The following is a 130,148-nucleotide window of genomic DNA, read 5'->3' on the forward strand; positions in this document are numbered from 1 at the left end:
TCAATTAACAAGTGGGGACTGTGTCATCAACGATGACTTGTTTCTAATAAAATACAATCATAATCAGTATACGCAGCTCAAGTTTCTATGCTCCATTTAACAATGAACGAACACTTAAGAGCTTGCGTTTACTTATATTACGACATTGTTATCGTTACAGAACTCGTTTACGGCCGGCCACATCGCAGGCCCAGAATTATGTCCTCAGCTTGAAATGCAGGATGGCGAAGTGCTGATTCCAGTAAATTTACCCACAGAAATACAACTACAAACTCTTAACATCTACGATAGCAAGGTCGGTAAACGCTACTTACAATACTTATCAACACTCCAGTCGGTAACGTTTTCTAAAGTTCAACGCATATAAGAAAACTGATACCCTGTCACCGTTATTTCCAATTTTATAACAATTTACAAAATTTGAAAACGCAACATCGAAAAATAATATTATTTGTTGACAGAAGATTTTGATGAGGTTATTCTGGTAATGAAAGACTTGTTTTACAGAAAAAGCCCAAAATCAATTTTACATAATTCTAACTATATTTTATCGACAAAAAATCTCTAGAACATGGGAGGATACGAATGTATTCTTATAATTGAAGATAAACTGCAGACAGTCGTAGCTACAAGACTGAGTAGTATTTTAGTGACCTGCAATTTGGCAAAGGTAGGGACTCGCGTTTTGTACTTTTTATACATTTTTGGCTCACAATTAGCTAATGTCATAGCTATGTCTATCTGTCTGTCCGTGTGTGTGTCAGTCTGTCTGTCTATCTGTCTGTCTGTTAAGGCGATTACTCAAAAACGGCTCAACGAATTCGAATCAAATTTAGTAGACAGATACTGTATGTTAATTGCAGGAACTGATTAGATTTTGGTTAGTTTGGCTTGCACATTAATGAAGGTATAATCTATAATTTTTTTCATATCAAAGTTTCATATTGGGACAGTAATTACAGTGTCGACATATATCACTGAATACTGCTCAAAATTTCATGAAAATTTTCACAGATGACAATCTCAGAACAATTTGATGATACGGAGAGTGTCATGTCAATTATTGGTAATTTGCCAATTTAATGAAGTTTTGTAATTAGTGATATGAGTCCGAATTCCCAAACCAAATTTAATGATATCTGCTACAGATATTGAGAATGATAGATCTCTCACTGTACTCAGAAGCATTGGGAAGTGTCAAGTAAATAAATAGCTTAATAGCATATTTCATGAAGTTTTGTAATTAGTCATATACCTCCAAAATAACTGCACCAAATTTGTCACCGAAATTGCCAACAAATCTGCTGCAGATACTGATCCGAAAGATATCTTACTGTGTTGTAAAGCCTTAAATACTGTGAAGTTGATTGAGGACTCATTTGCATATATAATGACTTTTCTAATTAGTGATATCCCTCTGAAATCATTGCACCAAATTTGGTGAAACCTGCTACAGATATTGATCTGATAAATATCTAATTGTCGCCTGAAGCACTGAGTTAATAAATAGCTCATTTGTATATTTAATGAAGTGTTGTAATTAGTCATATGACGCCAAAATAACTGCTCTAAATATAATGACACCTGCTGCAGACATTGATCTGATAAATATCTAATTATAGTGTGAAGCACTGAGCAGTGTCAAGTTAATTAAGGGTTCATTTGCATATTTAATGAACTTTGTAGTTAGTGATATTACTCAAAATTAACGCGTTAAATTTGATGAATCTTGCTGCAGATGTTGAGCGGTGTCAGGTTCATAAAAAGCTCATTTTGCATATTAAATAAAGTTTTGTGAGTAGTGATTTAACTCCGAGAGTAAAGTGCGAAAGTTGATGTAACCGGCAACATACAATGATCTGGTAGATATCTGATTGTTCTGTGAAGCGTACTATTATGTCATGAACCTGTTCTAAACCACGTGAGCACATTCAGGTCTCACCTGGTTATCGATCGTGACAGTGTCATGGGTAAACAGCCTGAATGCACATGTTGATATTACAGGGCTTTTCACCATCTCGCTTGAATGCTGACACAGAATCAACTTACATTGGTATCGGATTTTGTAGCCGAACATCATCATGGTGTGCATAAAAATTAGTAGTATAATATTCAAAAGTTATTAACATTCATAAGTTAAGGTTATCGAAAGACAATAGCCTCAGAGGGAAGCACCTCGGATCGCCTGATTAGAGACACAATCACTGGCAGTCTTCTCAGCTTTTGTATGGAAAAACCGACAAGAATTCTTTGAATCATTAAACATGAAAAGTTCGAAAACAAGCAGACGGACAATCAGACAGACACGCAGTTAGATAGACAAACGAACGGTAAACAAATAATCTACATCATAGTCACAATTCTTTTAGTGACAAACTCGATGTAACAAACACAAATAGCACAGATTAACAGCAAAAAGTACCGGTACATACAACAAAGTCCAATCCGTATTAGACAAATACATGGACCTACTATAAAGACAACCGAGAAGTAATGTCAGGTGTTTCGAAAATGGTAAGCACATTCTGCCCCAAATGCGGCACCCGCCAAATATCAACCTGTAAGTCAAAATTGAATAGTTATACAATTTTTCTATTACTTACAAGTATACATATAAAGAATCACATCAAGAAATGAACATCAGCCTGACTTTGAAGTGGAATGATAATTTTATCATTGATGACATACAGGGTACATAGGTAAGCATTAAATGTTCTACCATTGAAAGCCGTTTTCATTTTAAACGAATTAATGAATAAATAAATAGTAAATCAATCAATTCCACTGTTTCATATTCGTTTACTATTGAAGAATAATTATGACTTACAGAATAGAACTTGCCTCTTTTGATTTAACAAAAACACACCTCTGGCTAATGTGCTCTGTAAGTAAACTTCATTTGGATGTGTTAACTGTTTAACTTTTACCCACCAAGTGCCTCAGTAGTTGCCGGGAGTAGAAAGCGCAAATTTTAATTTTAATGCACATTCAGCATGATTTTGTTATTTTGTACTATAGTGTATTTACGTCATTTTTTTCAAAACGTAGATCTTTTATAGAAGAAATCCAACAGAAAGCAAAGTATTGTAATATTATTAACAGTCACATTAGCCATGCGTAAGTAAAGAATGTTGTAGCCATGTTACCTTTTTCAAATCTTTTTTCAGTGACTCTCTACGATTGTTCCATTAATCGGCGTGACTGCAGTGAATGTCTATCTGAAATATCTACACGACTGCCATTGAATTGCGGTTGGTGTACAGGTTCTAGGTCTTGTGAGGTGCAAAACATGTGCGAGTCAGAGTGGTGGCCATATGGGACGTCGAACAAATGTGACTTCCCGACGATTACTGAGGTAAGTGTTTACGCTATCCTGTTGGTATAGGAAAGTCATGACACAGTCCATTAAGTTCAATAGTGGTCAATCATAAAGTTTTAACTGTGTCTGAACTGCAGTAACAGTGTCAGTAAGTATTGCATATATATATAAAAACCATTTCTCTAAGAAATAAAAACGTCACTCTCAAACTGTAATATAAATCCTGTATTTCTAAACACTCTCATTAGACTTTGTAACGCTTGCGTCTTTCAAGCCTTCAAGATTATATCAAATATATGACTTGTCACTTTGTTGTGAGCATTAGATGTGCACAGCTGCATCATTTCATATCTGTTTGTGTTCTGTTCTACGTGTTATCAATACCAGTAAACTTCAGACCTTACTTTCTTCGCAGTCGATCATCGATGTTTTTAATGGTCAACATTGGCCATGACTTCAGTTTTGTTTCTCTATTGTGTGACTTTGAGGGTCTTCAGTAGACAACAACTGCTTAATCGTGCTATAAACTTAACAACAAGATGACTGTCTCTCCATACTCATTTTATCTTGCAGGTCTTTCCCATCTCAGGACCACATGAGGAAGAACAAAACTAATATTCATGGGCACAGATTTAGGAACACGTACTTCTGACATAAGAAGCGTTACTGTGGCACATATTCCTTGTACCATCCATAGCAATACATATGAAGTATCAAAAAGGTAGTTTAAATACCTAGCGTTTGGCACTCATTGGCAACTTGATATGTCTTTGCAGCTAGCGGATCAGAAATCAAAGAGAAAAAGAAAAACAACAAGACCACTTCACTCAAATTAGGTACGAACGAGAGATGAAAGATATTGTTGGTGTAATTGACGTCTGTCGACTAAATCTCTGTTCTATTCTTTCTTCTTTGAAATATACTTGTCACATGCAGTCAAACTTTTTAAACAAAGTCGATAAAGTTGTAGGTTCCGTACAGGGCTAACATGCGCAGTCAATTCGCCGTTCGCAATAATCTTGTCTATGACTCTTATTGTTCTTTTCTAGATTTGAATGCATTACCGGGGCCTCTTTGCCAAATGAATCAGGAGCCATTGTGGTACAGGTCCGAGCTAATGATGGAACCATACAAACGGCAACATATCGACAGCGATTTACATATAGAGTATGTTACATACTATACTTATCTCACGTTCACTATTATTAAACAAAGTATCTTTGTTTATAAATTCAATGAATAATTAAAGTATCGTTTTAAACATGCAACGGCACTTTATTACCCAGATATAGGCGAATATATTATTTTGAGTGCAATGAAAATCACTTTTATCTGATACTGCAAGAGTATTAATAAATTCCTGAATTGCATTTCGCGTGAAAACAAACATCAATGAAAACACTCTTACGAAACTTTTATTAACTGCCTGACCTGTAAAATTACAAGAACTTATACTTTGACAAGAAAACAAGCACTGCGGGTCAATCCAATTCAATGGAATTTTAGCGCCGTTATTCTTATCACCGTTTACAATATTAACGTAAAGAATAAATTTAAGTGATAACATGAATTAAAATAGTTGTAATTCTACAATTTCTACAAAAAATTGTATCAAACTTCTAGGATCCTGAGGTTATAGACTTCACGCCAAAGATTGGTCCAAAATCTGGAGGAACAATGGTTACCATTGTTGGGCAATATGTGAATGCGGGTCGAAACATAGAAGCGTACTTTGGCGCATCATCTTGTCATATAGACAGGTAGGTTAACCGTGCACATTGAAAGTGATTCGTTTTTGCCTCTAGGATATCTGACCAACAGAAGTTACTAAATTCCAGTAATCATTTGGTTAGCGCTTTAGTGTACCCTGAAAAATGAGCAAACGAAGAATTAGTGTAATTCTACACCGTACTAATTAAGCATAACAAAATCAAGTACATTGCGAATGTACGTGATGCAAAGCCATACTCTTTTCAACACTGTTTGTTTTTATGCAATAAATGAGTTCTAAATATAATGTCAATCGAATATTACGCTCACAGAAATTCAATTGAACTTGATTGTCCATACATTATCATTCCATTTCTGTTTGTTGATTTAGGATGGGGGGAGTTATTAATGAAACCCATCTTCTGTGCACAACAACAATGACGAATATACAAATTCTGCAAAACTGTCGATGTATTTTGATGAAGCTGAACGTCTCGCACCTGATTACAAGACATTCGTCTTCACAAATGACCCATACGTGAGTTCATTTTATCCTACGACAAGCATGATCAGGTAAGTTCTACGGCAGTTTCAGGGTATTGCGATCAGTTTATGCCTTTGTCCTAGATCTTGAACAACCACAACCTGAAAGGCATTTCTAAATATTTGTGTGATCTGCCGAAACTGAAACAACCTTGATGCTGTTTTATGATTCTTTAAAAGGCATAAACAATAAATAGTAGTAAAATATGGTACATTCACATTTATGTATCCAGAATTAGTCCATCGTCGTTCTTTTTTTGTATTTATGTTTTTATTGGAGTATTTTCAAGAAGGAAAAAACTACATTACTATCAGAAAGGCGGAATTACATGGAGTGGTTAACATGTTACTTCTTCGTCGTTCTATTATAACAATAACATATGAAATACAGTGGTGGACGTGAGATCAATGTCACTGGTCAATACTTCACATCGATACAGAAGCCCAAAATGTTTGTCAACACTGGAAAGCTGTTCATTTCTGTGAGTACAGTGTCATTATTTGTTCAATTTGACATGCGTGAAATATTCATACTAGACAAATGTGAATAGAAAGAGAAAAAACTCCTACGCTGTATTTCTAATCAAATTTATCGAAGCATTTTAAATGGCCGCAATATTTACAGTTTTACAGTTTAGTCAAATATATCGTAACACTTTAAATGGCCTTAATATTTACAGTTTGACATTTTAGTCAAATATATCATAACACATTAAATGGCCACAATATTTACACTTTCACGTTTTAGTCAAATATATCGTTATACTTTAAATGGCCGCAATATTTACACTTTGACGTTTAGTCAAATATATCGTTATACTTTAAATGGCCGCAATATTTACAGTTTGATATTTAGTGGGTAGTTCTTAAATAAACAGTTCCTTTTCATGTGTATAATATTGCGGATGCTCTAAAACGATATCTTATGAAACTTTTAAACACAGGAGCCGTGTTTGGTGCACTCATTTAACAATATGGTTTGCATATCACCGCCCGTTGAGTTATCAAGAGTAAAAGTGGACAGACAAGTCTTAGTAGGCTTCATCATGGATGCAGTTGTTTTGCAACCGGATTTGGACTTCAAATTTAAAGATGATCCTGTCTACTACATGTTTACTGAAGAAGGTAACGTTAGAGACTACATTGGAGGACAGTTGGTCATTGAGGTAACTAACATAAATGAACATCAATTAAATCCCAATGATAACTTCGTTATTTCGTTATTTGTATGGAAACACTAACCAGAATCCCATATCGTTGGAGATATTATTTGCCACCTAAATACAGAAAATGTTACGAGACGCTTGAGAAATCCTTATACTTAATGTCACTAATTAGGTCAAGCAATTATTGCTTATGCAAATTGACTCTTGGGATATTTCTAAAGGCTCCAAAGCTACAGATTCTACTTAAACATGGGAACCATCGTGCGAATCTAACCAGAAAATGCTAATTTACCAAAATCAACATCATGCCCATGAATTTCTCTTTCATTGAGGGGGAAAACTTGAACCTAGCTTCCGTGGCAAGAGAAGTATCTGTGACCATTGGAAAAGACGAGTGCAAAGTGGTTAGCCTATCAGACATTCAACTGAATTGTGTTCCTCCAGAGAGCCTTCCAAGGGGATTAAACGACACGGGGAACCCAACGGAAAACGGCCTTCCTGAGGTCAGAGTAAGTACGAATATTTCTTTATGCAACGGCAGCTATGAAGATTTAGTGATCATAGTCAGAGTCACAGTTATAGTAGTACAAGTTTGAGTAGTAAAGGAGGGGAAGCAAGACTCCTAAGAGCTAACTTATTTCAATCGATAGATAAGTGACTCTGATCTCAAAGTCCAAAGGCCATGGTAAGTGTATAATCAGAGAGACCAATATATAATCAGAGAGGTGATCATTACTTTTCCATTTTGTGAGGTTCTTGAAGAACAAATAAGTACTCCCCAATTCACGCTGAATGCTGATATATCGTATAATTTACAAATTTATATTTTCCTTCCTAGATCGAAGTTGGGAATTTACGCTTCTTCGTTGGCTACTTGAAATACACAACAGTGGAAATGCACACAATATTAGGGGTTAATGTAGGTCTTGCAGCTGCCCTTGCCATATCGCTTGTCATCGTTATTATCATGACAATTGCATTATGTTACCTACGGAACAAAACGTTTGGCAGTGGAATAGGTAAAGCTGAAAACAGGCTTGAAATGATGGAAATGGACAATAGGAAACGACAAGGTGAGTCAATGCATTATTTTACTTCATGTTGTCTCGCTGCTGTATGAAAAATAAAAGTGAAAATAAAATAAACCTAACGTTATTTTATCAATTGGCAATCGCTTGATCCCAAGCTACCGTCAACAACATCGAAAGTACTTCAAGGTTTAATAAAAGCAGAAACATTATTATTTGGATTTACATGTAGAATGAGATAGATTGGTGATATTAGTGTACAAAAACTTGGCTTCTACATGTAATACGGTTGTGTACAATTAAAATACCGTTCGATATGCTTTATTACAGCTATGGTTCTTCCATTCTTAGACTTTTTCAATTACACCGCTAACATGATATGTGACGGACAAGCTGATAACCCAGTGTTGAATAAACATTTACCAGTAAGTGTCTTTGTATTCACATGAAACTTTAAATAAACTGCAAAGTCTGTAACTTAGCTTGACGTATAAGTTCATCCCGTTAAATAAACTTCAATGTTTCCCCAATTCCACGTAAGGTACCGGTGACGTTTACAATTACATCATAATGTCAGTAATGGTAATTGGTCATCTAAGTAAGTATTGACTGTAAAGCAAGCTCATGAAATATTAAAATTCGGAAACATTTGCTAATCAAAGTAAAGTTTTCGTTAACTGCTTGAAGGAGAATTCAACTGTCGTTCCCTGATTGCGCTTCTCCACTACATAATAACTTTTCAAAATTACTATTACTGTTATGTTACATACATTTCATTTTATGCACCTGCGTCTGTAACATATGGAGTTTCGCCATACAGTAAGTTTCGGTATCGAAGGACGTGGAGTCCAATAGCTTTGACACAATATCAGGATTTATGTCTCCGTATATCGCAAGCTTCGGTAGCGTCTCGGCAATACCTCCGCTACATGATTAACTCGGACATAAATTCCGTTATTTTGTGCAAAACCTATGCTATTGTAGATTTTAAGTAGCTAGTTAAACCAAGCAAGTTCACTATGCCGTGTCTGTTCGAATGGTATAGCACACAGTAGCGAATTCGTCTAAATCTCAACAGACCTATTTCAGTCCTATGCCCTTCTTGCGTTTTCCAGAGTAATGCAGATCGTATGAAGAGTTTGGAAAAATTCTCCACTATGCTTGTCCGTGAATCTTTCTGTCTTGTGTTAATACGCACCCTTGAAGATCAGAAGAAGATGACCGCAGATCATAAGTAAGTTGCACATCTTGGCGAACAGGCCATGTTGTTCTTTTGCATAAAAACGTCACTAGTATCGTCATTAACGCCACTGTTCCTTCTGCCGTCTTGTTTTCAGAGCCACAGTCGGCTGTCTCCTTACAATAATTCTTCATAGAGAGAGGCATATGCTTTATATGACGGAGTAAGTGACTTTTGTCGGTAAATTTATAACAATGGTGGTCCTACTACTGGTTCGCTACATTTGAATTTAAAACCATACATTGTCTTTGTATAACATATCTATCTAGTCGTGTCGATGTTGACTAATCATGGCGCAGTACAGCATTTCTTAATTCTTGATGATTAAAATGCGTCCAACAGATAATGATGTATTGGGTTACTAAGAATTGGATGTTCTTTCTATGATTTATTATATCATTTCATTTGCATCATCGCTTGCTTCATAATGTTTAAAGAATATGACATTTACATAGGGTTGCGGATTAAAAGTACCTATCTGTAACTAAGCGTATCATAGAACTTGCTCGATCTGAATATGTTTCACGTTATGCAATACGCCACAGCCACTTAATAATGACTGTAATGTCAATCTGTTTTGGCACTAAATTTAATCGATAGTAAATTTTCGAAAGGCTTAAAAGCGATTTATCCATGAATATAGGTTGTTGAAAAACTTAATGGCTGAGGTTGCCGTAAAGGCCCACCGGACGAAGAAGGCGAAGTCAATGCTGAAACGGTACGATGATTTCATGTTCTTCTTCGGCAAAAACGCCAAGTGTACACTAAATGCACCCTCCTGCGAGGACAGAGTTAATAAGTAAGCTCATGTTTGCACTTCTACAATGATAGGGAACAGAAACATGTTTGAACATTCTTAAGAAGATTAATGTGCTTGATCATGTCCTACGCCATTCTATTGTGAATGTTTGTCATAAACATACCATATTACTAAAAATAAACGTCTTTCTTTTTTTGAATAGAAACGATTCTATATTGGAGAAGCTATTGACAAATTGGCTTGCAATGACACTGTACACTTTTGTCAAGGTATGTTATAATTATCTTTCTATGTCTGTAAAATGGAATTAGTGAAAATGATATAGTTTACATTCAATTATTTTACGGTAAAGGTTTGAGTTCGTTCTCTTCATTAGAAATAACAATTTGCAATAGAACATTTGCCAGGCAGAATTCAAACACGTCTGTATTCAATTAAGTTTTCACATATTAACATAAACTGACAGGAACTCGTTTAAACAATGTATATACAACGAACTTAATAAATGTTTGACTGAGGAATGTTAACATACAGAGAGTATTGTCTCACTCGAAGTTCATCTGGTAAACGGTTTATGTTGTATTTACTAGCTGTGCATGGGTGAATCAATCTTTACGATGTATAAAACACTTGGAAGTCAACATAAGGACGAGACTGGAAAGAAAATTAAGGTAATTTCTGTCTACTCACACCTAATTAAGAATTTACCCACTCATTAGGATAAATGTTTTTAATATTATAAACCCCCTTAAATGCAAAACATTGGCACAAGGGCAGCACCAAAAGACAAAGTAACACTTCCGCAAAAGCCTGTACTTGATTGTCGGCTGTTTCAGTGTGCGAAAAGTAGCTGTACATGACGCCAAAACAGGCGAATCCCCAACAAGTGATCTTTTCTAAGGTCGAATGGAACCTTCACTTAAAGCAATCTAATATTTGATATAAAATATAAGAAATTTGTGATTTGCTTTTAAATTGTTTTTTCTAACGTCCTTGATACCCACCCGAAGAAAAGAGTGCAGGAAAGCGTTGACACAGTCTTCAAGGAATGTTTAACGGTGGGAAAACAACAACACCCTTCGTTTCCAAAGCCCATCAAGTACATGTTTGACTTTTTTGAATCTCTTATTGTGGATCATAACATTGACGATAGAGATGTTGCTTGGATATGGAAATGTGACAGGTAAAGGTGATTCTTTGGATTCTGTTTTTATGCGTTACCTTAAAGTTGTGATATGCGAACTTCAATTATTATCCACCCCAGAGTGCATAAATTGTAAGAACGTTTGTGTCATAAAATACACGAAATACCACTTTCACATCATCAAGGGGTGTAGTAATTATGATATCTTTTATTTCAGTCTACATTTGAGACTATTTGCCAAGATGTTAAAGCGTCCACAGAGTATCTTCAACATCAATGTATCTGAAGATGTCGCCAGGGAACTTAACACCATTTCAATGGGTTTCGTTGAAATCTGCACGGATGCAAAGGTAGTGTTGCTTTTATCATTCGCAGGTGTCGATCGTTTTTCCTCGTAGTAAGAAACAGTGTTAATGCTTCCACATCGTCGAATGTCAGTTTAATTTTGTTTCAATAAAGCATTTGTATGCCAGAGACGTTTGCATCGTACTTCTGCAAAGTACCAGAGTAGGATTTACACCCTGCTGGGTCCAAACATGATAATTTCATGTATATACATGTACATTTGATGATGGCTTTCGAAGGGAATGTATGTTTCCATTTTTGAGACGATGTGTATTCGTTTCCGAGCACAAACTATTTCGTTAACTAATGAAAGCAACGTGAAGTTTCCTACAGATTTTACGAGCGCATACAACCTTCCTCCTTAGCATTGATAGTGAACTTTTGGGGTTTTCTTTGTTTTATTCAATCATCTCAATATCAGAATATTTCGAAGAATATAGTAGCTTTTTCTTTTTCAAGGAAACGTCATTTGCTGACCGGTACATTGATAACATCGAAAACTTCCGCGGACAACTGCGAAGATACTTCGAAGAAGTGAAATCTCTGCCCCGTGTTAGTGATGCGGAACTGAAGAATTACCTTGATGAAACGTACCAGGTATACGATATTATATAGTACGCAAGCCGACAGGGTATAGAAAAGCAATAATAAACAACTTGATTCTTTATGTGGCTGCTTAGGGTCGTATTAACATTCACGTTTTAATGCAATACAATTTTAATCTCACCGATTTTTACCATAAATCTAATCATATAACTCCCAATAAGACTGATAGTTGTAATGGATATTCCCAAATAGCATGAATGATGAAGGTAAATTATTTACGTTTTCATGTGAATACGAAAGCACAGATTTTAAAATTACGTCAAGCTTTCACCTCTATTTTTTATATCCATGTGTTATCATTTTAACATTTGTTCCTATTTCAGGATCTTAGTAACTCGTTTGACAGGATGTTTGCTCTGGACGAGCTTTTCTACTTCGTCATCGGATTCAAAGATGAGGTATCGGCCATTTATTATTCTAGTTCGAAGAGTTCTGAATTTCAAATGAGACGCGATTGTCAATCATTTGTGCTTTTATAGGGAAATCTATCATTTCTCCTTTAGTCACTCTTATATTGACCATTCTCATTTTATATTTCCTGGAGCTTCAAACCGCAACTAAATTGAAGAATGTTGAACTTGATGATAGGCCATCGGTTATTTGGCCCTCTCTGCCAAGAGGCGGAGAAGAATTTATTTTTTTATCATAGAGCACTTTAAAAACGTCCAGAAGATGTACAAAGAGAGATACGAAGTTGTACGGTGTAAACGGTTAGGTTTTACGGTGGAAAGTTATGTACGTTATTGTTATGACAAAACTTAAAATTTCAATGACAGCATTATTACAAAGAATATCAGATAAGTAAATGTGTACTTATGACCTCATAAGCAACAAGAAAATGGCGCGAAGATAAAAGGAAAAGTCGCGCTGAGGTGAGTCTGTGACGTTGAGCTTTCTACTGGGAAGAGACTATTGGAGAGGTTCTGTATGTCAGTTGCTTCAAGAGGGAGAAACGAACTGTTTGGAGGGGGTAGTATTGTGACCCCTCTTGCAAGTTTTAATTTCTCTAAATTTTCATTCAGATTCAAAACACCTGAAACAATCTGTTTTAATTCATAAGATCCACTGGCGAAAAGTTTCGTCGTCGTCGGCTGCTTGGCTGCATTTTTGTAAGATTTAAATTTAACTTTACAGATAGTTACAGCCTTGGAAAGGGATGAGCACTGCAAAAAAGCAGGCCATGCAGCAACACTGGACCAGCTTATTACTTCCATGGCGGAAAACCCATATGAGCAGATACCCAGCAAGTACGAATCACTGTATGCAAAGCCTCTAGTACACTATGAAAGTCTCCATCAAATGTCTGACAAAGAAGCTGATTACCAAGACCTGCATCCGGTGTCTGAACCCACATATACGTCACTAGTTAACGACAAGCAACGATTGCCTGGAGATCCTTCTTTGCAATCACATTCGGAGTACCAAACATTACAGCCAGGGCCACTGTCAGAGTACGCCACACTGCAATCAGAACAACAGCCGAGAAGGCAGGGAGAAACGGAAACAGAAAGTCATTCAGTGTATCAACCATAGCAAATCCAAGACAATCCCTCGCAGTATGAAACCCTAGTGACGAGCCGTTAATAAGAAAAAAATAATGCCATACGCTATTCCAAAAAGTAATTCTAGTTCATAATGATTCGACTTCGTACATGTGTAACGATAAAATTTGTTTACAGTCTTACTGACTTTACACCATCATATACAACCTGTAGATATGTCTATGTATCGAGCTTTCAACGTCATGTTCAGTATTAAAACTAGGATCAAAATTTTTTGCCATACGAAAAATTTGCTTTCATTATAATTTTTCCTGAGATTTAAACATTATAATTCTTCATTAATCCCTTTTACAGTTTCTTTTCAGTCACATTTCCAACTGTCACTAGTTATTATTGATTTTTAAGCGGTATTACCCCGATGAATGTAGCTTATGCGTTACAGACGTTGATACTTTTAATGCACCATCTGAAGATTTATGACTGGTCGAACTGCCTACTTATTTTCTTCAACGTCTATATTTCAATGTTACTTATCACACCGTTTATCGCATCGATATCCTGCTATGGATTTGGGTTAATTGCAACAAGTTTGTGAAAGCACGTGCGATTACAATTTTTGTCAGGCAAACGACAATGCATGCCAATATAGTTATTTCTCGATTTATAGGAAACATAAGAAATTATTAAACGAGTTTACATGCTTATACATCTCATACTGAAGATAAATTTTATTTCCAAAAATTCCAGTATAATAGGTAAAATAGCCAGAAAATCGAAGAATTTAAATAATCGAGTTTCGCAAGATTTCTATTGTGACGATTTTTTCTCTGTGTTGCTAGGAAACAACTACAAAATTATTCATTAAAGTTCAATGGTAAAGTATCTGTCATGCAACAGGTGCAGCCAACGGAGCTATTCATCTAAAAAGCTATTCCAGGAGCAATTTTTGAGGGCAGGGGAAATTTTAATTTTGCTAGGGCAGGGGACATGTTTTTAGGTTGCAGGGGAGCAATTTTATTTTTTTTTGTAGGGCAGGGCGGATATCGGTTGATTGTCCTGGGGACAGGGCTTGGCGAAAAACCTTTTTGTGGGGGATTGTTTCCAGGGCAGGGGAAATTGGCAAGTTTTTTTCGCCACAGGGCGAGGGAGCTTCAAAAATTCAGTGGGGAGGGGAAACAGGCAAAAATAAGTGGGGAGTGGGTAAAAATGAAGTTTGAGTGTGGGAGGGTAAGTCGAAAAAATTTCTGTGGGAGGGCAAATTATGAACAGCTAATTAATTACCCTCTTGACTTAAAATTAGTCAGTTCACATTATTTGTCATGCACAATATATCTTATCATAGTAAGGACCTTTTTAAAGTGCATTCTTCGTTGGCTGCACCCGATGCAAACATTTTTTGAAAAAGATTTTTTGTCAATCAATCCAAATAATAATATCAACTGTCATACCTGTTTTCCAAATCAGGTAAAAAAATAGCAGAAAATTAATAAGTAGAGCAAACATACAAAAGACATATAGTCAAAGTCAGAGAGATATGGACTTCTGAAATCAATAAGTGATCTATTCGAGAGTCAGTAGTTGCACATTACATCGTTATTTTGTAACGATCTTGGTTTTTGGCTTTTTATCGCACGTGTTGTTATCGTCAATTTCATTTCTCCATTCGGCATGTATTGCATCTTTTAGTATTTTATCGGCTCACTTATACTAAAAAGAATATTTTATCGGAGAGACAGAAGAAGATAGAGAATATTTTATTGGAGAGACAGAAGAAGACAGACATTAGGCATAAGGCAACTCTTGCGTATTTCAATTTGTTTTTTGCGATTTAATTTTTTGTATTTAATTAACCTCCAGGATTTGACATATAGTTCTCAATTGTAATCGATACCAGGAATTGACATATACTCTGTTTAAAATAAAGGTTACATTTAATACTGGGTTATATCGTATAACTCGTATGGACATTCTTATTTTGTTGTACCTTTAGTTTTTAATGTCGTTCTTGTAAATTTTAAACTAATGTATTAAATGCTACTCGCGAATCAGAAATGTAAGGTTCAAACTTCTATACTACTCATACTTTGATCATTCAAAGACATACAATAATAATTACCTTGTAATATGACCAGACAAATAGAGATCAGTTCCATACAACTTTTCTCGCCTCCCAGTTGGCGCTAATTAATCTTTATATTAATCTATGATATCGCCTGCATGTTTTGTTTACGAACCCGTTTTCATATGTGCTAAATTTATTGTGAACAACCATTAACATATTACTTTTTCAGGCTTTGAATATGTCCACACTCGCACCAAGGGAGATAATAAAACGTATTTCAACGCGGATACGTTTTAATCCCTGTCATGTTGTCGTGACTGGATGGCTTTGACTCAGGAGATTGAAGTTGGTTTGAGAGAGTTCATCCGTCAACGTATTGACGACTTGGACTCCAACATGAAAACTCGGGTATAATTCATTGTACTCAATCTGCATTTGTCAAGGGGAGGGATATTTCAGATTGTATTCGGCTAATTGAGGAAATGATGACTTATACTGAGGAGCATAATTGACAGGGATTCTTTTGGCAGTGGACTTTCAGAAAGCATTTGATTCCTTGGAGTGGCCCTTTCTTTATAAGTGTAATTATGGGTACACGACTGGTTATTTTAGCATCGAGCGTGGAGTTCGCCAGGGGACCCACTTTCGCCTGCTTTATTTATTTTAGCCCTTGCACTTTTTAATTGCGATTGAAAGAATCGTGATATCCATGGTTTCCATACGGGGGAAGAAGAGGTAAAGGAAAAATTGCTTTCGCAGATGATTTAACCTGTACTTTAGCTGATGAGGACTCAGTGACTCTTCTTTTTGTGATTTTGGAACTTTTCTCTAATGTATCTGGTCTTCACATAAATTTAAAAAAACAGAGGCTATCTTGGAAAATGGAAGAAAAGGAAACATAAATTATTCGGAATCAAATGGCCTAATGAGCCAATCAAAATTGTTGGAGATTCTATTTCTTACGATAAAGAATGGGCTACTCAACTCAATTATGCTAAACCTCTTGAAAACTTAGAATTGACTCTTAACTTCTAGCGTCAAAGTGATCTTACCATTTTCGGTAAAATCCAGGTTTTAAGAGTCTAGCTGTATCTAAGATTGTCTACCTTATGCGTATGATAAGTGTTCCGAAGAAGATTTTGAATGAGGTTAATAATATTTTTTCCCGTTTATCTGGAAAGGGAAAGATAGAATTGCAAGGAAAGTAATGATGTCAGATATTAAGTATGGTGGCCTTTGTGCCCCAGATGTGTTTATTTCTCCAAATTCATTTCGTGTATCATGGATTAAACGTTTTCTGGACACTTCTGTTAAACACCCATGGAAGCAGTTTTTTTATCAAACGGCTGCAACCAGTGGGTGGTACATTTGTTTTTAACTGCAACTATAATATTAACTTGCTCCCTGTTTACCTCGGTGAGTTTTATTGTGAAGCACTCAACTCCTGGATGGACTTTAAGAGTATCAACACTCAGAATTCTCTTATGAATTGTAATAACAAAAATATTATTATTAATGGGAAATATGTGTATTGTGAAGATATCTTTGAGAAAGGGATTTACTATGTAACTGATTTATTAGAGAGGGGAAGATTTAGAGGAGCTAATGACCTGGGACAAATGATTAATCTTTCTGCCACCTAAGCATTTAAACTAATTTGTATTTGGGATGCACTCCCATCTGGCCTAAGGAAAGCGACACCATCTCTACCATGGACTACTCTAAATGTTTTATGTGATGATTTCTCTGTATACATAATAGACAAATTTATTAATATTCTTGAAGCCAGTAAAACTGTAATTAAGAACACTTTAAAGGGAAGGAATACTACCCTTCTACCAGTTCTGCTTATATTTTCAGAGATTTTAATATTTCCGCTGATGAACTTTCAAAGTTATATTTACTTCCATTTAAGTGTACAATTGATACTAGAGCTAGAAGCTTTCAATTTAAGCCATAACATCGGATTCTCTACACAAATAACGATCTCTTTAAATTGAAAGCTCTGAATGTCACTGATCCACTTTGTAGTTTGAACCCGGCTCGGACAGAAATGTCCGATGACGTCATAGCGTACCAGGAGGTCAGGGTGCAAAGGGTTACTGTGTGATTTATAAAGTCTCTTTTCGCTTCTCGTTTCTATTTTTATCGTTGCTCTTTCGCTTCTCGTTTCTATTTTTATCGTTGCTCTTTCGCTTCTCGTTTCTATTTTTATCGTTGCAGTCGTCGTTGGATGAATGAACATGATTAAAGCGAAATGTTGAAATTGGTTAAAGAATCTTTATCAGAATCAGTGCATATATAGAGACTATTGAATGAAAAACAAAACTTAGTGGAACCTGCTATCTGGTAGTCTAAGTATTTGTAGTAGAAAAGTGGATTTGTGTGCTTAGACACAGAGAGGACAATGGACAACTTTTCACAGGACTTCATTATATTGCATCAATGTAGTTTCGCAGTGTGGCCGTTATGCTGCGTCATTGGAGCCGAACAACTTAGAATACCGTTCTCCATATTGTCAATGCTATTATTTGGGACAGAACGCATAGCGTAATACCTAAACCCCACCCCACTCTTAAACGAACATTGAATATTTGGAAATATTGCGATCTGAACTTGCTCGAAGTAAAAATTGGCGGTTTGAATATATTGTTCAATGTTTTATCGCTGGAGGGTTTCCAACATTTCCACACACAATCACACGTATGCATTCTTTCTCGGGCGAAACTCTAACATATGATGGCAATGCGAACCCGTTCATAATAATCGAAATAAGCTACACCACACACCAATTCCCTGGACACTAAGAATTGTGTTTGTAACATTGGATTCGAGGACCCCTAAAGCACGGACCCCGCTTGTGATTGCATCTAGTGAGCGCTTTAAGTCATTATTTAGCCACCGCATGTAGCTGCTCTAATTCTGCAAATTCAAAATGCCAATAAGAGAGAATTCTTTCCCAACATCAAAATATCTACACACATAATTCCAATCAGTCTGCCTGTACTCATAGGTATGTAGTTGACACTCGTAAAGTACCTAAATATTTTACATAACGAGTGGCCAACTAAACGTATCTGCCGCAAAGTCCCTTCACAAAGCAGCCTCGAAAGACCCCTTAGTTTGCGAAATAAAGAGAGTCTGACAAGTTGCCAAGGAAAAGGTTACGGTTTGACACCAACGTCAACATTTAGCAAGTTGAAGAGAGAACTCGTCTTTTGGCCTATTTTGAATCAGGGGAAAATGTTTTTTGTGTCTAAATCATACAATTGTTTTATTAGAAATGATACGTTTGTGTAAGAGGGGACATCTATTAGATTCTTATAAGCAAGAACTTCAGGATCTATCTGCCGTGCTTGGTAGAAGGCCAAATTTAGTCATGTAACCGTACTGGAGTTGATAGTAATGTAGCACGCACCTAAATTTTGTTTATTATTGACACTTCGCCGAGTTGATTGATGGTTTATCATGATTGATGGTTTATCATGGATGGTCACAAAGCAAATCGCAAACACTCTTATGAATGCTATATATGTTATAATGTGAAAAAGTTAATTACATACCATACGGCATGTCCGGACATTTTTATTAAGGGAGACATCATTGCAGTCACCATTTTTGTTTCCGGAAGAATGATTGAGGACCATTAGGTAGGCGTCAGCAAATATAGTTCCTTATCGATAGCAAACTCACCAATAGCAACACGCCTGTACTGAGACTTCTCATACGTAAAAGACTCGCAGACTTGCTGGTACAAACAATCATGTATGACATTATGACCTCCGTTAATAACGGCACCGTTCACATATTTATGCAATTGCTATTTCCTGCTTCCTGGTTTGTTACACTTTACAAAACCATCATAGAAAACCATGTACACTCGGAGTGATTTTGTTTGAGAGTGTACTAGTCTTGCGATTGACATGATCTGCGCCTCACGGCCGGGCTTAGATTTTAAAAGGTAATGTATTTATGCTAAAGATGCTTAACTAAAATTATAATAAGCAAGGCTTGAAGCCTTGCTTATTATAATTTTAGTCATTTCGCACAACAGTTAAGCTTTAATTCTAAGATTTTTCCACAATGATCGGTCATAACATCCATTTACGCTACTTCAATTCAAGACGAAATCTTAATCAAATTAAGGACTCTCAAACTTGTACCATATTCATTTGGCCTACCATTCTTAGGGACTCATTTTGAAGCTTATGGAGTAGAGAAAGTTTTCACTGGTTAATTTTTTGTGAAAATCGGGAATTTTGTTTTCTCCTATGGAGAAAACATAAGGATGGTTGCCAATTTGAATTTCAAATAACGGTAAATATTGGGTAATTTTTTTCTCCAAAAAATTTGCAAAGTGACTTCCGATTTCTAATTTTTAATTTGAAAGAGAATGGTTGAAATTTTGTTTGATGAAAGTTTAAGCAAGAGTTTAAATCTTTTATTTTTGAGGTAGGGACTACCTTTCACAGCTTTTACACAGCAGCGACAGCCGATCATAAATCCAAAATGAGAAGTAGGGACACACGTCCTGAATACGAGCCTAAACTTCCGAGGTCAAGCAAGTGTGCTGCAGATTTACTAGTGGTCGACTTAATCTTCGTAACTTCACGTTCTCCACCTTGGCACATGTGGCTTGCTAAGTTTATCAGTTCCCCAGGACCCAACTTTTCCCAAGCCGCATCACATTAACTTATGATCCCTTGGGCCGTGAGATACCCTTGTCTGCAGTCACTTCTTGCCTTCCCCCGTCTCCAGTCAATTCAATTTCCCGTCCTATCCAATACAACACTTTCCCGCTCTCTTGGATGGCGGGGATGGGGTTTTGTCCCAGTCATTCTTCCTTCATTGAGACCTGGAAATCCATCCTGACCCCGATTTCTCGGGAATTCTGCTCTGTTCCCAAACTATCGGCCTCGCAGGATTGATCTATACACTGGGCAGTGCTTTGACCTTGGCTCAAGGTCAAGCGGTCCTACTCTTGGTTGCTTGAATGAAGAGGCCATCTCCTAATATTTCAGTGCTAGTTTATTCGTTACTTTACTTTTGATAAGTACATTAGGCCTTTATTTACACAAAAGGTAAATTTACAATGATTTCTTCTCTGTTTGATTCTCTGTTTGTCATTTCATAGTAAAATGCTCTTGGGTCATTACAGTGCAGTTGTAACGGGTACACCAAAGGGATGGAGCACCACATTTTTATATATTCCAGCGGCGGACAAGTTTGTTTCTAGAGGTTGGATCTAAACAGTGATATTATCTCCTACCGAAATAGGAATAGAGCCTTTACTAATTGCCTGATTAATAAATGTTATTCTCATTCCTATATTGCATCTGAATGTCACGCAAATTGTTGTCTTATGTTTCCAAAAGGTGCAAAGGCTCAAATACGCACGATTGTACATTGAAGTTGACCAATTTAGACTCTGTCAGTTTTGATGTGAATAGCTGTTAACGTTTTTCGTACCTATCCCTCTTGTTCTCTGAATTAAATACAAGAAACTTCGTGTGTTCATTACTTTCGATCACAAAATTGCGAAACTCTTGGAAGCATCACTGTTCTGCTCTATAGGTCTTACTAGCGAAAGGTGGCACGTAAGTATACACATGTGCAGGACGTTTAATAGAATAAATTAACTGATGCACGAAGAATGTTCACATTCGATATGTACAATTATGATGTTGATTCGTATTACGTCATTGTCGATACTGGGGCTGAAAACAAAACTAACGAGTTATCATTACCACATGATTTTGCATCCCTAAGCAATCGCGTGTAAGGCGTTTAGCATTTTGAAGATAATAATTCTTCGTTTCCAAACAGAAATGATTGATGCTCATTTTGTTGTTCTATACATAAATGTTCCAAGACGCCTAAGAAAGAAAGAAAACCCGTGGTTGTAGTTGTGTGGATTAATGTACCTGGACCCAACGTTCTTTTAATTACTGTCTCATTGTAACCACGTCAATCACTCTGACGGGCATGATTTGTTTGATAGTCGACTAGGACTATTATTGGTATTTGGATACAAAATCGAATACGCTGTTGGTCTCCATAAAGAGTGAAATGTTGCAAGGTTAGTTACATCCAGTGGATCTGTAACAGTCGAAAACTCTGTAGATACTATATATGGCAACACGAAAGTGTTACAGCCCATACCCGAGAGAACACTTACCTTATTACATGTACAACAATTTTTCCCTACCACAGACTCCTTAGCTGATACGTAATCCATCATGAGGCCCTCTACGACACTGTTTGTACTGTTTATAGCTGTCTCTGGAAGTCACTGTGTTGACCAGTACAAGGTTGGAAACTTCATAGATGCCCACTCGAAGGGATTTGAGCATATGACTATTCATATAAATGGCGATGTTTACGTAGGCGGTGTGAACAATGTCTACAAACTGAACAGTGACTTACAGCTGCTGTACAACCAATCAACAGCAGGGCCAATGGATGATGTAAGCGATAACCATAACAAGATTCTTGCCATCAATTTCGTCGCCGACAATGTAGTGGCGTGTGGAAGTTACCGAGGTGTTTGTGAACTTCGTCGTGCAGAAGACCTGGCGTTCATAGAGTCCTCAGATGTTCATGTTGCAGCACAGACTGCAGGTGATTCCACCGTCGGCATTGTCGCACCAGGCTATGGTGGCGAACAGATGCTTTACGTCGGAACAACCAGTACGGGAATTGGGATTGGTCGACCCCTTGTCAGTGGGAGGCAACTTGATAGTTTAAATTTATTCGACACATTCGGTGGCTCCAATTTCGGAACAAAAATATATGTTGCAGCAGTTTGGAGTTCACCATGACTTTACAATCAAATATTTGTTCGCATTTCCGTACAGACACTTTACTTACTTTGTCAATACACAACAATTAGACCCGTTAAATCCTAATTCCGAACGCGTGTCAAAAATTGCTCGAGTTTGCCACTACAGAAGTTGGAGCTATTACAATTCGTTTACTGAAATAAGATTAAAATGCACCAACGATGACGGATATGTCATACAGGCTGCTTATCTTTCAAGACCAGGATCGGATTTAGTCAATGAACTATCACTCGATGATGAAGAAAAGATTCTATTCACGGTGTTTACGAATGAGGAATCTTCATCTGTGATTTGCATGTATAAAATGGAAAACATCTCAACAGCATTCTCAGAAGCCGTGAGGAATTGTATAGAAAATATGGAGGATATAACTCACCTTATACTGTCCGTTACCTCGATGGTGTTTGTCCCGGTAATTCTATGGTAAGTTACAAAAATATGCATTAAAATTGATATGATTTGACAATAAAAATAAACATATGTTGTAATCGAAAGCATGGCTCAGCGGGAGGTTCTAATAAGATGATATCATCATATTAATGACAACAAATACTTTATTTTAGGTAAAAAAAACATACTGTAAGATTTAATTAGCCTAAGGGAAGGTTTCGAACTTATATCACAAAACGTTCGTTAATTAAACAAGTACCGGCGAAAATAATTTCAGTACTTCACAGTTTTTCTGGATTAAACTGTAACTATTTTGCTGGTGTATAAGGGCCATTACCATTGGTCTACAACTTGAAAGCACTGATTGAAGTTTATTTCAATTTCCTTTAACACTTCATGTTACTTTACCGTTCATGTACACTCAAGCAGTGAGCAGTGCATGTATGTCGAATCAACAGTATCATACATCGGCTGATAAGCTAGTGCAGTTAATATCCCGAGCCCAATATCTTTCAGTATTTTGAGTGGGAAGATTGCGTCGCGCGACTTTACAGATATGCAAATGACGATTCACCCGTGCCGTGTGATACAGTGGTAGAACACGCTGATGCACTGGTGATGTCAATAGCAGTTACCATAATTGAAAGGCATACAGTTGCATTCCTTGGGACAAACGATGGACGCTTGATGAAGGTAAGCGGCAGGTTGAACCCAGTTCAATGAAAAAACCCAAAACCCCTTGATTCAATGGAATCCATTTCTCAGTTCCAAGTCAACAGATGGAAAACTGCAATTTTCAAAAACAGACAATTATAAGGAAAATAATTCTTCATAATATTAGAAGATTCCTTTATGTTGATTAGATTACCGGACTCACTACCGTAGGATGGTGAGTTCAATACCTGGTAAATTCAGTGTAATGGACACTCTGTAGGCGCACTGTTACTTCGAGACTCCCGCATGGTTTTAGGACGCCTGATGAATCCCCGCCTTTTTCAGGCCTATCCTGGTCATAGAACTCTAGCACAGTATTGTCTTTACAGGATTGAAAACGAAATGTTTTAATTTTCCAGGCACATATTACGTCAAGTACTCAGTCAAATATCTATGAAGAACTATCCATTGCTGCGGGTGGTGGTAACATTTTGTCAGATATGGACTTTGATGCAACTCATAGGCACGTTTATGTGCCAACAGCCAAAGAGGTGAGAGTTTTAGGAATTGAGACTAAAGATAGCGAGTAACCACAGATGACAAAATGTTCAAGCCTTGTTCACAATGGAATGCAAAAAGCAAGTTTTCACGTGACTTTATCTTATACCAGCGTTGAACTTTTACGGTCTTATGAGTGGCCATTAATACAAGTGCGACAGACGATGGATAACTTGAGGGCCAGAGAGAATATTTTTACGCTCCAAATTGATGTTTCCAAACTAAACAGGCAGTAAGAATAATTTGCCAACTTTATCAATTTTCCGATATCATTCAACCGCCAAGATAAACAAAGCCTAGTCTTCAAACGGTAATTTTTATGACAAAGACACATACTCATTTAGGGACTATTGCAAACAGTACTATAAACCGACAACTTTCATTTTCAGTCGTAAGCATCAAACAGGTCGCCCCAAGCTATACACGAGTTTATAAAGGCATACTTTTGGTTGTAATCTAAAAGTATTAGTATAGAATAGCTTGTGAATTTAAAATTATTAATTTGGAGACAGAATGTGGGGCACTCAGGAAGTACAAACGTATTGTAGTTATTGTTCACTGCGTTATCATAATGAATCATTATAAGAATCTACCTTCTGACCTTACTCTAACAAGTAATTAAAACACTTTCGATTTCACATTTAGGTTCTAAAGATAAAAGTTGAAGACTGCAGTCAATATGAAAACTGCACTGCGTGTTTTGGGTCATTGGATCCATATTGTGGATGGTGTACACTGGAAAGAAGGTAAACAAATAGCGCAAGGATAGTCGACATGTACTGTCAGAGTATTTGCTAGTTCACTAATCATTTAGGAGCTTGTTAAAGATTGTTGTGTTGCACAACCTTTGCGAATTTCTACCACTCACAAAGGCCATGTAAAGAAACTTCTTTCTTTGCCGTCCTTGGATTTTTGATAAAAACCAACCAGCCATGCAGCCAGCAAAAAACCCACCAAAAACAAACACAGAAAAAAACACAACATAGATCAATCGCATAAACTTTGACTTTCCATTGTCACAAATATTAAAAACTCAACTATTACATTTACAATGCAGTGATTCTTGTGCTCTGCAATAAGCACTTTGATTGCTTGGAAACACAAGTTGTACTTGTATTAGTACAACAAGTATACTAAGGTGACTGTGAGTCTGAACAAATTTTCCATAAACAATAGCAGTAAACACAATACAGTGTGATAGTAATCGACTGGTTGTGTTACGAAGTCAAAAATAGTTTGTCTCTGACGTAGGTTTATGCACTAGGTGGTCATAGGCACCAGCAAAATTATCAATTAAAATAACAAGATCTAAATTATGAATACAAAGCATATTTGCGACAAATGCAAAAGAGATGCTAATTACGTATTAGGAGGATGTTTACGAAGTTTGGACGAAAACAAGAATATATTTGAATTATATTTAGAATGATGAAGGTAGTCAACACTTAATGAAGGAACATGAGAATTTCCCGTGATGGATTTGCAACGTGTCACAGTGACATTTTAATATTAATTGTGACATGTAAATTTAAGATCGAGACCTGTATTGATGTTTACGATTGGACGTAAAATGTTATCTTTAATTCATATCTCACGTATGAATAAAGCCAACCTTAAAATAACATTTAAAATCCTATCGAGAAAGGGAATACAAAGGACAAGAGTGAAAATACAACAGACTGAACAGGAGGACAGACAGACCAAAGAGAAGTCCGAGGCATTTAAAGAGAGAGGAGTATCTTGGGTGATGGCGGCTGTCAAGCTATGTAGTACCAACGAACTTTAAACATCTCGTGTAGCCATTTAAAAATTACCAGTACCTCTCAGCAAGCCAAGGCGAGGCCATGAATAAAAGCAGGTCAAGACGATATAACGAGATAAACAACACGAGAAAAACAAATAGTAATAGCTGTTTTGACAACCTGTACACTATGAATTTCAAAATGTTGGGTAGAAAAAAATTTAAAGTGTTCTTTCAAAACCTGAAATTTCAAATATTAAACTGCAAAGTTACTGAGTATAACAGTAGTAAAGAAAACGTGGACAACTGGGATGAAGTAAGAATTTTACACCCCATTTTATTCATTTATCTACATGAAGCGAAGGAAAAATTAACCATCCATGTAACTAAAGTATAACCCTGACCTATATATGAACTCACGCACGCTGGCGCAGCAGTGCATTGTCCTGAACTAAGCGGGGAAATTCCCTGCTGAGTCATTCACATTCCAAATGGAACTTGCGCAATACAGTAGCTATGACTCACCCCCACTGAGCAAAACAGAACGACATTCTATTCTCTCTCTCATTTGTTAGATAGATTCTGACTGAGCCGTACCGGAGCTCTTACAAAGACCCGTATCGGAACAGTTCCGAAGGTGCGGGTCTCGTTTCTGGATGTGAATTTTATCTGCTGGCTGGTCCATTTTCACTATGTTGGAGTCGTCGGAACGAGCGGAACCATAGGGATGTTGCGCAATACCCCTATCAGAAAAGGGATGTTGCGCAATACCCCTATCGGAACGTTTTCAGGCAGGAACTTTCCAGTAGGGAATTTCGCAATACCGCTTTCGCAATACCGGACTTCAGTTGCTTAGTAACTTGTGATGTCATGTTCAATGTCTGTCATTCTACAGTTTTCAGAATTTTTTCTGAATCTAACTTTCATATCCATTCAATCCATAATGTCTTAGGTATCGCTCCAGCGGCGGACTAAATCCTTCTTGTTTTTGAATTTCTAGCGCCTGATGAAATATGTCCTGAATAAGTTCTGACCCCGGAGCCTCTGTTGTTGCGCCTTTTTCTTGTATTTGTGTAAGCAGCTGTTTATATTGAACGTAATAATGTTTATATTTCTCTCGCCTCTTTGCTACACCCGTTTTCCCTTGTATCACATCAATAACAACACCTGGTATAGGAGTTAAGGCTAACAGTACCGGAACTGTTGGAATTGCTGCTATGACAGCAGAGCTTACAAGAATTCCCTTAGTAATATTGAGAGCCATATCAATTCGACCCATTAATTTGTAACTTCGTCGATATGCAGCACTTGTTCTTTCTATATAGTCGGCCAATTGTTCAACGCTTTCAACAACTGAGATGTGCATTTTTTTTTTACTGTATATGTAAGGGATGATAAAAAATAATTGTAGTAATATAGAAAGACAATATGGCAGAAGGAGGAGAAGATATACCACTCCAGGATTTCGATGATGCAAATTTAAATGATGATGACGCTACTGCTGAAACATTCTTTATAGAAGATGATAATGCCCTTGCAGAAGTCGATCCTTACCGGGATAGCTCAAGCGCGCGGAGCCCGCAGGTAGATCCTTCGACTAGATATAGAGTAACAATTGAAATACTAATGGCTAAAGAATTCTTAGATAAGAATAATATTACTGATGAAGCAGCACGAAACGAATTATTTTTGAATGCAAGATTAGGTATGGAAGCTGTATTATAAAGAACTCAGGCTATCAAAACTTTCAGGAAGTGGTTTTAAATCGCTCAAGACAGTAAAAAAAGAAGCAGGAGGATATGAATTTGTAACTAAAGTATACAGTAAGACGGGGGACAGCGCAGAGCCTGAATATGTGAGTCGTGCATTGTATTCTGTAGATGTGGAAAACGATAAAATACCGGCTGAGAAGATGACCCCAGAAGACATGGGTATATACAAAGATAAACTGACAGAGTTATGCTTCTGGTAATGCAGACAAAATACAAGCTTTTGAAATAAATCGAACAATGGAACAATCTAAACCCAGAATATAGAGCTATTAATGATGAATTAAGGATTGCGAATATGCGTATTAGCGACCTTAACAATGAAAAAGTTAAAATAAGGCTAGAGAAAAGAGAAGTTGAAAAACAGTTAAGGAAATTCCTGAAGATCACACCCAAGGAAAAGAAAAAGCCAAGAAACTACTAGCTGAACTCATAACAAGAGAAGCTAAAATTGACAATCGAATTGAATACGAAAATGGCAAGATCAGTGGGGCACGTGAAAGACTGGCGTCGACTAGGTCTCTTCGTGATGTAATTTCCGATCCAGAATTGTCACTCAGGCTGAAGCTGACAGAGTTATTTAAACGAAATGGTATTACAATCGCTGCAATACTGACTGCCCTTGGAATGACAATATCAACAATTGCCCTGGCTGTGACTAGAGGAGGAGGGGGAGCAGGGGGAGCAGGGGAGGAGGAACAAACGCAGGAGGTTCAGGTCCGCCCAAAGTGTATACAAAAGCGAAAGAAATTGTAAAGCAATTTGGCGAATGGTTAAAAACATTGGCCGCAAAAAGTGCTGCTGCAATACCAGGTTTAATCGGCTCCCTCGTCAGTTTTCTATTAAAAACAGCAGGATCGGTTGTCGGATTTGTCGGAGAACAGCTATGGATATTTTTAACTGGTTTAACATTAGTCATTATAAATAAAATTATGTATTAATATATGACACCCCTACGGCATCAACATGTTTGGTGAAAAGAATATTGCAAAGTTTCTTTCTAAAAATAAAGACCTGTTTGGTTTCTCCGTCGAATTGGAATGGTGCAAACTCCGGCGGGTAAATCGACATATCCTTCGAGCAAATCCAGGTGTCCGACTCAAAGATGATAATCTTTATCATAACATTTTAGCTTTCGTGAAGGAATGTCAGAAGACTAACTTCTTTAAGCGACTAGAATTCATAAACGTCTTTCAGGAGATTGACAATGATGAAATGGAAGTCCAACATCTCCAAGAATATTGGGTCCTTCGATTGATTCGCGACACAGGCAATCGATTTATCTTTCAGTCAGACGGAAATATTTACGTAAAGATGTGATTAATTTTCTTTTTTTTCTTCTACTATATACATTACACACGAAAAATGGGGTACGATAGAACATTATCACCGACTTTCACCAACCGAATACCGAATGGAACAAAGTCAGAAAGAACTCATCACGTGATTGCTCATAATCCAAGTGAGGCAGATCCAGGCCAGACACTTATCATACGATGTCCAAAGTTAGAAAGCGGAGTACTCTTAGTTCCAGATACTTTCGACCTGGTTTTTGATCTCGAAGTAATGGGAGGTGGAACTACCCGAGTGGTACAAAATGTTGCAAAAATTTGGTGGAGCGTATGAAACTCACATTTGAGGGTCAGACACTTTTCGATTTGAATAAATATAACCTTATTGAATGTTATCGCGATCTCTTCAAACATAAAAAGGAGAGATCGAACATGACACTGTATGGAATTCAGAACGAAAATCTAAGAAAATTGAGAAGCGGTTCGGCCGATGCAGATGCTGCCGTTGTGGGTGATAATTTACTTTTTGACACATATAAAACAAAATATGCTATTCGTCTCACTCATCCCTCATAACAGGCCATGGAGTTGCATATCCAAAAGCGTTAGGGAGTCATATTGAATGGGAAATTACGTTGGCACCCGCCCCCCAATTACTTGTCAGTAATAAACTGATTACAACCAATTATAAATTAAAAAACATTCAAATGGAATACGAGACAATTTCTGACCTCAATCTCGCGAGGTCAACTGCTGGTTATTACAACGGTGGAAAAAGTTACCTTTACGAGCATATACATTATTTTAGAACATCCCATTCAAAGAATCGGACACGGTTATCAATGAAAATATAAATGTACCACGACGTAGCATTAGAGGTATCGCTATACTCTTCACTAAAAATCAGAATCAGTCAGAACTGAACAGTGAACTTTTCTTTAACCCATCCATTGAATCTGTGTCTGTAATGATTGAAGGCATTGCAAATAAAGTGTACGCTCAGAAGATGATACCAAGACAATTTTGGAAAGAAACACGACGGTATTTTGCTGAAGATAAAGATTGGTGTGAAATTGATATAGATGAGGCCGATTATTTGAAGAATAAATTCTGCCTGTTTATCGATCTGCGTAGCTTTAAAGATATTGAGTTTCATGGAAATGGTTTAAAAGTAATGAACACAAAGGACGGAATTCAACTTGAGATCCTGAAGAAAGATACCGCGTGGAGTGGCGACGACGCTCACAATGATAATATATTTGCCCACATTTATGTTATCAGTGATGCCCTAGTCTCTATTGAAAATAGTAGATTAATGTCTTTACAATTTTAAACCGTAACCATGACCCGTCGTCCGTCCTATCGGCCATGTTTCTGCCAGCCATTCGCCCGTGTCTGGATTGTATAGCTGCACACGTTTGATATCATTTGGCGCCATCATGATTTTACTGCGCTTTTCACTACGGATTTCTCCAGCCTTTTTCCGTACAAACTGTACAAACTGTGCCGGCTCCGGCTTCTTCCCAGTTTCAAATAGATCTTTATAATCTTCAAAGTTCAAATGTTTTCTAACACAAACATCTTTCACCCCTTTATTTTTTTTCGTCTCCGAAGTTGGAGTTCGAAAAGCATACACTTTCGAGCGTATGCCGACAAAATCAAGAATAGGTTCACCATTCAACTCATCTTTAAATTTACCTATCACTTTTTTATTAATCTTCGGAAAGTTGGGGGCGGGGCCGCTCATCCCACTAGTATCATATATAGACTTCTCACCATTCTTTTCAACATCTTCTCGGACTATATCATTGAAAGTTACGTCCGGGTCCGGGGAGGGTATTGGTACACTGTAAACAAAACTGTCAGTATCCATGTAGGCTAATCGTATTCCAGGGAACTGGGCCCGAAAGTAATTGTAATGCGTCTCATACATAAGCAGCTTAGAAAGTTCCAGTACTGCGGCGCCGATGAAAGCTGGTTTTACATATCTATGCTCATCCGTTTTCAGTTCCAGTAGGGCACTGTCGCAGGAATCACCATCCTCTTCGGAAGTTATGAAAGTTATATGTTTCATCTTTGGATTATACTTCTGAATCTTTTTACGTCCACTATCCGTGCCGTTCCAGTCCGAAACAAATTTAAAGTCTCTGTACTTTCGAACATCTTCTATTGTCTTACCGAACATTGCATTATTCATCAGCTTATAGAAATTCTTTTTCAGAAATCTTTCTCGTCCTCCCCTTTGCCCTCATTTTAGTGTTAAAGTCTAATATATTTCGCGAGACATGGAGCTTCATCGAAAGCAAGCACCCGATAAATCTTTTTCAACCGCATTCCCATCCGAAGATAGAATTCCAGCAACTTGTAGTGTAAGACGTATCTCTCTCTATCCATCACACTTGTAATCAGTCGACCGCCCTGCCTCGGAAATTCATAGTGATGCGGTGCTAATGGCAAATCGCTGTGTTCTTCATGTAATTCGGCTGGGTATTCTAAGTCTACTTCTAGAAAACTTGGTGGAAAGGTGGCGCCAGGTCCCCACGCTCCGCCAGCTCCGCCGGCTCCGCCTCGGCCCCTTCTTCCCATTCCTCCCACTCTTCCATCGTCATCCAATGAAGTCCGCCCGTAGGCATTGCCTGACTCATTGCCCAGCCGTAGAGATTGTTTGCATCGAGATATTTTATTTCGGTCACCGGCTTCTCTGGATCGTAATTCCCGCCGGCGGGGCCAGCGTAAGCCGGATGATTTGTCTGTAAATAATGAATATTACACTGGCTGATGCCGCCTCGAATTCCCCGTTGTACGAAAGTCATCTGCTCAGCATCTTGAATGAGTTTAAACTTATTACCCGTGTAAAGTAACATAGCATCCCATGTCAAGCCAGGCGCTGACATATAGTGGGCTGGATCTAACTTGTACGCTTCTAAACATGTGTCACGGAAATTTTCAAATATATTTGCAAGAAGTAGAACGTCAGTCTCACAATAGAATTCCATATAATCACGAATCGTCTTACATCCAACTTCGTCCCATACTCTTAATGCATGTTCGTAATCAGACTCAGAAATCCCCTCTTCCGTCAATTCGCTATAAAATTCCCCCCTCTCCGGGAGCTGGTCTCTCCCAGTCTGTCAACCGAGTCTAAATATTCGTAGGGGAAGAAACCTTTCGCCTTTGAATGTCCGGGTACGAAAGTGGGGCCGCCGTCCACCCATCCTCCGGCACAGTTTTTGCCAACTTCGCCAATGACCCCATCATCAGCTGAGCACTGTCCATAAACTTTATAGAAAAGAAACGTTTCTTTATCTCCCTCTTCCCTCCGGCAACAACAATTGAGGCGTGAAAAATAATGTTTTCGAGAGACCCATAATTCCTCCATTGCTCGTCTTAGCTATAATTTTAGGCTCTGGTCCGGAACCCCCATCATCTCCTTCGGTAACGATTTCATGTAATTCTTTCAAATAAAAGAACCATCGTATCCCTTGAGGTTGTGAAAGTAGATAGGAATGGTTCTCGACGGCCGGCATCCTTCGCAATAGAAGGTCGCCTCCTCCTTCACTACTCGGTATCCTGCCGGCTCTCCACATGCAATACAGACTGGATCACATCCGTCGCGCCGGTAATTAGAAGGATCCCTCATCGGTATTATTTTCCAATAATACGATTTAGAATAATACTCGGCCCGTTCTTTCATATCCTTTAGAAAGTCTGTAACACAGGAGAGACCTGTGAATGTTCTTTTACCATAAACAGTGGGTCGGCCCGGGCCTCGTTCCGAAGGGCCCCCCCACCCCCGTTCCACCATAACATACGAAAGACAAATTGGAATGTGTCGGCCGGTCCCCTTCTCAATAATTGCCTCAGTATCTGCATAGACGACGTAGGGAGAAGGAACCTTCTTCCGATGTCCTTCAAATTGACACACTTCCTTAGGAAAATCTGGCTGGGCAGTGTCTGTTCCACAGTATACCTGATTTTTTTTCTAATTCTTCTGTTGACTTAAAACCTCTTTTACAAACCATACAAATACACTTCCGTCTGCGCTCATTCTTTCGATTAGTACGAGAATTACGAAGGCGATTTTCCGCAGTAATTGGTACGAAGTGAGAACGGCCGCCGTCTTCGCCAACTATCAGTAAGATATTTGCTATTTGATTCCTATCGGCTTCACCTTCGACTCCGCCAGGGGCACTATATAACACAGTTATGTCGGATGGGGAGCGGATCATTTTCGTAGATCTGAAATACTTGAAGTTTGATGCCTGGATTTTGCTGCTCGAAGCGCCTGAATACAGTCAGATCGGCGGGCGTAGGAAAGGGAATACCTTCCCAACAGTAGTCAGCCATAAATGGGGCGTACGTATTCCATTTTCTCCTTACCTGACCACATTTCTTTTCACGAAACTCGGGGTCGGCCAACTTTAAACTTGCTACGATGGCGTATTGAAAACAGTTCTCGCTGCCCGAAGGTAGCACCAGATCGCTAACACAATGCTTATTTTTTAACCATCTGGGAAGTTGAATCCCAGCCCCCGGGCCAGCCCCGAGTAAAACTTCTACTAGAATTACTTCAAAATTAAGTATCTCCTCGAGAACGAGACCAGAACCCTCAACAGCTTCAATTGTATCAAGCATACGATCGTAGCGATCTATTAATTGTTGCCCCACATCCGATCCCGATCCTCTTACATCTTTTGTGTATGTATCATTTAATTAACATACAATGAACGCGGTTGTGTATTACCAGTTTTCGGATCCGATAATTTGACTTCCATTTCGGTATAAACAGAGTACATCTTTCGTTCCGAATGGACCATACCTTCAATATCCACCAGTTCCCCGATATCCTTGACTCGCTTGACTTCAGGAAATTCTTTTCGTAAAACTGCTCCCTTGAATGCTGTATGTAATCGACGGGCCATAATAATCTTTATGATATATACTATCCTAAAAATTTTTAAAATGAAAAAATAATTATTCTATGATAGGTCATCAAAATCCACTATAATATTTTTGGCAGCATTTATTTGTTTATATATCTCGCCTAATCTTTCTAAGTCGACTAGTTCTTCCGCATCTTGAATTTCTGGTTTATTAGGCGCAGCACAAAATATTAATCTCTCAACAGTGAAAGAAAGAGCACGCTTACTTAAGCGCGGTTTAAATGCTAAGAATTCTATCTTACTACCTTTTCGGATATTACGAGGTACAATAGCAGGATTTTCTCGGATTGGCAATGGACTCACTGTTTTAAAACCGCAGTCAATTTCTTGAACCATATCAATACATGTAGCGAAATCGTGATTTCTCCCTCTCCCTCTTTTAAACTGAAATTTAAAATACGCAACTGGCTGCGCCCCGCTCCCTCGCTTCTGATACACTTTAGATGGATTGTAAAATCCGGTAGTATTCTTGGAGTGAGCGGCCAGGCTTGCAGCATAACTTTTAGCAGTGCTTGCATCGAAACTTTCACCTATGGTACGAATATTATTAAATCGGTAAACTTTTGAAGACTCGGTTGCCAACGAACACACATTTCATCGCATGTAGCAGGATCGTTGGATCCATATTTAGGTCCGATGTTGAAAACCACTTCTAGCTCACTGTCTACATATATAATAGGATCTACCAAAGATTCACCAAATATGAGTTTGCCGTCACTGATTTGAATATTCTCTTCTCCGGTTTCAAGTATTTTTATTGCAGTTGAAATAGAAAGGATTGTCATTGTCTTATCGTATATATCTTAATAAAAATAATTTAAAAAAATTTTTTCTATGATATAGTATCCTAAAATGTCATACATATTCATAAATGGACCAACTGGAAAAGGTAAGAGTTACGATGCAATAAATTTGGATCCGTATCACGTACCAGAATTTGACACTAGTTTTTCCAGCAACATTGCCGACTTTTATAATGGGCGTGTCACCCACGTTTCGATTGCCGATTTTCAGAACCAGTTTATAGAACATACGCTTAGTTTACAATGTCAGGCTGGGAGGAGGAGGGAGGAGGGGGGCCTCCCTTCAGAACAATACATTATTTGTGACTCTTCCATAATTCAACATCTGACTTTTTCTCGAATCCGGGGCGTTTCCACGGAGTGGGAAGAAAAAAAGATTGTTTCTAGAGCATTTGACCATTTACACAGTTTCATTATCATATTCAAAGATATGCCCTGGGATTATTGCAGGCGGAATGTGTTGACTCGAGCCAGGTCGTACGAAATAGCCGCCTTAGAAGAACTAGAAGAGATTCACAATAAGTTCAAACAGACTTTCTTAGAAATTTGCCACGACTACAGGCTTCCATGTTTGGTAATTCGGAACGCTCTTACCCCCCTCCTTCTCAAGAATATACTTAATCCAACAATTGATACCGAGACAGTCGGACCAGTAGAATATCCACGAGCTTTTGACTTTGGAATTGCATGGAGCGGCGGCAGCCAGGGATTTTTAATAGACGGTTTCAAGGAGGAGGAACTTGAAAAAGCGTACTTCCCACCTGGTCAAGAACAACTAGAACAACCTCGAGTCTCACTAAAGAACCTACACAAACTTCTTAACGCTTGTGAATCTGTGTGTGCTTATAATGCTTCGTTTGACCTACGAGCACTTGACATTATGAAACCCTACGGTTCTGTAACACCGGACTTTGAAGTTACTTGTCTATGGCTCATGTCAGTTGTGTACATTATACTTCAACCAGAACTTATCGATAAAGCTGAAAAAGGGGGACTCGAAAGAACGGACTGTGGTAACATGAGAAGTCGTTTTGAAGATCTTGCAAACTTAATATTTCAGGAACCGAGTTACCACCTCATCCACATACGGCCGAAAAAGATGCACTAAGTGAACATTACTTACGACAGTACATGATAAATACTTGGCCAGGTGGGGGGTGGAAGTGGGGTGGTAAACTGACACTTTCGGCTTTCAAGAAATTAAGACTTTTTCCATGGTACTTATTGAATAACTTTCGTAAATACTTACGTTAGTACTTACGTAGTACTTGACAAGTACCATGGACAGGAACTTACGTAGTACTTGACAAGTACCATGGACAGGAACTTACGAAGTACTTACGTAGTACTAATAACATTTTCCTCTGGCTCCCAACTATTGAAACTTTCTGGATAACCTTTCCATTTTATCAGATAATATTTCTTTCCTCTAATTTTTTTCGTCTTCAAAATTCGTTCTACTCTGTACAGCTCGTCGCGTTCTGAAGGTGCGCTCTGAAGTTCATCGGAGTAGAAAGTGCCGAGTATTTCCTCTCCATTCAGATCTTTTATTTTGTAAACTGGTGGAGTTCCCAAGCCAGCTGCGTACACAACTTTTGAAACTACGAAAATCTCCTCTGTCCAATTTGGTAAATATCCTTTCTTGAAAGTGGTCTTGTATTTTGTAATTCGGACACGTTCTCTCCCGGCTTGAATTCAGGGTTGGCTCCCCCGGCTGCCAACTCAGGACCGAATAGTGTATAAATGCCTGCCAATCGTTCTCCTCTGTTACGTCCCTGGGTTTCATTTTGATACTTCCGTGAACGGTGTTATTGTAATTCTCGAGAAGTGTGGGTAGAATGGGGAGCCAGGAACGTGTCTGTTTATATGTAAAGTATTTCCACATCATCGTCTTAAGAGTCCGATTAAAACGTTCAACGACGCTAGCTTTTTTGTCACTGTAGGTGTGAAACCAGTGAATTCCCACCTCCTCCAACCACCCCTGCATTTTTCGATTAGTAAATTCCCGCCCCTCATCTGTCTGAAGTTTGTCGGTCTTCTCCCGGATTTCTAATCATGTCTTGTAGCGCCTGCAACGTATCATCTGCCGTTTTTGACTGTATCGGCCTAGCCCATGCGTATTTACTGAGCACATCGATTACTGTTAGCATGTATCGAATGTTACGGTTCTCTTTTGCGAACGGGGGAGGGAATTCCACGAGATCCGCTTGCCATTGAGAGTCTATCGATGTTACAAAAACGCGCCGGCCGCCCGGGAAGGCACCCCCATGAGAACGAGGTACCGGTTTATGTAGATTATAAGTAAGCTGAGTTTTTAACCAGTCCTGTACCTCTTTCTTGGTCACTTTCAGTCCGCTGGCCCGTGCTGCGTCATACAATTTTTGTACACCTCCAAAACCAGTTTTCGGGTTGTAATATAATTCTCTAAGAGTACCTTCGGTAGAACCTTCGGGCGCAGCCATAATTGCTATATTATACGAATAATTTTATGTCGTACGGATTCCGTAAACGAAATACTAGTTTACTGAATGGCCTACTTTTCAATTGCTTGATTAGGCCACGGCTTCCCGTTCTGACACCTCCATTCCATATTCTTTTATAATAGTTTTGTTGTCTATCTTGTTCGGTGTGTAAAATAGTACTAACATCTGTATGTTTTCCCTAAATGGTTTACTAATACTAGTATATTGTTGAGTCAGAACCCAGACAGATAATCCGTCATGTCTTGCGCTGAAACCAAGTTGGACTAAAACGTTACTGCGCTTCTTCATATCTTTGGACGAGGCGCAGTCATCGAGGATTATTAAAGTGTTCGTTCCAGCCCATTCTTTATGCACGTAGGTTATGTATCATCCACTGCATCGAGTCCGACTGGAAATATAAACACATTATCATCGGTGAAATGAATCTTCTATTATACGCTTTATTATTCATGAATGTTGGGCAAATGAATATCACATATTCGAATTTCCTTAAGTACGGACCGGTGAGGAGGTCCAACATAAATTCTGTTTTGCCAGAATATGTCGGTCCAGTTATAATCATGTTGAATGGTGGGGTTACGTATATTGACATTTCCTCTGGATCTATATAGTTAGTGACTTTATTCCAGTACCTACAATAGTAATGAATATTGCTAAAGATAACAAACCAATTTTACCATATTCGTGAATAGGGTCTGCAGATGCTGCCCGTTCTGGGGAGGGGAGGGGAGGCCCCCGAGTCGTGTCATTGTGAGGTGGTGGTGACTCTCCGGGCTCGTCCTGCCACTTCACGGGATCCTCCCCTCCTTCCATCTCATGTATAGCACTTTCTCGAACTTCCGTGTTTATATCACCATTCACCCCGAAGGTCATAGATTCTGTTGCGTATTGCAATTCATTATTATAACCTGAGATTGCCGGGCCCGAAAGGATGACCATCTCAGACGGCAAGAGAAGTAAATTGGGTGAGACTGCCATATCAAGTTTGACACCAGTATTCATTATTGTGTCTTGATATCGCCTATAACTGATTACTTTGTCAGTATTGCGAATTTCATCTTCGAGGAGAACGCCGAATTCTTTTCTTACTTGCTCTGCGCTGCCAGTATCACCCACAATGGTACTACGAATATTCGCTTGTGCGCCAAGTATGCAATATACGTAGGCTTCAAGGCTTTCATTGAGGCGAGCGAGACCGGCCTTTGTTAGTCCGGAGTCTCCTGTCAGAGGGATGAAACTATTATATTGTCCCTCCGATCCATCATTTCGGAAGAAATAGTAGTGCGGTCGTTCTTTGTCGGACAGTACATGTTTTTTCTTTCCAAAAATGGTATGTGTATAGAAAACGCCTCCGTCGGAGGAGAGGAAAAAGTCCCGACCGTTGTATATCGCTTTTGGCTGTCGAACAGGCCCACGATTAGTGTAATATTCATATCCATAACCAAGACCTTATTTTGACCTTTTCGATAACGAAAGTCGGACTTCGTTGGACTTATATTTCCAAATTCAGTACAGAGAAGTTCATATTGGACGAGATTGTACGAATTGTCGCCCGCTTTGAAGGTGGGGGTATCGTCTGGAAGTGCAACTCCCATTTCGTGAAGGATACGACGTATTGTAAAATATACATGGAAACGGCAGAATGATCGTATTTGGGGCGGAAATTTCTTATCAAAGAGATGGGCGAATGATATACCACAACCAGTCGTGCTGCACCATACAGCGAAATTCAGTTGCTGGTCCCAGTATTTCATGTTTGGGCCGCCCAGCCAGACATTACTTTCTTTCGCTGATCGATGAGTGATTACGTTATCTTTGAACACATCCCGAGGATGAAAAGTAAATTTATCTGTCGGCGTTACATATATTTCTAAGTCCATGAGAATAGGTTTTACTCCCCCGTCCGGTTTGGAAGGGGGGGTATCAGCATGCTGTACTGTCGGTACGCTCGTCTTATTCAATTGAAAAGCAACTGGGAATAAGTCTGTACTCATTATTCGTGTTTCTATATACATATAGATTTAAATGGAGGAGAATTTTCCCGGAATCCCTGTCGGAATCGTTCTGTTAGGGGTACTAACATTCCAGACTATGTTAATACTTTATTTCGGATTCAGGTTTAAACGAATTTTTTATTTTTTAGTAAGAATAGATAACATACTGCAAACAATGGAGAATTTAATAAAGTCATCAGCAGCGGCAAATATGGCAGCGCATTCCGAAGGGGCTTCGGCGCCTTCGGTGCCTTCGGACAATAATCAATCCATAATAGAGACAAAACGTGAAAAAATACTCTGTGTCATCGCAAGTGGTCAAAGTAAGTTATTTTTGGTAAGGAGTTTACAGTTAGAGAAGTGGAAACATGGAAAGATGAATTCATAACACGAGCCTTTAAAGTCTATGAAGCGAAATACAGTTCTCTTATAAGTGATACCATCACTCAAAGTTTCATAGATCTAGGAGCCCGTGCAATAAGTCAGGTAGTTCCAATCGATGATCGAGATAACTATGCCACTGATCTTAAAAAGGATTTTATTCTAAACAGTGAAATAAAACGATTATCAGGACGGATAGCCTACACATGGGGGCCCCTGATTGCTCTAATTTCCACCGGTTTAATTACGGGTAAACATTTAAATTTTAAAAAAATCGGTTTTAATATAGTACCTGAAATAAATGGATTCAACTTCACCGACTCAGCAAACGGAAACGACGACGGGGCCCACACCGGAAACGGAAACAACACTCTACCACCGACACAGCGCAACATAGAGAAAATTTCGTTACCGACGAAGCATCCAGGGAGAGTTTGCTGGGGCAAGAAATTAGCGGAATGGAACAGGCAAAACAAGGAGAAGAAACTAAAAGCATGAAGGGGGAGGGAGGGGAGGGGGGGACTGATGCGGTAGCGACAAACTGTATAAGCCTACCGCCTACAATGAAAGAACAGTGTGATAATAATTCACGCTGGTATAATAAATGTTATCTTGTTTTAGGAATTGTGGGAGTTTCATTGACTGCATTAGGGCTATATTGGGGGCGTGCTCGACATACCCCCTGTCCCGTTAATCGATCGAGTCCAGATCGGAAAGATCCTCCCCAGAAAGCGAAAAAAACAGAGCACGTAGCAGCTCCCTCCGGAACAGTTCCGACAGGGGAGGGGGAGGGGGAGGGAGGACCCAGCTCCTCTACATTGTATGAGATGGATTAACTCCCCATATTTTTTATTTTTATTTTTTATTTTATATACTAGTCAGCAATCATGGATATTAAAACAGTTGTAAACACAATGTACGATGGTATTGTAATCGCAGGACTTGCGATGGGATATCTTATGATCTCCAGCAAATTTCTGAAAATAGAGGTTGGCGATCCAAGTCGACCAAATTTAACTCGCTTGGCAAAATTAGGCGGTGCGACTGCTGCCGCGGTTGCGACCAAAGATCTCCTTGAACAGAAAAATATTATTCCTGCAGAACCTTATACTTCGTAATAATAATATTCATCGAACATTTATACTTAGTAATATATACAACGTACAACGATGATCATTTGGATTGAAAGTCAAACAGGTGAACCTGTTACTGTTAATTTTTACCCTTGTATTGACACGACACAGTTTACGAAGATAAGACTGCTAGAGTGTGGACTATATAATTCATGGCATAACATAACATCGACGAATAATGTAATAAAATATCAAGAAGGTGACCAACCGAAGAAGACTAAATCAATACGTCCAGGTAACTACAATATCGATACGTTAAACAAAGCAATCGGGTTGAAGCAAAAATTAATTTTGAAAAACATCTGCCGACAAACCATGTTTATCTAACTTTGGCTAAAGATATTAAAGTCTATTTCAATGCAACAGGTAGCTTCGCCAACGTCGTCGGCTTTTCAGATAAACCTGAGAACAACCCAGTTATAAAAAGTACTATGAGCCCGAAGAAAGTGGATTTCTTAACAGTCACTAAATATATAGTTCATTCAGATGTAGTCGATGTTACTGGAAATTATGTTTCATTTGGTTCGGGTGCCTCCGGAGGATACATACAGGGGAAAGTATCGAACTGTTTACAAATACTTCCCATCCGGGATACGAGAGAAATAAGTGAAAAGGTTACTTACGATTTTAAAAACGGAGCAATTTCTATGCCATTGAGAAAAGGGGGAGATTACATGAATTCATTCGTATCTGGATAACGGATCAGATGGAAACATGATCGATTTCAATAACTGGCCAATTAGCTTTTGTATTGAATTATTGTAGTCCCGAAGCGGGGCCGGTGTAACCCTATCGGAAGATAAACAACCCACGACCAATCCTCCAGCAATATATATCATTTCATATTTCTTTTGCTCAGGACTGGGTTGATAATAATCTGAGAATTGAACTGCCCCTTCGGAACGGCTTTGCACCGCTTCTGCTTCTTCCAGGATTTCTGCATCTGTATCTCTTAACTCAGCTGCAGCATGTGCGTCCTTTGCCTGATTTTCTCTTTCCCAGTCAGCCTGTAGTAATCTTTTTTCTGACCAGACGTTGCGATCATGTTCAAATTTTTCTAATGCTTTATCATGTCGGACCTTTTCTTCAATAAGAGCGTCACCATTCCCAGAAAGCTTTTGTCCGATAATATTTCCTCCTGTGAATGCCGTTGCATTTAATACAGCACCGAGAACTGTCATTCCTATAGCTGAAGCCATGATTCTTAGTTGTATATTACAAGGTATTATTTTAATTTTCACTGTATATAGGTCCCTACGGAGTATGTCTGATCCAAGTGGCTTCGGTCTAGTACAATTCGTATGCAAAATCTTGAGCTTGAAGATCTGAGTGATGTTAAAGTTAACAATAATACTAAGATGGCTGCTAATCATAATAAGGATTACGTCCTTCGTTATAAAGACCGCGAAAAATATTTCGTTTTAGCCAATGCCGCGGCGCCACCCCACGAACATGCTGTAGAATTTTCCGAACTTAAAGACATTGATGAAACTGTAATTGACGCCACAAAGGCTTCGAATGATTCTACTCCTTTTGCTCTGACATGGGATTCGGCTAGTCAGAAATTCATGCCTTATAATGTGCCGCGTAACATCTTAGATATATTGGGTAGTGAAATTGCAGGAGGTGTTGCTGAACCACCAGGAACTCCAAATGTTATTTATTTCGATAGCAATGTTAACAAGTACAAGTTGTTAGATTTTCGTAGTTGGCTTACTCCTACGAATCCATACATTGCACTTCTTGGTATAACCGATTCATCTTAAAATTAGTCCTCTTAATACAATAATGAAGGCAGATAATACATTAAGAAGGTGGATAAACGAGGGGGAGAATTATTGCTCGTATACAGCTAGCGGAGTTCCAGTTAGATTATTTTGGGATACAACTTTAAAGAAACTGGGTCTTAAAGTGTCGGTGATGAGGCAGCTGTTCTCACTTTACAGACTGTAAATCAACAGATGACTGATAATATGAAAATACTTCAACATGGTACAGTTCTCATTAGATGTGTAAAGTTAGCTACTGGAGATGAATTTGACGATTTGGTTGGATATTATGCTATGAAAACAGATAACAGAACAACTTGTGATATTATCATAAGTATTGATAAAGATCGGGGAGGGGGAAATGAGTATTGAATGTTTTGTTGGTGGGAATAGAATAGAGAACGACTTAGGAACTACATTTGTACGTAAAGATAAAAGAGTGAACACTTTAGATATCAGTACCATTCATCTGAAACGACTCATTTTGTTTGAAGTAATGGTCTTTCGTCATATTTTAAGTTCAGAGGAAATTACTAAAATTTTATCTATCGGGTGAACAAGTTAACTAGAGTCGTTCAGAAAAAATTCCACAGAAACCTATCGGAACGATTTTCTGAAAACTGTAGAATGACAGACATTGAACATGACATCACAAGTTACTAAGCAACTGAAGCCCGGTATTGCGAAAGCGGTATTGCGAAATTCCCTACTGGAAAGTTCCTGCCTGAAAACGTTCCGTAGGGGTATTGCGCAACAGTTTTCTGATAGGGGTATTGCGCAACATCCCTATGGTTCCACTCGTTCCGACGACTCCAACATAGTGAAAATGGACCAGCCAGCAGATAAAATTCACATCCAGAAACGAGACCCGCACCTTCGGAACTGTTCCGATACGGGTCTTTGTAAGAGCTCCGGTACGGCTCAGTCAGAATCTATCTAACAAATGAGAGAGAGAATAGAATGTCGTTCTGTTTTGCCCAGTGGGGGTGAGTCATAGCTAGTGTATTGCGCAAGTTCCATTTGGAATGTGAATGACTCAGCAGGGAATTTCCCCGCTTAGTTCAGGACAATGCACTGCTGCGCCAGCGTGCGTGAGTTCATATATAGGTCAGGTTATACTTTAGTTACATGGATGGTTAATTTTTCCTTCGCTTCATGTAGATAAATGAATAAAATGGGGTGTAAAATTCTTACTTCATCCCAGTTGCCCACGTTTACTTTACTACTTATAACAAAGTATGTAGTTGTCACTCTGAAAACAAATGCTAAAGATCTTGGTAAAAGTTGAAACTACTGCCTCTTTCATACATTAAAAATTTGTAGTAAGAAGAGTGGGTAGCTGAAGAAATCAAAATAGCCTTGAGTACAAATCTTTTTTTAAGTGTCAATAAATACTAATTCTGAGCACTGTTCCTGTTGAGTTAAATGCTCCATTAGCTATTCATTCTGAATTCTGTGCATCAACTACTTTTTACCCGACTTCCTACAGCGCTGATCTCGATGTCACGTTTGTTACTAATATAGCAGCACGCGCGACATCGGACACCGCTGCCTGAAATTCGGACAAATTTTGTTGTTGCATGCGCGGTTGTTGTTGCAGCTTAAAGTCTGAGCCATAAATTCATATGAATTAGTGTGACTTTTAGTATGCATTGTAACACTAGCAGGTTTTATTTTCATCGTTCTTGCGGAAAATGCGGACAAATATTTATTTTTGCATATTAATGAAAGAAAAATGACGTTCAGTGATCAGCGTCGCTATTGCATACTAAAATGCTAAATATTCTGGTTATCAAGACAGCCAATGACGACTTCTAAAATTATCCAATCATTTGGCAGCAGAAAAAATGTTCAAAGTATCCGCGTAAGAGCAACTTTAACTGCGAACGTATTCAACAACGAACATTTCACGGTACCTGCTTGTCCTTGTGCAGATCCAATAAAGCTGATGGAAATTCAGTCTGTTCCTTATTTGAAGCCAAAACAGTCAAGAATTGTTTGCGCTCGATCTTTTATGGAGACCAGAACAATTTTCACGCCCTTCGGCCGACATGAAAACTTTGAGGGGGAAATCAACTATTGAAATGATCGATCGATCGTCGGCTACACTGGTTCGCTACGACAGGAGGTGCAAATGTACACTTTTACGATAGGTAGTCTGATTTGTATCGAAACGATCGTGCGACATCTGCCTTTTTTACGACATTTGAGTAAACTGCTGCGTGATGACACTCTGAATATGTCATTTGCGGACAAAGAAAGGGAACAATGCGCCGATTTTCGAGCAGACGATCTGTGTTTGTTTTTCAATTTCGGCTAAAACCTACCCGCACGCGGACGGCAACAAAGAATTTATTTTACGACGCCTAATCGCAACCTAATCGCATCCAACGTCTTGTTAATCTTTGATACTTGGTGAATCAGTTCTAAGCCGTGTCAATTATCTGTACAACATACACTACACAGGACTTTGTATATCTGTAATGGCAGCTTGTTTGTAAACGTTTTAAAATAAATTCTCTGATGGTCTAACGTTTGTCCGGTGTCTTTGTGCTAAGCGACTCGTCACACAGTAGTGGTTACCTTGAGTTAAATTGTCATAAAACAATAGGTTACAGAATCGAATACGCAGATTCAGCATGCGACTAGTGGTGTAAACAGGACACAATTTTAGAGGCAATTCCCATGACTTTAACACTGCCTGCTGCCACACATGTATAGTCCTAGTCTTCCACTACATTTTAATTGAGCGAACATCATACTTTTGCTTTCAATTGAATTGCATTTCTGAAAGGTGAGAGTTTAGATAAAATCTATGCAATTCAGAGAACACAGCTGGTCGATATTAATCTGGGATACTTAGTGTGAATATGCAAGATTTCTCAATTTACGAGAATCCACTGTTTTTTTAGCGGCAAACGATACATGACAACTTTAAAGGTATACTGTCACCTGTTCCAATTTTGCCAAAGTTACCATGGAAAGAGAAAATCTAACAAATCACAGATTTTGAGCGGGTGGCCGCTTTAAAAAACACATGGACATTTTGAATACTAAGGAACGCCCCTTTGACTATATATGGGCATATTTAGATTACAGGTGACTGTATACCTTTAACTCCGTCGGATAGTTTTCTATTTGGATTATCTGTCAAAATTATCATATCAGCCAGATAATTCTATATGAAAGAAAGAGACAGACGAATCTAAGACATACAAATTGAAACACCATGGCTTCAAGTATCAAACTAAAAAACACAATACATATTTTGCAAACTTTGCTCTATTTTACGATTGCTGTTGTGTAGGTGTTCAATGTATTCGGAGTGCCCCCGTTCAAATACAACATCAAGATGGCTGGACGTGTTTTTCAAATCTTCCTGCATACTCATTTCTAATATTGATCCAGCAAACAGCATCCCAATAACGGTTAATCAACAGGTATGACACTTCCCTTTATAGTTTGTGTTTTCCTAGTACGTCTTATCCTGTAGTTTGTAACATGCTTTATGCTTAGGCCAAGATATAAAGTATAGATTTTAATGTATGAAAGCGAGTAAGGACAATTCTACAATGATATGTGGGAGTATCTTATGATGCAGCGTGCTTCGACTCTCAAACTTACAATCGTAGATAATTATTGTTCAAATATTATCAGCATTTTCCATTGTGTTAAATAACGAGGCTGTTTGATTGATATTTAAATCTCAGTTATTGTAAAATTTGACGAATGTTTTCATTCCCTAGAGAGCTATTACAGAAACAGGAGATATTAGATTCGAAATGTAGCTATTTTTAGAGGCGAAGTATAAATGCGCTTTGACTTTTGACTTTATTATGTCAGATGAGGCAATTGTTTAAACTTGCAAACACCATACTCTTGCTACCTTGGAAAGGTAAATTTAGTTCGATTTAGCTATAAGGCCAAATATATATAAGAGTACCTCGCATGATTTTACTTCAATTACGATTACTGTGGGATCTCTACGGTGCCACGTAAATATTTGAACCATTTTTTTAAATGGAAAATTTTCAATATGATGTTCTTTTCCAAGATTACACTGACTGTCGTGGAACTGCCAAGTCTATTGAACCAACATCAGTACAAATGCGTATTTGGTGATATTTTTATGGATGTCGCAGAGAAATATGGTTCGGACTTAACATGTGATACACCTCATATCGACCAAAGACCAGATATCCCCGAAGGTGCAGGTAAATATTTGTTTATTCTTTCCACCCAATTTCAACTTTACCCACTCTTAGACCAAGAAAATTATTGGCGTGAATTATTTACTAAATGCGGGTTAAAATTGATTCAATTTGTATTTACATAATTATACGCACCTAAGATACCTAAGATCATTGACTTAAAGTCAAATTAATGAACTTCAGGCAGTACCCTGGTAAACTTTAAGTACATTGCTAGAATCCATGAAATCACTCCAGAGCTTATTATGTTTGTAGGGAAGTAATGCCCTGATCATCCAGTGCTTAATATGCCTTTGTTGCAATTACAAATGACAGGAATTTGCACACATCAGTTCTTATTTCCACAGGACTAAAGACGTCAGATTCAGCACACTGATGACTGTCAAAATTTCATTTCATTTTTATCACGAAAAACTAGATAGCCCGCTTAGAAAACTTACATTGACCTATTCAAAGAATGCATCAAACCAACTACTTTAAAGTAAAAAAATCATCCCGCATTTCTGTGCCTGTTAATACACCGAGTCTCAAGCAGTCCTACATTTGTTGTTGTATCTTAACACACAAAGTAAACGTATGCTTATCATGGTCATACTGCAAAAAAAAATATCTTCAAAATAGACAATATAGTCTTACAGCGCAGCTCAATTCCTATTTCTTCTATACACCTGTCAACATTAAACTTACATTTTCAACCAATTTAAAGAAAGCCGGCACCCAATTGTTTTCAAACCATCTTTTTCAGATCATGTAAAGGTCCCCTTGTACGTGGAAAGCACGGAAACGGAGAAAAAGTTTGTGCAAAGCTACTTTCACTTTTACGACTGCTCATCACATAGTTCGTAAGTTTGCTATACCGTTGTTTATACAGAACTACATGTAGACGCATCTTATATTGACGAAACACATGATCTCTTCATGCCTAGTATGTTAATTGTTTGATATGTATTTTACTTTTAGTGTTTGTATTTTTGTGCATTTCAATTCTCAGTCATGCCGTACTTTGCTGATTGATATACAATAAACCACAATTACTCATGTGATAGATCAGCGTTGAAGACTTGCAATCTACGCGACTACTCTAGCTGTGCGAAATTAGAACCCCTGTGATTCACTGCAATCAAAACATATATAACAGTCAAAATTCAAGTAATTTGTTGAACTCCTTGATTATCCCTGGAAATCTTGTATCGCATTTTTCTTTGTTTGTACCTGTTTCACACAATTGTAGGTGTTCTGATTGTGTGACGAGCGATTGGGCGTGTAATTGGTGCGTCTATGAAAACAGATGTACCCATTACCAAGAAACGTGTCCTGAGGATGATCAAACATCTATCGTGATTGGAACAAATGTATGCTCACTAATTAATAAATAAAAACACTTTCAAGATTAGAGATTGTCATCAAACCAATTAAACGAAAAGAGAAAGGCAAACATCAAAAGAATAAGGAAACAAGTTTCCCCGAAAGCTGTTTTACACTTGGTACTATTATCTTGTGATTTCGAGGGAAGGGGTGTAGTGAAGCTACGTTTATTGGTTGCGTTCATACATTTATTTATTTATTTATTTATTTATTTATTTATTTATTTATTTATTTCGACCTCCAACACAGATATGATACAGTTAAAAACCATAAATATCCAGAAGTAATGGGACTAAACATTTTGAAAGAATGTTATGTCTCATCAAAGAACTATGTCTGATATCGCATAGTGTCACCAAACAAGGAACCCAATGCAGTAAAAACATTCACATGTTTTTAACATTAATCATCGGTTTGCATTTTTTTCTTCCAGAATCACTTTAACCATAGCGACATCAAAGGACAGTCTTTCTGCCCTCAGCTTGATAGCCAAAATGGCGAGGTGTTGATACCAGTGAACATTGCAAGGGAAATTTACGTCAAAACTCTGAATGTGTACTATAAGGTTTGACAAAAACATTTTACGAAATGATATTGACATACTCAAAATGATTTAAAATCAAGAGCAATGTGAAAATGCTTCTTTTTACACAGAGTGTAAATTCTTCGCAGTGTATCTCTTCCCACGATGAAATGAGAACGAAAAAATTGACATAGTAATATTGTTATATGAAACGTGCATTAAATCTTGTGTAAATGACAGGTATACTTGTTATGTACCGACAAATCAGCCATTAAATTTGTAAGTATATATAAATGTTGCTTCTGTTACTCCTACACTTTAATTGGACATTTATTGTCTGTTTTGCATGGCAAAAGATTCACTGTGAAATGTACAACTCTAGGATACACAAATGAGTTACCTACTTCTTTGCTTTGTTTTCGTTTCCTGCAAAAGATTTATGTGATCATCAGTGCTATTTGTACATTGAATACTACTATTTCTAGAACGACCAATCCTACTACGAATGCATACTCACCGTGGAGGGTATTCCACAGAGCAGTCCTGCCACAAGAATAACTGAATCATTGATCATATGCTATATGAGAAAGGTATTTCGACATAGTTGTTATCGTTTAGTCTCACTTGCTGGTTCATTAAGTTTTAAAGTTATTATTCTACTGGTTCATTATGAGGTCGTAAAATGTTGAATTTGTATTCAGGTTCAAGTATCCCTGATCTGCTCTTCTTGTACCAGATCAAAACCCATCGTAAAGAGATCACTAGGAGTGTACAATTCTATGGGTTCCAGACACCAGCTAATCAATCGCACTGATAATGTTTTCCCTCTACAGTATCACTATGATGCTTCAGTACAAGAAATGATCGTCCCTTTGTCCGTCAAAATGAATGGAAATTACATCGACGACATTCATGGATATAAAGGTAAGAATGTTTGTAAGTCAATGTCTCGCTCCTAGGCTGACGTCTAGGCGACACTACACGTTCCATGTTCATAAGATAGCTTCCTTTACTCAATACCCAGAAAGCATTTCTTTCTAAATCATACAGCATCTGTATGAGATATAATGCTCTTAGATCTAGTTATAGAGTTATCATGTTCGTTACCGTTAGTCTGCTATTGAGGATAATATTTTCACACGATTTATTCACTAGAAGATCTCCGTTTTATGATTATTTCCACTGTTTCAGGAAAACGTTTGCGCATGTTTCTTCTGTTCAATTACATATGGCGTTTATTTCCTTTTACAGTGACGCTGTACGATTGTTCCATCGGCCGTCGTGATTGCAGCCAATGTCTGTCTGAACTGACTACGAGATTGCCACTCCGATGTGGATGGTGTAAAAGAAGTAGTTCATGTGAAGTTCAGGAGCTTTGTACGAGCGATGAATGGCTTCCCTACGAAACAACAGAGAGTTGTGATGACCCTGTCATAACAGAGGTACAAGTAAAGTATTGTTATATTCTAAAATTCCCTTGACTGTTTTCATAGATTTGACCCGGTGTTTTACCTTGACTTGTGAACGATTTCCTTCAGTGTTTACTGTGTAATGCGCTTGTAAAACAGTTTCTTTTTCTCGTGAGCATTCCATTAGGACATTACTATTGAGGATTAGATAGGTCGACGTTTGGTGGTTAATTTGTTGTTGATTTGAAAATGTTGAGTCCATTAGAATGCTTCCTCTGATGACTTTGCTCCTGTCAGTGACGTTCTTCTAGTAGCGTATGAATATGAAACACAAAGTGATCGGGCTCATTACGCGTACTTTACTCAGACAGTCATCAGACATAAAAGTCGCCTGTGTGCATTTAAAAAACCCAAACATTTACGTAAATACTGATGTCAGATTTATTATTATATTTCATAGAACATTATGACTTTTGCTGGCACAATCAAGTATTTTACATATTTTATGTGTTTTCAAATTCACAGGTTTGGCCTTTGTCTGGGCCCTATGAAGGAAATACCGAATTACTGGTCAAAGGAAACAATTTAGGAAAATGGTTTCCGGATATTGTGAGAATCGAAGTTGGTGGTTTACCGTGTATACCGATTGAGGCATCATACTCTGTCTCTGAAAGGTTTTGACATTGGATAATTCTATTCATTCTTTTCTTCTAGTCAGTGTTGTGATTTTAGATTGGAGAGATTGGATATGTATATATATATATATATATATATATATATATATATATATATATATATATATATAAATTATATATATGTGTGTGTGTGTGTGTGTGAGAGAGAGAGAGAGAGAGAGAGAGAGAGAGAGAGAGAGAGAGAGAGAGAGAGAGAGAGAGAGAGAGAGAATTTGAGACAGTTTCGAAAAGCCCTCGTAAGACATTCTTTAAGCTTCAACGAGTTTCAAGACTTTCCAAAAATCATCTCGAGTAATTATTGATAACATCAGAGATATAGTGCTGATGTGCGGATGTGGGGTTTGGTAGGTAATTAGTTAGGGAGATTGATAGATTGATAGATAGCATTAGTAGTGCTCTCATATTTTCTATTTTCTCCATCGACAATCACAATGTCGATCACCACAATGAACAAACGTCAACTTTAAATGCAACGGTTAAATCTATTTTCCAATTGTCAGTGTGATGTGTACAACTACGAAAAGCGAAAGGCCGAATGTGTCAGGGAATGTTGTCTTGCACATTATCCAGGCGAAGTCAGCAAGAAGCTCTCAAGATTTTACATATAGGGTAAGGAATGAAACACTGGAAATTCATGCCTTCTGTTTTCGAGGATTTAAAATTCAGATGATAGGGATTATCTACGCCAAAGTGTCATTTAAAATCAGTCGTTTGGGATTTACAGAATCCGGTTACAAGCCATTCAACAGATACAATACGTTGTCTAATGAGCTACTAAGAACTAAACGTGTCTAATGTGTCTGTACTGGTAGACAGACATGTAGAATCTGTAGGGACATCTTGCTTGGCCAATATATAAAATAAGTTGATTTCATGCTGCAATCAACTTGAGGAACATATCGGTACCAAAACTCAATTATTGCAAAGATTCAAGTCGAGTTACATATGCAATACAGCAATCATTCATATTTTCTAACAATGTTGATTTGACTGAAGAATGCTTCTCTCATCTTGGCCCTAGAACAATTTAACAATATATTTACCATTAAAGGGCCCTCAGGCAAGAAATGATTTCTGTCGTTATTGGGATATGACCGTTCGTTCTTTTGGGCAATTCACTATCAGGAATAAAGAAAGGAGTCGCTCAGTTTTTAAAGGTGTGACGGTTTCTGCGATTTCAGGATCCGAGCATTCATGACTTTACGCCAAAGGTCGGACCCAAATCAGGCGGCACAACCGTAACCATAACAGGCGAGTTTATCGATGCTGGCAGAAACATTACCGCCGACTTTGACGGATTTGCTTGTCTGATGAAGAGGTATGGACACAGTGCGTTTTGCATGACTCTTGCTCGCAAGCTGATAATTGCTGGCGAATCCTTTACGTTCAAGAATTAATGAATGCACACCAAGCTGATAATTGCTGGCGACTCCTTTACGTTAAAGCATTAATGAATGCACACATTATGTTTAAAACATGGAGAATAATCAGATTTGAATCAATTGCAGTCGACATTTCAATAAATGCATCTCAGGATAATCTTACCCCAACAGAATACATTCGATAGTATTTTTCTACAACAGTTCCATCTTCTATAATGTTCATATTTTATTGTCAAAGAGAGCAAGATGTCTGGAACGAAACTACGGTTCGATGCAAGACTTCGTCGGTTAATACAACATCATCAGCAAAACTGAGCATGCATTTTGATGGAGCCGAACGCCTTGCTCCCGACGGCAAGGTTTTCAAATACACGGAAGACCCAACCGTGAAATCTATAAACCCATTGAGAAGTATGCAGAGGTATGTCGTAAAAGCGGGCGATTGATTGGTTGCAAACTATCGCCTTTTTCCCGGGGTTTACGTCCGCAGTCCACAAGGTTTATATGCCTATGGAAGCGCCATCATGGTATTTTGTTGGTCTTCCACTGTTCTATCCAAAAAGAATGTTTCAAGGCTATTGTTCTATGCTAATGTGTATAATTATTGGAGGACAACCTCACACCTTGTCTGTTGTCAGTAATTGATTTACCATACAAACTATTTAATTGCCTTTGGAGCGCCTGCTAATTGCCTAATCTGTGGGTGTCATTATTATGATTGGAGTTGATCGATCATAGCGGATTGGCTTCTCCTTCGCCTTGGGGATTCATCGTTTGGCTTGCTCTGAGGTACTCGAAATCTTCAAAGTATTGAAAGCATGAGGCATTTAGAGTTCATTGGTGCTACAAGCTTACAATAACCATTGCCTAACCTTCTCCCGTGAGTTTGTATATCTGAGTACAGAACGACGGCTGGGATCGTCGTTCGTCTCTCAGTGTCTTTTTGTTGAAGCATGCGGTTTTAAATATGCCTTAAAGGCGTGGCTTCAATAATACAATATATATGAATTAGAGGTAAAAGATTACTACAGTTATATACATGCTGTGGTTATCTGCATAAATGAAAAGGCATAACGGCATCCCCTGGAATTAAAGTGTCAGTGACACAAAACTCCTTCATCTCATAAATAGTGTTATTGGCCAAGGTTCCCATCAATGGCTAGCATCGATCGGGCGGGAGAGACATTCCTGCAAGCATTTGATTTTTCACAGTCGCTATCACTAATGTAAATCTTTCACAATTCTTAACCTGATCATTGACTTTTACGCAGAATTAGTAATAACAGAATAATTGTCAAAATTGAGAAGGGTCTATAACACCATCGGCACCTTTTAGGGCTCTCTCCAGTATACTCGATGTTGATTTTATCAACTTCATCTATCAATGGTGTCCGCAAATGAATCAATGAGCAGGTTTTAATGAGTAACCTCATAGGTTCTCCAGCAGATTAACGACTAAAAACTGATAACGTTATATGTTGTTTACACATGGTAGTGGCTCTACCTATTACCTCAAAGGCATGCTAAACAACATGAGAAACTTTCAAATTCTTCAATTAAATATGGGATGCAGTGAATCGGTTGTCCTTATCAATTCTTAGCTCGAGCTCATTGAGGAGCATTTTGTATACAAACTACCCTAGCTTCAAATTGTATGAGTGAATTTGGAGTCGCTGAAGGCATTTGAAATCTTTCTAAACTCATTTGCATTTCCGTGGTGTCACAGGTCCATTGCTAACGCTAACACGTGTGTACACCATCACCTAGTACATATTCCACTCCGTTTTCCGTTTTAGTGGAGGACGACAATTTAATGTCACGGGTACGCGGTTAACCTCCGTGCAGGAACCGAGGATGGTACTCAGCTCTGAAGATGGGATTTTTGTTGGTGTGAGTAAAATATTTTTTCACAAACTTATTATGTATATGCTTTGATGCATCAAATAAATTCGATTACATGGTCTTAACTTTAGGCTGGAGAAACACTTCATATTAGCCATGTAAGCCATTCCCACTCGGGACGACGCGTGCGCCCCTTTATGCATAGTTTTAGGTGTATTAAACGTACAACTTTCATACATCTATCCTCTAATCTCTTGACAGTTAGTGTTTCGCCTGTTTTTTTCTTCGGTATGTATTGGTTTCGTATTACGTTGCAGCGACCGTGCCAAGTGTATTCACAGAGTTTCATGCAGTGCCTGTCGCCAGTTGTTTACTCGGGGAGCTTAGCTAGTTCCGAATACCACGACTTTACTGTTGGATTTCTAATGGACGAAGTGGCGGACCTCTTGCAACTTGATCTCGACTTCACAGTTGTTAGTGATCCTGTTTATTTTGAGTTTCCTGAAGAGGGTAATATTAAAGACCAACATGGAAAGCAACTGAATATCAGGGTATGGCTAGATAAATAAATCTTTAATCACGGTTTAGTAAACGCGGCAGAAAAATAATAATATTTGAAAATATAATATAATCCCTACTATCGTTGATATTTCTACGGTCAACATATTTGAGATTTGCTTTCTAGAAGATGTATAATATGGTGAATATATTTCAATATTAAATATCATTAATGTCATTCAATATCAACTTAAATGCTGACTACTTGATGTGATACACAAACACATGCACGTAAATATATTTGCGTTTGTGTGTGGGGGAGCGAGAGAGAGAGAGAGAGAGACTATACCAATAATAGAAAAGAAAAGGCAAAGGACTACCGACAGTCTACACATCCAGCAGAGTTCAATTTTTTCTTGTCATTTTCAAGCATACTGAGAGCTTTACACTTCAGGTTTTGGTAGTTCTGTGCAAGAACGAGTGTATTAAATTATTTCACAGGGAAGTGATTTAAATCTAGCCTGTACTTCAGAAGAGGTCCGTGTCACCGTTGGACAAGATGAGTGTATAGTCGAAAGTTTGTCGGACGTCCAGCTGAATTGTGTTCCACCAGAGCAAGAACCTGCAGCGGTTAATAAAACCGGAAATCCGACGAGAAATGGCTATCCTGAAGTAAGAGTAAGTGTACATCAAATAGTCGTATGGCTTATGAAGTGACACAATCATGATGGCTCAAATGCACCAATTATCGAAGCAAAACTAGCAAGACATTGTTAAGCTAGAGTTTGGTCAATCGTTATTTGCAAAACGAAAAAGACATTTGGATTTTCATGGATTATCACCAGATGTACTTGCAACGACACCACGAAATACATTTTACACAACATTAGGATATAGGTATTTCATATCGTGGTTACATTTTATATTTCTCAAGGCTCCGCTTATATAACTCGTATTTGTCGTTGCTACTTTTATTTTTAACATACTACTGTCAAGAATCTATGATTTCCTTTTGTTTTGTCTCTTTGATGTTCTTTCTGTTCCAGGTGGAAGTTGGACACCTGTCTTTGTACATCGGTTACTTAAAATATGAGAAGGCAGATACGCAAACGACTACCGCTATCGTTGTAGTCTCCATAATTTGTCTACTGCTCGGTATTGTTGTCACCATCGGTTTAGGTGTCATTTTAAGAAATAGAATTAAATACCTGAACAGACGAGCAGATCTTGCGAAGGGTATTCTAAAAACAATGGAAATGAAAGAAAGGGATCGTGGTAAGTTTTTATGACATCTTCTCCTAGCTCTTAAAGTATAGTGTAAACTTAAAATTCTTGTGAGCTCAAGCTTATTACTTTGCTTCTGATATTCACTCTTTCAGAAAAACGCATTCTTCTGCTGGATTACGGTGATTACGCTGCCAGTATGTTGTTCGGTGGGAAGAACTATAACAGAATTGTAAATACCAAAATGAAGGTTCGTTTTGTCTCTAACATTGTAAGGCTTAATGATCCATTCCTTCGGTGCAACCAAATAAACACGTTTACGTACTGTTTGCTTGGAACAGCCGCCAAATGCATAAGTATAACCATTACACTTGCACTATCAAACATGTACAAAGTGCCGTGAAATTGAAATGCGAGACCACCGACTTTAAAGTTAATAATAGTCGAGTGATCACTGAAAACAGTATTGATTTAGTCACCCCTTAAACAAGATTTATTTAAGCTACCTTTTATACACTAGAGCTAACTTATCAGATTTGCGCTGAACGAAACTGGTTCAGCCACAGATTTCATTTGAAATATGCTATTTACACCAAATCAGAGTCTCTGATTAACTGTTGAGAAAAATTCAATAGTGAAAAAGTATGATGAACTCTACTTGATATTAGTGGCATCTTTTAATAATATGCAACTGGACAATCATAAATCAAATATTATGTTATAAATAATGTTTCTATAACAGTACTTTAATTCATAAAACACATCAATCACTTGATCATCCAGCAAATACCTGACGGAAGTAGATGTCTTGAAGACTTTAGGTCCTTGCTCAGAGACAAGTTGTTCTGTGTTGTGTTAATTCGTACCTTGGAAGATCTGGATGATATTACACCTGAGGGCGGGTAAGAAGATATAATCGCAGACAAATAGAGAAACAGACTAGCAACGCGGCATGCCTTTTGTTCCATGGTCGTCTCGGTAGACTATGGCCTTTTCATATTAAAATGAGCTTCAAAGGTGTTAAACTTTTTGGAGACTTTGTTTGTGGTTGATAATTGCACGAGATTATGCGAAAAATACGACGAGATGGCATCGTGCTGCCGGTCGCGTAGCAACCATAGTTACTTTGTGAGCTCTCAGGGCAGAAACACTGCTGCACGCCAATCAAAACATAACAAGCCAGCAGTTTCATAAACATGTCCTTTCTTGACGAACGTGTAAACGCGGTACGACTGACCGTTAACCATTGAGTAAAACCATACAGTATAGATAAAAGACTTTCAAATTTGGTTCAAACGCACTCATTATATATTCATAAAAATATGAGAGAAATTTTTAAAATGGTAAAACATCACTTTCCTGAAGCTCAAAATACTCCCGTTTTTGCCAGCACGCCAATTCCGCTCAGCTCCACACGACAATAACAACACAAACTTTGCCGAACATACTTCCGCTCAACAATTGGCGAAAATCCGAAAATTACCGAAGGATGCATGGTCGGCACAGTAGTAAAAGACTAGTGTACAAATGAGGATAAATCTTGCTTTTCAAACTACAAGGGAATCCCTCTTACGCACATGTGCGTAAGAGACCACTGAGTCAGGTCACTCAGCGCTAGCCATGACTGCGCCTAACATCAATATATACTAAATATTTGTAAAAAGAAAAATATTACCTCATGTTGTCATTCCGGCCGGTCGACGGAGTCAAGCTAGTTGTTGTTTTTTGTGCCACTTCCCTTCCCCAGAACTACTCGTTGCTCCAATATGCGGTAACCGTGGAGCAACCCCGGCTTTGTCATTGATATGGCTACCTATCGGTACGAACTTGTTCATCCGATAGATAAAATTTTAGTAATTTCCTCTGAACTTAAAATGTGACGAAAGACCATTACTTCAAATAAAATGAGACGTTTCAGATGAATAACACTGATATCTAAAGTGTTCACTCTTTTATCTCTACGTACAAATGTAGTTCCTAAGTCGTTCTCTACTCTATTCCCACCAACAAAACATTCAATACTCATTTCATTGCGATCTTTATCGATACTTATAATAATATCACAAGTTGTTCTGTTGTCTGTTTTCATAGCGTAATATCCAACCAAATCATCAAACTCGTCTCCCGTAGCTAACTTTACACATCTAATGAGAACTGTACCATGTTGAAGTATTTTCATATTATCAGTCATCTGTTGATTTACTGTCTGTAAAGTTAATTCAGCTGCCTCGTCACTGACACTTTTAAGACCCAGTTTCTTTAAAGTTGTGTCCCAAAATAATCTTACTGGAACCCGCTAGCATTGTATGAGCAATAATTCTCCCCCTTGTTTATCCACCTTCTTAGTGTATTATCTGAAGACATTATTGTATTAAGAGGACTAATTTTAAGGTGAATCGGTATACCAAGAAGTGCAATGTATGGATTTGTAGGAGTAAGCCAACTACGAAAATCTAACAACTTGTACTTGTTAACATTGCTATCGAAATAAATAACATTTGGAGTTCCTGGCAGTTCAGTAACTCCACCACTAATTTCACTATCCAATATATCTAAGATGTTACGCGGTACATTATAAGGCATGAATTTCTTACTATCCCCATCCCACGTCAGAGCAAAAGGAGTAGGATCATTCGAAGCCTTTGTAGCGTCTATTATGGACTCATCAATGTCTTTCAGTTCAGAAAATTCTACAGCATGCTCGTGACTTTGCACGTCGGCTAAAGCTAAGACAAAAAGTTTCTCGCGGTCCTTATAACGAAGGACGTAATCCTTATTATGATTACCTGCTATCTTAGTATTATTGTTAACTTTAACATCACTCAGATCTTCGAGCTCGAGATTTTGTACATGAATTGCACCTAGACCGAAGTTACTTGGACCAGACATAATTAACCTATATACAGTGAAAATTAAAATAATACCTTGTAATATACAATACACAATCATGGCTTCAGCTATAGGAATGACAGTTCTCGGTGCTGTATTAAATGCAACGGCATTCACAGGAGGAAATATTATCGGACAAAAGCTTTCCGGGAATGGTGACGCTCTTATTGAAGAAAAGGTTCGACATGATAAAGCATTAGAAAAATTTGAACATGATCGCAACGTCTGGTCAGAAAAAAGATTACTCCAGGCTGACTGGGAAAGAGAAAATCAAGCAAAGGACGCACATGCTGCGGCAGAGTTAAGAGATACAGATGCAGAAATCCTGGAAGAAGCAGAAGCGGTGCAAAGCAACTCTACGTCAGGCCGTTCCGAAGGGGCAGTTCAATTCTCAGATTATTATCAGCCCAGTCCTGAGCAAAAGAAATATGAAATGATTTATATTGCTGGAGGATTGGTCGTGGGATGGTTTATCTTCCGATAGGGTTAGCTACAATAATTCAATACAAAAGCTAGTTGGCCAGTTATTGAAATTGACTATGTTTCCATCCTGATCTGTTATCCAAATACGCATTGAACTCATATGGTCTGAACCTTTTCTCAATGGCATGGAAAGTGCCCCGTTTTTTAAATCGTAGGTGACCTTTTCACTTATTTCTTTTGTATCCTTGACGGGAAGTATTTGTAAACAGTCCGATAATTTTCCCTGTATGTATTCACCAGAGCCAAATGAAACATAATTTCCAGTAACATCAACGACATCTGAATGAACTATGTATTTAGTAACTGTTAAGAAATCTGCTCGACCTGGACTTATAGTACTTTTTATCACGGGGTTGTCCTCAGGTTTATCTGAAAAGCCAACGACGTTTGCGAAGCTACCTGTGGCATTGAAATAAACTTTAATATCTTTAGCCAAAGTTAGAAGAACGTGGTTTGTCGGCAGATGTTTTTCAAAATTAATTTTTTGCTTCAATCCAATTGCTTTGTTTAACGTATCGATATTGTAGTTACCTGGACGTATTGATTTAGTCTTCTTTGGTTGGTCACCTTCTTGATATTTTAGTACATTATTTGTCGATGTTATGTTATGCCATGAATTATATAGTCCACACTCTAGCAGTCTTATTTTAGTAAACTGTGCCATGTCAATGCTAGGGTTAAAATTAACAGTAACCGGTTCGCCTGTTTTGCTTACAATCCAAATGATCATCGTTGTACGTTGTATGTATATATTACTAAGTATAAGTGTTTGATGAATATTATTACAAAGTATAAGGTTCTGCAGGAATAATATTTTTCTGTTCAAGGAGATCTTTGGTCGCAACCGCGGCAGCAGTCGCACCGCCTAATTTTGCCAAGCGAGTCAAATTTGGACGACTTGGATCGCCCACCTCTATTTTCAGAAATTTGCTGGAGATCATTAGATATCCCATCGCTAGTCCTGCGATTACAATACCATCGTACATTGTGTTTACAACTGTTTTAGTATCCATTATTGCTGACTAGTATATAAAATAGAAAAATAAAAATAAAAAATATGGGGAGTTAATCCATCTCATGCAATGTAGAGGAGCTGGGTTCCCCTTCCCTCGGAACCGTTCCGGGTAGGGGTTTCGGAGGGAGCCGCTACGGGCTCTGTTTTTTTCGCTTTCTGGGGAGGCCGAACAGGACAGGGGGTATGCCGAGCACGCCCCCAATATAGTCCTAATGCAGTCAATGAAACTCCCACAATTCCTAAAACAAGATAACATTTATTATACCAGCTATCACACTGTTGTGGTGGTACCCTATCGGAACCGTTCCGAGAGGGGTCCCGAAAGGGGCTCGCTACCGCATCGCTATCATTAATCATTGCTTGGCGTTTCTTCTCCTTGTTTTGCCTGTTCCATTCCGCTAATCGCCTGCCCGCAGCAACTCTCCCTGGATGCTTCGTCGGTAACGTAATTTTCTCTATGTTGCGCTGTGTCGGAGGTGTCGGTGTCGGTGTCGGTGATGGAGCCCCTGGCGGAAGCCCTGACGGAGTCCCTGGCGGAAGCGTTTGCTGAGTCGGTGCTTGCGAAGTTGAATCCATTTATTTCAGGTATTATATTAAACCCGATTTTTTAAAAATCTAAATGTTTACCCGTAATTAAACCGGTGGAAATTAGAGCAATCACGGGCCCCCACGTGTAGGCTATCCGTCCTGATAATCGTTTTATTTCACTGTTTAAAATAAAATCCTTTTTAAGATCAGTGGCATAGTTATCTCGATCATCGATTGGAACTACCTGACTTATTGCGCGGGCTCCTAGATCTATGAAACTTTGAGTGATGGTATCACTTATAAGAGAACTGTATTTCGCTTCATAGACTTTAAAGGCTCGTGTTATGGATTCATCGTTCCACCTTTCCACTTCTCTAACTGAAAACTCCTTGTCAAAAAATAACTTGCTTTGACCACTTGCGATGACACAGAGTATTTTTTCACGTTTTGTCTCTATTATGGATCGAGCGTCCGACGCTGCGGTTGGCGCTTCAGAACACGCTGTTGTATTTGCCGCTGCCGATGACTTTATTAAATTCTCCATTGTTTGCAGTATGTTATCTATTCTTAGTAAAAAATTAAAAATTCGTTTAAACCTGAATCCGAAATAAAGTATTAACATAGTCTGGAATGTTAGAATGATTCCGACAGGGATTCCGGGAAAATTCTCCTCCATTTAAATCTATCTGTATATAGAAACACGAATAATGAGTACAGACGCATTCCCAGTTGCTTTTCAATTGAATAAGACAAGCGTACCGACAGTACAGCATGCTGATATTCCTCCCAAACCGAACGGGGGAATAAAACCTATTCTCATGGACTTAGAAATATATGTAACGCCGACAGATAAATTTACTTTTCATCCTCGGGATATATTTAAAGATAACGTAATCACTCATCGAACAGCTAAAGAAAGTAATGTCTGGCTGGGCGGTCCGCACATGAAATACTGGGACCAGCAATTAAATTTCGCCGTATGGTGCAGCACTACTGGTTGCGGTATATCATTCGCCCATCTCGTCGATAAGAAATTTCCTCCGCAAATACGATCATTCTGCCGTTTCCATGTATACTTTACAATACGTCGTATTCTTCATGAAATGGGCGTTGCACTTCCAGACGATACCCCCACCTTCAAAGCTGGTGACAATCCATACAATCTCGTCCAATATGAACTTCTATGTACAGAATTTGGAAATATAAGTCCAACGAAGTCCGACTTTCGTTATCGAAAAGGTCAAAACTCAGGTCTTGGTTATGGTTATGAATATTACACTAATCGTGGGCCTGTTCGACAGCCAAAAGCAATATACAATGGTCATGACTTTTTCCTCTCCGCCGACGGAGGCGTTTATTACACACATACCATTTTTGGAAAGAAAAAACATGTACTGTCCGACAAAGACCGACCACACTATTATTTCTTCCGAAATGATGGATCGGAGGGACAATATAATAGTTTCATTCCTCTGACGGGAGACTCGGGACTAACAAAGGCCGGTCTCGCTCGCCTCAATGAAAGCCTTGAAGCCTACGTATATTGCATACTCGGCGCACAAGCAAATATTCGTAGTACCATTGTGGGCGATACTGGCAGTGCAGAGCAAGTAAGAAAAGAATTCGGCGTTCTCCTCGAAGATGAAATTCGTAATACCGACAAAGTAATCAGTTATAGGCGATACCAAGACACAATAATGAATACTGGTGTCAAACTTGATATGGCAGTTTCACCCAATTTACTTCTCTTACCGTCTAAAATGGTTATTCTTCAGGCCCGGCAATCTCAGGTTATAATGAATTGCAATACGCAACTGAATCTATGGTCTTCGGGGTGAATGGTGATATAAACACGGAAGTTCGAGAAAGTGCTATACATGAGATGGAAGGGGGGGAGGATCCCGTGAAGTGGCAGGACGAGCCCGGAGGGTCACCTCACAATGACACGACTCGGGGGCCTCCCTTATCGTCTTCGGAACGGAAGGCAGCAGCCGTGACCGGCGCAGACCCTATTCACGAATATGGTAAAATTGGTTTGTTATCTTTAGCAATATTCATTACATTTATGTACAGTATATAGATCCGATGTATGCAACTGTACCATTCAACATGATTATAACTGGACCGACAAATTCTGGCAAAACAGAATATGTAATGGATCTTCTCACCGGTCCGTACTTAAGGAAATTTGAATATATAGTTTTCATTTGTCCGACATTCATGAACAATGAAACATATAATAAAAGATTCATTTTCACCGATGACAACGTGTTTGTGTTTCCGGTCGGACTCGATGCTGTGGATGATACACTAGCCTTTGTACATAAAGAATGGGCTGGCACGAACACTTTAATAATCCTCGACGACTGCGCCTCGTCCAAAGATATGAAGAAGCGCAGTGATGTTTTAGTCAAACTTGGTTTCAGCGCAAGGCACGACGGATTATCTGTCTGGGTTCTGACTCAACAATATACTAGTATTAGTAAACCATTTAGGGAAAACATACAGATGTTAGTACTTTTTTACACACCGAGCAAGACAGACAACAAAACTATTATTAAAGAATATGGAATGGAGGTGTCAGAACGGGAGGCCACGAACCTGGTCAGACAATTGAAAAGTAGGCCATTCAGTAAATTAGTATTTCATTTACGGCATCCGTACGACATTCAATTTTTCGTTTAATATAGCTAATCATGGAAGGCGACACCCCCGAAGGTACTCTTAGAGAATTATATTACAACCCGAAAACTGGTTTTGGAGGTGTACAAAAATTATATGACGCAGCACGCGCCAGCGGACTCCACGTCACTAAGAAAGAGGTGCAGGAGTGGTTAAAAACTCAGCTAACTTATAATCTACATAAACCGGTACCTCGTACTCGTGGCAGGAGGCGCGTTTTCGTAACATCGGTGGACGAGTTTTGGCAGGCTGATCTCGTGGAATTCCCTGCAGCATTCGCAAAAGAGAATCGTAACATTCGATACATGCTAACAGTAATCGATGTACTCAGTAAATACGCATGGGCCAGGCCGATACAGTCAAAAACGGCTGATGATACGTTACAGGCGCTACAAGACGTGATTAAGAAATCCGGGAGGCAACCCGACAAACTTCAGACAGATGAGGGGCGGGAATTTACGAACCGAAAAATGCAGGGGTGGTTGGAGGAGGCGGGAATTCACTGGTTTCACACCTACAGTGACAAAAAAGCTAGCGTTGTTGAACGTTTTAATCAGACTCTTAAGACGATGATGTGGAAATACTTTACATATAAACAGACACGTTCCTGGCTCCCCATTCTACCAGAACTTCTTGAGAATTACAATAACACCGTACACGGAAGTATCAAAATGAAACCTGTCGATGTAACAGAGGAGAACGATTGGCAGGCATTTTATACACTTTACCCTGAGTTGGCAGCCATGGGAGCTAACCCTGAATTCAAGCCGGGAGAACGGGTCCGAATTACAAAATACAAGACCACTTTTAAGAAGGGATATTTACCAAATTGGACAGAGGAGATTTTCGTAGTTTCAAAAGTGGTGTACGCAGCTGGACTGGGAACGCCGCCAGTTTACAAAATAAAAGATCTGAATGGAGAGGAAATACTTGGCACTTTCTATTCTGATGAACTTCAGAGTGCCCTTTCGGAACGTGCCGACGAGCTGTACAGAGTAGAACGAATTTTGAAGACGAAAAAAATTAGAGGAAAGAAATATTATCTGATAAAATGGAAAGGTTATCCGGAAAGTTTCAATAGTTGGGAGCCAGAGGAAAATGTTATTAGAACTTCGTAAGTTCCTGTGCTGGTACTTGTCAAGTACTAACGTAAGTACTACGCAAGTACTAACGTAAGTACTAACGTAAGTATTTACGAAAGTTATTCAGTAAGTACCATGGAAGAAGTCTTAATTTCTTGAAAGCCGAAAGTGTCAGTTTACCACCCCGCTTCCAACCACCTGGCCAAGTATTTATCATGTACTGTCGTAAGTAATGTTCACTTATTGCATCTTTTTCGGCAGTATGTGGATGAGGTGGTACAGGGGAGGGTCCTCCGGATCCGGAGGCACATATTAAGTTTGCAAGATCTTCAAAGCGACTTCTCATGTTGCCATAGTCCGTTCTTTCGAGTCCCCCTTGTTCAGCTTTATCTATAAGTTCTGGCTGAAGTATAATGTACACAACTGACATGAGCCATAGACAAGTAACTTCAAAGTCTTGCCTTTTCATCATATCAAGTGCCCGTAAGTCAAACAGAGCATTATAAGCGTGCACAGATTCACAAGCATTAAGAAGTTTGTGTAGGTTCTTGAGTGAGACTCGAGGTTGTTCTAGTTGTTCTTGTCCAGGTGGATAGTACGCTTTTTCAAGTTCCTCCTTGCCGAAACCATCTATTAAAAATCCTGGCCACCGCCGCTCCATGCAATTCCAAAGTCAAAAGCTCGTGGAAAATCTACTGGTCCGACTGTCTCGGTATCAATTGTTGGATTAAGTATATTCTTGAGAACTTCAGGCGTAAGAGATTGATGAATTACCAAACATGGAAGTCTGTAGTCATTACAAATTTCTAAGAAAGTCTGTTTGAACTTATCATGAATCTCTTCTAGTTCTTCTAAGGCGGTTATTTCATATTGTCTGGCTCGAGTCAACACATTCTGCCTGCAATAATCCCAAGGCATATCTTTGAATATGATAATGAAACTATGTAAATGGTCAAATGCTCTAGAAACAATCTTTTTTTCTTCCGCTGCCACGGAAACGCCTCGGATTCGAGAAAAAGTTAGATGTTGAATTATGGAAGAGTCACAAATAATGTAGCGTTCTGAAGGGGAGGCCCTCCCAGCCTGACATTGTAAACTAAGAGTATGTTCTATAAACTGATTCTGAAAATCGGCAATCGAAACGACACGCCCATTATAAAAGTCGGCAATGTTGCTAGAAAAACTAGTGTCAAATTCTGGTACGTGAGTCACCTCCGGCCCCTCCGCCAAATTTACTGCATCGTAACTCTTACCACTTCCAGTTGGACCATTTATGAATATGTATGACATTTTGGTGCTATATATCATAGAAAAAAATTTTTAAATTATTTTTCATTAAGATATATACGATAAGACAATGGCAATCCTTTCTATTTCAGATGCAATAAAAATACTTGAAACCGGAGAAAACAATATTCAAATCAGTGACGGCAAACTCATATTTGGTGAATCTTTGGTAGATCCTATTATATATGTAGACAGTGAGCTAGAAGTAGTTTTCAACATCGGACCTAAATATGGATCCAACGATCCTGCTACATGCGATGAAATGTGTGTCCGTTGGCAACAAAGTCTTCAAAAGTTTACCGATCTGATAGTATCCCGTACCTTAGGTGAAAGTTTTGATGCAAACACTGCTAAAAGTTATGCTGCAAGCCTGGCTGCTCACTCCAAGAATACTACCGGATTTTACAATCCATCTAAAGTGTATCAGAAGTGAGGGAGCGAGGCACAGATAAAGTATTTTAAATTTCGGTTTAAAAGAGGGGCTCACGATTTCGCTACATGTATTGATATGGTTCAAGAAATTGACTGTGGTTTTAAAGCAGTGAGCCCATTGCCAGTCCGAGAAAATCCTGCTATTGTACCTCGTAATATCCGGAAAGGTAGTAAGATAGAATTCTTAGCATTTAAACCGCGCTTAAATAAGCGTGCCCTTTCTTTCACTGTTGAGAGGTTATTTTGTGCTGCGCCTAATAAACCAGAAATTCAAGATGCGGAAGAACTAGTCGACTTAGAAAGATTAGGCGAGATATATAAACAAATAAATGCTGCCAAAAATATTATAGTGGATTTTGATGACCTATCATAGAATAATTATTTTTTCTTTTTAAAAATTTTTAGGATAGTATATATCATAAAGATTATTATGGCCCGTCGATTACATACAGCATTCAAGGGAGCAGTTTTACGAAAAGAATTTCCTGAAGTCAAGCGAGTCGTGGATATCGGGGAGCTGGTGGATATTGAAGGTATGGCCAAAGAAAGAAAGATGTACTCTGTTTATACCGAAATGGAAGTCAAATTATCGGATCCGAAAACTGGTAATACACAAAATCGTACATTGCCTGTTAAATTAAAAGATACATACACAAAAGATGTAGGAGGGTCGGATGTGAAACAACAATTAATAGATCGCTACGATCGTATGCTTGATACAATTGAAGCTGTTGAGGGTTCTGGTCTCGTTCTCGAGGAGATACTTAATTTTGAAGTAATTCTAGTAGAAGTTTTACTCGGGGCCGGAACGGGGGCTGGGATTCAACTTCCCGAATGGTTAAAAAATAAGCATTGTGTGAGCGATCTGGTGCTACCCAGAGGCGCCGAGAATTGTTTTCAGTATGCCGTCGTAGCAAGTATAAAGTTGAGCGATCCCTCGTTTCGCAAAAAGAAATGTGGCCAGGTAAGGAGAAAATGGAATACGTTTGACAAATTTATTGCTGACTACTGTTGGGATGGAATACCATTTCCTACGCCCGCCGATAAGGTAGTAACATTCAAGCGCTTCGAGAAGCAAAATCCGGGCACGAAACTTCAAGTATTTCAGATCTACGAAAATGATCCCGCCCCGTCCGACATAACTGTGTTATATAGTGGTTCCGAAGGTGGAGCCGAAGGCGGAGCGGATCAAATAGCAAATATATTACTGATAGTTGGTGAAGAGGGCGGGGGTCACTTCGTACCAATTACTTCGTTAAATCGCCTTCTTAATTCTCATACTAATCGAAAGAATGAGCGCAGACAGAAGTGTATTTGTATGGTTTGTAAGCAAGGTTTTAAGTCAACAGAAGAATTAGAAATACATCAGGTGTACTGTGGAACAGACACTGCTCAGCCAGTTTTTCCTAAGGAAGTGTGTCAATTTGAAGGACATAAGAAGAAGGTACCCTGTCCCTACGTTGTGTATGCAGATACTGAGGCAATTATTGAGAAGGGTCCTGACGGTAGTACCGGCCGTCACATTCCAATTTGTCTTTCGTATGTTATGGTGGAACGGTGGGGGTCGGGCCGGCCGAAAATTTATGGTAAAAGAACATTCACGGGTCTCTCCTGTGTTACAGACTTTCTAAAGGATATGAAGAAAAGGGCTGAGTATTATTCGAAATCGTATTATTGGAAAATAATACCGATGAAAGATCCTTCTAATTACCAGGATCCAGACTGTATTGCATGTGGAGAGCCGGCAGGATACCGAGTAGTGAAGGATCCTACGACTTTTTATTGTGAGGGATGTCGCCCGTCGAGAATCATTCCTATCTACTTTCACAACCTCAAGGGATACGATGGTTCTTTTATTTTGCAAAAGTTACATGAAATAGATGATGGTCCCGGACCAGAGCCAAATATCATAGCTAAGACGAGCAATGGTGGAATTATGGGTCTCTCGAAAACATTTATTTTTAGTGCCTCAATTGTTGTCGGTGGAGAGTGGCCGAATAAGAAGAGGGAGACAAAGAAACGTTTCTTTTCTATAAAGTTTATGGACAGTGCTCAGTTGATGTCGGGGTCGCTCGCGAAGTTGGCAAAGACTGTGCCGGACCACGGATGGACGGCAGTACCACTTTCATACCCGGACATTCAGCGGGCGAAAGGTTTCTTCCCCTACGAATATTTAGACTCGGTTGACAGACTAGAAGAGGAGGAGCTCCCGGAGAGGGGCAAATTTTATAGCGAATTGACGGAAGAGGGGATTTCGGAGTCCGATTACGAACATGCTTTGCGAGTATGGGGTGAAGTTGGATGTAAGACGATCCGTGATTATATGGAATTCTATTGCCAGACGGACGTTCTCCTTCTTGCAAACGTGTTCGAAAATTTCCGTGACACATGTTTAGAAGCATATAAGTTAGACCCAGCCCACTATATGTCAGCGCCCGGCTTGACATGGGATGCTATGTTACTTTATACAGGTAATAAATTTAAACTCATTCAAGATGCTGACCAGATGGATTTTGTACAGAGGGGAATCCGAGGCGGCATCAGCCAGTGTAATATTCATTATTTACAGACAAATCATCCGGCTTATGCTGGTGAAGCTGGCGGGAGTTACGACCCTGAGAAACCATTGTCCGAAATAAAATATCTCGATGCTAACAATCTCTACGGCTGGGTAATGAGTCAACCGATGCCAATGGGCGGACTTCATTGGATGACGATGGAAGAGTGGGAGGAATGGTATGCTAAGAATGGCGGAGCAGGTTCCGGAGGGAGGTGGGGACCCGGTTCCACCTTTCCACCAAGTTTTCTAGAAGTAGATCTAGAATACCCGACCGAATTACATAAAGAACATTCCGATCTACCACTTGCGCCGCATCACTACGAATTTCCGAGGCAGGGTACTCGACTAATTACAAGTGTGTTGGACAGAGAGAGATACGTCTTTTACTACAGTTACTTGAATTCTATCTTCGGATGGGAATAAGGCTGAAAAAGGTGTATCGGGCGCTTGCTTTCGATGAGGCTCCGTGTCTCGCGAAATATATCGACTTTAACACTAAAATGAGGGCAAACGGGAAGACAGATTTTGAAAAGAATTTCTATAAGCTGATGAATAATGCAATGTTCGGTAAGACAATAGAGGATGTTCGAAAGTACAGAGACTTTAAATTGTTTCGAACCGGAATGGTACGGATAGTGGCCGTAAAAAGATTCAGAAGTATAATCCAAAGACGAAACATAAACTTTCATAACTAGTGAAAAGGATGGAGATTCCTGCGACAGTGTCCTACTGGAATGAAAAGGGATCAATATGAATATAAAAAGCCAGTTTTTATTGGCGCGGCGGTGCTTGAACTTTCTAAACTGCTTATGTATGATATGCACTACAATTACTTCGAAAGCAGTTCCCTGGAATACGATTAGCGTACATGGATACTGACAGTTTTATTTACAGTGTGCCTCTTCCTTCCCCGGACGTAACTTTCAATGATATAGTTCGGGAAGATGTGGAAAAGAATGGTAAGGAGTCTATATATGATACTAGTGGTATGAGCGGCCACGATTTTCCAAAGATTAATAAAAAGGTGATAGGTAAATTTAAAGATGAGTTGAATGGTGTACCTATTCTTGAATTTGTCGGCATACGCTCGAAAGTGTATGCTTTTCGGACTCCAACTTCGGAGACGAAAAAAAATAAAGGGATAAAAGATGTTTGTGTTAGAAATCAATTGAACTTTGAAGGCTATGAGGATCTGTATAAAACTGGGAAGAAGCCCGAGCGGCACAGTTTGTACAGTTTGTACGGAAAAAGGCTGGAGAAATCCGTAGTGAAAAGCGTAGTAAAAAAATGATGCCGCCAAATGATATCAAACGTGTGCAGTTATATAATCTGGACACGGGCGAATGGCTGGCAGAAACATGGCCGATAGGACTGACCTACGGTTACGGTTAAAATTGTAAAGAATCTAATTTACTATTCTTAACGTTGACCTGGGCATCACTGATAACATAAACGTGGGCAAACATATTATGATCGCGAGCGTCGTCGCCAGCCTTAACTGAAGTGTCTTTCTTCAAGATTTCAAGCTGTATTCCATCTTTTGTGTTCATTACTCTAAGACCATTTCCATGAAACTCAATATCTTTAAAACTACGCAGATCGATAAACAGACAGAATTCACTCCTCAAATAATCGGCTTCATCTATATCAATTTCACACCAATCTTTATCTTCAGCAAAATACCGTCGTGTTTCTTTCCAAAAATGTCTTGGTAACATCTTCTGAGCATATATTTTATTTGCAATGCCTTCGATTGATACAGACACAGATTCAATGTGTGGATTATGGTAAAGTTCACTGCCCAACCACCTAGGAAACTGACTATCAGTGAATAGTATCGCGATACCTCTCATGCTACGTCGTGGTACATTTATATTTTCATTGATAACCGTGGTTGATTCTTTGAATGGGATTGTTCTAAAATAATGTATATGCTCGTAGAGAAAACTTTTCCCACTGTTGTAATAACCAGCAGTTTGTCTCGCGAGGTCGGGATCAGAAATTGTTTCGTATTCCATTTGAATGTTTTTTAATTTATAATTGGGTATATCAGTAGCAGTAGAAGTATTGACAATTAATTGGGAGGGTGGTGACAACGTAATTTCCCATTCAATATGACTCCCTAACTCTTTTGGATATGCAACCCCATGGCCTGTTATGAGAGGATGAGTCAAACGAATAGCATATTTTGTTTTATACGTGTCGAAAAGTAAATTATCGTCATGGATGTCGTGATTTGCATCTTTCGCGCCACTTCTCAATTTTCTTAGATTTTCATTCTGAATTCCGTACAGTGTCATGTTCGATCTCTCCTTTTTATGTTTGAAGAGATCGCGATAACCTTCAATAAGGTTATATTTATTCAAATTGAGAAGTTCCTGCCCCTCGAATTTTAGAACCATACGCTCCACCAAATTTTTTGCAACATTTTGTACTATACGGGTATCTCCACCTCCCATTACTTCGAGATCAAAAACCAGGTCGAAAGTATCTGGAACTAGTACTACTCCGCTTTCTAACTTCGGACATCGTATGATAAGTGTCTGGCCTGGATCTGCCTCACTTGGATTATGGGCAATCACATGATGAGTTCTTTCTGACTTCGTTCCCTTCGGTATTCGGTTGGTGAAATTCGGTGATAATGTTCTATCGTACCCCATTTTCGTGTAATGTATATAGTAGAAGAAAAAAAGAAAATTACAGTTAAAAAGAAAATTAATCACATCTTAAGTTTCACTTCGTGTATATAATGACTTAGAAGAAAAAATTCAAATCACATCTTTACATAAATATTTCCGTCTGACTGAAAGATAAATCGATTGCCTGTGTCGCGAATCAATCGAAGGACCCAATATTCTTGGAGATGATGAGCCTCTTGGTCATCCTCAGTATCCTGGAATACAGCTATGAATTCTAGTCGCTTAAAGAAGTTAGTCTTTTGACATTCCTTCACGAAAGCTAAAATGTTATGATACAGATTATCATCCTTTAGTCGGACACCTGGATTTGCTCGAAGGATATGTCGATTTACTCGTCGGAGTTTGCACCATTCCAATTCGACAGAGAAACCAAACAGGTCTTTATTTTTAGAAAGAAACTTTGTAATATTCTTTTCACCAAACATGTCGATTCCGTAGGGGGTGATATATTAATACATAATTTTATTTATAATGACTAATGTTAATCCAGTTAAAAATATCCATAGCTGTTCTCCAACAAATCCGACCACCGATCCCGCTGTTTTTAATAGAAAACTGACAAGTGAACCGATTAAACCTGGTATTGCAGCAGCACTTTTTGCGGCCAATGTTTTTAACCATTCGCCAAATTGCTTTACAATTTCTTTCGCTTTGTGTACTATCGCTTGAGCCTTTGGGTGGACCTGAACCACCTGTGTTCGCTCCAGTTCCTCCTCCTCCTCTAGTCACAGCCAGGGATATTGTTGATATTGTCATTCCAAGGGCAGTCAGTAATGCCGCTATTGTAATACCGTTCCGCTTAAATAACTCTGTCAGTTTCAACCTAAGTGACAAATCTGGATCGGAAATTACATCACGAAGAGACCTAGTCGTAGCGAGACTTTCACGTGCCCCGCTAATCTTACCATTTTCGTATTCAATTCTATTGTCAATTTTAGCTTCTCTTGTTATAAGTTCAGCTAGTAGTTTTTCAGCTTTTTCTTTTGCTTGGGCCCGTTCTACAGGAATTTCCTCTAACTGTTTTTCAACTTCTCTTTTCTCTAGCCTTATTTTAACTTTTTCATTGTTAAGCTCGCCAAGACGCATATTCGCAATTCTTAATTCATCATTAATAGCTCTATATTCTGGGTTTAGATTGTTCCATTGTTCGATTTTATTTTCAAAAGCTTGTATTTTATCTGCATTACCAGAAGCATCTTGCCGTAAGAATGTCAGTTCATCTTTGTATATACCCATGTCTTCTGGCGTCATCTTCTCAGCCGGTATTTTATCATTTTTCACATCTTCAGAATACAATGTACGACTCACAAATTCGGGCTCTGCGCTAGAGCGGTCCCTCGTCTTATCCAGATCTAATACTTTATTTATAAATTCACGTCCTCCTTTCCTCTTTTTTAATGTGGATTTCTCTAAAAATCTACTTCCTTTATCTGTTGTAACTCTGATGTCTTTATAATACAGATCATCACCTTCAATCTTAGCATATAAAATCAATTCGTTTCGTGCATCCGGATTAGTAATATTATATTTGTCTAAGAGTCGTTCAGACATTAAATTTGTAATTTCTCCTCTCTGTCTAATCAACGAATCACCTGGGGGTCCATCGCTTGAGCCAGCCTGGAAAGGATCGGCTTCTGCAAGAACATTATCATCGTCTATAAAGTATGTTTCAACAGTAGCATCATCATCATTCAAATTTGCATCATCGAAATCCTGGAGTGGTATATCTTCTCCTCCTTCTGCCATATTGTCTCTCTATATTACTACAATTATTTTTATAATCCCTTACAATACAGTAAAAAATGCACATCTCAGTTGTTGAAAGCGTTGAACAATTGGCCGACTATATCGAAAGAACTAGCGCCGCATATCGACGAAGTTACAAATTAATGGGTCGAATTGATATGGCTCTTAATGTGACTAAGGGAATTCTTGTAAGTTCAGCTGTAATAGCAGCAATTCCGACAGTTCCAGTTCTTTTAGCTTTAACTCCTATACCAGGTGTTATTATTGATGTGATACAAGGAAAAACGGGTGTAGCAAAGAGACGAGAGAAATATAAACATTATTACGTTCAATATAAACAGCTGCTTACACAAATACAAGAAAAAGGCGCAACAACAGAAAACGGGTCAGAACTTATTCAGAACATTTTCAAGCAGGCACTAGAAATACAAAAACAAGAAGGATTTAGTCCACCGCTGGAACGATACCTACGACATTATGGATTAAATGGATATGAAAGTTAGGTTCAGAAAAAATTCTGTAGAAACCTATCGGAACGATTTTTCTGAAAACTGTAGAGACTCAGACCTCTGAAACCACATGACAAGTTGCTAAGCAACCGGAACGGTATTGCGAAAGTCCCACTGGAAAAGGTATTGCGCAACATCCCTACGGTTCCGGCAGGGTGAGTAGCTGCGCACTGTAGAGGATGGGTCCACTGGTCATCAAATATAACAACCATTCAAATTCTCCCGGTTCTTTCAGTGTTGGTTCCAATAACTATATCACACACGCCTAATTCGCTCATTCAGAGCTGCTGGACTCCGTCTGTAGAGCTTGAAAGTGCCAGTCAATTGAAGTCTGTGTTGAAGAGTCTCCGTCCATTATTGAAATGTGGCTATTTCTTTCTGTACAGATGTTGAAATACCAGGAAAAACACTGACGTCAGTTTCCTGTTTCCTGTAGGCTGAGTAATCTGTGGTGGTAGTGACGTCAGCGCTAGCTGTTGCAGAGGTCACCCTCACTTCATGTAGGGGACCTACCAGCAGCTTTCATGTCTATACATACCACACTGGATTATTTTTAGATAACCATCTGTTAGCCATATCAATGACAAAGCAGGGGTTGCTCCACGGTTACCGCATATTGGAGCAACGAGTAGTGTTCTGGGGAAGGGAAGTGGCACAAAAACAACTAGCTTGACTCCGTCGACCGGCCGGAATGACAACATGAGGTAATAATTATTTTTAAAAAAATTTTAGTATAGTATAGTCATAGCTAGCGCTGAGTGATCTGACTCAGTGGTCTCTTACGCGCATGTGCGTAAGAGGGGATTCCCTTGTAGTTTGAAAAAGCAAGATTTATCCCCATTTTTACACTAGTTTTTTACTACTCGGCACTCTTCGGAAAAGAGAGGCGAGAGCTACCTGAGGCGAGGCGAACCTGGATGGGGTACGTAACCGCTTCACGCCTTGAACAATACCCGTTGCTAGTCTGTTTCTTTATTTGTCTGTGATATAATAAATCGTTAGGTTCGTAGTATTGCTGCTGCGTGACAGCGGGTACTGTATATCTCCTGTATTTTAGATTTATAAATGGTGACTGAAAATTGACAAAGAAGTTGAGCGGGAGAAATTGGTAGAAAATACGATCTGGTCATTGAACCAAAATCCAATGTAGCTTGCCTCGAAGTTTGTTCTATGACTTGATTATATACATGCTTATGGCCAAAGTTTAAGGTGAAATTAGAAAGAAAGAGTGCTTCTTTGATGATTGATGGTACCACCCTCGATCATCAATTTATGTGTAGAACGCAAAGCTATTCTCCTTGCGTCCGCTGAACTTGTTCAACATTTAGATGATCTCATGCGTAACAGGTGACCTTAACGATGCGATTTATTCAATAATTATCACATCTTCTCTTACAATATTGGTTTAATTTTTAGGTCACTGATCGCTTCTTTTCTGACCGTTGTCCTTCATAAAGAAGATCATCTTATGCATTTCACAGAGTGAGTACATCGCCATCAAAGCAAAACAATAACATTAATTTGTATCGTTCATTATTAATGAAGAAATGAATACTGTCCTTTGTGTCTTGTCTATACTTTCTCTTGTTTGGATGCCAAAGACATATACAGGATAGCTGAAAAAACGTTTACTACAATTGATATGTTCCAGGATGATGAAGGTTTTACTTGCTGAAGCCGCCAGGGATACAGTAAGTGAAGAAGGACAGGCCCGGGTTTTGGAAAGGTAAAATTGAAAGATTTATAATTTTACCCGATTATTCTGTATTGAAACGAATGCCAATGTACTCAATGACTAATGTTGCGATATGAATGAGAATACTACAAGTGTTAACTGTTCCCAGCTGTAATTAATTGTCGACGAAATACACAGACATTACTTACCAACTGGCTGAAGCAACCCATTGTCTCTCCATTGTCTCCATAGAAAAAACATGATCATTGAGAAACTGGTCTCTAACTGGTTTTCCCTGACACTTTACACATTTATAAAGGTGTGTATAAAGTTTTCTCGAATGTCTTAGAGTGTGTTTCTGATAAAATACCGACTGGGTATCTTAGACAACTTAAAGCAATATGCTGCGTGACCCTGGCACTCGATATTTGATGTTCAAATTGTAATAATATCAAATTCACATCATTTGCTGTTTTATATATGCTAATTTGTGTAAACACACATGGTTTGCCAAGTCTCAAGAAAGTTATGATCATCTCGTAAATATACGTAAATAAATAAATAAATAAATAAATAAATAAATAAATAAATAAATAAAAAAAAAATGGTTATGCAGCTATATTTCACTAATTCTACATCTGATTCAGCAAAGGACATTGCCAAGCATTATCTTACTTCGTGCAGTGAACGTCTTTAAAGTTTTCAGACATTGTCATATCTGTCTTATTTGATATAACATATCATTTGTCGCTCATGTCTTTCCAAGTTCATTAGAGTTTATGATGTGTGATTTCAGTTCGTCATCGGGAAGCACCTTCTTCGGCTGGTTACGTCAGTACAGCATGAAATCGACCAGAACGACAAAGTTATGGAGGTTGATATTGTGCATATTCTAAATGATAAGTAATTGTATCATTTTATCTTATCAGTTTTGTGAATTACGAAGAAACGTTAATCTTCTGTCATTCGATCAGCGACTTTACTGTTTGATGTTCGAAAGTGTGTCAACTACATGCTTTTTATAAATGTAGCAATTTTTTTTTTCTGTGCACATGGTGAAGTCAAAGATAACCTTGACCGTCTTTTCTCGGAATTACTGACAATGGAACGACAGCAAAATTACCTGTTCCCTCCACCCATTAAATATATGTTTGATTATTTGGATACCCTGGCCGCGGATTATGGTCGAGGTGACCCAAATGAGGCTTTTACATGGAAAGCAGACTGGTGCGTATGAATATCATTTTGCTTTTCGGTGTGAAGGAAAATAGAAGTCTGAACATCCATCTTTTAATGAAGAAAATCTTCAACAGAAGCATGTAATAAATGCGTACTAGGTCAGACATATGGAAGGGTACTGACCGTGAGAGGCTTTCTACGGTATCTGTTCTAAAACGAAGTGCGTTTCCATTTGTTTGCATTAATATTTTGACTATTAAAATTTTCGTGTATCATAGTACTGCATACAAGGACGATAGTTATCACTTGTTTAGGAAGGCGAAGAACCTCAGACAATCGACAAATAGGGAAAACCTTTGCAGATACATGTGCATTTACGCCAATTCACATTTTCATCAGTCAGACATTCGGTTATTCATTCGGGAATCTGTTTGTATATCTGATTTCTTCTACGTTTGGCATAAGAATCTACGATAAATTTGTTATAAGCAAGGCAATACGGTCAAATACCAGTGCTACCTGACCTGATATATCGGTAGATGCCTGCGAGAGATGTCAATGGAATTATCTGTGATTTTACATAAAACCTCCGTGTATAATATCAATAACATTATTTTATGTGCAAACTACAATATTTTTTCTGGTGCTCTCTTGTCATATTCTATTTTGTACAGTTTGATGTCAACACTTTGGATTAAAATGATAAGATGTCCACAATATGTGCTTGACATCAATCCTTCCGAGGGATTGCTTGCGACTTTTGATATAGCAGCAACGATGTTTACTGATATCTGCTCTGCAACAAAGGTAAATCAGTAGTTATAAAAATAGACATATAGGCCTAAGTGGTGACACACAGAAATTGTGACACACATTTGTCGTAATCCCTCTTTGGGAAATATGTAACGCATGTATGTATGGATGTGTGTACCTGTGTCTGTGTGTGTCTGTGTGTGTGTGTCTGTCTGTCTGTCTGTCTGTCTGTCTGTCTGTCTGTCTGTCTGTATGTCTGTATGTATGTATGTATGTATGTATGTATGTATGTATGTATGTATGTATGTATGGATGTATGTATTTGTGTGCTATGTACGTGCGTGTATGCTTGTATGTATGCACGTTTGACGGTGTGTACTCACGCAACCACACGTACGTATGTGTGCATGTCTGAACTCTTGTATGACTAGATCTATCTATGTCTTGATCGTATTAGTATCGTATTGTATGTTTTTCCTTAGAAATCACTCGAAGACGAAAACAAAGGACATATCTTGATGTTCAGGCCCACCTTGCTCACTTACTTTGAGGATGTCAAATGCTTGCCAAACATCGATGATTTTGCATTTGGAAAATTCCTGAAGTCCAACTACCAGGTGAGTGCTAAGATTAAGTTCGGTTTTGGCGATCACTCTGAAAGTTCATCATTATTCGAACACGATTGGAACTAATTTGGGATAACTGGACGGTGAAATAAAGTCGATTTAGTCCGCAAATGTAGCCTCATCCTCTTTTCTTTTTAAGTTACATCGTGGTCCTTCTTGCCACATTTTACTCGGCCGTAAATAATTTTTAAAGTCTGTTGTAGCTCTCATCACTATCAGTTGTATCGAATGTATTTTTAGCATGTTTGCCATCTTTACAAATATACATGCACCTCTTCAAAGATCCTCACATATCACCATAAGTTTGGCAACGTTTCATCATTCGATACTATACTTACCAAAGTATAACGGTCACCAAATTGTACTAATATCTCTATCAAATTGATATTCTTCATTCTGGGATATGCAGTGTCGAGTTTAAGGCGATCACAAATTTGGTTTTTTTTAGGAACTGGAAGACAAACTTGATGGAAATAGTTCTTTGTGTGAACTGCTAAAGTATGTTATTCCATGCAAAGATAAGGTAAGTTCCGATTGGCACGACCAAGTGCGTACTATCAAACCATCATTGCAGTTCGTTGTCAACGTTTGGTCAATTGTCACATGACATAGCTGTGGTAGGAGGCCGTACAACGCCGGGAACACACAGCATCGTACCCAGGGCTATACTCAGTACTCACACGCTCAATTCAGAGAACTTCGAATGACCGTAACTTTATCAAATCGAGTCCGATTTTCATGCGACTTGCATCTATCGAATCGTACTTACATCAGCTTTCAATACGTGAAGCATCGGTGCTGAGAAACCTGTGCGAGCATCCCTAATCGTCGGATCTCCGCAATCAGTGACTATCAGTCACTGATTCATCGCATACAACTGATGAGAGTGATTGATATGGCCGCTTGCCGTACAGTTCGCAGGGAAATAAAACACGAAACATCCGGATACAAACGATTAACAACCCTTCACTTCCTTAATACACGACCTAGTGCCCGTGGAATCATGAGGACTTTAGCTGTTTCGAGTTTGGTTACCTTGTTGTCAACTTTCTTCGGTCATTATAAAGTACACCATCGACTCCTTTTCCCTCTCTAGTTTGAGAGCTAAAGGATCAGACCCCCTTGTTTGCAGCTTGCGAAATGCTCACGGAAAAAACCGGGGAACCAAGACCCTCCTTACTTTCTTATTTTGTCCACCCACTTCACAAATTTTGAGTGGTAGGACCCCTATCTTGATTTTCCCCACCAAACAAGTACTCCACATTTTCAACAAGCACGGCTTGTTTTCTTTTCTCAGTATCCTTTTATATCCCTTCTTTTTTCTGACATTCATAAAGCCCTTGAAATTGTTTTTATCATGATACACTCGTATTTTTTCCAAAGTGAATGGTGATAATCTCCGGTTTTTCACTCGCCTGTGGTTTTTCCAGATCTTCCCATTTTTATTTGCCCCAGCCTTTTTCCCTGATCACCACAAATACTATCTGAAATAATTTTGAAACTGTATTCTCCCATCCTTCACTTTTTTCTGGATTCTTACAAGTATCCAACCAACCCATTTTTATTTACACCAGCGTTAACTCCCCCTCTCGTTTTTTTTAATGACACCAACGATTTTCTTTAATTTGGATCTACCACTACAATAGTACCGCCGTTTTTTACCCCAATGATTTTTTTTCTGGATGTTACCCCTCAACCTCGTTTTTTTCATTACCCCCAGATTTTTTTCTGGGTGTACCCCTCCTTTTTTATTCACCCCAGCGATTTTTCTTCTCTGTCTGCCACAGTACTCCCCTGCGTTTTTATTTACGCCAAGCAATTTTTTTTTTATCTTGGATACCCCCGGTGTTTTTTTTAACCCCAGCGATTTTTTTCTAGATCCTCACAAATATTTAAAATAATTTTAAAACAATCGGCGCGCCGTAAAAAAACATTCAGAAATTCGCGTGGCATTTAAGAGGTTCTAGAAAGGCAGAAGCGACTCGTATATCTCTTTGTAGTTATATTCGATTCTCTTGTCTGCATTAAAAGGTCGCCGATGCATTGGAAAGAAATGAGCACTGTAAGAAGAAAAATCATGCCGCTAAACTGGAAGAGGTAATGTCGTCCTTCAGTGTACACGACTATGAGCAAATCCCTTCTCAATACATAACACTGCAACCAAAACCGAACAATGTGTATGAAAGATTGCATTGTCAGCCGGTTGAACGGATTACTGTTCCCGGGACAGAGCAAACTAAAGGATCACTAGAGGAGTTGTCATCTGGTGAACCTGCTCAGCAATACCAAACACTCCGACCAGTACAACACCCAGAGTACAGTACTCTTCATATAGGACCTATGCAGGTCAGCTTCCTTATCACTGCTTCGTGACTTCTTTGTATATTTAACCAACACATGTCATTATGAAATACGATGGTTCAAAAGACTTATCACACGGTTAATAAATTAAATTCAGAATAAGATGAACATACAACCATGCATAATAAGATTAGACATTTGGCACACCGCAATACCATATTCTGAGGACAGATTGTGGTGAGGACTGGATAATATACTGATTAAATTGATATCCATTTTACTGAAAAAGATTGGAGTTACTGGCACAATAGCCGGTGTTAGCAAGTTAATGCAACTTAATGAGCTTTGGTACTGTCTTGAAACAGTCACGGTTAATGGTTACCATTTTGACGCAAAACTGGTGTATGTCAGATGTGCAAACCGAAGGTTACTTTTGTTGACGTGATTATAATTATATTCACTGCTCAAATAAAACTGCCATGAGATTATGACATTATGTACTATTTCCTAACCACAAATTAAACATTGTTGATATGACTTGACACTGAATTAAGGGAAATATATGAAATAATGATAAGTTCTCGTTGACGAAATATATTTCTATAGCAGAGGTACATTTTGCTTTTTTTCAAACCGCCAATCGATTGTTTTTATCGTCTGTATTCTCAGTCCATCGTCGCATCAGAAAATAACGGGCCGAGCAACAAGAAGAATCACGCTACTAGAGAAGACGAAGTACCCATTACCGTAAGATCTACAGACTACGAGATGACTACATCGAACTACACAGAATTAAAGCCGAAGCCAATCAGTATTTATGAAAAATTGGATCTTCGCTCAGGAGAAGAGACGATCCGAAGTACAGAGCAACAGTCAGGGTTGCAGAGAGACCTGATTGGTGAAGATACCCCTTAAAACTACCAAACTCTTCAGCCGGTACCGCATTCAGAGTACACAATGCTTCACAGCTAAGTGTAAAATCATAAACGGATATAAATTGTCAATGATCAATAGTCATAATTTCCATAGAAAAGGCTGTAAAGCAAACAAATTATAATTTTGTAATGTAATCGGATGGCAAATATTTTCTTTGTTAAAGTTCCATTAGCTGTATCTTCTGGCGATTTTTCCGTTAGTTGTGATTGAAATGATCACCGGCTCATGTTGAATAGCCTGTCAAATAACAGAGAATCGCATATTGTTCGGAAACATTACGTGCCCTACAACTAAATAACATGTGATTTTACGACGAAAATTTCAATTTTTGTCCGGACAGAAATACAAACTCTGTTGACACGCGGATTGCAACGTAGGCATTCTTCTGCACCTGCGCGAGCCATTTACAGCAATTTCAAAATAAATATTCATTACTTATGCCCGGTACTTACGTCGTAGTCCATTGTCCGAGCACGTTGCGTAGCCAGATGTCTGGCAATCCACGACGCAATGTTGTTTTGATCCCACAATAAACGTGAACTTGTACATCTCACGTGATCGCGGCGTCACCATATCTGCGTTCTCCCCAGCACGCTGAGCATGCCAGACGTCAACAAACGAGCTCGGAAGGGCAACACGTTTGAACAAAAATTAGCAGTTTTATGTGGCTATAACATCACTAATCGTGTTTGTTTCTTCGTGAAACAAAATTTTGCAACAAATAAGAGCCTCCAACATTGAATTTTCCGAGGTAAAAAATGGTCAAAAGTTACAAATAATGGCCCTTAAGGAAATGGGGTTTACATATTCAATTACACGAATTGGCTTAGCTTCGCATAACAGCTAGGCCTTATGCAATTTGCTGTATCATGTATCGAACAACGTCATTTTACGCAGCTGTTTGTCAGAATGATGACACGTTAATATCATTATTCATAAATGACGGCAACAATTATGTGTACGAATTGTTCCTAGGAACCACGGCATCATTTCAATGATAAATTCAGCTTTCTTTCTTTGAAGATGACGACAGATCAATCACAAATATTTCTACTTACTTACTTACTTACTTACTTACTTACTTACTTACTTACTTTCTTGCTTACTTACTTACTTACTTAATTAATTAATCAATTAATTTCATTACATTACCTTATACGTGACGTTATTTTTAGTTGTTGTTTTAATCCCTTGAAATCTACATACTTGGCGGAGCACTAACAAGTCAACATTACCGGACAATTTACAAGTTTATGATAAAATAATGCAGCAAGGAATATGTATTCACTCGTAAGATCTTTTGTCTATCCAAGAACAATCCGAAACGTATATACAGCTTGCAGTACCGACAGTGTTTATCATGAAAAGGATTTTGCCATTTATGGTCATTTTCAGGGACAGTTTTTATTCATGAAAATACAAAACATCCTAGATAGAGATTAATGTGTCAACGTTTCAATGAAAATTGTCGGCACGTATTACCACAGGGGAGCCAGGAAGAACAAACAAACAAACAAACAAATAAATAAATAAATAAATAAAATAAATAATATACAAACATACAAAGAGGCATACAAATAAATAAATGACAAACAAACATACACACAAACATAAACAAACAAACAATATCATGAATAAATAAACATACAAAGATAAACATCTATTTATATATTCTATCTATCTATCTATCTATCTATCTATCTATCTATCTATCTATATTAATATTATATATATATATATATATATATATATATATGTGTGTGTGTGTGTGTGTGTGTGTGTGTGTGTGTGTGTGTGTGTGTGTGTGTGTGTGTGTGTGTGACAACAGCATATCGAAAAAAAGACTGAAATAATTGACTGAACCGCTCATGCCAAATATTCTACCATGGCGTTATCACTCTTCCCTATAAGTATAGGGAAGAGTGATACCGTCGTGGTAGAATATTTGGCATGAGAGGTTCAGTCAATTATTTCAGTCTTTTTTTTCGATATGCTGTTGTCTCTTACACATACACACACACACACACACACACACACACACACACACATATATATAGATAGATAGATAGATAGATAGATAGATAGATAGAATATAAATAGATGTTTATCTTTGTTTATTTATTCATGATATTGTTTGTTTGTTTATGTTTGTGTGTATGTTTGTTTGTTATTATTTATTTGTATGCCTCTTTGTACGTTTGTATATTTTTATTTATTTATCTGTCTGTTTGTTTATTTATTTATTTGTTTGTTTGTTTGTTCTTCCTGGCTCCCCTGTGGTCACGGTATTACAGAGCAGTCGAGGCATAGAGACGACTTTTCCACAGCTATTGAGTAAGCTATTTCAAAGAAAATGTATTTTAAGGAAAATGGGAAAGATTCAGTTAAATCTGATGGCAAATTCTTTTGTTCTCTTGTTTTTCCATATTAGATTCAGTATGCACATTTTATATGAATTGCTCAATTTTATGTTTTTTTCGAAATGTACGAAAGCGCCTTACACTGAATGCACATTTTAGGATATTTTGTATATTTGTAACTTTTTCTTCAAAGTTGAAAATTCTTCTTTCCAATATTTTGTGTATCCTAATAATCCTTATCATTATATCATATACTAGCGTTGTCTCGGGCTTGAAATAAACTTTAAACATATAATTGTGTTACACCTTATGGGTTTGTTGAAGTGATGTGTTGGTTGGAAAACGAAGCGCGCTGTATCGTAAGATCTTGAAGGGGGAATGCCATCGAATGCTAAAGAGCAAGTCTTCAAACCATGCGCTATGACCCTCTCCCAAGAATACTGTAGAGGACTGTAATGTTATTGTAAGACTTCATTTTCTTGCAGTCTTGTAGATGGTGACGAACATCTTACGCAGCTAAATGGTTTTTATTCATGAGTCACCGGAGACAGGACGTATGCAGTGATGAGCTTTAATTAATTCAATGCACACACCATAAATCGACAGACGGAAGCAATTGTCCACTTTGAAGCGTTTCTTACTCCTTACTGCGAATTGTTTTATTTATTTTCTTGGAAACAGAATTCATTCGTACAGGCACAGCCATCCCCACTGCGACCACGGGGAGCCATAATCAATGGGAATACAATGTATAAATATTGGCGAAACAAGAGCGAATATAATAAATAGCGTTAGTTGAGCAATTTTAATCTTTTGTGTCTTTTTCTTTTTTCTCTTTGACATTTTTGTGAATAAATCTCATTTTATGTGTCCATGTGTCTTTATGTCTAAAGACTAGCTATCTATTCGTATAGCTCGGACGTAATTGTCGTTTTTGGGTCTTTTTGGATTTTTGGACCTGGATAATTATGGCAGGTTTGTACGCCCTCAACGGCCAAATTTTTGTTTTCCTCTTGATGTACAGTCCTAATGAACTATTAGGAAACGGGAAAAACCCAATAAAATTTGTCAAATAAATCTATTTCCCCCCCTTTTGTTTCACTGATATTTATACGTGTGTTCTCATTATTTTAGGCGCCGTTTGGTTCTACCGCATCCAGCGCGCAACTGCCATACACTGCAATGCGGCACCAGTACACGTGCAAAGGTAAGTGGTTGCCAAATTATGGAGATTGCACTGCGACGACTACTGACGGTTCAGTGGTAGTGTCGGCTCACTTCCTAAATAGCGATGCGCTGCAAAACCCTTCCTGTATGCCGTACTTCAATCGGAGAAGACGGTTTATGTACTTGTTAATTTGCCAGTTCAGGTAGTGACTCAGTTCAGTCAACATTTTCACACAAAAGGCGAGACGGTGAAGTAAAATATTCAAATCAGCACTCAACATAAGATAAGGAACATTTCTACTACCTTCGTTGGAGGGTAGGAAAATTTTGTTTATATAAAAAATTGAGTGCATGTGTGTTTCACTCCAAAATGTTTGTTTTTAAACCTTTTATTCAAAAATGTATGAGTAAGAATAAGTCATATAGTAGGTGATATGTTTACGGAGGTCAAGAATTGAGTTTTATATTAGGGAAATAACAGTCTTTGAACTTTGAACTTCGCTTTTGCCTTTGCACAATAAGCCTTCAAACTCAACGTTAAAGCCGCACTTTTCAATCCCAGGTTCTCGCATTAGAGGAGTTCTCCTCCCAGTCAAACACATGGCCAGTACGATGTTTGATTTCTATTACATTAATTACATAAACTGATTTCAATCTTTTGTCACCTTTTGCTAATCCTGCAAACAGAGCTTATATAACTGTTTGATTGACGGTCGGTTCAAATTGCCAACGGTCATTTATTCCCCAGCACCACACTCAAATTTCCTTAAAAAACGTCCTCCAGCCACGTTAGAATTTGAATATAACCACAGAGTTCGATCAGCAGCAGCTTCGTGCTGACCGCTTGGCAGTCTGTCAGCGTTTTTGCGGCCGGAAAAAACTAAAAAGTGGCATTTTCTGGAGCGTGTGCCCTTATGTTGCCTGTTTGGTGTCCACTTACACAATGAACGCTGCCATAGGTTGGCGCCCTTTTAAAGGGAGGCTCCGCCTTTAAGAATTAAATGATCATATCGGCATTTCAAGTGGTTTACGTTTGTCTAGATCTGTGTTCGTCCTCTATCATAGTCAAGACCGACATATTCACTTTTATTGGAAGTTTCCGGGAAATTTTAGACGCTCAATTTCTGATGTATTCATGAACTGTCTGTCTTTGTCTTTGTGCGGCCCACTGACATCTTGGAGTGAATATATTATGCACGCTCTGCTGAAACCGAAACTTAAGAGAGAAAATCGCCGATTTTTGTGAATAAAAATCGCCGAAAAGTCCATAGTTTTTTAACTTTATTCGACAAGAAACAAGTTGTAATAGTTTACCTTAGTTTTGTGAAATTAGAAAATGTAGGAAATAATTGATCGTGTTAAAATATGATGAAATTATACACAGAAATAGCCATTGTTCAGCATGCGCTCGGCTGTTGGTGGCAGTTGTAATTGAAAACACGGGAAAATAATTTACGGTTAAATCATGGACCCGAAAAACGCATGGTTTAATCTAATCGTTATGTAAGAAATTAGCTGTTACAGTCTGGTTAGTCTGGTTTACAGTCAATATGAGAAATGTCAAAACTTTATTTACAGCGGCGTGCGCAGTCCTCTGTCCCTTTTTCTCACCTTAGTGGTTATTGGTATTGCCTGATTATGTGATTTTAGTATGTTGTTGTCATTTGAAAGTTGTGCAAAATGTGTTGCCTTTTAAAGAGACAAATATTGTAAAAAGTATTTACCCCTTTTAAAAGGTTTATCGAATTATTCGTACTCTTAACCCGATCCAAACTTGTAGACGGTCGTCGAGTTCGAATTCGTTCGCTTGAAAGTGATCGATCAACTTCTGTCTCACAGTCAACTTATGTGGCACAGACAGTAAGTTTGAGAGAACTGATTTTCAAGTTTATTTTAGCGCCGACTTTCGTGCGAATAGACGAATAACGCAGAACACTATCATATCAACCGTCTGTAGATGAGAATTCGGGAACTCGTCCCATCATTGTGTACTGCAGTCCCACGGTAGCTTTTGTACTGCAGTCACCCTGCAAACTTGTCGCTCTCGTTGCGACGATTCGGAATTAGACACTGTCTCTCATTCAAAATTATTTATTCGCTTGGTCTGGCTTTGCATAGAGTAACACTTGTACATAATTCAAGATACGACCGGAGACGTGTACTTTTGACTCGAGCCAAGGATAACCATTCAAAGCCAGGGAATACGTTTTATGGCCACAGTATTTCTCCCCGTTAATGCCAATGCTCTCACCAGCGCTCAACTCAAACGTTCGATGAAAGTTTTAATCTGGGTGTTGTTCTGGCAACAGTCCATCCCGACTTTCACACGTGGTTTCTCAGTTTTTATCGGTGATGAGAAATACAAAACTTCGATTTTTTTTCGAAACAATTTCTTCTAGAAGCGAGGTAACCGCATCGCATATTCCAATAGCACTGAATTTTCCCAAAAATACTCATCAATATTATTGATCATAAAATTGATTAAAAACCTCCGAAAAATCGGGATAATACATGACAGTGTGCAAACGGATAAATTGGGGAGTGAAAGGCTGATGTTCGTTCACAAGAGCACATTGTATCGGTCGCGGTCGTTCGTCTACTCGGTCATCGATGAACCAAACATACATATACGCAGTGAACAAAGACATTTAACCGCCAAGCCTGGACACAACGATAAATCTCATTCAACTTTTATGATGTTAGCTTTGCGTGATCAATCCATTTTCAAAATCGCGTTTTTTCGGCGATCTGTGGACACTTTGTCGCGCCCTATCTCTACTTACAATACTAATAGGCGTGTCGAGTTAAAACGTACGCAACAACGGTATCTAACACTACAGCACAAAATTGCGTTTAACTTTGAATAATTTTGAAATACTTCCAATCAAGGTGTGATCTGAGGGAATTTTACTTCTTTGCAATATAATATGTAAGAAAAATTAGCAAAGAATAAATTGATTTCCACAAGTTTGCCAAATTCACCTCTCGACCAATTACTTTTTCGAATTCAAGAGCCTACGGGTGAACTCAACCACTCCGGCCATCTTGACTCCGTGCCTATATCGGAACCCCGAGTATGGAAAATGATCGTGAACCCTCTCCTTGATACATCTCAATTCTAACAATATACTAAGTCAGTCTGAATATAGAGCCTTCTCAATCATCTGAATAATAAGTAATTTTTTCTTTACTCGGTGGAAATCATCAGGCAATGTTTATAAAAATCGAACCGAAAATGCCGTATCCCGTGATTGGCAAGCGTTAGTACAGCCCGATCACGTCTATTATACGTCGCGGTGGGAAAATTTCTCTTGGGCCCGTACAAGGATTGTTTGGTCCTAATTTTGACCCAAAATAGTCCCTCATTTTAAGTAGACAATGATTAAAGGCAGTTCAAAAGCTATTGACTGGTCGTTTATTCGACGTCGATTTATTATCTCTATGGAGGTAGCCTTGCTCTTACCTGCACGTTCACACGCATACCTAGTGGCACACAGCTGCCTGTATGCGTTTTGTCTGTTCAGTGCATTGATCGACGAGATACGGAAGGTGTTAAAAACTTTTTTAATGGTTCAATTGTTATTTTTCCTGCGAGCAATACGCATGCAAATTACCGACAAGCTTCAGTCAATGCAGCCAGTATTACATTTCGACCACTCAAAGAAGCCAACAAGTTAAAATATGGAAATGACATACACGTAATCCCTAAGTGTTTGTCAACATGTCATGGCTACTAATCCTGCAAAAGGAAAATATGGACACGTTATTGTTAATAATTTGCCATGCGCTCACTACTTTACTCTTTTTTTAAGTTTCTCTCAGGAATATTGCACTCTATCGAATAAAAAAAATCTTTTTTACCCCAGGCCTTATTAAATTGCAATGCCCGTAATGTACAAAGCGTTAATGTGGTTGATGGACACTTTCGGCCACCTTGTTTTATGTCCAAAGACGGTCCCTCAGCCACGATTCAAACATGGTGTACTACGTCCCATGGCCCAGGAAGAAGTCACTGTTCTTGCTATGGAGGTAGCACATTTTGCGATACTGCCGTGTTCTTACAGTACGAAAATTCACTGGAATTGTATTGGTAATTAAATTCTTGTGATCTCTTTAACGATATCAGGATGAAACGTTAGGGTTATGACGATAATATAATAGTGTCATACACAGAAGTTTGATATCCTTGAAATCGTCAAAAAGGGAACTCATGTTATCGCAATCCAAACGCTGCATGGGTGCAATAAGGGCGCCATTACGTTTCCAGAATTTGTTTTGCTGCGGGCATTGCATTGTACTTCATCAATGGAAAGGTGATTGGCAAGGTGTTAATTGTCAGCGATAGTGGTACAACGCTGTGAGCATGCACCAGTATTACTATTTTCGTCATTTGACATCGGAACGATTTTAAACATGTGGCATACAATTTTGTAGATACTTCGTAAGAGGCGTCACTCTCGGCGGAGATAGAAGCTTTAGACAAAAGGAAAACGATATGCTATACTTGGTACAAATCTTTGAATATGAAAATATATTCCATTGCGATGTAATAGAGCTATTGCGATGTATTTGAGTGATTTGAGTTATCGCCAGGTATCTCGGCTGGAACATACCAGTCGCGTTCGTGGTACACATGCGCAGATGCAAAATCTTTACACACCTCGGTGAAGAGAGCATAGTTGTGTTGCGTCAAATAGGTCAAAACGTTTTGCATAAAATACACTGATGCGTTATAACTTGCTGAGACGACCTTACTAAATCACCGACTTGAAGAAAGATCTAGTAATATAAACTGATATTGTCTACGCACACGTGTTGCAGTTAAAAAGACGAATTTCGACAAATATGCACTTTGCATACAAATTAAGCTCAGGTTAGCTGTAAAATAGTATCGTAGGCTAGAGAACGGGAATACTTCTTGGACATCCAATGTCTACTGACTCCGTCGCAGCAACTGAGAATGCAGCACCATGCAGTCTCGCCACCAGTGCTTTTCGTCCCCGAGGCCTTGGCTAATTTGGCCTCAACCAATGTGGTTACATCATAATATGGAATTCAAATGTGTATGCTGTATACAGTCTTGACTTGGTTCAAGTCGGTGAATTTTAAAAAATAAAATAATTTATAATAGTTTCTATTGTATCTCTCCTATTTCGTACAAACCTATTCCGAATTTGTCAGCCCTAGCCAGGTTTCCCAGCGATTGAATGCGTTACCTTTGAGTCTGCGCAGTAGTGAGTTAGTTTCTGCCAGATCCGAGTGAAACTCTCCTGTTTAGCGTTCACCCCATACTCATCGCGTCCACTGCACTCACGCGTTTCACATGAAAATAAAACACAAATCGTCGCGTTCATTCCTCTCAAACATTCACAGATCACAGACTTGAACCAAGTCTATAAACAGTCCGCTCTGACTGAAATGTCATCCTGCTGATGTTCAATGTATATCGTTGGCGTGGTAGACGTTCTCGCAGCCGAGCGTCGAAGCGTCTTCATTTGCTTAGAATTTCCAACTTCAATTGAAGGTCAAAACACCGCATTTTGTCTGTAAGCTTACACAATGCTCGTAAATGGTCTACATGGTTGTATGCCGAGTACGATGACCAATTGTCTCCGTTCATAATAAACACACCGTCTCGTACACTTAGGGAACGAGCACAATTAACGGCAGGGGGGGGGGGACCGGAAGAGAAAATATGTGGTGCGTATATTTTTTACAGGCCCCCCCCTAACACCAGCAAAAATTTTAGTGGCCCCCCCATCACCGGCAACAAAATTTTTGTGCCCCCCCCTCCCCCCAAAAAAGAAAGATTACATAGGTACAAAGTTGTACACATATATATAATCCTTATAACTTTAATATATGCTTTAGTGAAAACAACATTCTTGCATTCTTGAAATAAATAATAAACAAATAAATATATAAATAATAAACAAATAAAATAACTTTACTTCAACTGAGTATCTGTATGATGTTTTCAGATGTTGGGGAAAAATGTATAACATGACCGTTGTGATTTCAATGCACTTTCCACAACCCAGTGTCTGCCTTTCTATGACTACCCAAGATATTCAATGTTACTCCACTGTAATGACAGTCTGCCATTGGAATAGTCCTTCATGGGCTAACTATAAAAGACCCATTAATGCCATTTTTTCCTCCTTTTTTCAGTATTTTTTTCCTGTGTGTCCACTACGTATTCTAGTTCTGAACTGCCTATTAGCCAGTCCACATTCCTGTGTGGAACAGGTTGAATGGTTATTTGAGGAAAACTAGGCAGTCCATAGCAGTCCAACCTGCCACATGCCAGTATTGGAAATATGACATGTTTAAATTTTAACATTCATCACTGGCTATGAATGTGAAATCAGACTCAGCCATGTGAAGTAACCATTCATTAGCAGTCCTATTGAATTCATGATAGAAGGGAAGATTGTCAATGGATTGAATGGTAGCTTACACATGTGGCGGTAAAAATTTAGACATGCATTAATAAACTCCAAGGACTGACTTGTTGTCAATTCTCATGTTTTCACATCCCTATTGTCTATTTAATTTAAATAAATTAGGCGGCACTCATGTGTAGAGTTGATTTTACTTGGGTTAAGTTTTTTCAGGTGAAATTACTCATGTTTGCACTATAGAAATGCCACATGGGTCACATTTACCAGTTAAATTGTTCATACACTTAAATATTTAGTGGCTACAGAAGCAACGGTTTGCCATTTTAAAGTGACAGTATAAAGCTGTAATTTTTTGATTTTGTTAATATTTTTTGTTATGTATCAACTGCACTTACTTCATTGGTTCACAAATTTAAGTTGAATTAGCTCGTTGATATTATCAATACAACCAACATACACTTTGTGTGCATGTATATATAAAAGTTCACTGTTATTGTGTTCAATTGAAGTTTAGTCCAGACCAAAATGTGTTTACCAACAATAACATGCTGACTGTACATAATACAGGTTGTGAAGACTGGATATTTGAACGTGTTTTAGAAAATAGAATAACATTAGCAATACTGGCTAACATAACTTTGAAAAAGGAGAAAAACCTGTAGTCGATGTACGAAGAACACAATTTCTGCAAAATTATGAAGTTACAGCCTATCCTTTAAATATAATTAGCATTGGTTTCATTCATCTCCATTCAAAAAAACGAGACCAGGGATTTTCAGTATAAACCAATGAATATGACAAGAGGGAAGTCATGCAGATGGCTGCAAACGTCTGTGAGCAGCCTCTAAATTAAATCAGCACAGATCAAATTTTAAACATCGTTTATTTTTATTTTCAAAATGTGCAATAATAAACACATGTTCACCGCTAAATATTCCATATGATCGGAACCTGCATTCTATTGAAAGGTACTCACATTTCCAGACGTAATATGGTTGGATCTGTCATTAAATTTTTCTCATACGGTCCACGTTTTCGCGTACGTCCGTCAGCAACTGGCTATGATGTGCAGTCATGTACATGTACGTCAGATCATCACACAACGACGAACACACTTGCGACGGTTCTGCATCTGCCATTGTAAAACTTTCGCGATTACAACTTACATATAACTTAATGGAAACGCAGTACAGGTACTGTTCATCCCCAAACCGTTCAAAAGTCGAGCCGGATGGACTAACGGTTCTGACGATGTATAATGTCGTGACTTTGGAAAGAGTTGTGTTGGAAGAGTGGACGGGACGCAACAGGGTATGAACGTAAGGGTCCCGTAAATGAGTATGCTTGGATTTAACGAGGCTGATCAGAATTGCAACAGGGTTCACTTAGTGTGTTGGACGTCCGTATTTTAACTGATCTATTCATATAAAGTCAATTTTTGCTTATTAGAAAAATCTAAAAGAACAGTTTACGCGTACTTGAAATGTCAAAATTTTGCGACGATCACGACCCTTGACCTTTCGAATTTGACCAATGCTTTGTGTTCCCACACGATCACATTGCATCTCTCAAATGAGATTGCGCAGATTTTTTTGAAGTAATGGCTGTTCAGACCAGCTGAATCTTACGAATTATGGCTGATTTCTCGGTCATTTCTTCCCCCAGTGACGACACATTTTGAGTCAAAACAGCAAGTGAGTTAGGTCTAAGTGGTAATGTTTCAGTTGGCATGAAGGTAAAGTGTATTTCCCCGCGACAGTGTTAGATGCAGTGACCGAGATAGCAAGTCGTCGTGGACGATAATTTTCCATTCATCCGGTAAGTATTTGAAATGCATATTTATAAAGGGCAATTACGAAATTAGTATGCCTTATAGAGAGGCTTTCTCTGCACATTGATGTTTTCCTGGGAAGCTTGGTTTTGTATATGGCCCGGCATTTTTAACCTGAGCTTTAGGGGTGAAAAGAAAGTACGTATGTGAAGACCTCTAAGTGGTCCCTGACTTCAAAGTGGTCCCCGTAGTTGTAATTGAACTGAAATTTTACGCAGTCCAGGGATTTTTCCATTCCTATATTTGCATAAAGTTGTTAAACTTTGTAACATTGCCAATACTAATCTGTTATTTTGGTCCTTTTTGATATATGCGCTCACTTTTATTACTTTTTCAAAATTCCGATGCATTTTACAATGCCAAACCAGCCCAAACTGCGCGTCCAATTTTTTCACCTGGTTAGGGTGTCTCATATTAGCATCATGGGAGATTCGATTGCGCTGCACACGGCACGGACGAGACCAGCGACCGCGACCCACCGATCACTGTACGGATATGCGGATGTCCATATGGCCTAGCAGTTTACTGAGTGAGTACCAGCTCAAACAGTCATTAATTTCAATCTTGTTGCTCGACGTTATATTTCATACTCGCATACAGGCGTTCTGTTTACTGGGTAGCTCTGCATGGCAGGGCTGTGTGTTACCGGCGTTATACGGCCTCCCACAACACATAGTTTGTTTTATGCTACGTTCCGACCATGGTTCCGACGTTCTGTTCCGTAGACTTTTACGGAACAGAACATCGGAACGTAACATAAACTACACTTATACAAACTATCCAGTAAACAGAACGCCTGTGTGCGAGTGCTGATTGTCTTCGTCCAAAATCAAATTACACTGTGAACTTACACAGAAACATCGCACAATGAATGATGGCCCTGCGTACGATGCTGTGTGTTTCCGGCGTTATATAACGCAGAGCTAGAACTGCTGTACCTCTCTCGGGGGGAGGGGGGAGTACTTGTTCAGAGAAGTGGTAGGGGTGTGCGGCCGCAGGTATAAAACCCAGGGCCCATTTTAGACCTAAAATCTCGTTGTTTTAGGACCCCATTTTAGACCTTTATGACCTTTGACCCAGGTCAACAGTCATAGCGTCAACATTTTTTAAACGGAAAAAGCAAGTATTTGCCCCGGCAAAGCCTACCACTGTAAGCTTATACTGCGTTTAGAGCTATTTTGTTGCTGTGGCCAAGCCATGATTCCGAAAAATCATGAGGAAATACTAACAAATTTTGTGAAAGAAAATGCCTTTCACTCTCACCAAATTTTGGTCCAGCTTCTGCAAATTATCAGTCATCTGCAGTTACAGTCTGAGTGGTGTTTTTTTTTAAAATTACAATTCACAACAAACCTCGCTGTTTGTCTGTAAAGCAATACTACTTCATATGGCCATGGTCGACCTGAATAATACTAGGAGCAGTAGAGCCACTTTGTTTGGGTATTTTCTATTGGGCAAAAATCTGCCATATGTAGAGTTCTGACAAATCAGTGACAATGTTTTAAAACAAAGTCCATATTTACTTTAAGCCAGGGGGTCTCTGTAATGGTTCCCCTGCCACAGAAAAGATATCCATGCTTATTGAGTGCAGCTCAGAACCCTGCTAGCGAGATGGGAACAGACTGTTGAAATTTGTTCTTGTGTGGCACTCAAACTTCAACCCCATTTTAGACCATGGTTTACAGTGGAATTGACACCCCCCCCCCCCCATTTTGGACCAAATTGCTGAAATACCCACCCCATTGGGCGGCGCATATACATATTGGCAAGTAATAGAAGTGACCCCCCCCCCCCTGACTGCTCTTTGCCAACTTAAATTTTTTACCTGTCCGTGGTATTTTGGGGAAAGGTTTTAAACACAGTTTGTCAGGAATTTATGATGATACTTGAAAGAATAGAAATATACTCCAACACCCAACCCTGGCCCACTAAGCCCCAAGGCTGTATCATGCACGCACAGGAAAGCAAATTTAGCACTTTGAGGCAGCCATATTGTCTAGTTTCCATGTGTTGAGTTCGTACTCTACATGCCTTGACATTGTTTTCATTGTAACTTAGGTCATTTCACATCATTGGTACAACGTACATTTCAGTGACTTTGAATGACAAAGTTCTTTTACGTCAAGGACTGTGTCATCAGTCTTAACTGATGTCTAGCTGTAAATTCAAGCTGTCAATCTAAACTGAATACAATATGATTGTGCTCATGGAATTTGTGTCCATACACTTTTGTAATATATTGTGGTTTCAGTCGGATTTGAACTCACAACGTATAGCACCAGTCAGAAGCCATAGATAAAACCGCTGAGCCAAATCCCCAATCTCAGCCTCATGTGTGTTCAGCACACAATTTGAGTCTTTACGGTTACACCTATATAGTGTACTCATTTATGTATTTTGTTATGTCTCCATTTCAATACTTACCGTGGTCATAATTTTACATATGTGCTTATAATGAACAGACCTGCTTTGAGTCAGTTTTTAGCTCATATTTGGTGTGTATATAAATACCAAAAAGAGATTATATTTAATTTGCATACATTTTATCTTCTGATAATGATGACTGGATTGATTTGCTTACTGGTAATAAATTTTTCAATTTTAATCTCTCCAGATAACAGAGTTCTTGGAAATGATGTGGAAAGATCTGAGTTATCACTGCTTGCTGATTTGGACCATGCCTACACGTTTTAACAGGCTGAATAATAAACTGGTGACGTACTCAAAAATTGGCGACCAACAGAAAAGTAAAAAACAGTATTTCCCCGCACATACACACCATGATCATACCAGAAACAAGCATGATGCCATTTACTTAATGCACAACACACGAATGCCAACTATTTGTTGTAATTTTTATTTCCTGTCATATGATTATTAGTCCCCAAGGACACCGTCCGGGGGGACTTATAGGTTTGGTCATGTCCGTCCGTCCGTGCGTGTGTCCGTCCGTCCATTCACACAGATATCTCAGAGACGCCTGGAGCGATTTTGTTCAAACTTGGTACAAGGATAGTACCCTACCTCATACAGATGCACGTCAATTTGTTTCACAATGTGATCAAATTTGGCCGTGTTAGAAGACTTTTTAGTTTACATCTCCATAGACTCCCATGTATAAGGCCAAGATTTCTCATCGTATTCATATTGCAAAAAGGATGCAGTGACACAGTTTTTAGTCCCCACAGATAAAGTCCAGGGGGCTTATAGATTGGGACATATCCGTCTGTGAGTCCATCCGTTCACCCATCCGTTCACGCAGATATCTCAGACACTTTGACAAAATGTCACGTGACCTTGGTGACCTTTGACGTCAAATATACATATTTGTCCATAACTCAGTAACCACAAGTGCTAAACCTTTCATATATGGTATGATAGGACACCTTATGACGCCACATATTGTACCTCATTAATTATGTGCATATCTAATTTTGAGCGAGCCAATAGAGCTAGAGGTCTGATTTTTAGTCCCCACGGACACCGTCCGGGGGGACTTATAGGTTTGGTCATGTCCGTGCGTGCGTGCGTGCGTCCGTGTGTGCGTCCGTCCGTGCGTCCGTCCGTTCACGCAGATATCTCAGAGATGCCTGGAGCGATTTCATTCAAACTTGGTACAAGGATTACTTCATATGTCATACAGATGCACGTCGATTTGTTTCGTGATACGATCCAATATGGCTGCCAGGCGGCCATTTTATTACGATTTTTTCATGTACAGAGCAACAACTCAGGCATGTTTCAACTGATTTTATTCAAAGTTGATACAAGGACATTGACTAATGTCATAGATATGCACTTCAATTTTTTGGTGATACAATCCAATATGGCCGCCGTGCGCCATTTTGTTACGATTTTTTCATGTACAGAGCCATAACTCAGGCGTATCTCAATCGATTTTATTCAAAGTTGGTACAAGGACATTGACCTATGTCATACATATGCACGTCAATTTGCTTTGCGATACGATCCAATATGGCCACCAGGCGGCCATTTATTATGATTTTTTCATGTACAGAGCCATTACTCAGGCATGTTTCAACAGATTTTATTCAAAGTTGGTACAAGGACATTGACCAATGTCATAGCTATGCACATTAATTTGTTTTGTGATACGATCCAATATGGCCGCTGTGCGGCCATTTTATTACGATTTTTTCATGTACAGAGCCATAACTCAGGCATATCTCAACCGATTTTATTCAAACTTGGTACAAGGACATTGACCTATGTCATACACATGCACATTGATTTGTTTTGTAATACGATCCAATATGGCTGCCGTGTGGCCATTTTATTGCGTTTTTTCATGTCCAGAACCATAACTCAGACATGTATCAAGCGACTTTATTCAAAGTTGGTAAAAGGAGATTGACCAATGTCATACATATGCACGTAATTTGCTTTGTGATACGATTGGTCATACATTTGCACGTTAATTTGTTTTGTGATACAATTCAATATAGCTGCTGTGCGGCCATTTTGTTATGATTTTTTCATGTCCTGAACTCAGACATGTATCAAGCGAATTTATTCAAAAGTATTTTTATCACAGTATTTTTATCACAGACCTAATGAAGAGGACTCTATCCTCTCTGAGGACCTGTAATCAAAGTACCCATTAACAAGTGGGGACTGTGTCATCAACGATGACTTGTTGGTATATAGGGATAACTTAGCAATACAATTTTTTGACAAAATGTCATGTGACCTCGGTGACCTTTGACCTTGATTATACATATATATATGCACAACTCAGTAACCACAAGTACTTTACGCTTCAATTTCGATAGGATAATAGACCTTAAGATGTCACATCTTGTACCTCATTTATTATGCACATATGTATTTCTTGGCTGGCCAATACAGCTAGAGGTCTGATCTTTTTTCCCGATTTAGAACCATAACTTAGACATGCCTCTTGTTTCAAATTGGGAACAATGACATAGACCTATGTGCCCATAGATCTGAACATATACATGTACACTCCAGTGATACTTCTTAATGACCACATTTCCCTGCCCCATCAAGACTAATACTCCTATTACAAGTGGGGACTATGTCATTGTCAATGACTTGTTTTTTTGAAATTCTCGGAAAATCTAAAATCATGTTAAAAGTTTGAATTTAAATGCTACTTCTTAGGCTATCGACAGTGTTGTACACTTTTTTGGTCTTTAATGTGTCTTACTTGAAGAAAACCCTTGGAAAACTGAGGATAATTTGAGATTGGTTTACAACACATTTGCTGCTGTATGGGGCTTTAAGGTTTGGCTGAAACAAAATAGAATTTTTTACACCAAAACCCCTTGTCTGACAGCACTGATATTTGTTATACAGATTCATAGCGATGATCAAATTGTGAAATATTCAAATTTTGATAAATCCACAATTTTCTATTTTCAGGACAATTTTTAGCTCACATTTGGTGTATACATGCATGTATATTATACCAAAAAGAGTTTTTATGGTAGGTCAGCGGTGTCTACATTTATGTATGTTAGTATGTGTGCATGCCATCTTCATGCACATCGAAAACTCAAAAACCACAGCACTACCATTGTAGTATTTGGTGTACTGGTGCACCTGGGGGTGGAGATGTGAATTTGTTCAAATGAAAGTGTCAGTCTTCAAAATATGATGATGAGGTAAAAAAAAGAAATGTGGTAGAAAACAGAGAAAATCCAGCAAACGCTTAAACTCTGTAACGGCAGTCTAGATTTTGTTGAAACTCTGTATGCAGGATGTTTATGGTGATTTTCGTTAGTATTGTGGTGAAATTTTCATTTTTAGCTACTATACGATAGTCTTTTGAAGCTATTGGGATGGGTATCTGTCCGGCATCCGTTGTCAGTATGTATGTATGTCCGTTTGTGAGGCGTCCAGTCACTCAAATATCTTGATAACCGCAGTATTTACTGATTTGCTATTTGTTGCGTAGATGAAAAATATGATTTGAGAATATATTTTTTTTAATTTTTAGCTCACATTTGGTATACCAATGTGAGGTTATCATACAAGCTAATCAGTTCATTTGCATCCGATTTGCATGTCTGTATGTCTGTATATTTGTGGGTATGTGCAGATGTATGTCCGTCACACACAAAGGCTCCCAACCGCCAAAGCTACCATCTCAGTATTTGGTGTACAGGTAGATGCAGGGATTGAGATGTGAATTTGTTCAAATGAACACATCAGTGTCAAAAATGTGCAAATGAGGTAAGAAAAAGTGAAATCCAGCAAATGTGCAGGAGGCATGCCAGTGAGAAACAGGCAAACTCCACTGATCTTGATTCATTTCCTGTCATTGTTTATGAACTGTTACATATTAACAGACCAGCTGCAACCATAGACAGTAGATGGGGGAAGACAGTTTATACTAAACTAAGAGGGGCTTGTTTCTGCTATGCATGTTGCTAAAGTTGACCTCCTGTACCAAAAGTTAGACCTTAATTACTTTTGTCATTCTTGTTTTTCTGGTTTAAATATTTCTTGTTGTTTTTCTGGTTGTACTGTGCAGAAATCATTGCCATAACATCAACGTATAATTTTCCTCCACTGAACAGATAGAAACAACATTTATTATTGATCATTGGTACCCATACTGGTATATACCAATTCTGATCAAATTTGAGCGACACCGTATAATTGCGGTATTTTTTCTGAAACCACTCATCTGATTATTTTGAAAGTTGGTATACATGTTCCTCAGGATGACCTCAGTCAAGTTTATACAAATTGAATTGAAATTTTCATATTTGTTATTTTAGGGCAATTTTCCGAATTTTTGGTCAGAAAAATTGTTATTCAAAAACAACAAATCTGATAGCTTTGATATTTGTTATACAGGTTCCTCAGGTTGATGAAAATCAGTTTTATGAATATTGTGAAGATACCTTGAATTTTGTATTTTTGCTGAATTTTTTGGTTATTTTTCTCATTTTAAGTAAAATTTCTTCTTTTCAGAAACCGCTAGCCCAATTGCTCTCAAATTTGGATTGGATGTTTACAAGGGTGTTACCCTTCTAATTGTTGAACTTACGACAAAATTGGAAATATTACTGTTTTGGGGCAATTTTTGTCATTTTTGGTCAAAAAATCTTAAAAAATATTTCTTTTTAAAGCTCCTGGACAGACAACTTGTTCTCAAAATTACTTGTCTGATAGCTTTTTAATTTGGTACAAAAGTCCCGAGGGATGTTATTTGATAAATTTTCTGCTCAAAGTGTTGGGAAACCCCCAAATTTTTATATTTTAGGTAATTTTCTCAGTTTGTGACCTTAAATGACCTACACCAACTCAGGATATGTTGTGAGAGAGTTTCGAAGGCTGTGAACATAATTTTGTCATATTTAATATCAATTTGTAGTAAAATTTGATCCAGAAACAAAGTTGAAGTAAATATTTTCATTGCGAACCAATTTTTGCAACTTTTGCATGTTAAGACACATAAGAACTGATGAGAAATTAGGATCCAGGATAATTCCAGATGTTGTAATCCCCCCACAGTGGAAGGCATTTCACTATCTGTAACTGATTTAAGTGTTGTTTACATTTGAATGATAGCACTCATAGCATTAATTAAAACATCCCAAGGTTGTAAATACATTTCCTGTCAGCTGGTTTTATGTAAGGGGTGGAACATTTGATATTCAGGAGGGGATAGGGGCTAGAAGATTGATGAGGTAGCATTACTTTTTACCAGATCCCTTGTACATTTTTTCCCACTCTTTATTTTTTCCCCACTCTCCCACCTTTTCTTTTTGTCAAGCTTCTCTGGCTAACTTTTTTGTTGACATTGCTTTCTGTATGTAGGATCTGCTTGTCCCGTTGCTATAGAAGATGATATTCCCAAAGACGACCTCCAGTACCTAAGTTGCAGACCTTATTTGCTTTTGTCATTCTTGTTTTTCTGGTTTAAATATTTCTTGAATTTACCAATTCAAACCGAATGTGAGCACACTGTCCTTGACGGTATTTTTTGATATTGTTGAAAATATGCAAATTAGCGCCAAAAAAGGCGTTTTTGGTAAAAAATCTTCTTCATAATCGCTGGTCAGACAGCTTTGTTATTTTGTATATAGGTCCCTTGGGATAACCCAACTTAGATTTGTTCAAATGTAATGAAATATGCAAATCTGTACTTTTAAGGAATTTTTTTCGTCATTTTTGGTCAAAACTTTATTTCATCAAAACCGCCCATCTGACAGCTTTGATATTTGGTATTGGTATACAGGTTCCTACAGATGAACTAAATATGATATCTTGAATATATGATGAATTCTGCAATTTTGTATTTTTGGGGCATGTTTCCAATTTTTGGTCAAAAAATGTTTTTTCTCTCAAATTTCTTGTTGGATTGCTTTGAAACTTAATACTCTTGACTCTAGAGTTGTTTTCTATATGATTTCTTAAATTGTGGTGAAATTTTCATCTTTGTGTTTTTGGGGTTTTTTTTGCATTTAGGGCAATATTTTGGTCAAAAACTAATTTTCTTTGAAGTAAATGTTTTGATTGGTTTGAAATTTGTTTTTAATGTATCTAGAGGCAACCTCGGTTGAGTGTCTTCAAATTTTTTGGTGAATATTTTCATATAGCCATTTTTGCGCAACTTTTCCCATATTTGGTCAAAAATCATTTTCTCTGAAATCCCTCTTCCAATGGCTATGAAACTTTGTATGCATGTTGCCAAGGGTAAACATAGTTAAGTATACACACTGTGGCCTGCCTCATCAAATCAAATGAGAGCCAAGTGTCATTGATGCTATGTTTTCCATTATTGATCGAAAAATCTCTTTCTCTAAACACTACTCATCTCATACCACTGGCTGATTTGTTCTCAGGGATAATCTTACTGTGATGTTCAAATTATAATAATATTTTCAATTTTGTATTAGTGGTAATGCAGCTTTTTGACATTTTTTGAAATCTGCTATCAAAGTATCTATCTTCATAAACATATGTGTCACAAAAAGCTATTCTCTACATAGCACAACAGGACTGTATTGGCCTTTAGGTAATGTGCTTTTATTTTTGTGAAATTGATGCCCTTTATATCATTTTTCCGGTTATTGAAAGTAGTTATTTTACTTTATAGAGAAAAACTGCTCTTGTGCTTTACTCTACTGTAAAATTTATGTACAGTTAAATAAAGATTTTTTTGGCTAAATAATGCTCAACGTCCATTTGTATGTGTGTATGAGATTGAGTTTATAAGACAGAGTTACTTGTAGGATTATTCTACATTTCTACTGATTTATCACACATTTGGTATTGTATTGAAAAAAAACATATGACACCAAAATGTCCGTAAAGGTGTCTACGGAAATTCCACTTGATTACATGCTCCATCTGCTATGTTCAGCTTCTTTTAAGGAAAATTAAAAAGAATTGTTGACTTGAAAAATGTAACATGCCAGCTGTGAAGTATCAGGTATAATAGGCCTATAGTACACTTCCTTGGATTTTTGTCAACTTTTAGTATTGAATAAAGAAAATCAATTTGACTCCAAAAGTGTCCTTTTGACTTCAAAGTGGTCCCCGGAAAATCGAATGATTGTACACTCTGTCTGCTTTATTCAACTTCTTTTGCGTAATTGAAGCAATGTTCTAACTTGAAAAATGGAACATGCGACCTGTGAAGTATCAGGTATTAGTAGGACTATAGCACACTTCCTTGGATATTTGTCAACTTTTAGTATTGCATAAAGAAAATCAGTTTGACTCCAAAAGTGTCCTTTTGACTTCAAAGTGGTCCCCGGGAAATTCGAATGATTGTACACTCTGTCTGCTTTATTCAACTTCTTTTGCGTAATTGAAGCAATGTTCTAACTTGAAAATTGTAACATGTGACCTATGAAGTATCAGTTATTAATAGGACTATAGTACACTTCCTTGGATTTTTGTCAACTTTTAGTATTGCTTAAAGAAAATCAATTTGACTCCAAAAGTGTCCTTTTGACTTCAAAGTGGTCCCCGAAAACTTGGGATGATTTTACGGTCTCTCTGCTGTATTCCACATCGTTTAAGTTAAAGACAGAATGTGTTGACTTGAAAAATGTAACATGCGACCTGTGAGGTATCAGGTATTAATAAAACTATAGTACACTTCCTTTTTTTGTCCAACTTTTAATATTGCATAAAGAAAATCAGTTTGGCTCCAAAAGTGTCCTTTTGACTTCAAAGTGGTCCCCGGGAAAATCGAATGATTGTACACTCTGTCTGCTTTATTCAACTTCTTTTACGTAATTGAAGCAATGTTCTAACTTGAAAAATGGAACATGCGACCTATGAAGTATCAGTTATTAGTAGGACTATAGTACACTTCCTTGGATTTTTGTCAACTTTTAGTATTGCATAAAGAAAATCAGTTTGACTCCAAAAGTGTCCTTTTGACTTCAAAGTGGTCCCCGGGAAAATCGAATGATTGTACACTCTGTCTGCTTTATTCAACTTCTTTTGCGTAATTGAAGCAATGTTCTAACTTGAAAATTGTAACATGTGACCTATGAAGTATCAGTTATTAATAGGACTATAGTACACTTCCTTGGATTTTTGTCAACTTTTAGTATTGAATAAAGAAAATCAGTTTGACTCCAAAAGTGTCCTTTTGACTTCAAAGTGGTCCCCGGGAAAATCGAATGATTGTACACTCTGTCTGCTTTATTCAACTTCTTTTGCGTAATTGAAGCAATGTTCTAACTTGAAAATTGTAACATGTGACCTATGAAGTATCAGTTATTAATAGGACTATAGTACACTTCCTTGGATTTTTGTCAACTTTTAGTATTGAATAAAGAAAATCAGTTTGACTCCAAAAGTGTCCTTTTGACTTCAAAGTGGTCCCCGGGAAAATCGAATGATTGTACACTCTGTCTGCTTTATTCAACTTCTTTTGCGTAATTGAAGCAATGTTCTAACTTGAAAATTGTAACATGTGACCTATGAAGTATCAGTTATTAATAGGACTATAGTACACTTCCTTGGATTTTTGTCAACTTTTAGTATTGCTTAAAAGAAATCAATTTGACTCCAAAAGTGTCCTTTTGACTTCAAAGTGGTCCCCGAAAACTTGGGATGATTTTACGGTCTCTCTGCTGTATTCAACATCGTTTATGTTAAAGAAAGAATGTTCTAACTTGAAAAATGTAACATGCGACCTGTGAAGTATCAGGTATTAATAAAACTATAGTACACTTCTTTGATTTTGTCCAACTTTTGGTATTGAATAAAGAAAATCAGTTTGACTCCAAAAGTGTCTTTTTGACCTCAAGGTGGTCCCCAAAGACTTGTGATGATTTTACGCTCTCTGTTCTGTATTCAATCGTTTATGTTAAAGAAAGAATGTTTTGATTTTACAATTGAATATGCGACCTGTTAAGTATCAGGTATAAATAAGACAAGAGTACACTTCCTGTTTTTTCAAACTTTTAGTAAAGAATAAAGAAATCAGTTTGACTTCAAAAGCGTCCTCTTGACTTCAAAGGTGTCCCATGAAAATTCGGATAATTTTACGCTCCGCCTGCTGTATTCAACTTCTTTTAGGTAATGTATTACTTCAATCGCGTCACTTTCTATGGTAGGTATTGGATATCTTTGTAAAAAAAATAAGAAAAATATCCCCCTAAAATATTGGCCTCGAGCCCTATTCTGGTGTATTTTACATCTGTGCATTCGTAGCATAATGCTGAGGCCTATAGATTGCATTCGTGTCAAGGGATATCGCTTCAGAACCGCTGTTAATCTGTCCATAGACCTCTTCTGTAGTTTACTACGACACCAATCGGTTTTTTTATTTACCTCGCAAAATAATGAAATAGCTTAGTCTTTGAATAAATGAACATGTACCTACTTTATCTCTGACTATCTATGACTCATCTCCTACTTCCGTTAATTATGTTGAATGTGGCAACATCTATAATTTCAGCTTTTTTAAGAGCCGTCGACTGTTTCTGCTCGGTTCTGAACTTTTGACAGACCCAAAGTATTCAATTACGCGAGAGGGCAAACGTTGCAGAATTCGTGGACGTCGGCTCACGGGAAAACGGTTGAAAATACATGTTTATATTATTGAGGTAGCTAGCAGAAGTAGACAATGGGTCGTGAACTGACCAGTGTTATAGTACCGGTCGAAGTAAACTACCAAAAATGTCTATGGGCTGGCTTGTGGCGATGAATTTTTGACCCGCAAGTGCGATTGATACGCCACAGCAATGCTGCAAATTGTATTTCATATCCGTTTATGTATTTACGAGCAGCGATTAGAATGACTTCCAAATATCGATATGACTTCAAATGAGTCATTTTATAGATAAGTCATGATTGATATAGACACTAGCCCTCCCCATTGTTAATTCTGTGCTCAGCCCTTATTTTGTACATTTTTTCCCAACTCTAAGTATTAAATACTAAAATAGCAGCTGATATTACATCGGAAACGTCCGTGTGACAACAAAGCGTCCATTATGCGGTAGGTGTCGTCAGACTTGAGTTTAACCCCCTATCTTACCGGACATTTAGGATGGGGACCACTTTGAAGTCGGGGACCACTTTGAGGTCTTCACATACGTATCTGTATACCTGGACAGGGCGGAGGGAGGTGTACAGTGTGGCCATTGATTAACGCAAAACAAAGCTGGGCTTGAACAACGCCTATAAAGCTTAGTTTGCGTCCATGGTCTCACTCAGTGCAAAAACACTGCTATAAAAAAATAGGCGAAATGAAAATATTAAAAGAAAACCAAACTACCGGTAGATCGTAGGATGAACATGGCTATGTAAACTTATGATTGTTTGTACCACCCGGTCTTACTTGCATTTTTTATCTTATCTTTTGTACATGGTTACTTTTAAAAACCATTGTTAATATGATATTGCCAGGTAAGAAGCCTTGTATTGAAAGACAGAAAAAATATTTAGAAATGTGATACGTCTTAATTTTCAAGGGACAGCAGCTGTAATTTTTAATGAGTTCAATAACTTGTTTGCCTCATGTATTAACATACTTTCTTGTATTGATTCAAATTATGAATTGTGATGCCCTCACTTTGTAAAGATGTACATAAATTAATCAGAATAGTGGCTGTGGCAACAAGTCAAGTCAATACAACGTACACAAGCCCAATACATTTCTAGACATATATGTTACACTTTCAATGTATTAATTTTGCACTCGCAAAGATGTATGTAAAAAATTCCTCTATGTGTATGTAACAAATTACACACATTTTCTGAAACTTTATTGTAAAGTTGTTGTCTTAATAAATGTTGCTAAGTTCATTCTCTTCTTTCTGTTTCATTTCAGTGTGCATGTCAGCCAAGGCCCAAGAGAAATTTGGCAAGAATAATCATGACTTACGTAAAGAAGTCTTCAATGTCAAATTTCAAAACAAAATAGGACATGAAAGACGAGACTTGGCCAGAGTTAAATGAACTCTTTTAAAACTAATCTTTGACTAAATCACTTTTCACTGTGTCTATGAAATTTGTTGAAGCCAAAAATTTATTAAATTGGTCATCAGACTTACAGATATGTTTTGTGCTTTTTATTTTGAACGTTTGGAAAGGTGAGTCTGCTTGTGTTTGCTGTGTTCAGGTGAGGCAGAGTTGCTTTTAACTCTGTTTGGCCTGTCTTAGTTTTAGGCCAAATATGGTTAAATTACATCTCCAACCAATTGTATCATATAATTCACCGAAAGAGGCTGTGTAAAAGTACTTGATTTTACTGGAATTTGATTTCACTTATTTGATGTTTGCTTACACCTTGCAAACATGCAAATGTAACAATGTTTACCAAATTCATAACGGCAACATCAAAATAAGTAAAATCGGGTTTCAAATCAGTACTTTTCATGGTGCTCTTTTTCTGCCAGGATGACCCTGTCATTCATACATATGCATTCAAAATAACCATTCGTTCACATACATGTGAGTGGATTCAGAATAACCATTCGTTCACATGTATGTGAATGGCTAGCTCATTTAAATATTTCGGCCTATACACATGTTACCCACGTGCTTCTGAAATGAATGTGGACTTCCTGACTGCCTATTCCCTATGCACATGCATTACGCCATGCCAACTAGCCATGTGAATGCTAATTTCACATGGTACTGACAGGCATTCCTGTTCTATAAGGTTAATTTCCTATAGCATGATGAAATAACCAGTTTCAACCGAGCCTCTGTATCATTACCAACAATTATTGCTGTTGACAAATGAAGTCAATTTTCATAATAATATTGCTCATTTTACACATAACAACTGCATTGTGAGGTTAAGACTTGGTATTTCATCATGCTACAAGAAGTTTAACAAGGAACTCCAGCTTCAACAAGGAATAAAAATGCTGAAAAATATTCTCTGTCTGTCATGGTGTAAAAAATTTTGGTGGCCCACCCCTTACCTTCCCTGGAATTTTCATGGCCCACCCCATGAACACTCATTTTTTTCGTGGCCCCCCCATTTTCTCTTCCGGCCCCCCCTGCCGTTAATTGTGCTCAGTCCCTTAGATTAATTTCGGTCACCGTTTTCCTCATAAAAACTCGTCATCAGCAGCAGCAACAACAACAACAACAACAACAACAACAACAACAAAAACAATAACAGCATGCACAACATCAAAACACACACACATACTGTCTCTTGTTAAACCCGAACAGGCTTCATGATTGAACTCGAGACAGTATGCAGTAGAGTGGATGATTCTACTATTGTCTGTGATTGAACGGATTATCGACGCTGAGACACTCGGAGGAAAAATTAAATCGTAATAGCTTGGTCACAAATAATTCAGAACGCGTTTCTTACAACAGCAATTTTGATGCTACATTCGCTTCAGGAGATATTTGAAATTAATTGAAATTAATCCTATAATTATTGCAGTGAATTTCAAAATAGCTTGAATAACAACGTGCTTGGGTGATTAGAAAAATGTTTCTGGAGACAGAAAATAATGCCACTGCATCCATAGCAAACGTTCTCCTTTGATAGATTTTGCAACAATTTAACCCAATACGACGCCCACTTTTCTCACTTACAGAACACGTTGAGAGTAGGAGACACCAATCGTTGTACTGACCCGTACACGCTGTACCGAGAAAAAACCTATCGCTAGCGTTCTGTGCAGTTTCATCGACGGGAAATGTGATAGAGCACAGTTGGTGGAGGGACTGTGGATAGAGGCAATATAAGAATGTTTAAGCAGTAAGTGTGAGTTTTTCAATTAGAGCGCGGCAACACTAACTATGTTGACTGAGGCTGAGTGAACATCGTATTGGGTTAAATTGTTGCAAACTTCATCGAACTAGAGCATTTGTAATGAATGCAGGTGGTGTGATTTTCTATCGACAAGAACGTTTTTCTTATCACCCAAGCACGTTGTAATTCCAAGCTTTTTTGAAATTCACTGTAATTACTGTTTACAAAAATGGCAATTCTCATCAGTGTATGCCTTTGACCATAATTTACGCAAACGTTACATGTGGCTATGCTGGTGCATATCCTAACAGTTCAGTTGAACAGTTGAAGCATAGAAAATGGAACGGAACGGAAGTGTCAGATCTTTCTTCCGAGTATGATGGAGCTACCTCCATGCGGGTATCAAGTCCCTGGCCTGTAGAGGTTTCATACTCGCGATTAGAGTTTTTGTTTTTGGAAGTATAGTTGTGTTTATGCAAATTAGCTACCGTTCATTAGATTTGTGTCTGCTATGAGTCGGCTAAGATGAGAATAAGTGTGGTTCCTATTACATGCTTTCAAATATAGGTTAAACCCCCGTGCTTCCTTCGTCCAAAAATCTAGCAACATATTTATATAATGATTGCAATTGAAGACAAAAGACAGAAGACAGAAACGCCACATAATCTTCTTAACACCTCAGTTTATCCCGATCCCGAGCTTTTTCGATATGGGACCCTTTATCATTTGGGGCTATTTTGTTTTGGAATAGCTGATTTTCCTGATCTTGAATTGCAGTTCTTTACACAAAGCGACGGTTAATACTCACTTCGTATCACGTTTTCAGATGAGATAAAAATCACAACATAAGACAAAACTTTGGGTATGCAGGTAATTCCAACAAAACTGGGCTGACTCATAGCAATTCTTTTACAGAAAAATGAACTCTTCATCATTAATGAGGAACTCATATAATTCGATTACGTACATGTAAATAAGAATGAGCACATGAAATTTGTTCTCATCGAACAAAATATTCGTCTGAACGTGACCCCGGCTCGTTTTTAAGCCCTACATTCAAAGTCAAAACCCTTGTTTAGCTGTAGATAGAATTTTAAAATCAACGATATTATGGTTAGATCGGATATATGAAATTGAGGCCGATCAAGCAACAACAGACTTGCCGGCTTCGCCAGCTCGCTGAGCCGAGCTTCGCTCTACTCACCTCGGAGCTCTGAGGGCGCATGTTATGGTCAGAGGTGAAGCAGGCGAGGGGCTGTGAGAGAGTCTCATGATCAGTTTTCTCCGTTCTCCTCCCATTAACCCGAGTACAAATATACTGACAGTATTACACTATTACAACTAGTCATGTTATGAGGGACTGTGTATACACTAAAGTTTTCGATTTCGTAAACCAGAATTCAGATCTCTCCTGATCTCTCAACTGATGAAGTTTCTATTAAAACTCAACCAACAAGACTCAAATTATGATGTAGCAGTATAGCCATAGCTCTCGTACGTTGCGACGGAAAAACTCTTTTTCCGTCACACGACTCGGAGTTTTCCCTTTGCAATCCATATTCGTCCGGGAAAAACGAGAGCTACGACTGCACAGATGAATGCCGCTGCTTCCTTATAGACTTTCTAGTCATATTCCAGGTATGTAGGAGTATCTCAAACCATACACTCCGAGTTCCAAAACCGAGTCGGACTTACAAGTCCGAGTCCTCGGACTTGCATACTCCGAGTAAAACTGCTTACTCGGACTTGTATACTCCGAGTACATGGCCTACTCGGACTTGAATACGCCGAGTAAAACGTGTTCCTATAAATGGATATTTTGCCATGCTGGACAAGAAACGATCTGTCGAAAAAAGGTATTTTATTACTCACAGAGTTTACGGCTGGCGCAGATCGATATGTCAAAAATCTGCTCTTTTGAAAAAAAAGAATTTCATTTTCACGATGTCTTGGAATCTGTTTATAGCAATGTATATTTAACCGCGGTCTCTCCACAAGGAGGGACTGTGATTTTACCCTCAGAAGAAAGCTGCTATCACGGCCGGCAGCAAAGTTTTTTGAAAGATGACTTAGACGTAACATTTACAGTAAAACCAATAAACTTCAGGCAAGTCCAGCCAGTTACTCAGTTCGATATCGCACAATCGTTCCATTAGCGAAATCAATGCATGACATCATATGTCAAGTCAGGTCATTATTTACGACAAAGTGGTCACTCGCACTTGGTTCATACCATACACGAGCTGTGCTCATTTTATTTTGAAAAATTATTACTTTAATTATTTTATCAAGACATAAATATGCCTAAAATGCTTGGGCAAGTCTATCATGGCCTCGCCACGCTAGCAAACCAAGGCCATGATGTCACAGGTCGACAGGTCATTTGATAATGGCGTCCGTAATCTAATAACTCGCCGTGTTCATCCCGGTGATCATGAAACGTTGTTTTTCCCAATTCAAATCAGGATCTGATCCGGTAATGAAACGAAAAGACAAGAAAAACTCATAATTTGTGTGACGGTAGCTACACTCGAAAACTACAATGACGAGAACTGGCAGAGGGAGTGTACACAGATCAGAGATCAGACATGTAGCTCTTTTCTCTGAGCGACTGAAAGTTGTAACCTCCACAAATGTAATAATCTCCACAAACGTAATATCAACCACAATTGTAATAAAATTAACCACAAATGTAATAAAACAGTCACCATTAATGTAACAACCTGTAACCACAAATGTAATAAACAAATTACCTTAAATGTAATGAAACTCAACCATAAATGTAATAAACTTGAACTTGCATATGTGATCATTTGTTTATCAATGCCCTGAGTAAATAATAACTTTAATAAGACTAGTGTAATGTTATTGCATACTTTCCTGAAACTAGGTTTCCTTGCCAAAACACAGAATAGAGCACTTTGAGAACAGTATCAGAAAACGGTAAGGTACTGATCAAACCGTTAGATAATGGAAGCTGAACAGCAGTTCTAGACACTGATAATTTCATAATAAGGAAGCGTCAAAATAACTCGTCAACCAGTGATACCACACAAAGTTTATGACTGATGACTCAGAACAAATAACAGAGAAATATACAACCTTATAATAGAAACTTACGACACAAAACATGTTAACGAGAACATTTATCCATATTTAAATCAAGTAAAAACAATACAAACACTACCTTAAACACTGTAGAACAAAATTAGACATCCTTACATCCTCAGTGAAGGAACAAACATAAAGTGGGACAACATAAGAATACAGAAAATCTATCGACCATTCCACACAGTTTATCCACTGAAGATAAATTTGAGGCGACTGATTACGGCAAATTTCGAAGAAACGGCGGTAAAGGATCGTAGTGTTATACAGTCTCCTCCACTCTGGAGTAGAGACTGCACTGCACTGACGTTCAGATTACAGCTGTCTCGCCATGGCCAATGAGTTTTGTACACAAAATAGGGAAACGTAAAATGTTCTTTCAAATATACAAAAAACACTAAACGCAAACAATTAAGATATGAATAATGTGTGGAGTTGCTTTCAGTATTATAAAGATAAATATTTAAGAGCTAATTACTCAATTGCACCGACAAATTAAAATTATTACATTTATGGTTGACAAGTATTACATTTATGGGTAATTTTTTTATTACATTTATGGTTACCATTTATTACAATTGTGGTTGATGTTTTTATTACATTTACGGTTGATTTTTGTTACATTTATGGGTGACATTACATTTATGGTTGATTTTTATTACATTTATGGTTGATATTACATTTATGGAGATTATTACATTTGTGGAGGTTACAAAAGTACATGTACTGTATACGCTATTTGCAAATTTTTATAACAAGATCAAATGTTTCCTGTGTTTTTCCAGCATTGTTTTTTCTATAAGCAAGTGTAACTCAGCGTATTCAACTCTGAGTAGGTAATGTACCCGGAGTCTACAAGTCCGAGTTAGCAGTGTTACTCGGAGTATGCAAGTCCGAGTACTCGGAATTGTAAGTCCGACTCGGTTTTGGAACTCAGAGTATGCTTTTGAAGGCACTTTTACATTATTCTTTCAGCATCAAGTACTGAAGTTTTAAAATCTTGACTTAAGACCTGCTTCTTTGAGAAAGCATAGTCATGCGACACTGTGTAAACGGCCAGTGAAAATTATGCTTTGTCTAGAAAACTTAGGTGATTGTGCTGATCTCACGTCTGAACTTGTACTAAACATAGCGTTTAGGACCCGATAAACAAAATGTTACACTTACTGGGGGTGTTCGTGATAAGTGGAACGGCGTTTTTGACCATTCACTGGCCATGCTTGGTGTAGGCGCCTAATTTAAAACTCATTGTTATCAGTCAGTACATATTGACACACACACCCAATCACTGGCAAAAGCTCTCGTAGAAATGTGTATGGGAAAAGCTGTCATGGAGGCGTCACCAGGACGATGCAACGATGACAGTACAACTGTTGTGAGTGAAAGCGTTAGATGCTATTAGCGAAAAACATTTCTAATAAGGTGTGAGCAAGGAACAGGAAAAGTGTTTTTAATCAAAATATAAAATACGCCAACCAAATTAGAGTCATTTGAATTATTAACAGAGATAGTAATGGATCACCACCTCCATGGATAACGAGGCACACAAGGTGCTAAATGCCCCTGAATAGCTCCAACCGTTCGTTCCTTCTGTGAGAATGATGCAGGTAACTTATTAACATGGGTTAATCAAGCGGGTATGCTTGGATTCACTGTTTCTAATGGACCGCTGAAAGAAGGAGGGTTGACTTCTGTATGGTACCGTGGAGGTGGTAATAGATTACAACCTTCATAATAGTACAATCGAAAGCCCCTCCCGCAAGTTGACAAAATGATGTAGCACAATTATGCAAATTCAAGAGTCAATTTCTATGAAGGATGTTACGTTAAGTGTTAAAGCCATACAATTATGGAATTGCAATTTACCCTATTAGCAATCAGCCCAGTAGAAGAGAAGTTTTACTGAACGATCGCTCCTTGGGTTCAATGTCTGATTGCTTGAAGCAGAGTCATGAATGCAACAACCGACAACGACAACGCCAACATAACAGCGGAAAATGCATCACGGACACGCGATATTGTAACTACAACCGGTGCGGTATACATGTCCAATTTCCTGGATCATTCTCTTGTGAACAACAATTCCCATCATGGTGATTATGGAGAGCGCAGCGATTCAAATGTTTTGAGAGAAACAACACTCGCCACTTTACCAGACCACAGTTTTGTGACAGACAACTGGGCGACCTCTGATGAATATGTGACCACACAAAACTATTATGGAACTCGTGTTTATTCTGAAGTGGAAGACGCTGGCATGAGCGAGACGGCAGTCCTGGTAATAACAGTTGTATGTTCCTTGATTGCAATACTGACGGCTGTGTCCAACCTGTTGATTCTAATTGCTTTCTGCAAAACTAAGAAACTCCGAAAGCCAACCAATTATTTCTACGTAAGCCTGGCACTGTCCGATTGTCTCCTCGGTGTGACGGTACTGCCTCTATACATTTACCAATGGTACTATGACCAATATTGGCACTTAGGCAAGGCGGTTTGCCTTGTATGGCTGGCCGTAGACTATTTCCTATTTACAGCCTCGGTGTACAACATAGCAGCAATCTGCCTCGACCGCTATCTTGCTCTATTTCACGGACTCTGGTACCGAAGTATACGGACAAATAGTTTCGTCATCAAGTTGATCGTCGTTGCCTGGATATTGGGATTTGTCATCGAAGTACCAGCTATCACTCTTTGGGAATTCACTTCAGGAAATTCCACCATCGATTACAACGAGTACTGCAACGTAGAATATGAAAGTCACGCCTTCTACACCACAGTTACCATGTTTCTGTCACCCATCATTCCATGGGTCTTTATAGCCATCGTGTACGTGCGAATTTATGCGGTAATCCGCGGGCGAATGACGAAATCACAGAGAAGTTCGCCTTACAATCACGAACTCGATCACTCAAGCAATACAGGCACTTCTCTCACTTCAAAAGCAACCGGTGCTACTCTTGTCAATACATCAAAAGATGTAAAATGCGTGGTGGGTGCCACGCCTGGATGCTCGACATCAACTGATGTAGAAGATGCACAGTGCATAACACATGGCCGCCTCGAGATGTCTGCCGGCCCCACAAACAATAGCCTATACCAAGAGGAAGGTAAAGAAAAAGAAGCATGTGAAGTCAGCCGCACATGTACGTCTGGGGAAAAGCTTTGCAAAAACGATGGCGTTTGTTTTGAACTACCTACGACCGACTCGCAACAAGGGATATCTAATAATGCTGTTGAGCTTGAAGATTTAGCACCCAAAGAGATATACACAAGCGCATGTATAGCGAAGATTCCAACTGCTACGAAGAGTGTCATCGCGTCGGTGTCAGCCACCTGTGCGCCCTCAAAATCAGAGGTCAAACCCATGAAGTGTCACAACTTGAGACAAAAAGGTCGATCTTTGAGAGGCGACAATAAGGCCGCCATACTTGTCAGCATGCTAGTGGCTTCTTTTCTTGTTTTCTACACTCCATGGGTTGTGATTGCTATAGTAGACGCTTCGTGTAGCGATGGATGTTTACCGTCCAGCGTCTACAACGTTGCAGTGTGGTTACAGTATGCTAACTCTCTGGTAAACCCTTTCTTGTATGTGTTTCAGGATTTGAATTTTAGACTTGCCGTCTTTCAAATGCTTTGCCCGACCAGAACACGATTCAAATAACATTGTCAAAAACGTTGTGGTTTTTTTTTGTGTGTGTGCAAGATTATGTTGTAATACTAGCTATTCTTTAACGTTTTGTGTACTTTTCGCCGACGCAAGTTACGTCGACGTAGAATTTGTCGTTTCAGTTTATGGGTAGGTTGTAATGCATGCCGTTCTTTTTCCTTTTGTAATTTTACTTTTATTCGCATACACGAAAAACTGAGAGTAATGCTGCTATTATAATAATACCTATACTATTAACATTTTTTTGCACGGATATATCTCATAGAGTAATTTTCAGTTTTATTGTCGTGTTCAGAACTGTTTCGGATATTATAACGTCTCGAGTAAAACGCCATAATACCTTGTTGAAACTGAGGCTGACTCGATTCCAGTAAATAATAAAACATTTGATGTATTGACTGTAATTTATACAAATTTTCTGTGTTGTAAAATGTCGACAACCCTTGAATTCCTTCTGAGAATGGTTGAGAACTTGAATTCACTTAAACAAAGTCAGGTTTGACGTATAAAGACTCGAACTTGTACGTATATGAAACGCCTCTGATCATCAGCACTAGGTGCTGTAATTTTTAATGTTGAATAAATGACATTACATGTGATGCTATTATATTATGTCATTTTGTAACGTGATGTGCTGTAGTATATATGTCGTGTTATGTTGTGTTATACAGTTTTTTAGGCCCCATGTACAATAAGAAATGACCCTTCAGTGGTAGTGTAATTGTCGATTATTCTCGTCGTTTGGAGCAAAATTCCCGGTGCTAGGAAGGGTATGACTCACTCTACAACGCAAAGATTTGAGCCCTCACTATGGGTAAACCTGTAACGCCTTCCCGATCCAAGACGAGCCTACAAATAGGTCAGTCAAATTTTCATATAAAATTAACACATGCAAAACCTTTAACGTCATCAAAATTTCACTAGATTATGCATTTATTTATTTCTCCGAATCTCATGGGATTAGGTTGAAGAGAAGATAAGAGAAGGTTTTGCGGATTGAGCTAAAGTTTTATGCGCCTCGAGATTAAATGCTTGTTCAAACTTTCTTCAGCGAAACATTCAAATATGCTCTTAACATAGCAAGAATATGTATAAGCAGTCACGAGCACCATTGCTGTACTGAAGAAGCAAATTACCCAACATCTATACTGTTATTTGAAATTCAAAATTGCCGCCATCCCCGTGTTACTCTAAAGCAAAAAATTAACTTTCGATTTAAGAAAATCTGACATAAAAACTTTGCGAACTCCGAAGAGCTTCAAAATTAGCCCCCAGTAGACAACAAAGTATTGGAAAAATTCTAGAAACGAAATATTTGTCACCGAGTCGCATACTAAGTTGAAGAGAACAATAAGGTTCGGTTGGGAATTGCAAGAATATTGTGTTTGATCTCTGAAAGTACACAGCCTAAGTGGATTGTCACAAAAGTATATAAATTAAAGCTCCATAAGCTGTCTCTTTTGGCTATTTTTTCAGAACTTTTGTTTTGTGGTTTCCCTACACTTTCTGCATTGAATCCCTAAACTGTAATTTAATGCCAAGTATTTAGCATATCAACACACTCTATGTTGTTATTGTTGAACATTGTATTCAAGTCCGGACTAGAATTCATTTGTAAACAGTAAACAATGATCACTACACACATACAAGCTTTGTTGACAAAAAAGGATACTCGAAATTTCAGCATGACAAACGGATTAGGGTCTGCAGTCACGGTAGTTGATATACAGAAGCAGAATACTGAAAAAACTTGCCACAAGTTACAGCTTATGTCCCTTTAATGTGATTAGATGACAATATGTAATCGTGAAATGATTAAAATGAAAGATCGAACGATGGCTGAAGTGATATTTCAATTATATTTTTCTTGTCAACAACGCCTTACGACTGCCTCTAACAGACAAATTAATTAGGAAAACCTCGGTAAAATGCATGTCGGTAGGAAACAAAAATACATACCAGAGCGTAACGTAGAAAATACATACCCTGACTAACACAAAAGCGACGTCTTTGTATCTCATCACACTTCCCATCATGTATATGATCACTGCATCATGTCCTTTGTGGAAGTATAAAATAAGTTTGGGAAATAATTGAGTTCGTTGTGCAGTGAATGCAGGTCCCTGGATTAACCTGGAATTTTATTAATGGTGAGGTTTGCGTGATATAACAACATTCAGACCAGTATACCACAAACAAATGTTGTTCCCTTGTATAAAAATATCTGTGAAATCAATAATCCAATATCGCGAGGTGCATAAGCCTAGGAGGACAGCCCAAGACATTCTCTGAAGTTGTCACATCACCGATATTGCGTTTGTCACATTATGTTCTGAATAATCCCCTGGATCGACAGAAGACTTTGTCTAGAACGTCATTGGGTCTATTTGGTCTTCTTTCTACAAGCCAGGCCTCAAATTATCTTTAATCATATATCTCTCACTTTCGATGTCCTATCTTGCCCCAAGTAAGCCTAGTACTCAATTTTCAGTTGATTTGGTCCAACATAGAATGGAATCACGTGGAATTGTGTTGATTCTAAAGCAGTCTTTCTTTTGTTGTGCTTTACACATTGGCATTTGGTATGACTGCAAATAATTAGAAACAGTTTAACACCCTTTCCACATATTATATTTATGAAAAATTGTGAAAAATAGACCTTGTATGTATGTATGTATGTATGTATGTATGTATGTATGTATGTATGTATGTATGTATGTATGTATGTATGTATGTATGTATGTATGTATGTATGTATGTATGTATGTATCTATGTATGTATCTATGTATGTATCTATGTACCTATGTATCTATGTATCTATGTATGTATCTATGTATCTATGTATCTATCTATGAATGGGTCTATGAATGGATCTACAGTCTGCATCTATGCAGAAGGACTTGTGTACGTGTATGTACATGTTCATATAGTACGCGTGTGTGAATGTGTGTGCCTGATATAATTTAACGCGTACACATTTGAAATCATGGTTACGTTCATGCATACGAGTACATCCATGTGTGTTGTATTTACAAGTACTGCATACTAAACCAATCTTATTTCACAGTATACCTTTAGAACGATTTTTAAATGTGCAAACTAATTAATTTACACTCGGCCCCTCATAGTTGGGGATCGCCAGGAACGCATTGCGAGGTAAACGGAACATCATTTGGGTCTCACATTTCCCCCTATCAACTCTACATGTGATACATGTATGTAAAATCAGACTACACCTTGACAAACATTCGACACATACTCATCTACAAAATATATCGAATTCTGATAGGTTGGTAAATAAGAGGCTTAAATGCATCGTTGCAAATTGTGAGCCATAAATTTGTCGGTTTTTTGTGTAAATCTTTTAAAACGCGGAGTGTATTTCTTACAAATTTGTATCCCTATCAACATATATATGTATATATATATATGTTGATAGATATATATACAATATATATATATATATATGTGTGTATATATATATATATATATATATATATATATATATATATATATATATATATATATATATATATATTATATATGACAAGTTCACGATATATATGCACGACCGATAGCGAGTGCATATATGAAGTGAACTGGTCAAAATCGAGTGGTATACCGTCGCTGGGTGTGATTTTGCTATAACAGTTTATTGGAATTCTGGCGTGGAACGTGATAAAAGAAAGTTTGCTCAAGCATAGAGCTCGCCCGTATGCTAGCCGTGGTATATCGCCAATAGACCACGGTTCTTTTCGCGTCTCGACCAATCAGATTGCTGTATTTGCACCATCAATATGCTGGTATGATATAATTATAATTGTGTGTGTGTGTGTGTGTGTGCAAATATACAATGGAAATTCCTCTCTATATACATTTTCCACCTGTTCTACGTCTTAAATAAGCGTGATTTTGAATATTAATTATTTTACATTTGGCGCCTCGTATACGTAGTGCGCGATACTGTTAAAGGGTAGAGTCTTTTAGACAATACGCGACAGGCGTGTTTTCAATTATATTGTTAATAAAGCATAAAAAATCATTCAAATACATTAATATCAATACAGCTCTTGAAGTGATCATGCGAGCAACAATTTACATATCGCAATTTAATAGTCATCTCATTGTCATTAAGTTGCATGTCGTAAAATTTTAATTAGTTAATGAAATTATTTATGAAAAGATGCTCGTTTTACACAATTTGTGTCCCAAGGATGTTGCGGTAATTAGTGTGTATGCGTTTATGTCCTCGTATTTGCGAACCCGATATTTTCATCTATAGTATAGCATTTTGATATTCCCTCGACATATTCTCAGTAGCTGTATCGTGTTATCAAGTCAAGTGAGACTTGGCAGCATTTACTGCATGATACATTCGAGTCACTTTCATCAACTGTCTATTTGTTAAAAAGGTGAGTGACAGTAAACATGAATGCCTCCCATTGAAAATGAAGGTGCCATCATAAAATTACGTGCATCTGTACCAATTGTTGGTTTGCTCCGCGCTCCTGTCTGACAGTTCTACCTTTTTTATAGATTCCATTCAGAATAATGCAAGACTATACATCATGTTTTCAAAAGTGTCTTTTAAATTCTTTTGTGTAAAACCAGGCTGTTTTTTGTATGATATTATGACTGCATGAACCGACCTGAAAGCTGACTTGATAGTGCTCTACAAGCGATCGTCATAACGAAAGGCCGTACATAAATGCTTTGTTTTTACTACAAACTAAAGGGTGTTAATTTTTAATTACTGAAATATATTTATTTGTTATTCACTTTATTCCGGTAATTATGGCTTCCGGCCGCGCTGTACAAGCTTTTGATATGTAAGTATGTGTTTCAAAGAGGAAATATTTGAAAAATAAGTCGAATTAGGAAAAATGATGACGGTTATTGTACTTATGTAACTTACGGGATACAACTTCATTTCGAATGACACATTTCTAGCCTACCGTCTTCCCCACCGTAATAATTCCTTCTAATCATTTAAGAAATTTCCAATGTTTACATTTTTTACATTCATCTAACAAGTAGAGTTAGGGCATGCAGGGGTAATATAAGTATATTATACACATATAATATTGTTATGTAGGTCATTTTTCCCCCACACTCATCATGACCTGAGTTCAATTAGTCTAGAACATTCTCAAGGTCACTACCCTCAGTGACCTCACAACCTTGAATTCAATTAGTCATGTTTGGAATGTTCTGGAAAGTTGATTAGTTGTGTAAGGGAGATAATTTTAGAACAGTAATTAGCATGTCAATAAAAGTTCTAGATTGTTCTTATATGCCTTTATAAAAGGGACGTGCACAGCTTCCAGTCAGACTTTTGGGATCGTGTCTCTTGTGTGTTACTAAACTCCAGCAGTAGTCATTCTCAAGACCTTTCAAGACCTTCACTGCCAACGCTGGATTTATACTGTGGACTTTGTGGCAGTTTCAAGCCTGCAAGCCAAAGGACTGTTCATTCATCCGACTGACTGTTACAACTCTGAGACTGGAGCTCTGCCGTCCCAGCTGAGATAAGTAGTCTGTACACTTTTAAAGCTTGTACTCTATCCCCGACTTAGCAATTAGTTTTGTTTTCGTAATAAATTTTGTTTAAACGGAAACTGCTGAGTTCACCCTTTTGTTCGTTTTCTCTGCACGTAACAATATACACAAAAATGTTGCAAGAACTCCTTTTTCTTTCGTTTACATATTTACAATAGCTGAGCAAATTCAACCAGCTTTGAGAATGAATTGCCGAGTCTTGCATCGGAGAAGGCTTTTCTGTGTGTAAAGTAGGGTCATTTTAGAGTTTAAATTAAACTCTGGCCAGTGATGAACTCATCTAGATTGTCGATTTTTATAAGCTTTATCTCTGAGCAAATCGACTAACTATGCGCAACTTTCAAAGGAGAACAAAAGATATGCAATAACCAGGAATTTGACAATAGCCCATTAATTATACCGGATTTAATACATGTATTAAATGTTAAATACAAATATGTATGAAGTAAATACATGTACATTATATTAATTGTTTAATTTACCCCTTTTCCTTGTTTTGAATGTTATCGATATTTCTCTAAAGGAAATCGAAATATCGGTAAATCCACCAAACCAACACCTCTCCGTCCAAAATAATAATATTTGCACAATTTGCTACTGATCAGAACGTTCTCAATTTCATTGATGGTTTACCTGTTTCGATAGATTCTATCTACAGTACGGGCTGTGACAATTGTTAGAATCATGCCCTTCAGGTGTCTGAACACTGTATAAAGCATTGTTAGTGTATACAATCGGTTTGTACCAGACTTCTTTTCACAATGCTCAAAACTTCATCACTGGGCCAAACGTTTCCAAATTTACACAAAGAAATGCGTGTGTGCTACCGACCACATCAAAATATTACTACTGGAATCGTTGAACACCAAGTGAGCGTTGTAAACTAAAATTACCAAATTAATCGACTTAATGTTTGTCAGTGAACATTTAATGAATCTCTTTGTCTTTGTCTTCGCGTCCTGAATGACTGGTTACTTCGACGGTTCCTATGAAGTACATAGGACGCTATATTACGGGACGGACCATACAGAGCCACAGATACCAATTACTGTGACCGGTACATATGTGTCGGACCTTACCACAGAGTAACATATAGACAGAGTCGCAACACTTGCATGTCTTTTGTTCCATGGTCGTCTCGGTAGACTATTGGCTTTTCATATTAAAATGAGCTCCAAAGGTGTTAAACTTTTTGGAGGCTTTGTTTGTGGTTGATAATTACACGAGATTATGCGAAAAATACGACGAGATGGCATCGTACTGCCAGTCGCGTAGCAACCACAGTTACTTTGTGAGCTCTCAGGCCAGAAACACTGCTTCACGCCAATCAAAACATAACACGCCAGCAGTTTCATAAACATGTCCTTCCTTGACGCACGTGTAAAAGAGGGTATGACTGACCGTAAACCATTGAGTAAAACCAGACAGTATCGATAAAAGACTTTCAAATTTGGTTCAAACACACTCATTATATATTCATAAAAATATGAGAGGAATTTTAAAACAGTAAAACTCATTTTCCTGAAGCTCAAAACACTCCCGTTTTCGCCAGCACGTCAATTCTGCTCAGCACCACACGACAACAACAACACAAACTTTGCCGAACATACTTTCGCTTAACAATTGGCGAAAATCCGAAAATTACCGAAGGATTCATGGTCGGCACTCTACGGAAAAGAGAGGCTAGAGCAATTGAGGCGAGGCGAACATGGATGGGTTACGTAACCGCTTCACGCCTTAAACAATACCTGTTGCCACTCTATCTATCTTTCTCTATGACCTTACTTAGGAAACAGGACGATTAGACCTTAGGCCCAGACTTAAGGTCAGTCATATCATGGTTATGTTTAGTCGGCAATTCATTCAATGCCATTGAAAATCGCGACGGGCACGAGCGAAGTTGACTGAAGGGCTTTGACTGCCAACTTTGAACTGCTTGCAGTGCATGGATTAAAACAGTTTGACGGTTGATGCGCAGATTGAACAGACGCTGCACATAACAATTTCTTTGTATTGAAACAAAAGAGGCGCAGGACTTGCAAGATTTGCAACTTGCGCGCAACTTGTAAAGGGCTTTATGAAAAAGATACAACTCGTTAGAGGCCTGAACAAAAACGTCTTCATAAAGTTTAGCTTTGTGCAATTTTGTGGAAAACGGTGCACAGGTTAAAAACAAAAAATGCATTTATCGCATTTGAAAAGTATCCTACTGCTTGCACTTTAACATTTCGTACGTAAAACAAGAGCTGTTTAATAGGAAAATGTTTATCAAACCAACAATGTTCAAGAAAAGCGACAGCCTGCCTTTCAGTTTACGCTTCTTCATCATCTGTCAAGGGTGGGGGAGGAGGAGGATATTGCTGATCTGGGGGTGGTTCCAGTGGCAATGGTGGAGCTGACCCTGCAGATTGGTGCGTACTTGCAGCTGATGACATCTTTGTGACGTACATCGAGGGAGTATGAGCAGAAGTGGTTGGTGAACTCCGAGCAAACTGGTACGGGTAGTATGGGTACACGTATGGTTGTGGGTAATACTGAAAAACTGGAGTTGTAGGGGTTGATATGACATACTGCCATACATGTAGTTTTGATCACCATTTCCGGGTATTTTCATTTCTGTAGCAGTCTCGTTTAAGTTGTTATTCTGTGGAGAAACCGGAGACGGTGTACAAGGCAAGGTTGAAGTACGCACTGAAGGCAGCTGCAATCGGTACTTCGTGGGGTTTTTGTCAATCAGTATCTCAACTGGACTTTTCTTCTTTTCACCTCGTTGCAAATCAATACCGTCTGTGAGACGGCGAGTTTCGTTGTCAATAATGGTTTTGAAAGTTTTCATGGCTATATTCAAGTCGGTTGGAAGTCTGCCCTTTTAGTGTTTATTCAGGATACCTATGCCAGTCTGCAATTGCAGATTGTATAGACGACGTCCTGAGCGATCGAGCATATACTTTGTAGGGTTGGAACGCACTAAATATGGCTCTGGTATCCTCTTGTGAAAACTATTATTTACTCTTTCGTAGGCTTTCATTTTCACGTCAAGCTCCATTGATTAGCTTCACCTCCTTTTGTGTTTTCTCCATTTCCTGATACACCGAATTAATTTCACTCTGTTCAGCCTTATGATTATCAATTTCTCCGCACTGTACCGCTGATTCACATGCTACACTTGGACAGTTGTTTTTATTGTGTCCTGTACCACGTAGGTGCCGTTCAGACAGCGTTTCTTGCGTTTATCAACATGAATAGCTGGCTTGTATTTTCGTTTTAAGCTATCATAGATCTCTCTGTACTCTCCAATTCAGTCTTTTTCATGTCGATGTCTATTTCCATTGTCGACCGATACGTAAAACATTCATCCGATTCAGACAATGTCGGGTCTTGGTGTTGACGATTCACCTGTAGAATGGTGGAGCAGAGGACGAATGTTGCTTCTGCGGAAATAAACCACGGCGCGTTGTTTGGCATTCATCTTTTCCCAGATTTTGCGTTTTCTTGTTGAATGGAGACGCACCGTCCACAACGCAGAAATGAATGGTGGCAATATCAGATGACTAAGATTTGCGAGCAACTTTTAATATCCTTGAAAAGGAAGAATCGGTTGCGTCGATATAGTCAGTTGCTTTGATAGCATAACCGAATACTCCATGCGGCCAACATACGGTATTTTGTTTCTCAAAAGTTCAGCGAATCCTTCGCATCCCATTTTTACAAGGTCCAAGGCATTTACATCAAGGGGTGTACATCTCTCCTCGCCATAATAAGAATAATGGACGATGATTTCAATTTCGTCTTGCTCTACTCCCAATGCTTTAGAAAATGCCATGATTACTGGCATCGACAGGATCCGGTGTATAGTGTGGCTGTATTTTGAGAATGTCCCGCGCTAGACTATTTGCATAAATAGACCATACCATTATTTATTTTGGGAGGGATGCTCAGAGAACAGCTATTCAGAATACGAATACCAGATATAAAAAAAAACATTCATTCATTTCAATAATTTCTTTCAACACGGAAAGTTGTACTTTAACTATCAATTTTTAAATAGCTGATCTTCCTCTTTACCGATGGTGTGTATGCGGCCGGACGACAGGGGCGCATTACCTCATTTTAAAGTGTGATCACCTTCAAACCTGTCAACTTCTGCAATTCAAACAAGTGTCTCTGGCAGCGGCGCAGCGCTACACATGTTCTAAGCATAGACTACGAAGCGGAATTTCAAGTAATAATGGAGCTGGTCTCGAATCGAGGGAGAAGGTACATTTCAGGAATCCCACTCAGCATAGACTACAGAAATATGGTTTTGAAATCGTTGCAGGAAGCCGGAGCAAACGCCATAACTGGAGAAGTTCCCAGAGGTAAAGTTACAGAAGTTGCGCAACAAACAAAAGTCACAAGAATGACGGTGATGAAAATATGGAAACAGTTTGTGAAGGAGGGCAACACAACCCTGCACCGAGACACATGTGTCCGGAGTTGCCGGTGTACATGCATAGAGAGAGATTGGCCCCAATCTCTCTCTATGCATGTACACCGGCAACTCCGGACACCTGTGCACCGAGACGTCATTCTGGTGGGATAGCACAGAAGCTGGCCGATCAAGATGTATTATACATTGGAATGTTGAAAAGGGAGAGACCCTCCATCACTCTGGCTGAAATACAGGAGCGACTATTCCTGAATGCGAATGTTAGGATTTCTACCTCACGTCTGTGTCGCTATGTGAAGTACAAGATCGGCGATAAACTGTGTAAACTAGCCGTTGAGAGATTTACTGAGCACAACATGGCTTATACACAGGCATACATGGACTTTTTGACACAGTGTGACCCATTTAATGTCAAGTTTATGAATGAAACGGGCATACAGATGCCAGCAGTAGGGAATCGATCATACGGCCATTCGCCGAAAGGAGAAACTTGCATAGAACTGCAACGTTACGCTAAGTTCCCGAACAAGACAGGCTTAATATGCTTGTTGGTATCAACGGAATCTGCTACGCTAACGTTATTCAAGGGCCTTCAAATACCGACACTTTCTTGCAGTTCTTTGGAGAAGCATCACACGCAGCAGCACCAGACGGTGAGCCTGCAATTCGACCGGGTGACACATCATCGTAGTGGATAATTGTCCCATTCACCACCATGATGGAGGCCGTGCACTCGCCGTGTTTCTGGATAACATGGGAGTAGAGTACGTTTTTGCTCCGGTGTATTCTCCAGACATAAACCCCGTTGAATATCTGTTTAACGACTTGAACATCCGGCTGAAAATGTATCAATACAGAGACACGCTGCGACGGAACACCGAATTTGCTGTTTACCATGCACTATCCACTATCGGTGCTGCAGAATGTTATGGATATTATAAGCATGTTGGAATCTTCCGTTTGTGACTGAGATTTCATATGGACTTACGAATTTGTTTATAGGATGCTTTTAGTGTTGGCCATGTAAATTCAACTGTGCAAATCTAATATTTCTAAAAAAGATGCTATTACGTAAAGTGTTCCAATGCCAGGGAAATTCTTGCAGCTTACAACTACATGGGCTGGTGGCAGAGTTACATGGAGTTCCACGGTAAAACGACGCTATATACCAACACTCCGAGTTGTATTTTTTGCAGTTTTCTCGCATTAAAGTTTGTGTGTTGAGAAAACACCTCTTTATTTATTGAGGATGCATGTGTGTATGTTTTTAAGTTCCAAAAATTGAAAATGCGAAAGGCGTTCTAAACCTAACAGCATACGTACGCGTCCTGGACAGTTAGCGAGCTGTGTGGTGTTGTTTTGACTACGTCTGACCTCCTGCTAAACAATGTTTCAATTTTTGCAGAGTTGATTTTTAGTCCCCACGGACACCGTCCGGGGGGACTTATAGGTTTGGTCATGTCCGTGCGTCCGTGCGTCCGTCCGTGCGTCCGTCCGTTCACGCAGATATCTCGCTCAGAGATGCCTGGAGCGATTTCATTCAAACTTGGTACAAGGATTACTCCATATGTCATACATATGCACGTCAATTTGATTTGTGATACGATCCAATATGGCCGCCAGGCAGCCATGTTATTACGATTTTTTCATGTACAGAGCCATAACTCAGACATATTTCAACCGATTTTATTCAAAGTTGGTACAAGGACATTGACCAATGTCATAGATATGCATGCTGATTTGTTTTGTGATACGATCCAATATGGCCGCCAGGCAGCCATTTTGTTACGATTTTTTCATGTACAAAGCCATAACTCGGGCATATCTCAACTGATTTTATACAAAGTTGGTACAAGGACATCGACCTATGTCATACATATGCATGTCGATTTGTTTTCTGATACGATCCAATATGGCTGCCAGGCGGCCATTTTATTACGATTTTTTCATGTACAGAGACCTAACTCAGGCATGTTTCAACCGATTTTATTCAAAGTTGGTACAAGGACATTGACCAATGTCATAGATATGCACGTCAATTGGTTTTGTGATACGATCCAATATGGCTGCCGTGCGGCCATTTTGTTACGATTTTTTATGTACGAAGCCATAACTCAGGCATATCTCAACCAATTTTATTCAAAGTTTGTACAAGGATATTGACCTATGTCATACATATGCACGTCGATTTGTTTTGTGATACAATCCAATAAATTAAATTAATTGCCAATTTGCATTTACATGATGAACTTTTGTTTTTAGGGTGAATGTCCAGAAGCACTGCATCAAACTTTATAAAATATGGTACCAGTGATAATCTATCAGTGTTATGATAGGATGCAAAAATGTTTTGCAACATCCTGTTGATTAATTCCTAGTTGACTCATTTAATGACCTTTAGGATGGTGGCCTACATTGGTTTTATGTTTTCATCACCATTGAACTCATTCTTGGCCATTGAGCGCCATCTGTATCAAAGTATTTTTATCACAGACCTAATTAATGAAGAGGACTCTATCCTCTCTGAGGACTTGTAATCAAAGTACCCATTAACAAGTGGGGACTGTGTCATCAACGATGACTTGTTTATGATCGACTCATGTTACCGCTTAGCTGTTAATTGCACCTGACAGTGTTAGTAACACCTCGATTTAGACAATATGTCTAGTTCGTCTAATGCCAATGCTTCAAGCAAAAGTAAGGGTTGACGCGCGCGAGGATGAGAAACAAACTTTTTATTTTTCTCAACCTTACAGTGTGAATTTTCACCTCGATATGTCTGGCATATATCAGTCAATGCAGTTAGGCGAATGAAAGTTTGAACATTTAAAGGAATTTTTGACCGGTCGATGGTTCTTTTTGAGGATGAATGTTTTCTCGGTTTTGGACTGCTCGCCGATTTGCATAGTCTCAAACTTCCAATTCTTACACTGGGTAGCGAGGTGTGTCCTTCGGCCTTACTCTCACGTGCACACTATCCTACGCTATGCGCGCCTGTGCTTCAACCTATCTGCCTGATTCAGAGCAATTTAGTCGCGAAGCTTTTTTGGATATTAAACTGATATTATCGCACTTTGGTGTGATAGCTTCGAAGATAAATCCAAGCCAGCAAAATTTGCCGATTGGCGTGTACCTTTCTTTGTATGACAAAAAATATATTTTGCTCTAGTAAGATAGGTAGCTGACAAACCAGAAATTAAGTGTTACGTTACTTTGTCAACTCTACCATGATCTACCTTCATTCTAATACTTAAATTTCTGGTCATTAGTTCCAGAGACCAGCTCTGGAACTGTTAGTTTTTGCTCACTTTCCTTTTTTCTTTCTTTCTTTCTTTCTTTCTTTCTTTCTTTCTCTCGTATTACTACCATAGAACATGCTATATACAAATTTTACCTTCATTACCCAGAATGCATTGCAACACGCTTATGGGGTGCGTTTGGGCGTACCGTTCTTGTCAGGAGAACATCCGACGAGGGCTAGCTTCCGATGGCTGTTCTTGTTCTTGACGACCAAACGACACGGCCTCGCTTTGGCTGAACTTGGTACAAATGTAATTATAGTCACGGCAACAGACAACTGTCACGAAGGAGATCCTGTTTCTATAGTGGTATCGCTATATTTTAATCATCGTTCATACAGAAGATTTACCCAAATATTACGTTGAAGACGTTCGTTGTATTTGTACAACCGTTTACTCTCGAAAATTTTCGACAACACTCCAAAACCGAAAAACATCACATATTTGGAAAGATCAAACTTGTAATAATAGTTCACCTATCTCGACTTGTATCCTGAGACGTTTTTCATGCAATAGCAACATAGCACTAACATTTTCATTTTCGCGCGGCTGGTTTCCGCCATCTTGTTCTCGTCTGCTCCCGGTACAGACCAGGGTTGTGTTCTCCGTTCTCGGAACGAAGATCGGCTATTTCCGGAAATGAAGCGAAGAGAATCGAGCTCGCTCGGCATATCCGAGCACCGTTCTCGTGTTGAGAACAGTGCGCCCAAACGCACCCCATGTCATCGCTCAGCTCGGACGAGTTTTACGGGCATTTCTTGTTTGTTTATTTATTTATTTTTTATTTTGCACTGCACAAATATCAAATTGAGTTCAGCTATTAATAATTCTAGCTTTCTTTCGCTTTGTTTTTTGTTGCTTTTTGCTTTTTATTTTTCTCTAAATACTCGCCGTACGTGGCGCTATACTATTACGTTATACGCCTTCCTATGGTTTAGACTCGACCACGCGTGAGACTCGACGCTTGTTTTCGCCCGAGTGCACATGGGTTGAATGAGATTAACATTGGCGGCGGATATGAACGCTTCCCTCGCATAGAGAGAGAAAAGTAGGCTTTGCGTAAGTTTACAAGCGCGGCTGGGCACATCGTGTACCTAGGCGAGGTGGGTGTGCTCGAAAACGAAGATCAATAAAAAATTTGGATTCAAAATTGGCTGTTTAGGGGAGAATCATTTGATTTCTGGGGGGGGGGATGGAGGATCTGGGGAAAAAAAAATTGTCGGCAGGTGAAGGACAGAAAAAAAAAAATTTGATCCAACAATGGCTTGAGAGAAAAAAAAAATTGTTCCAACAGACAGGAGAGAAAAAAAAAATTGTCGCCATGTGCTAAAATCACCAAAGTTTGGGACTGATTTAAAAAAAAACGCTGGAGGGCGGCCGCCTACGGCGGCACTAATATTTTCAATATTTTAGAGTGAATCCTGATGTAAAAAATCTGGCATATAAATAAACTTCAATACTACACAATGTAATAAAGGGAAAGTGGCTTCACACATCAGCCATCTCGTCTTGTATGTGCTTTGGTGTGTTTAGTGTCTGAGTTGTGTTTTGGCTGTTAGTGTGGAAATTAACAAGCGAGTCGTTAATTTTCAAATAAGCCATGGCGAGACGTGGGCGTAGTCAGATGTGTCCTTGACAGCGGTGACTCTTTTTTTATCCCCACGTTTCGAAACCAGAGCGGTCTCTTCCTAAGTCGCCTAAGATATGTGCATATCTTTTTTGTTTTATGTCATGTCGATATTGTTGATCTCCTGTGCTTCTAGCAGTGAAGCCAGAATGCTTATGTTTGGATCGTAATGTATTCGTTCATTCATTGACTTGTTTCTAATGCAATGGACTTTAGCCTTAATCAGTGTGTCGCTGATGTTCGTATTTCTTTTGTAAGCGATGATCGGTTGTTTAGGAAATAAATTCCTTAATGTTTCGTCCTTTCTATATGCTCCCAGTTTTCACACAGAGCTAGTTTGATAGCTTGTGTCTTTATGTATGGGCTATATCTTGTTGTGAACACAAGTGTGTTTTTCGTTCTGTTTTTTTGTTCGCTGGTGTTGTAATTGCGTAATTCTGGTGGCGAACTTTGTTTGTGATGTAATTCTAGAGATTTCATCCTGTTTGTAGCCACGTTCAACTAATCTTGCATTGAATGACTTGACTTTAGCACTCAAATCATTCTTATTGTTGCAAGTTCTGATGTACCTTAGTGTTTCGCCTTTGATCAGGCCTGTAAAGGTAGATTTTGGATGGCATGATGTTCTATGTAGGAATTGAAACGTATCTGTGGTTTTCGTGTGCGTTCTTATGTCCAGTATCTTCTCACTGTTATATCGTTGACCTTTGTATACCACAAGATCGAGGTATGTTATCTCATGTGTCGAGCGTTCAAACGAAAATTTGAAAGTAGGGTGCATTTTGTTGA

At 38.4% G+C, this 130,148-nt stretch overlaps 6 protein-coding genes across 7 annotated transcripts; all 6 read left to right on the top strand.

Annotated features, from left to right (window-relative positions):
• The first annotated feature begins 6,546 nt into the window (after positions 1–6,546).
• Positions 6,547–9,809, top strand: LOC139134184 (plexin-B-like). Its single transcript, XM_070701098.1, has 7 exons — positions 6,547–6,738; positions 7,071–7,247; positions 7,577–7,811; positions 8,097–8,191; positions 8,882–9,000; positions 9,104–9,169; positions 9,650–9,809. The coding sequence occupies exons 1-7, from the start codon at positions 6,547–6,549 to the stop codon at positions 9,807–9,809; spliced, it is 1,044 nt and encodes a 347-aa protein (XP_070557199.1).
• Positions 9,810–11,481: 1,672 nt separating this feature from the next.
• LOC139134186 (uncharacterized) lies at positions 11,482–13,458 on the top strand. Its single transcript, XM_070701099.1, has 4 exons — positions 11,482–11,499; positions 11,715–11,852; positions 12,185–12,259; positions 12,996–13,458. The coding sequence occupies exons 1-4, from the start codon at positions 11,482–11,484 to the stop codon at positions 13,392–13,394; spliced, it is 630 nt and encodes a 209-aa protein (XP_070557200.1). The 3' UTR covers positions 13,395–13,458.
• An 8,178-nt stretch (positions 13,459–21,636) lies between these two features.
• Positions 21,637–47,764, top strand: LOC139134187 (plexin-B-like). Its single transcript, XM_070701100.1, has 8 exons — positions 21,637–22,690; positions 23,174–23,350; positions 23,731–23,862; positions 24,515–24,615; positions 45,485–45,617; positions 46,232–46,391; positions 47,134–47,230; positions 47,620–47,764. The coding sequence occupies exons 1-8, from the start codon at positions 22,688–22,690 to the stop codon at positions 47,762–47,764; spliced, it is 948 nt and encodes a 315-aa protein (XP_070557201.1). The 5' UTR covers positions 21,637–22,687.
• Positions 47,765–48,192: 428 nt separating this feature from the next.
• On the top strand, positions 48,193–75,837 carry LOC139134803 (plexin-B1-like). Its single transcript, XM_070701859.1, has 18 exons — positions 48,193–48,318; positions 48,762–48,866; positions 49,110–49,200; positions 49,528–49,718; positions 50,211–50,359; positions 50,881–50,989; positions 51,562–51,698; positions 52,001–52,183; positions 53,559–53,652; positions 53,922–54,155; positions 54,604–54,780; positions 55,149–55,377; positions 55,482–55,576; positions 56,110–56,228; positions 74,655–74,720; positions 74,890–74,964; positions 75,166–75,232; positions 75,710–75,837. The coding sequence occupies exons 2-18, from the start codon at positions 48,858–48,860 to the stop codon at positions 75,818–75,820; spliced, it is 2,136 nt and encodes a 711-aa protein (XP_070557960.1). The 5' UTR covers positions 48,193–48,318; positions 48,762–48,857; the 3' UTR covers positions 75,821–75,837.
• LOC139134806 (plexin-A4-like) lies at positions 75,829–82,194 on the top strand. 2 transcript variants are annotated; one of them, XR_011552877.1, is made up of 7 exons: positions 75,829–76,140; positions 76,767–76,899; positions 77,328–77,462; positions 77,920–77,994; positions 79,503–79,817; positions 80,442–80,870; positions 81,499–82,194. XR_011552877.1 is itself a non-coding variant. In XM_070701861.1 (6 exons), exons 1-6 carry the CDS (start codon positions 75,926–75,928, stop codon positions 80,685–80,687), a joined length of 1,119 nt encoding a protein of 372 aa, XP_070557962.1. In that variant the 5' UTR covers positions 75,829–75,925; the 3' UTR covers positions 80,688–82,194. The 2 variants fall into 2 exon arrangements, 1 of the variants encoding a protein (XP_070557962.1); XM_070701861.1 differs by having other exon boundaries at positions 80,442–82,194.
• A 30,534-nt stretch (positions 82,195–112,728) lies between these two features.
• On the top strand, positions 112,729–114,438 carry LOC139134188 (histamine H3 receptor-like). The gene has a single exon (XM_070701101.1). It carries the CDS (start codon positions 112,729–112,731, stop codon positions 114,436–114,438), a length of 1,710 nt encoding a protein of 569 aa, XP_070557202.1.
• Positions 114,439–130,148: the final 15,710 nt, after the last annotated feature.

This window comes from Ptychodera flava, chromosome 6, assembly GCF_041260155.1.
Source record: "Ptychodera flava strain L36383 chromosome 6, AS_Pfla_20210202, whole genome shotgun sequence".
Classification (NCBI taxonomy): Eukaryota; Metazoa; Hemichordata; class Enteropneusta; family Ptychoderidae; genus Ptychodera; species Ptychodera flava.

Bases quoted from the DNA above. Each gene is read 5' to 3' on its own strand.
- LOC139134184 (XM_070701098.1), top strand. From the start codon at position 6,547: ATGGTTTGCATATCACCGCCCGTTGAGTTATCAAGAGTAAAAGTGGAC. The intron at 7,248-7,576 runs GTAAGTACGAAT...TTTCCTTCCTAG, and splicing joins ACGGCCTTCCTGAGGTCAGA to ATCGAAGTTGGGAATTTACG. The intron at 7,812-8,096 runs GTGAGTCAATGC...GCTTTATTACAG, and splicing joins GGACAATAGGAAACGACAAG to CTATGGTTCTTCCATTCTTA.
- LOC139134186 (XM_070701099.1), top strand. The intron at 11,853-12,184 runs GTATACGATATT...TTCCTATTTCAG, and splicing joins ACCTTGATGAAACGTACCAG to GATCTTAGTAACTCGTTTGA. The intron at 12,260-12,995 runs GTATCGGCCATT...TTAACTTTACAG, and splicing joins TCATCGGATTCAAAGATGAG to ATAGTTACAGCCTTGGAAAG.
- LOC139134187 (XM_070701100.1), top strand. The intron at 23,351-23,730 runs GTAAGCGGCAGG...TTAATTTTCCAG, and splicing joins ACGATGGACGCTTGATGAAG to GCACATATTACGTCAAGTAC. The intron at 45,618-46,231 runs GTATGACACTTC...TTCTTTTCCAAG, and splicing joins CAATAACGGTTAATCAACAG to ATTACACTGACTGTCGTGGA.
- LOC139134803 (XM_070701859.1), top strand. The intron at 50,990-51,561 runs GTAAGGAATGAA...CTGCGATTTCAG, and splicing joins CTCAAGATTTTACATATAGG to GATCCGAGCATTCATGACTT. The intron at 51,699-52,000 runs GTATGGACACAG...TTATTGTCAAAG, and splicing joins TTTGCTTGTCTGATGAAGAG to AGAGCAAGATGTCTGGAACG.
- LOC139134188 (XM_070701101.1), top strand. From the start codon at position 112,729: ATGAATGCAACAACCGACAACGACAACGCCAACATAACAGCGGAAAAT.
- LOC139134806 (XM_070701861.1), top strand. From the start codon at position 75,926: ATGCTTTTTATAAATGTAGCAATTTTTTTTTTCTGTGCACATGGTGAA. The intron at 76,900-77,327 runs GTAAATCAGTAG...GTTTTTCCTTAG, and splicing joins ATATCTGCTCTGCAACAAAG to AAATCACTCGAAGACGAAAA. The intron at 79,818-80,441 runs GTCAGCTTCCTT...CTGTATTCTCAG, and splicing joins TTCATATAGGACCTATGCAG to TCCATCGTCGCATCAGAAAA.